A 116,438-nucleotide genomic window follows, 5' to 3' on the forward strand; every position below is an offset into this window, starting at 1 on the left:
CCTTCGTGCAATTGTTAATTCAGCTATTTTCTTTCTTTTGGACGAAATGTTTATCGATTATGTTCGTATTCACACCGTATTTAAACTATATTGATATTGGTATGTACTCACATAACATTTATATATTACAAATGCGATAGAGAATGTAGTTTGTTAGGGTCTCGTTATGATGACAGATGATGGAAAAGTTGATGCAAATACATGCTCCTTTTATTGCCCGACTTATTGTCTTGCAACAATTACCAATATGTATATTCTTTACCAAAGATAGCATATGCTTTGAAAATGTTTAATGGCTGCAGTGAAGTCTAGAAATGTGCTTGTTCATTCATTTGTTTTTCTATGTCAGATCGCAACAAAATATATACCTCATACATGTAACCATCTATATCTTGCAATGTTCCTTCCTAATATATAATTAGATTGCAATGAAAAATTAGATGTTAAGTATTCTATCTAGTCCTCCAGTAACTCTATGAATGTTATGAATATCTGTAACTCTGTTTCTTGGTGTAGACAAAGCTATAATATATGGTTTTCGTCATACACATCACTTATAATTATTGATGCCGTTTTGCCATTTATGCAGAAGCTTTTGGGTATACATCACATCTGCACGAAACTATATAATTTCACTACCTATTTCAAAACTTCATTATCTGTACAACAGGTTGGCATTGGGAAAGATAGATGTCACAGAGAAACAATTATTCCATTTCCTTTTCAGAAAATTGAGAATGGAAATGGGGAATGCGTCAAACAGACAACAGTCATAGCATATCTTTAAATCTCTACAACACCTATTGCTACTTAAGTTTGTTTTAAATTTAATAGACACGTGTTGCAGTAATCAACTACTTCATGTCTAAACCTCCTTATTGCACATGTGGTAGTAGTGGTAGTATCCAATTCATTTATATGCAATCATGTAGGTCATTGTTATACTGATCACCTGAACATTGTCAACACATGTCTCTTCATAAATTGGAAGCACATTTTGTTTTAGATGCCTATAGATTAATTCGAGGATTATATGAGACAATGGGCTAGTATCGAAAAGAAGACGTTGATAATATTATCAATCATGTTGCAACTCACTTCAAATATCTTATGTTGCTTAAAACGTCTTACATCAATTACAAATATATAAATGTCAGCGAGAATAAAACCCGAATAACACCGTATTTGTGCAAATCACATCACTTAACCTGATTAATACGGAAACAAAGTTATTGACAATTCAATACGAAACTCAATAAAATTTACAAAAGTGTCCTTACAAACAACGGTACAATTCTGAGCCCACCAAGTGCTCCGCGAAACATCTTTTCAAAGTATAAACATCAATTGTATCAGCATTTAAAGCCGAATTTTAGAGTAATTGTGGAACCAACTTTCCTAGGGGGCAGTTAGAATGAGAGGCGGATGTTAAAAGTTCCGAAAAATCTCTCAGTTTACACTACGTCTCTTTCTTCTTACAGTAAAATTCAACATTTGAATTCTCTACCTATTTACACTCTTAACTAAATGGCAGATAGGAACAACTAGTCCAACTTTATTTCATCAAAATGAGTTGCTCATTTAGAAATTTACTTTGTACAAAACTTTTGAATCAAACTATACAATCTCTGGAACTTGCATCTTCAAGAAGCTTGCTGTATTGGTTGATAATATGTAATTTGTTACATTTGAATGACGTGTTCTTTAACAAATTATCGGTATTTGTGTGGCCTTTATTGTTTCCTCTTCTTGTTGACTTGTTCTTTTCGACACTTTATACAGGAGTTTTTCGGAATTATGAAAAAGATCCAAACATTATCCTTTAACTTCACTTTCAGCAATATATGTTAATTTACTTATATACTATTATATTTAACTGTTCCCAGAAACAGTCCTATAGTGTAAGAAAAGTCATGAAACAGTAACTAAACGTGTTTTAAAACTGGATGTCACCAATATGATGTTAAAATTTCGAAAATTGTGGCAAACTCAGGTCAATGTTGAAAATCAAATTTCAATCTGGTACTTTGAAATTTTTCAAAACTCTTGTCCTACCTCCATGACAAATATGTTGTTGTCCACGCAGATAAAGACCCAAACAACATCGTGTGTGTGTGTAAAACTCATTACATAAACTACTTGATAAATGAATTAGATATTAGAAATTCCCTTGAAAACTCTACATATACCCTAACGACACTTACCAAAGAGGAAATCCTGGATAATCATTGGTCTGTTCTATGTTCCTCTGGAATTGCAACCAAAGATGAAGAACTGGATCTTCCATCACTGTATTGGATACCTAAACTACATAAGTGTCCTTACAAACAACGATATATTGCTAGGTCTTCCAATTGCTCCAAAAAAACTCTTTTTACATTATTAACGTCTATTTTATCAGCGATCAAAGCCGGCTTTAAATTATTGTTAAACTGCTTATTCTATAAGTGTCGTGAATCAGATGTGGATACTAAAAAAAATCCAAAGATCTTTTAGAGTACATACAATCTAAGACTCTTTTATCTTGCAATAGTAATAAAACATTTGACTTTTCTACACTTTACACAAGTACTCCCCATTCCAAACTAAAAGACAAACTGAAAGAGTTGGTATTGCTTTGTTTGATAAAAAAAAGAATGGTCAACGAAGATAAACGTATCTTGTCTTAGGGAGGGATAAATCATACTTTGTAAAGGATCACATGGATTCTAACAAAAAATATCTGATACTGACATTATCAAGATGCTTGATTTCTTGATAAACAACATCTTTGTTTAGGTTTGGAGGACGTGTTTTTCAAAACACTGTCGGCATTCCCGGAATGGGAACCAATTGTGCCTCTTTTCTTGCCGACTTGTTTCTTTATCATTATGAGGCTGACTTCATTCAGGAACTTCTTTTTATGATGAAAAATAAGAAGTTAGCAATATCCTTTAACTTTACTTACCGCTATATAGATGATGTTCTCTGACTAAATAATCAAAAATTTGGTGACTATCTTGAACGCATCTATACCATCTAACTAGATATAAAGGATACAACAGATACAGTTAAGTCTGCCTCATATCTTGACTTACATCTATAAATTAACAATGAGGGTCGGTTGAAAACAATACTTTACGACAAGCAAGATGATTTCAGCTTCCCAATTGTGAGCTGTTTATTTCTATGTAGCAACATTCGAGCAGCGCCTGCATACGGAGTATATATCTCCCAATTGATACGATATTCCCGTGCTTGCATTTCCTATCATGCGTCCTTGATATAGGGTTGCTGCTCACAAGGAAGCTATTTAACCAAGAGTTCCAAATGGTTGAGATCATCCCTTCGTAATTTTTACAGATGCCACCACGAGTTGGTTGACTGTTATGGTGTAACCTTTTCACAGATATTTCGGATATGTTTCTTGCGTCTTAACTACAATCCCCTTCCCTTTTCATGAATGTGAACTACCGAATTAAACTATTAACCGGGTTTGTAATAACTTGAGCAACACGACGGGTGCCACATGTGGAGCAGGATCTGCTTACCCTTCCGGAGCACCTGAGATCACCCCTAGTTTTGGGTTGGGTTCGTGTTGCTTAGTCTTGAGTTTTCTATGTTATTTCTTGTGTACTATTATTTGTCTTTTTGTCCATTTCATTTTTAGCCATGGCGTTGTCAGTTTATTTTTGATTTATGAGTTTGACTGTTCCTCTGGTATCTTTCGCCCCTCTTTTGGTACTTAGTAGAAATTGATCAAAGACTTGAATATCCGGGGCTGCAAAGAATGCTCCTCAACAATAGGACCTTGAAAAATATTAAAAGAAAGAAAATGTAAAAGATTAATAGCAGGTGCATACCTTCCATAGTTATGCAATGCTTCAAATATATTTATTTTAAAAAATAGGAGGAATTAACGATAACACAAAATTAGTACAGCATTACGCTTGGAAATGACTTAGTTGGCCAAACTTGGAAATGTAAAAATCTTCAACAAACTTGGAGATCGATATTTTGTTAATTCTCCTTTAAACTTTAAATAATAAACCAATGTCGCCTCAGTGGGCTTACTGTGTCAAGGGCATATAATATACGATTTTCTAAAAACGCATTGATCGTTTAAAATGAAAGTAGAAATACAGATCAATATATCATTGACATAATTACAATGTTCAATTCTTGGCGAGTTTCTATATGCTAATAAAAAAACCATTGTCTATTCGTATAGGCAAAGGGCAAATGCAAATGAAATTTTCATTATAGCGACATGAATAATTTCATTATTGATATTTTTCAGTTTATAAGCTCTTTCTTTATGTCATTCTGGTTTTTTTTAAAACTTTAACTTATCTTGATGTTGTGCGCCTTCGTAGGGTTTTATTTCTACTTGAAAGAACTTGTTGAATTTTTATTAGCGTTTTCAAATAACAGTTTGAATATATTTGTCATGGCACCAAGCCGGGGCACAAAGGCAAATGAAAAAGTAAATTAATATATGCTTAGTGTCTCATGCGAAGACAGTGTGCAAACAGTTAGAGTTAAATAAAATTGAGAATGGAAATGGGGAATGTGTCAAAGAGACAACAACCCGACCAAATAAAAAACAACAGCAGAGGGTCACCGACAGGTCTTCAATGTAGCGAGAAATTCCCGCACCCGGAGGCGTCCTTCAGCTGGCCCCTAAACAAATATATACTAGTCCAGTGATAATTAACGCCATACTAATTTCCAAATTGTACACAAGAAACTAAAATTAAAATAATACAAGACTAACAAAGGCCAGAGGCTCCTGACTTGGAATACTCTACGACTGATGTGACTTATTACCTATTTACAGCACCATCAATTTTACCATAAATTTCCTATGTTTAATAGGATTTTTGTTCAACTTAAAGGTTCTCGATTGAACTAAAAAAATTGAGTACGAAAGCTGACAAAACATTTCACAAAAAATAACGTGGATATAAGAGTGTATGCATTGTATTTTTTAGGATTTTGTGATATACTTCATTTGCATATTTATTCCTTTTAATTCATTACATATTTTGTTTTGTAAAATTCATTAAGTATTGAGTTCAAAACTGATGTTGGGTTTCCGGTTAGTTTCGTAAAAAAACTATTGAATTGAAGTCAAGCATAATAAATAAAACACCATATAAAAACAATTACACAATTAAAAAATAAACATGGTACAGTGACTCTTTAGTTGCTTATTTTAACGTCATTCTGGTACTGGTCATTATCGTCCCTCATATTATTCTAGGAAATCTGATGGTTTTAGTATTACAAGGTACATTACATTTCAGTGTAACACATTGTGGTATCTTTATTACATATTCGTGGAATTTTGTCTATAATACATGTAGTTCTCAGTATTAAACTGTGTTACAGGCTGTATTTTCTGATACCGTGAAAACAACTGTCTTCAGTAAAATTAAAATGCTTAGTAGAAGATTGGTTATTTCTCTTGTCTGTTTATCAGTTGACATTGGTAAGTAATTTGACATTTCATAATTTATTCTATTGTTTCAGTTCAATGTTTTTGTTGGAAAGTTTGACATTGCTTTTAATCATTCGTCTTTATTGTAGGCATAACGGCATCTTGTATCAGCGAAGACCTACTTCGAACATTGCTGGCTATAAAGGGATCATGTAAACAAGGTAATTGTGTATTTTTCTTAAAATACGATGTGTATACTGATTTCAAGTGAGTTATTCTAAGCTTGGTCCTGGATCGGGACTGCTGATAGTGGATTGTTACCCTCTTCACCTTTATGTTGTTGGAATACCGTTATATTGAAATATCTCGAGAAACATTTTTCTCTTGTATGCATAGCGTCGATTGTTTAGGTTTCAATTGGTATTTAATTTCGCTCCTTTTTGGATTTATCATTATGTGACCAAGGAAAAAGCAGCTTCAGTTATTATTTTGGACTTTAATATAAAATCCTCAATTTTGATATTTTAGACATTAATTCTCTGTGTTTTATTATTCAAAATAATTTATAATTTCGTTTCTATTTACATTTCGTATCCAGGACTTAAAATCAACATGCTTTGATATGCATTTAATTCTCAGTTTGGACATTGAGTGACATGTTATACTCTGTTAGCTAATTAGTGACATTTTACCGTATTCATAATGTATGTTCTTAATTGTCATAATCAGATTATCATTTAATATTTATTCTTCAAGTTCTAAAAATAGTTTAAATTAATCTTTGTCAGTGAACAATATTACTCAAATTAATTGTTATTTGTTATTTCTATACTTGTCAATTCAATTGTGTATAAATACTTGTTTATAATTTTTATAAGCAAGATTTGGACTCAGGACTTTACACTGAACATCTGTAATAAAAGTATTAGTATTCCATGCTGAATTATTGGTTTATTCATCGCTAGTTCCAGAGTCTCCGTGGTTCGTTTTCACCAGAGTTTCAGAATTCAGAGTTCTCATTGCTATTCAGAGCAATCGTTCGTTGTGTGATCAGGTGCATCACACAGTTTCAGTAACAAGAGGCCATTCAGTCAGGCTCTTGTTAAACAACCTCACAAGTCATCCAGTTTCCCCGGTGACAGATTGGTGGAGGACCCGGGCAACGGCGTGCTGACTTCTACGGTCAGCACACGACCCAGAGACCTCAAGCAGCCAAGCGAGTTCCCAAGACAAGTAGCGTAGACAATATTCAGTGATGAAGTACAACTTTCGACCACAATGGAGACAATGGAACATCCAGTAAGGTTACAGTCTAGCATGTGGAAGATGCGGCAAATTTCACAAATTCTATTTATGCAATTCAATTAATCAGAGATGCTATTCGTGAGGAAAATTCGGACATTATTCTAGTAAGTGTTTTTTCGAAAGTAGCTAAGAACATACAAAGTGAATCAGTTAGTGTGAAATCTAGAAAACAAAAGGAGCGTGATATAGCTAGAATCAGCAGTTATATTGAGCGCAAAAATATTATCCGAGCCTTACCTTTCTCGGGTATGAGAAATTCAGCCTTCATTCAACATTTAGACATTGCAAGTGTGCTAAAAACAAAACTAAATGGTGTTAAGTCAAAATTATCGGAGGAAAAACGGAAAAATTTAGAACAGCAACAATACATTCAGGACTTAAAATCTAAATTGAACCATCTAGAGAGTGTTAAATCTGAGAGAGATCAGTGTAAACAAGAGATTGAAAACATTCGTGAACAGAAAGAAGAAAGTGCTCCGCTTATAGACGTACATGAATATGTACAGCAAATTCAGAAATTGCAACACAGTTTAGAGGAAGAAAAGAAGTGCGTTAAACTGGTACATGAACTGTTTGCATTACGTTGCAGTGAATTTTCAGACGAGAAACAAAGTTTGGAAAATAAAAAACAAGCATTGGAAAAAGAAATGGCAGTCCTATGTTCAAAGGTAAATTTTCAAGCGGATTCGATTTCTAAATTGACTTTTCAACTTCAGGACCTTAATCACGAACTCCATCTTGTATCCTGTCAAAACCAACAGCGACCCAATCATAACAGACACTATAACAACAGAAGAGGCGGTCGATTTAGATAGTTCTAAGTCCGAGGACGGACTTAATTGGGAGGAGAGGCATATGTGACTAATCAGATTATCATTTAATATGTATTCTTCAAGTTCTAAAAATAGTTTAAATTAATCTTTGTCAGTGAACAATATTACTCAAATTAATTGTTATTTGTTATGTCTATACTTGTCAATTCAATTGTGTATAAATACTTGTTTTTATAAGCAAGATTTGGACTCAGGACTTTACATTGAACACAGTCCATCTGTAATAAAAGTATTAGTATTTCATGCTGAATTATTGGTTTATGCATCGCTAGTTCCAGAGTCTCCGTGGTTCGTTTTCACCAGAGTTTCAGAATTCAGAGTTCTCATTGCTATTCAGAGCAATCGTTCGTTGTGTGATCAGGTGCATCACACAGTTTCAGTAACAAGAGGCCATTCAGTCAGGCTCTTGTTAAACAACCTCACAAGTCACCCAGTTTCCCCGGTGACAATGTCATCACCGTTTATGACATACACTTAGTATGCCTTGATCATCTTTCGTTTATTGCGAAACGTCCATCTGTTGTAATTAAAGTTCCTTTGCTGTTATTACTTACATTTGAACCAGGCATCTGTAATTCTCCGAGGGTATCACCAGACCCGTAGCCAGTATCTCAAAATTCGATACACCATAAATTAACATTATAAACTGATTTTGATAAATACGATATATTCTTTTTCAGAAAATGTCGACAAACCAGCCTTCTTTGCATTCTTGAAGAGTGATCTTACTTCATCCGGTACGCAAGTCATCAAGTTTCAAGATGCAAGGATTAACATAGGTAACCACTACAACCCAACAACGGGTATCTTTACAGCACCGATACAGGGAATTTACCAGATATCATGTACTATTGTCGGATACGATACCCATGTGTTTTACTATATGATTACAGTTAACGGGAGCCCATACACTTTGGGAAACACAAGCAGTGGAGGATCGTATAACTCTCAAACCTCAACAGTTCTGATGAATCTGAAGAAAGGGGACCGAGTGTATGTGGAACATCGAGGTGGATCCCAGAAAGCTCACGCTAACACCAATACTTATTTTTCTGGATATTTACTGCAATAAATAGCTCTGAAAGTTGAAGTATTCGTCTTTTTTTTTCTTCAAACATGTTTTAAAAGATGGCATAAAAGTATACTAAAAAATGTACATTCAGTGCAACAAATGTTTTTTTTCTCCTTATATATTCAATCAGAACAAAGCAAAATAAACCCTTTTTAACCTTTTATCAGTCATAGGACACTTTACAAATCATTATAACAGGTCAGGATGTAAACATGAACTTTAATCAATTGACCAATCAATCAAATGAATCACAATGCATTGAAGGCTACTACAGTTTTTCTTTCAATTAACTACACGTAAAAATTAAAAGCTAAAACACAACAAACGAATAGAAAACAACTGTCGTATTCCTTTCTTGATACAGACATTTCTTTATTTTGAAAAGTGTGGATCAAACCTGGTTATATAGCTAGCTTAGCACCTCACTTTTGATCAAAATAGACATAATAGGTAAAAATTCCAAAATAGGGATACAGCAGTCAACATTGTGTTAATTTTACCTTAATCACTATAAAACAAACAAATATGCCAACAAAGAAAAACAAAATGGTATGTAAACAAAGCACATAAGCAAACATGAACAACAAAAATACATAAAATGACCATAACACAACAACACTATGGTGGGATGCATAAGTTCCGAACCACACCAAAAGGACATAACCATAAATGGACTCACAGTAAGGGTTAATTATTTAAAAAGACCAATAAAAGAACACTAGAAAATGGGCCACTTTTCATGTATCTCAGAATTTGATATTTAACATTTGTTTTCATCAAATGTTATAAGGATATGAAGTATAACCAATTTTATTTGCTAATTGAAAATTAAGCGGAATAAAATAATTTAAGAAAGCAGAGAAGATAATTTCGTTTTAATTGGTTATTACTAACCGACTTAAATAAAAGAGTGAGCTATTAATACTCTAAACGGATGATGTCTCTAGTCTGGTCAAAGGGTCAGAGTGCCCTACTTAATTAAACGATAAATTGTTGAAATTAGATAACATGTTTTCACGTGCAGAGAAATTTCATTTATGACCAATGCATGATTGGATTTTATCTTTTTTATTGGTCAATGCTCTTGCGAGTTCACGTGTAAGTGCATTGTTGTCACTTCCTTTTATCATCAGCATTTGATGTGTTCACTTGTGATTCTTATCAAACAATTTGTTCAACATTTCCACCCACATACCTCCCTTAATGTTATTATGGCCATATGTTATCTTTTGAAGTACATTTTTAGATATGTATATTTGTTTATATTTGGGTCAGATTTTTCTCCCCACTTTTGCTATTCTTTGTCATTTATTCAATTGATATGATATTAGTTGATGTAATTTCGTATTAATTATGTATTATTATTTCATATTAAATATGAACTTTTATGTCAAATGTTTTATTTGCAAAATGTATTTTTTGCATTTTATGATTTTGAATAAATGACCTTTTTTCGTCAGTTTAGTTTTTATATCATATAGCAAATCAAGCTCAGACTCTGGCGTGTGTATACATAGCATGTTTATGGTATCTAGCTGTCTGTCTTAAATAACATTCTCTTCTGCATGCTCAGATAAGAAACAAATATTGTTCTCATGTTAAAGAATGTTTTGGTCTTGTCATAGTAGTTGAACATGTTTTGTTTATTGTTATACACTAAGACTGTGCATTCATGTCACGTGAAATAAGAAATGCTAACTTTAAAATTAGTCATACCGTTTAAAAGGAATGAGTCACATACTACTGTGTGTCCAAGGAAAGGATGTTCTCTACCGTGCATTATATTGCCTTTTTAAAAGCAATGCTTCTTCATAAAACACAGAGAAAAAAATAAAACTCCACCAGCAGTGGCGTCGACCCAGTGGTTGTAAATAAACTCATCATAGTTACCAGGATCATATTTTGTATTTACGCCAGACGCGTGTTTCGTCTACAAAAGACTCATCAGTGACGCTCGAATTCAAAAAAAATAAAAAGGCCAAATAAAGTACGAAGTTGAAGAGCATTGAGGACCAACATTTCAAAAAGAGATCTGTTTCTGAGCTGAATTTCTAAAATGTAGATACTTATATCAAAGCAAAAGGATATTTTTTTATGAGATTAGCCGCAACAATTCTCCAAGAAAAAATCAAATTTCACATCGAATTCGAACTTTTTTATACAGAAAATCTTAGCTGATTTCATGAAGATCGACAAATTTTCTAGTCCGGCAAAAAAACTTTGTAGATGACGAAAACAAAACAAAGTACAGATCTGTAACAAAGCACCAACTACTCAGCTAATGATACCCTCGGGAACGAAGAGTCAACCGATATTGGTACTGATCATTTGCTAGAAAATGAAAATGATAACACTTCTAAAAATTTTGAACGTCCGAAAAGTTCCTAGACTGATATTCATCCGGAGACGCAAACCTTTTAAAGTATTTGAAAACAGGAATGTATAAGGTCAGGGACAGTAAATGTGGCATAACTCATTTACTTTATATTGACCTTAAATACATATATATGTTAGGAGCTATACCACAAAACGGGATCAAACAGGAATATCCAAACTATTCTAATAAGACGTGCTTCTTTCGCTTTGTAAACAACACCGTGTTAAAATTCTCGATATATCTATACTTTATAGCGCAGACTCAGAGATATACATAATAATGGATATTACAATATACCTCCCACGTAAATCCACATGTATTTGAACCTATTTGCTAACGCTTTGCCGATTTTATTGTATAAGAAATTGTAACAAAACAAAAGACAAAAGAACTTTCATTCTTGTTCGAATGTATAATAAAAAGAATTAATATACTGCAGCTAGTTGTGTTTATTTTCTAAACATAGTAACACAGCTATATTTTGTGCAGTGTCAATTTCACCATGGAACACTTTCTCCACAATCAGCTAGGGGTTCATAAAGGGATGTAAATAAGTTTGATTTTTATTTTACGATTTTGAAAGCTATCAAAATGCTAATTTAAGTTGCAATATAAAAACAATATTTAGTCAATGTCACAAAAATATAACTTTTTTGTAACCATCGAAGTTCGTATTATTTTGTATTAAAATGAAATTCTGAGGTACATGATTTTATTTTATTTTCTATTTTATTGCATTATTAGCATATTAACTAATTTCAGAGAGTCAACATGGCAGCTCCTTCGTTACGAGATGTTTATTTTGGATTTGACGGTAGCTTACGGGAAAACATGTAAATTAAAAATCGCAAATATTGGGTTTGAGAATTAAACATATTTTTTAGCGGTTATTAACGAAATAATCAATGCAGCTAAAGATTTATGAGCATATTTGAGCTTTATCTAACAAGGAGTAAAAAAGAACAGCTGCACACACGACAAACCCATCCTCGCTTCGGTATTTAAATGAACTTATTTGTCCTATTAGAATCGAAATAATTCATGGAAGCCATAGGTTTGTTGTAAATTTACACATGGCCTTAGCCATGATTAATTTTATCCCTCGCTAACGCGCGCTCAGGATAAAACTCGAATATCACGGCCCAGGTCATGTGTAAATTTCCAACAAATCTATGGCTTTCATGAATTATTTCTTAAATCTACTGTCAACTTTGAGAGGGTTGTAAAATTAGTGTTTTTCAATATTTCTTCATGTATCAACCAAGAGTTTTGAAAAAGAATACGTACGCTTGGAAAACGTTTGTTTTCGACTCGACAGACAAATCGTTTCAAAATGCGATAGTGCTATAACCTATATAAAACAGGATATCAAGAATGAAGTTATAGTTTTTTTATAACTTTCAATTCCGTTTTCTTATCAAAACTTCAAATAGCTGACAAACATATTATCATCATAACTGAACTTATACATACTTAACATTTAATCTCGGGTTTTACTGAATGTATTTTCATGCATATATCTATATAATTCGTCTAAACATCAACCCAACAATGTTAGATCTGTAAATGCTTTTACAAATTTTTTGTTCTTCCCTCACCGGGATTCAAATTCATGCTATTACGATAGCGTGACACCAAATCGCCTGTACTGTATCCGATGCGCTAGCCCACTCGACCACCTGGGCTTCCACGATTTATTATTTTCCTGACCTAAATATGTATTTATCCTGCAATTAGGTGTTATACTTTATAGATAGATAGTTTATTCTCATAAAACCATGCAAGTACAAAGGTTACAGAAAAAAAATAGTATACATAAAAATAAAAAATGCATTAAAAATGCATAAAATTCAAAATTTCGGATGAAATAACATATAAAAGAATATATATATAGACTTGTATAGTCAAATGTAAAAGCTAAAATTGTATAAAGAAATACTTTCTATAAGTATGTTAAATAAATTATGGTTGTTAAGAAGGAGTGAGCTTACTATTAATACATCTTATAAAATTGCAGAGGTTTCTTAGTGTCTTTGGTTTTTTTGAATTAAACAGTTTGTTGAATGTAAAAATGTTATGTCTTGGTATTAGTCCATTTGGAATAAATCTTCTTCTTTCATCTTGTAAAGCCGGGCAAACAAAAATATAGTGGTATTCGTCTCCGATATCTCTTTTTGTACATATTGAACATTTTCTATCACTTCTTTCAATGTTATACCATCTCCCCTTTTCTATTGGCAGTGAATGATTCGATGTTCGGAATTTACAAAGTGTATATATATCTCGGTCATTTATGATGTTGAAATAATTCTCAAATTCAAAATGTTCCTTAAAGAGCCAATATGTAATGCATTTTGATGTGTTCTGAATAGCTGAGTTCCAAATTTGTTTAAACTGGTCAATTAATCTAAGTTTGATACTTTTTGGTAACCATTTGGTGAGGTCTGTATTTTGCACATAAAATAAGTTTGAAAATCCGGCATTGTCCAATATATTTTTAATGTTCTTTATCCATAAAATATCATCATTGTTTGTGTGATATCGGGAATATACAAATTTGTATAATATTGATGATAACTTGTTTTCATCTATAAGCAGCCTGCACCAATATGTTATCATTCGGCATTTAATGCTTATTTCCAATGGGTAACGTCCAGTTTCACCGTACACAATCATGCTTGGGGTAGATCTCTTGAGGTGTAGTAAATGCTTTAAAAATTTTAGATGAACTTGTTCAATAATGTCATTTTTTCCAAATCCCCATACTTCACATCCGTATAGAAGAATTGGTTTCACCAGTTTGTCAAATAACTCTAATTGGCATTCAATTGATAAATTACACTGCCTCCCTTTTTTAATAACGTTGTACATAGCTTTTGTTGCTTTTTCTGATAGTCTTTTCTTAAAAAGTTTGCTTTATTGAAGGATCCGGATCTTGTTAACAATAGTCCAAGGTAGTTAAATTCTTTCACTATTTCAATTTCATTTTCTTCATAAATGAAATTAATATTATTAGGCTGTCTTCCTTTAGAGAAAATTAAAACTTTAGTCTTAGATGTATTTACTTTAAGTTTCCAAGTATCACAATATTCACTGAAGCAATTTAATTGCATTTGAAGGTCTTCCTTTGTTTCTGACATTAGAACAGTATCATCGGCATATAATAAAATGAACAGCTTTAAGGGCATACGATACAGTTTTGAACCTGTATTTACAAGTTGATGAAAATTTGCATATAGGCTATTTTTTATCTGATTAAATCAAATATGTAATAAAAAATATACCTTCATGTGCTACTTTTTGAGTAAAATAAGGTTGAAATTTTGTATATTTGCTCAAAATTAAGATTTGTGTCCGTATTTTCTTTTTCGAAAGAAAGACATAACTTTTTTGTTTTAAAAGATAAACACAAAATGGTTTTTGTTAAATAATCGGTGATTTCTGCATTTTATAAGTATCATTAAAAATTATGCAATTGTTATTCCGAAATAACTCTATATTTATCAAATGTTCATGAATAGAGGAAAAAACGTCATTTTTTGCTGCATGTTTATCAAAATTAAAAAAATTGCGCTATTTACAGTTTTATAAAATTTGGGTCACATAATCTCCTTGCAAAATGAAACAAATTGCTGTTTTAAAAAATAGGGGTCCATGCACTCGTTTTCAAATTAAACCAGTTTGAATGATAAAAATCAGTCGAAAAATGCATCTTTTCCCGATAGTCAGAGTTTGACGTCGCGAAAATAACATTTTACGTTAGCAACGTCATTACCTTCACTGTAACTGTATCGTATGCCCTTAAATAGATATTGAGGCTAGTTTCAAGGGAGTTCGATATTGATGACAAACCTTTCACATTATGTGATAGCAAAAAATCAGTGAGGTCATTGATATATAAAGAGAATAATAGTTACATGGGAAAAAATCAGATTTTTGATTATTGTATATAACTCTTGATTTTATATTGTTGTACATACTATGTATTACTGTATGCATTTTTCCATCAATGTGATTCAATGCCATCTTAAACCATAGGCCGTTTCTCCAAACTGTGTCGAACGCTTTGGCAAAATCAATAAAAACACAAAAAAACTTTTTCTTTTGCGATCTAGCTAGGTCGAAGAGACTTTGTAATATAAATATGTTATCTGTTGTTGAATATTTTTTCCTAAAGCCACTTTGATTGTTATGTATTATTGAAAAGTTCTCGAAATATTTCGCTAATCGTTCATTTAGGATGGACGTAAAAAGTTTTCCAAAACAGCTAAGAATAGTGATAGGTCTATAATTTTGCGGATCTTGTTGATTTCCTTTATTTTTAAATAAAGGGTGTATATTTCCAGATAACCAACTGTCTGGTATGATTCCTGTATCAAATATAAGATTGAATAACTTTACAAAGATATTAATGATTTCTGTTGAAGCACACGTAGCTTTGAAGAATTCGTTTATAATCAGGTCATCACCGCTTGCCTTGTTATTTTTCAAGTTTTTTATATTTTTTATTATTTCATCGGGCGTAATCATTTCATTTAATAAATTATTTTCGATATTTCTTTCAATCTCTTCGTGATTTAGCTCTTGTTCTTCTATATTTCCTTGATTTAAATTTTTGAAGAAATCATAAAGTTTTTCAATTGAAATATTTGGTTGTTTCTTCCTAGAGCCTCCATTTAGAATTTTCCAGTACTCTTTTGAGTTCGTGGTTTTCATATTTTTCATATCATTCCGCACATTTTTCCTATACTTTTTTTATATTTCTGTTCATGGTATTTTTGTATTGTCTTTCACTGCGTTTTTTATATTCCTGGTTTACAATGGATTTGTTTAATTTATATTTTCTTCTGTATTTTCTCGCATTTTTCCTAGCAATTCTACAATCTATGTTAAACCATGGTTTTTTATCTTGTGATCTTTTTTATATTTCTGTTCATGGTATTTTTGTATTGTCTTTCACTGCGTTTTTTATATTCCTGGTTTACAATGGATTTGTTTAATTTATATTTTCTTCTGTATTTTCTCGCATTTTTCCTAGCAATTCTACAATCTATGTTAAACCATGGTTTTTTATCTTGTGATCTTGTACTCTGAGGGGTATTTTCGTTCTTTGACTTGTTTTTTAATGTTCCGAATGTTTTCTTTGCAGAAGTAACAAATATGTTCGTAATATTTTCTACAGCTTTGTTAATAATGTTCGAATCAGCAGGAAAAGATTTGGTTTCTTCAAGATAGTTTTCTAATTCAGAAATCTTTTCTCTGTCTAAATTTAAAATAAAATCCTCTTTCTTGTTTATATCCAATTTCTTTATTTTCTCTCCGCTCATCGAATTAATCGGCACAGATCCATATTCACATGTACATTTATTTATGTCGACATCTATATCTATAGGGCTGTGGATATCGGAATATAAACAACTAAAATCTAAAACTTTCGAATTTGAGATAATGTTAATAAAATCTAGCGACCCTATGAAATAATCAACAACTGCAGCATTTTTGCTCGTCCGTTCCCCCGCCAGGATACAGCACTACAAATATCGCTTTAAAGCTCCGCCCACTGCCGGACTGAGTATTATATGAACTTGCGTGACCTCAGAATGTGTATTGCAGTCGCATTCCAATAACGTATCAATTGCGAATTAACGATTACTTTTATACGAATTAACGATTACTTTTATACGTTTTATTTGTTTTCAAACATTTCTTTAGAGCAATAAGAATCACACCAATTTTCTGATAATATACACACATGTATGGCACGCCGTTATTATATTTATTCAATTTCGAGATATCTTATTTAGTTAAATAAGATATCTTATAAACTAATTGAGATATCTTAATAACAAAATGAGATATCTTATATATTAATTGAGATATCTGATTTATTAAATAAGATATCTTATATATTAAATAAGATATTTTATATATTAAATAAGATATATTATTAAAATGTTTATAAAGATATCTTATTTAAAATATAAGATATCTCTTTTAATTTATAAGATATCTTATTAACTATATAAGATATCTTTTATATAGTTAATAATAGAGATATCTTATTTACTTAATAAGATATCTCCATAAGTTAATAAGATATCTTTATTAGTTTATACGATATCTCTATTAATTAATAAGATATCTCTATTAGTTTATAAGATATCTCTATTAATTAATAAAGTATGTATTTAAAAGATATCTTTATAAAGAAGTAAGACATCTTATATACTTTATAAGATATCTTATTAACTAATAGAGATATCTTATTAACTTATAGAGATATCTTATAAACTAATAGAGATATCTTATAAACTTTTAGAGATATCTTATTAACTTATAGAGATATCTTATTTAATTGGTTATAAAGATATCTTATTTAATATATAAGATATCTCCATAAGTTAATAAGATATCTCTATTAGTTTATAAGATATCTCTATTAATTAATAAGATATCTTATAAAGTATGTATTTTAAAGATATCTTTATAAAGAAGTAAGATATCTTATATACTTTATAAGATATCTTATTAATTAATAGAGATATCTTATTAACTTATAGAGATATCTTATAAACTAATAGAGATATCTTATTTACTTTCAAATTAAATAAGATATCTTATAAAAATTAAAGATATTTTAATACTTAATAAGATATCTTGTTAAATAAATAAGATATCTTCAAATTTGAATAAATATAAAAACGGCGTGCCATACACATGTACAGCATTCTTTTCTACGATGACTACTATCGATTTCAAAACTTGAATGTGTATGATTGTGTAACAAAAACAACCATGTCAATTCCAGCATGCATGTTTAGTGAATGTCGAGTCTGAACTCGTACACTTCTGTTTCAAATTGGACAATGTTTTGTTATTTGTTTTTACTGTTGAAATTAGTTGTTATGTTAAAATAGATAATTATTCACCTTGAGCGATGTATTATTGTTGACCATTCGAGAATCTTTTTTTGCGAACCCGTCTTCAGCTGAATGTGTGATAACTGTTTAGTGTCTTTAAATATCAGCTGTATTTGTACTCGGCTTGAAACAGGTGTAATAGCTCGCTAAAAGGCTTTAAGCTCGCATACACCTTGTTTCCTAGGCTCGTACATATACAGCTGATATTTAAAGACACTAAACAGTTATTGTCTATGTATAGAATAATACATAGCAAAATCCGTATCGCATGCTGTATCACCACGAGAAACCAATATCAGTCCCGAGGGCTGGTATTTGTCGAGTAGTAACATACATGTATTCACATTCATATGTACTGATTGATAATTTAGTTTTCAATGCATGATTTGTATTAGTTTTGAGTGGCCTTGGCCTAGCTGGCAGTAACTGCGAGTACTCTCAGATCAGCAATTAGTGTCTTTTTGTTGTTGGGATATACAAGTACCCGCCACGTCCACTCTGTGTTTAGTTAGATGTATTTCTTTTTTAACCATCCGATGAGTAAGCATTTTTCAACTGATTTTTATACTTTGTTCTAATGTTGTACTATTACACCACTGTCCCAGGTTAGGGGAGTGTTGGGATCCCGCTAACATTTTTAACTAAGCCACATTCTGTATGTAAATGCCTGCCCCAAGTCATGAGCCTGTAATTCAGTGGTAGTCGTTTGTTGATGTGTTACATATTTGTTTTTCGTTCATTTTTTTGTACATAGATCTATGTGGTATGCTCTTTGTTCATTGTTGAAAGCCATACAGTGACCTATAGTTGTTTATTTCTGTGTCATTTGGTCTCTTGTGGAGAGTTGTCTCATTGGCAATCATACCACTGTATGTAATGTATATTTGTGGTCTAGCGATTACTCGTTTTTTGCGCGTATTTAATATGAACGAAACGTTTGCCAATAGGATAAACAAGCAATAATAAAGAAGTCGATGTTTTGTTGCATATATTTTAATGTAATAGAAAATAAGCTACCAATACAAGGAGAGAATTTAAAGGTTACTAAAGCTAAGTTCACACTGCCGATCAGACCAACTCGAGCAAAATAATTAAGTGATCGGGAGACTGGTCCGTCTCAATCGACAAGAATGTTCGGGGTGGTCTACCTTGGTCGTCATCGATCTGACTTTCTACCCGAGAGTCGTAATGTTTTTTTACAAGTATTTGTTTAGATTTAATTTAATTTTTGAAATTTGAATTTCCAAAAAAATGTTTTAAACATTTTAAACGAAAAACAAAATATATATTTACCTCTACTTTCACAGTTGTTCGTTGTCATGGAAATCAGAGTCAATAAGTTTGTTTTCAACTGATTAATTGTTACAGTTTGTCTTTGGTATTTGGTGACTCGGAAATATTTTATGTCTGCTTTTTGTTCCAAAACATAGTTCCTGAAATTGATTTGAGTTTTTAACGCATTACGTTTAGCTGTTTGTGTCTTTAATTTCTTTAACTTAGCATTTACAACACCCTTTTTATCCCAAAAGCCAAGTTTCACAATTTCCTGTGTCAAAGACTCTTTTCTTTCCTTTGATTTTGCTGCCAAAGCTTTGGTTCTGTTTTCCTTATCGATGCTGATTTGTCGCAGTTTTGAATCGAGTTCTTGTATTCTTAGTTTTTCAGTTTCTTTCATACTTTTCAAATTTTTTTTCGACCATGAAATTAGTTCCTCGACTTTTTCGTCATCTTTTTGTTGCAACCAGTTGGCTGTCCGATTCATGTTGTACATAATATGTGCCTCATTTGCTATCTTACTTGCGTTAGGTCGGTGTCTCAGTAACCAGTCTAACTGACCAAACACCCTCTCTGGCAATTTATTGTGGGGCAAAACTGATGAAAATTGCTCACGGTCAGTTTCGTGGTTTCCGGAAAATTGCCCATCTTCTAAATGGTCAGCAACCTTATCTTTCAAAGCCTTACAAACAGATGAGCACATTTCAACAAGGAGAGCTGCGCAGGGCGCATCATTTTCGCTATGCACCAAAGAAGCCCAAACATCATCTTTTTTTATGGCGATATCTGGGAAAGGTACATACTCTCCTGTCAATAGTTCCTGTGTACGTTCAAGGTCAACAGATACGTTCTCAAGATAAGTGACCAAAGTTTGGTATCGTTGGTTCATATCAAAGATATGGGTAGATTTGTTCTCTAGAACTTTCAATAAAGGAGTAGTTATAAATTTGTTGAATATACCAAGTGCACGAAATCCTGTAATTATTTCTGGGACTTTGATGGATTTCAGAACAGCTCTCAACAAACCGTTTAACTTGGATACATGTCCTTCAGACTTGACTTCTGTCAAAAATTTATGAATGTAATCTCGTAAATGAAAAGCTGTACCACCATTATGAAAAACAATATTAAAACGATTTCCGTGAAATGGTTTGATATCTACAGTTTTTATATCATTACGATTCAGATAAGTTTTGAATTCAAGAGATGTGCCGCATTTTTCATCACCACCAACTGCGAAAGCCTTGCAAACGCATCTTAAAGCTCTAAGAATATCGGCCTCACCTGCTTTTTCATGACTGAAATCGCTATCAAAATCTTCGATATTTTTGGTTTGCATGAACACTTTGTTTATAACATCTGCAATATTAACTGTTAGATGTAGACCACAGAAAAAGTTGTACATACGCGATAGAATATCTTTTTCAACATCAGGCAAATCATCGTACTTTTCTACATGTTCCTTCAAAAGTTTCTCTCGGTAGTCCTTTAAAAGCTGGTTAAAAACTATCTCTGTAGCAGCTCTATCAGACATTGTATATTTAATGTTTTTTAGTATATTAAATGATGTGGATGTTTGTAAGTTCTGATCGACTAGACACTTAATCCTGGTTTCAATGTCATTAAGAATACTTTTAAAAGTATCTAATTGTGTCTGGGCAGCTTTGTTTGACATCTGCTTTAGGCCGAGAAGAAAAGGAGTCTTATTCTCATCCGTTGTAATGAAAGAAGAAAATGTTTCTCCAAACTTTCGAGTTTCGTCGGTGTACAATGTCTGATTAGCAGCTGCTGTACAAATTTCTGCAATCTGTACTTGAGATATTGCTAAACGCCGCATATTACAATTAGAAACATAATCCTTTTTAGGATATCGGTCGTCTTTTGATCTTAATCCGCACATACATAAAACATTTTTAATTGCTGGTCCAACTTTCTCAAATGAAAGTCCACAGTCAAGAAGGTCCATTACACAATGATCTGTTTGACTGTTAAAAGTATATTGACCATTTTTGGATTCAGTAGTAAGATCAATTGTACGGTCATTTAAATCTGTAAGATAATCAATCTGCTCTGCTTGCTCATTTACTATTTTTGAATATTTTTTAATTTCGTCTTCATTAACCTTTATTTTTTTTCTGAGTTCTTGTATCTGTATTTCTTGAGTGCTGATTGCTGTTAATTTTTCGTGACGGGTTTTATTGGCAATACCTTCCCAATACTTTATTTTTCCATTCAGCCTTTTCTTTTCCATTCTGCATATGGTTTTAACTGTTTTAATATGCATTTTTTCAAGCAGCAATCTTTTTTCTAAGGATTTTATATTTTTGTTTAGGACGTGTATATTCTTTTTTGCGTCTCTTTTCATAGTAGATCCATGGTTATTTTTTTTTGCATTGGTAGTCATTTTCAATTTTTTCTCTAGGTTTTGTATTATTTTTTCTCGGTTGATATTTTCTATCTTTAATTTTGTATTCTCTGTTTTTGTAACTTTGCTCTGTATTGTTACTTTATTGAAAGCATTTTCTAATTTCGTAAGAGTTTCCTTATTTACAGTACTATTTTCTGTTGATTCGTTGCTGTCAACAATTATTTCATTTGGATAGTTACAGTAAACTTTATTGAGGAACTCATTTTTTCTGTTGTGGTAAGTCCCGTTTCTTGTTTTGGACAGGTTTAATTTTACTTTGTAAAGTTTACGCAAACCAAAGTTAAGCTTTCGAATATTGTTATCACATAGGTCGTCTTTCATTGACAGAAGCTGAAATGACCATTTAAGAAGATAGCGAAGTGACGCTCCATGCTGTCTGCGTAACTGATCTAGTTCAATCAAAACCCCATTTGTAAATAAGTTGATTTCAATTTGGCTAAAGTTTATTTCATTCAGTGTTAATGCTTCATGTTTTTCAGTATTAAATCCAATGTTCTTAAGCATCCCATATTTTTCTTTCATTTTATTTTCCATGTTTTCGGCTCTCTGAAATAAATATTTACATATTCTTTAAACATACCTTTTTATAGACTACATGTACAGATCGATATAATTTTTTTATAATTATTTCAATTAAAAAAAGTTTCTGGTTTGCCTTTTTTATTTAACATTTTTCTTTTTCTTCGTGTTCTTAAAAAAACAGATTTTAATTACAACTGACCAGTACAGTTTTGAAACAGCTGTTACATGTTTGTAAAACAATTTAACATGCTTTAATTTCCTTTATTTTATTTATTTCATGATATAAATGTATGAATACAATTTATTAGTTTCGTGTCTATAAATAGTCTTGATCGGGGAAGCAAGATTTATTTTATCTATTGGTTGCTAAGCTATCGTAAACAAATTGATTTGCGCGACACTTTGCCTTTGCAGTACAAAGGATGGAGATTGTTTAAAAAATATATAAATAAATGCCGTACCTTATTAATGCTTTACTTTATTGTCGGATTTATCTCAATTTTAAATCGAGAAGTTTTATTGTTTGCATTATTATTTTTCCGTGCTTGTAATGGAACAACTTTTAGACCTATGTGTGCAAGCGAAATGTCCGATAATGTCATTTCCCCCCAACTTTTACGTTTGCATCTGGACGACGTTTATAGCGAAAACGTTCACCGTTTTAGAGTGACATGCGGTACTTCAAACAAAAATCGCTTTATCATTTAAAATTTTATTACTAGAAAAGACCGGTTTCTAAAAGAAAAACTTTCATGAATCGAATGAACTAGGTATAAGCTACGGAAAGATAAGGGAATATAACATTTTGTTCGTAATCCTGTAAAAATATAAAATTTAAGGTAGTTAGTGGTTGATTAGAAGCTTTATACCTACCTAAAAATCTTAATGAGCTAAAAAACTTTACTTTTAGTTATCTCTGGTGTATTTCTGATTGCTTGGCTTGAAGCGAGAACAGACGAAATATGTCTAATGCTGCTAAAAAACGGCCGTCTTTCCCGAACGTCGCGAAAAAAACTCTTTTGTAAACGTAAATAAAGGTGAAAAAATATTTTATTTCATGCACATATATTACAATTTGAAACAAAATAGAATCTTTTCTTCCTAAATATCTACTTTTATTCCCATGTTCTGCCTCCAAAACATTATTTCGGCAGTTTAAAGAAAGTTCATTTTTTCATTTTTTGTCCAGTGGCAGATATAACGTCTTTGACGTCGCAATCCCACAGAGTCCCTAAAGTACTAGTATATATTTGTTTAGGGGCCAGCTGAAGGACGCCTCCGGGTGCGGGAATTTCTCGCTACATTGAAGACCTGTTGGTGACCCTCTGCTGTTGTTTTTTATTTGGTCGGGTTGTTGTCTCTTTGACACATTCCCCATTTCCATTCTCAATTTTATACATGACTGTTACACGATTCTCTTAAAATGTGTGCAGCTCTGATTAACTCCCATAACTTTGTTTCTGCAAAAATATATTGTCACTATTTATTTTTAACTGTACACAAATTCCCCCATGTACAGTACGAGTCTGTACTTTTGCAAGGAGGTGTAAAACAAACAGAAGTCTACATAACACAACATAAAAAACTAAAAACTTAGCAACACGAAACCCAATAAAACCTGGGATGATCGCAGGTGTTTCGGATGGGAAGTAGATTCTACATTTTGGTCCCAGAGGATTTTTCAAATATGAAAGTAATTGTGCATTAAAATTCATTATTTCAAAAAAAGCTGATGACTAATGTAGCCTTCAAAGTTAGTTTATAAAACCATCAATATTATATTTTTAGCTGTTTAATGGGCTATTTTTGTTTGACTGTTGTTCTTATTTTTTCCGTATGTCCAGACATTTTTGTAGTATAAAAATAAGAAGATGTGGTATAGTTGCCAATGAGACAACTCTCCACAGTACACCAACTGACACAGAAATTAACTATATGTCAACTTACGGTCGAATGATAACAAACATTTTTTTCATACGCTTTTAGATACAATTTTATAAAAAAAAAAATGAGACGAAAGACAAATAATTTTTATTTGAATTCGTGATAGTTATCTGTAAACAGTTTCAGAAAAGGTATCCTCAAGGGGATTAAAATTCTAGATTTATTTTTGGCCAAATTTTGGAATATATGTGACATCTTTACCCACTTTGTGCAATAATATTAATAAAAAAAGGCAGGAGGTTGCCATGGATACACCAAAAAAGAAATATCTTGAACCATTCAACTACTGGGTATCAGATCTATGGAAAATACTGATTACATGTACATGCATATGCACGTATATGACACAAACAGTAGGCTTAATTTGTAAGAAAGCAAGGAAAGGGGGATGGTAATATTTATGCATATTGCTATCTATATATAGCTAACATCAGTACTAATCTAGTGACAAATCTCATTTTGAAGGAAAAAGAGCAGTAACTCCCATTGAACAAACCAGCGTCCTACTTGCCATGGATACACCAAAAAAGAAATATCTTGAACCATTCAACTACTGGGTATCAGATCTATGGAAAATACTGATTACATGTACATGCATATGCACGTATATGACACAAACAGTAGGCTTAATTTGTAAGAAAGCAAGGAAAGGGGGATGGTAATATTTATGCATATTGCTATCTATATATAGCTAACATCAGTACTAATCTAGTGACAAATCTCATTTTGAAGGAAAAAGAGCAGTAACTCCCATTGAACAAACCAGCGTCCTACTTGCCATGGATACACCAAAAAAGAAATATCTTGAACCATTCAACTACTGGGTATCAGATCTATGGAAAATACTGATTACATGTACATGCATATGCACGTATATGACACAAACAGTAGGCTTCATTTGTAAGAAAGCAAGGAAAGGGGGATGGTAATATTTATGCATATTGCTATCTATATATAGCTAACATCAGTACTAATCTAGTGACAAATCTCATTTTGAAGGAAAAAGAGCAGTAACTCCCATTGAACAAACCAGCGTCCTACTTGCCATGGATACACCAAAAAAGAAATATCTTGAACCATTCAACTACTGGGTATCAGATCTATGGAAAATACTGATTACATGTACATGCATATGCACGTATATGACACAAACAGTAGGCTTAATTTGTAAGAAAGCAAGGAAAGGGGGATGGTAATATTTATGCATATTGCTATCTATATATAGCTAACATCAGTACTAATCTAGTGACAAATCTCATTTTGAAGGAAAAAGAGCAGTAACTCCCATTGAACAAACCAGCGTCCTACTTGCCATGGATACACCAAAAAAGAAATATCTTGAACCATTCAACTACTGGGTATCAGATCTATGGAAAATACTGATTACATGTACATGCATATGCACGTATATGACACAAACAGTAGGCTTAATTTGTAAGAAAGCAAGGAAAGGGGGATGGTAATATTTATGCATATTGCTATCTATATATAGCTAACATCAGTACTAATCTAGTGACAAATCTCATTTTGAAGGAAAAAGAGCAGTAACTCCCATTGAACAAACCAGCGTCCTACTTTACCTTCAGGAAGTTTTTATATTTTTATAACCATTGAGGTCCTCTTTTTTCCTCCTGCAAGTCTCTCATCATTTTGATTTTGCCATTTGCTTAGGGACTTTCCGATTAAATTTTCCTTGTCGTTCAGTATTTTTGTGATTACTATTTATACTTCCCACACAGTGGTCGCCTTTTTAGCCACTGAATTATCTAGATTTTTAGGTTACCTTTGCTGTCTACCCATTTTTGTATGTTTTCTACACTCTCTACAAGCTCTGCCATATCTATTAATCTGTTTATTTAAGCTCTAACCATCTTGCCAAACAATCCAACTGCTTTAATTCCATGTAGATATTTTAAATATTATATATAATTTTACTCAGACCTTCTGTTAACTACAAAATCCAACCAAACAAACGGGTACGTGTCCATTGGATCGACACAGATACTGCCTCAGCTTGCATATAACTTTATAAAGAGTCATTGCTCAAGAAAGGTATAAGTGACACTACCCAAATTCGCACTTGATCTGTGTTTTATGGTATTGCGTTTCATAAAATTTAGTTAAAGGCAAAATAAAATAAGAGAACGGAAACTAGTTATTGGGACGTACGTATACGTACTTACGGACGGACAAGGGTCATTTATTGCTTCCTCCGCTGCAGTGGGTTATCTTAAAAATAATCAGATGTTTTTATTACTGAAATTGTACATACCCGACCAATGCCCGACTATCATTACGACTCTTATACGACCAAGCCGATCTGCTCTGGCAGAGATCAGGCTGAGATCGAGTATAGTTGATTTAGACCAGCTAGTCGAGTAAAGATCGTGTAGAGATCGTCAATTGGTCGGGATTATCGATTATGTATTCAATTATTGGTCGGGTTTGAGTCGTGATGGAGTCGTGAATAATCGGGTAAAGGTCGTGTACAGTCGGACAGCAGTCGGGTAGAAGTCGTAAACAGGGCCGATCATGAATTTGGTCACGTTTAGTCGTGGAAATTTGGACAATCGGGATCATCGAGTTGATCTGATTGGCAGTGTGAACCTAGCTTAACCGCTTCAGTGCTTTTAAATGATTTTTGCTTAGAGAAAGATTGTATCAAATAACTGAAGAAAGGGGATCAAGTGTATGTTGAACATTGATGTCTATCCCAGAAAGATCATGGTCAAACCAATTCTTATTTCTCTGGTAATCCATTGCAGTGATTTGTACTTCTCTGTTTAATTTTTGAAATATTCTTATTTATCTGATTTCCTGATATGAATGCATATACATTTGTACCAGGCAACCACCAGGAATGATATGTTTTCCTTAGATTCTTACGTAGTATACTGAAGATGGATAACAGTAATAAACTGCTTAGCTTGTACCATGAATAAATAGAAGAGGAGAGGCTGATGACGTATCCCACGTGCAGTGGGTATATTAACGTTGTCTACTCTTTGAACACTTGCAAAACCCTTTTAATGAGTTCGTAGGATTTCTGATGCTAGCATTTTTTTTACACCAAATTCACCTCTAGTAGTGGCAATTTAAATGTCCATCCTTCATCTCGGTCGATACATATTTCATTTACAGTAAATATATTTGTATGATATCGAATTTGTTCTTGACTTAATCTATCCTGAATGTTTTTATATAGTGAGAAACAAATCCTTGTGAATGTGTATGAAATAGTTGCCACTGGACTTAAACAGATGATAATTATCAATCAAACTTGGTCACAACAAGCTAGAGTTTCCGATCTCCAAAACTATCGTCTATTACAATGTCTCTAGATCTTTTGTATGAATTATTCATAATAGGTCAAAATTTCACATTCAGACAATAAAACACATCCACTTGAATTATTGTAAAGATTGGTGTATGAAAATTAATCTAAAAAAAAACTAAGGTGATGGTATTTAACAAAGCAGGCAGGCATATAAAACATAATTTTTATTTTGATGACATGTTGATAGATTGTGTTCAACATTGTAAATATTTAGGTATAACATTTAGTGCATCAGGATCTTTTTCCTTTGCTCAGAAGGAATTGTACAATAAGGCATTGAAAGCATACTACAAGCTACGAAAGGACTTTTTATCACTGAATCCCAATATCAAAAACAGCCTCCATGTATTTTATTATACAATTAAACCCATTCTTTTGTATAGTTCGGAAATTTGGGGCTTTTTTAATCCTTTCAAAAAAAAATTAAATTCTCAGACTTCTACAGTTGATCAAGCCTATCCTAAACTTTTTTTCAGAAAGATTACATACGAGATTTTGTAAATTATTACTAGGTGTGGGGAAAAGAGCAACAAACATTGCCACTCTTTCAGAACTTGGGAGATTTCCTTTACATTTTGATATCACCAAATCTATGATCAGATACTGGCACCGGCTTGAAAATTTGGGTTCATCCTTTCCCTTACTAAAAGATGCATATTTAGAGTCAAAGCTATTATTTGAATCAAAAATTCCCTCTTGGTATGGATCTTTAAACTATTTGCAAAAATAAATAAATGGGGTTGACAGTCTAACCTTTGCAAGCAACTTTAGATTCAAAATTTTAATTAAAAAGTTTTTGTATGAGCACTATGAAATACAGTGGAGAAACCAAATGCACAATTGTGCTGATGGGAAGCTTTGTAGCTATAGCACTTTTAAGACTCATTTTGGTCTTGAAAGATACCTTACTATATTACAATCACCTGAGCAGAGGAGAAATTTCACTCGATTGCGTATTTCTTCTCACAGACTAAGAATTGAACAAGGTCGCTATCAGGGTACTCTCCGACAAGACAGAATATGTCTCAGGTTCACCTCAAATGAAGTTGATGATGAAAAACATTTTTTTATTCTCATGTACATCATCTCAAGATAAGAGAAATTATTTGAATTCCACTATTGACTCACTATGCCCAAACTTTAAGCATTTGATTCCTAGCCAAAAACTAATATGGCTTCTTAATGTAGAGAATCTTGATATTTTGATATCTGTCTATGAGTTAATTGATGAAGATAAAATACAACTTAAAAGATAAATATTTAATCAGGCTTTCTGCACTAGGCACGAGGTTGGCATGGTGGAGTACAGGACCGTGGCACATCGTACAAGTACTATTACCTTCTTGTTTGTATAATTATTATTTTTTATTAAACTGGTAATATTTTATCTTTTTCGTAATTTGTGCACTTTGGCATGTCAATTAGCATTGTCCCTTGGTGCCTCTTGCAGTGTGTCACTTTAAAGAGTACTGACTCCTCTGCACTAGGCACGAGGATGACATACCATTTATGTGCAACTTCTTACCATATCTTACCATATCATTAATGTCCCGATACACATTTTAATATGCACCCACCATGCCATATAGCACCGTCCCTTGGTGCCTTTTGCAGTTCAACTAGATATATTTAGCCTACTCACAGTATTTTTTTTTTTGTTACTTTCCAGAGGTGTGCCTGAGACAAAGGTTTTATATATATACTAATATGTGAAAACTGTTGTTTCTTATTTGTGTTTGTAACTTTGTGTTGTTTATTATATTTGTAAAAGAATATTATATTACAATGATATTATATTATGCTCCTTGTGAGCCCATTTTATGGAAATAAAGCATCTTCTTCTTACAAATGTTGAAATTGAAGAGAAAACAACACAAACTTTTTTTTGCAAGTATTTAAAAACATTTATTTTGTAAGTATTTAAAAACGTGAATTTTTGGTCCGGATTAGACGAGGTCTAAAACCGAGTTATGATATGGTGAGGACGGTCAGGGAAAATGGGTCCCTAATGTATGTACAATGTAATCAATTCCTCCTACAGTTTCCAAGATCACAGTAACTTCACAGAAAGATTGTACATAGACTGAAAACACAAAGAACCAAAAGCAGGAAGAAAAACAACTTTGCCTGATGAAGTTAAGCACTTGTTATTATGGAATTATTTGAGGAGTTTTTACTTTTTATATTTCAAATAATTTAAAAGTTCAGTTTTGAGCATTTTCGCATGGTTAAGAAATATTCTGCGCAACCCTGGAGTATTTCATCTTTATTTTTTATCATGCCAAATCATGTTTTCTGTTAGTATTTTTTGGTATTTTTATTGTTGTTATGGTATGAAAACAAGCATTTTCGTCCTATGTTGTAAAAATAAAGCCCACTCCATTTTAAAACGAAAGATATATCAAAACACTACATAACATCAGAGTACATAATTTTATACAGTACAAAGTATTACAGTTTACGATTGTGTGTATCTCGTTTATCACAAATTACTTTAAGTTAGCTTGACTCCAAGGATACTATTAAAGTAAGGCAAGTAGAAAAATTGTGAATCAGTGGCCTTCGTTTGATGCTGTATACTAACTTGTACAACAAATGGAAATTTTTAACGACCTTGACTAGCTATACAGCTCTTGCACAGTATACTTGTATCATATATGTTTATCGATTTATATACTCCACAAACGTATGTCCCACTAAGACAAGTGCTTTACTGACTGTCTGAGGAAGACCAAAAGAAACCAAAGTATTATAGACCCAAGTCACCCTTAGTATGAAATTAGCGATATAACAATAGAGAATATAACGAATTTGCCGAGTTTGCCTCACGGGTAGTATTGTATTACGGATGGTGCACCTGGTCTGGTCCTATTTTGAGTCCATGCGATTCCAACGCATGTTCTTTTCTCTTAGTTTGTTTATTCAAAATGGTTTACGAGTTTTAACAACGGTAAACAAACAACTCTTATTTATTACTATTATACTATTCTAAAAGTATCCAGTTAATCGTTTGGTAGTCCTAAAATACATCTTTCTTATAAGTTTCCCTGAGGCAAGAAAAGTATATGTCCATCAAAAGGCTTAAGGATATTAATCTAGTAAAACAACAATTGTTTATGAATTATTTTAAATACGAAACATGACAAATGACGAAATTTGACGAATATAAATTATACCATTAAATATACATATATTAGTTACAATTAAACTAAGACCTTTAAGGATAAGGCGATGAAGGACGTTGCTTTGTCTGTGAGTTTTTTAGCTGGGTTTCTTCTTAAGTTTTCATTATGTGCAGTTGAAATACCGGACACTAAAATAGTAAAATTACCGGACACTAAAATAGTAAAATTACCGGACACTAAAATAGTGCATCAAACGATACAGGATTCTTTTGCCTGTCGTAAAAACAATCCAGCTTTATCTGTCTCTATTGTGAAGAATGGAAAGATTGTGTATGCTGATGGTTTTGGGGTGAATTCTTTAAAAACCAAGGAACCAGTAACAAATACCACACTTTTTGGAATAGCATCATTGACGAAGGGGTTTACGAGTGCACTCTTGGCAAAACTTACTGACCAGAATAGAAAGTAAGTTTAACTATCTTAAAGATTAAAACTACGAGAAAAATATGTACTGACAAATTATTTCAAGATAGAACCAATTGAATGACAAATTATTTAAGGACTTTTTTAAACATACGTTTCTGAAACAAGGTTCAAAGTTATTGTTTTGTTCGTTGATGTAGTTCAGCCAACTATCAGTTGGAAAAATACGATGGATTGAAATATTTCAAGCAAAATATTGAAAGAACTTTTATGGTGACAAGCATTTTTTTTTTGTCGGTTTGATGTCTCATTGACATATATCCCTCGTCTACTTTTATCATATGTGTTATTTCAACATGTATTTTTCATTTGATTTGAGTAAATACCAATTGCATCTTCTAAAGAGATATTGTTGTTGATCACGCAGACACCTCATTCTATGTATGTTATCTCTGGATATTACCGGCTCAAACAATGACCCGAATAATTCAGTCGTTAAATTCGGTTGATCTAGAATGGCTGCATTCGCGCGGGAGAAAATTAGGCACGAATATGGATTGAAATATTCCGAGTTACTCAACCAGTTTCAACCAGTTTTAAGTTGCACTGGGGTATCTAGTTCCACATTGCTTTTATCTTGCAAACCTTAAATCGAAACTTTCCACGGGCAGTTACCTTTATCCAGTTATCCTTTATTCTTAACCCGGATTTGGAAAAAAGTAAAATCACAAAAATACTGAACTCCGAGGAAAATTCAAAATGGAAAGTCCCTAATCAAATGGAAAAATCAAATGATAAAACACATCAAACGAACGGACAACAACTGTCATATTCCTGACTTATTACAGGCATTTTCAAATGTAGAAAATGGTGGTGTGAACCTGGTTTTATAAGCGCTAAACCTCTCACTTGTATGACTGTCTATTATAATTGAAGACATTTTTCAACGAAACCAAATAATTCATAGTAGGTCTCCTGATTTTTTTTATTTTAATCTGGATATATATGATTTAAAGTATTTTCTTTTATATTTTGAAAAAAATACTACATATTTAATTTCCTTCAGGAATCTGGTGGGTTTTATTCAAGTTTGAAAATATTTATCATATTTTATCAAAAATATATCACGCAAATAGTATTGTGTAATATCTTTCATTTCTGTATATCAAGTATATAAGTTGTATGTATTTTGTGTATGTTTATATTATTTGTCACAAACTTATTGTTCAAAGTTTATATGACAATAAATATTTGAAAAATTTGAACTATGGCAGTATAAATACATTGCATCATAGAAGTTTTATACATGATGTATACTACCATGGTTGTACAAAGGAGGGCACATATATTAATGTATGTCGGTTGTACTGCCGTAATAATATTATCAAAAACAAAATGTTGCATTGAGATAAACAAGTTCAAGTTGAACAAAAATAGTTGTGACGCGAATTCACATGATATTTGTCATTTCATTTCCCTTTCCCCCGCTGTTTCTTGACAGTCGTTTCATAACAATCTGGTTATTGGCGACATGTCTTGTTTAATGTGTTAACAAGTAAATTATATTGTGACCTATGACTATTCCCGAGGTCATTTTACTTTCAATAGAAATGGTGTAAATTAAAAAAAAACATGAACTTTGATGACAGTATACACGGTATTGTACATTGTTATTATAAAGCGTGATTGTAAGTTGACTTGTATAGTCATAATGTTTAACTGGTAGCGCTAACAATTAATTATATACAATATTTATGTCGGTCTCAAGAAAAAGAAGCAGCCCAGCCTGGTACAAAAAGGCCGCTTTTCGGCAACATTTATAAACGGAATAAATAATCTTTATTTAATGAATGGCTATTATTTATTTTGATTTTATTGAACCATAAAACTAATTTTTGACTCTTCACATTGAATAATCCGCGAAGCGGATTATGTAAAATGTGAAGAGTCAAAAATTAGTTTTATGGTTCAATAAAATCAAAATAAATTATTGCCATTCATTATAAATAAATTTCTATCAAAAATAAGGCTCAAAGAACTTTTTATATTATTTATCTTGACAATAACAACGTACACACATGTTGGCGTATGAATACACAACGTCAGAGTGGGCGTGTCGCCATCAAAATTGACAACATTGAAAATAAAACTAATAATTTTAACCAATCAGAACACAGTAAATACACAAAATTTATTTATTGCCATATAAACAAATGAAACAATTTTGACAAACTAAAAAAACACAAAAAAAACAAAACTAACATACACTCATACATATAATATATGGGTATAATATATATAATATAGTGACAAGTCAAAATACAAATTACAACATATCAATATACCACAAAACTTTTAACCATTGTAAATAAAGAGTCCCCTGTCCCCAGTTCCGTTGACTGTTTTAAAAAGGAACCTAAACTTTGTACCTGTTGAAAATTTGATGGATTGCGTATATATTGTAGCTTTTTTTTTAGTAGTGCAACTCATAAAGTCGGGATTTTGAGAGGCAATTTCAGAGAAGTAATTATTTCTCAATGAAAGAAGAAGTGAAATTCATCATCTATATTTTTTTTATAGGGCAAAAATTACATAATCTAAGATTTCGTGGTACTTTTTTTTATATCTACCTAATTCAAGTTCCAGACTATAATCACATATTCTAAATTTAGTAATAGGTTTACGAAATTCAAAGTTTGAATATGACAAGTAAAATTCTGTCTCAGTATCTGTTTTGAGATCTTTGTAGAGAAAAAGTTTATTATGTTCACATACATTTTCAATATTAGTTTTATAGAGGATTTATATTTATTAAAATTTCCTCCTTTGCTAACATTGTTTAGAGATTTGACTTCCTTTAAAGTTTTACAAGAAAACAACTTTTGGGGATCATCTATCTCTTTGGGGATAATATCTTTGGCATAGGGGGTAATCATTTTGAGAATCTAACATCTTACAATTTTCAAATGATTCCTTTAAAAGAGGATTAATATCTTTAGTGTGTAGCCTAGCCAAATAAAGTAGAGACTGGACTTTAATATAGTTTTCTATTGGTAACCTCCCAACTTCAAGACTAGAGCATAAAACATATCACATTACGTATACCAGACGACGATGATGACGGACAACTGTTTAGCATCCAACTGCAAATTAAATGCATATTCAGAACAAGAAAACTTATGTGATATGAATAGTATAATGTTATAATTAGTCGTACATTTCATTACTACTAAAATAATAGTGTTTTCATCAAGAACGCTAAGACTTAGAAGTTTGGGCGTGCTTGATGAACATAAAATTAGAAAAGCTCCTCGGTGCAGAATATTTAATTTTTATTTGCTTAAAGAATTTGCTTTGTTGATTACAGCTACAGTTTGAATAGCCGAGTAGCAGAGTTTTATAAAAACTACCCGGTCTTTGATGGATATCTTAGGTCTAAATTCGCTACCATCCGGGACCTTCTGTCACACAGAATGGGGATACCAATGCATAATTTTATACGATTTGATAGTACATTGAATAGGAAAAATCTAATCAGGTAAGTTTTCATATTGTTTTTTGCTTAAATGATAGTTATACAAAGTCATGTAAACAATAAATTACTTTCTAGTCGCTGTCAGTGTGTGGATCTACACAATCCAAGGACGTAAAGCGTAGTTAATGTGTGCATGTGCAATGTATATTAACTTAAGGAATATTTATTTAAATGGAATGTTCCTATCAGTCATGATATATAATATTGTCTACTTCCGTTTCCCTACTAGTTCAAAAGCTACATTTCTATATTGTACAGAAATAAGCTTTGAATGCAGTTCCCGGATGTTTTACCTTGTTTCCGGACATTTATATGGCTCTGGTGCCCGAAGTGTATATACGAAATATGGCTTTTTATGAACCATGAAAATAAAAAAATCAGATGTAGCAGTTACTTAATTCACACACCAAATGGTTTAGTGATTTTGGTCAGTTGTCTAAACGATAATTATACAACTTTGAATTCGTCAAATCTTTAAATCTAGCAGCTCATTGTACGTAAAACCCTAGCATGACCTTTTTGTAAATACCGAACGTGTGAGACATCATGGATAGTCAAGCTCTGTGACACCCGTAATTATTTTATAGCGTATAGGCAACATCATGCATCTTAACTATATTTGAAAGTGTTATAAGTTATAAGTATTACATTTTGAGCCATACAATAATTGTTTTCTTACTTGTTGTATTTCATTGTATCGAACAGACGTCTGATGGAGCTAAAACCAAGAGGACGATTCAGAGACAGTTTCTACTACAGTAATATTATGTATGGACAGGCTGCAAGACTTGCTGAAAAAATTGGCAAAGCAACATTTGAAAATTTAATACAGAACCATTTTTTTCAAAAACTGGGAATGACAGATTCCGACTTCTTCACTACTGCAAATGAAAGTTTAATTGACCTAGCCCAGGGTTACCTCGATGTCTATGGAGAGCTACATCCGGTCCCGTTTGAATTGTCAAGGTAACGTAAATAATTCATTTATGTGTTTAAACCCCGATTTACATGTCTTAATTTAAAACTTTTCTAAAATGTTTATTCGACGAAAATATAAACTTCAACAAAATAAGAACCTGAATTACATTTTTATTTTGCATTTTACATTGAAAATATTTATTTTTAATAGTTTAGTTTTAACATTTTTATTAATCATGGATTCGGGAAACAAGTTATTGAGACTTATATTAATCCATTTCAACCTTTCGGTTGCGAGTTCTGCCTTGTAGTTGCATTAGCCTGCTCTTTTTCGAAATCTACAAGGGTGACTGTCTTTAACGTGAAAGAGATGTGGCTCTCTCTTAAACGGATCAGCCATTTATCGTCCTCTTCCGACGGACTATCATCGTATCTCGAGACCATTGTTATTACTAGTAAGTAAAGAAAGCATTCCCAAAATGTATGGTACAGTCCGTAACAGAGAAGTGATCGAATTGATGTTTCTTTACCGTCAAAATTAGCTACGTTATCGACAAACTTAATTGAGTAGTGACCGAACTATTGGTACTTTAACGTTAAAAAGATTGACAATGCTGACAAACTTTCATGTGTACAGTCGATAATCAAGTTTAATACCGATAATATTGAAAATAATTCTAATAATATGAACTAAATATGTCCATGTACCATTTCGATTGGGCGAAAAGTAGTCATTTCTTCAAAGTCAGAACAGAAAAAAACAATTTATGGAAGGACGTCTTGATAGTATTATTTCCTTTACAATTTTACCCAAAACTAAAAGAAATATACTGGTAAACAATTAAAAAGGTGTTTGATAGGAATGAAGTCCTTTATTTTTACAATTTGTACCGTATGTGTGATGGATTTGAATTCAATCAATAACTTTGAAATGTTTTCTCATATGTATACACAAAAGGGAGGACTGGTATTTGTACTTCTGTTAGAATATGTCTTCGTCCGTTTCACATGCCAAACTTTTTTCTAGTAAAATTTAAACGGGAAAATTTTTGTTTGACAATTTTTTTTGATATGACAAAATAACGAGCAAAACTATTTCTTGCAATGGCACACACAGAGAATATTTTTTTTTAGTAAAAATCAGTAAAAAAAATTTTCTCCAAAATATACCATGGCCAGGACCTGACAGTTTTTAGCAGTGTACAAATGAAAATCGTCCGGAAAACTGCGCTTGCTGTCATATTGAGGGATCATGCAACATTTCACCTATTACCCATAAACAACATAGGTTCTCAATTACTAAAAAAAGTTCTAAAAGATAATTTCAAATCAGAGTAAACATTAACTTCCTTATATCCAGTCGAATTTGTCTATAGGTTACACAAAGCTGGTTCTTAAAACGTTTGTATCAGGGAAAACATTTTTCTTTGACTTTTAAAATATGCAGGGGAAACGGATTTCACATATAATATTCCGTATTTCTGATTTTTTGTTCGATAACGTAAAGTATACGACTTTTTTTTATGACTACGTGAACTTGTGCCATTTATTTTTGCTGGTCTTTAGGAAGACAATTTACAATTGTGCAGTAAACGGAGGCACTTATACATAACCTTATAATTCTGTTTCGAAACAAAAATAAATTCCCAATATATAAATATACATATATGAATATACATGTATTATATGTCGTGTACATGATTGGATTTTGTAGATATAACTACCGCACAGAAAAAGTATCATGGATTTCGAGGCTTTCATATTCAAGGTTTTGAATCCTACCCTTGTTGAAAACCTGTGGACACCTCTACAGTTCCTTAAAACATCAATTATTTTTTTGTAAATTGAGTGCCGTCTCCCTGAACATGCTAACACTTAAGTCATATCTTTTCATTTTCATATTTTTTTCCCTGTTTGTCTCTGTTGTCTTGATTGTTGGAACGATTAGTGGTATCTAACAATATTTATGATCTGGGGTATTCTGTATCAGACGAAAGAAAAACTATTACAGTGTTGAATAATCCCATACAGTGCAAGCAGTATATAATATCTACATTGAGCAAATCGATGAGGTCATGTTTATTGTAGAAACGATGGATGCGACCCCGATAAAGTCAAGGTCAAGGTCAATGTCATTCAATCAATGAGTATTTATGCAATTCATAATGAATTTATCTGAGTCGCAGTCATCGTTTGTACAATAAACATTTCCTCGTAACAAATGATAGAAACTTCGGAGATCCCGTATTTGATCCTTTACCGTTAAAATGAAAATACCAATGCCAGAGGTTGATTATAAAAAATGTTTTACTGTGTTAAAAAAACTTCGACTTAAACAATGAAAACTTACACGTTGGACATGAAATATTTTGTCGATGAAAAAAATTAAATTATGTCACTCTGAAAAAAGTTTGTCGATATTGTGACTTATTCTGACGGTAAAGAAACGCGAATTCGATCACTACTCTGTTACGGGCTGTACAAAGCTTTGATTCCTTTACATTTTATTCTGTGCACATTACTTGGTAATATAAAGATATAAGAAGATTTGGCATGAGTGTCAATGAGACAACTCTTCATCCGAGTCACAATTTGTAAAAGTAAACAGTTAAATGTCAAAGTACGGCTTTCAACAAAATGACATGACTAACAGGAAAATATACATGTCCTTTTTTCATATTTCTGATTTGCTCCTGTTGTTTTGTAAATGTCTGATACCCATGTTTTGAATTTAGTTTTTATATTGCAGGAGATGGAGTGACTTATGTGGTGCGAACTGTATTCTTAGCAGCGCAGTAGACATGGCAAAGTGGATGATGTTTCAATTGAGTCATGGCAAGAACCAAGATGGCCGCCGAGTAATGTCCGAAGATGCGCTAGAAGATACTCATAGACCAGAGAATGTGTTGGCCAAGTCTTCACTATCTAAATATTATACGAAACCAAATGTACCAGAAACATTTAGTCAAACTGGATATGCTTTAGGATGGAGAACAGGACATTATAGAGGTAAAGTAACGTGAATAATCTAGTCATTTTTCGTACGTTAATTTACAACAGTACTAAAATATTTATTATTGAAATCACATTTTTCATAAAGTTATGTGCATGTATAACATGTACTTGTATTGACGACATACAAGCTTAATTAATATTGCATGTTCAAATAAGGTGAAGTGGTATGATAACCCATGAGACAACTTCTACCAGAGACTAAAGTACAATGAACTAGGATGTAAACAACTATAATTGGTCACACTACGGCCTTAAAAAATGAGCAAACAGTATAGATACCATAAAACTTGACTAGACAAAACATGGAACAATTCTTAAAAAAAAACATACATGAAGAAAAGCAAAAATTTAAATATCTAGGTTAAAACTTAGGGACATTCAAAGCAAAGCATTAACGTTAACCAACAACTAAGTAATCAATTTTGATTTATACTGTATGAATAGTAAATTTGCAAGTACGTTTTTCCACTGTAAGAGTATACTTCCTGGATTTTCGAAATTTACTACATAAAATCATGCTAAACAAAGACCAAAAGATATAAAGCACTCAACAACGCACTTTAAAAGAATACTGATAAAGCAAAACAAACAAAATTTAAAGCAGTGTGTGTACTCGTTGCTGCGAAAGGATACTAAGCAGTTCCATGTGCCACTGATGACATCCATTATTTGCTTCCGATAAGTTGAAATCTTATTATTAGAGGTATCTAGTTGTCATGCTACGATTGCACATTGTGGCTAAGGTAGTTGATGATATCAATTTGTAACATTTCATATAGGTAAATTGAGAGGGACTGTAAACTAGAAATAATTAATATTTTTCAGGTTACAACATTATAACACATACTGGTTCATCATGGGGTTACAAGAACATGATTACACTCTTTCCTGATATGAATGTCGGAATATATACTGCCATGACAGGTGATGACGAAGACTTCCTGTACCGGTACAGTTTACACCAGTATTTAGCAGATATGTATTTGGGTGTAACTCCATGGTTGAATACCAAATCGATATGTTCCTTCCCAGAGCCATGGCTACCAGTCAAACCAAAGAGAAGTAAACCAACTATAAACAAGAATTTAATGCCAAAAAGAAAATTAGATGATTATTTAGGAATTTATGAAAACCCGGCATACGGGAAAATTGATGTGTTTATACTTGATGAAGCAAATAATAAAAATAAGCTGATCGCTGAATATGGCTATACTGATCTTATCCTATATCCAAAATCTAGTGAAGATGATTTTTTCTTTGAAACTGATGGAATTGCAGCAATGCTGATAAACTTTGGCACTATACAATTTAAATCTACGAATGGAGTTATTGATAAAATGAGAATTCCAAGTTTTGAACCTAAAGATCCTCCAATATTTAAAAGAATAGACAAACCAAGATCAAAATCACCGGTCGATCCGACAGATCCGGAGCCAGTTGTTCCGAAAGATCCACTTGTCCCATCAGATACATTGATGACCAAAATTCCACCAAAATCTACAGGGCAAGAAAAGACAATGCTCCAGAGCAAAACTGGCGTATCTAAAGGACAGAAAACAATCAAAGAAATAACAAAAGCAGATCCAGACCTTATAAATACTGAAACTAGGAAAACAAGAGTAGAAAACGTACCAGATAATCTATCTGAAAACCAACCTGACTTATCTAATACCGAAACAGTTGTGCCCTCAAAATCCAAATCAACGTATCAAGGAACCAAAACAGGTGTTAAAAATGTAAATTCGGATCTTCCAAAACCTGACCAATCAGGACTAGTGAATAAGGTTGCAAAAAGTACTGAAAAGGTGGAAAGTAAAATACCGGTGAAAAGTGAAAGTTCTGTGGATACTAGCAACGTTCCTCTCAAAACGGTTACAACAAAGGAAACTGTTCAAACAAGCACGAAAAAATCAAGACGACAAAGACAAACACCACCCCCATCAAATATACAAAAGAAAGCAGAAACGGTCACAAATCCTCCGCCATCAAATATACAAAAGAAAGCAGAAACGGTCACAAATCCTCCGCCATCAAATATACAAAAGAAAGCAGAAACGGTCACAAATCCTCCGCCATCAAATATACAAAAGAAAGTAGAAACGGTCACAAATCCTCCGCCATCAAATATACAAAAGAAAGTAGAAACGGTCACAAATCCTCCGCCACCAAATATACAAAAGAAAGCAGAAACGGTCACTAATCCTCCGCCATCAAATATACAAAAGAAAGCAGAAACAGTGCCAAAGCCAAAACCAACAATTGCAGATCAAAAACCATCAACGCCTGCTTAAATACTACTGCATGAGTATAACACGTAAAACAATAAAAGATGAAATGAAATGACGACAGTCATTAAAGGACCTTTTTGATGGATAGTTGTCTCATTGGAAAAGCAAGTGACTTTGAGATGAAGAACAGCAATAAAAGTGCTGTTCCTTTGCTTTTTGTGTTTTTATTTGTGCTTTTGCTGTGCATATACTGATTTTTATTTATCATGGAACGCTCAGAGATACATTTGTACCATGTCCTCTCTTTTCTATGTAACACCATTTCGTTACATTTTATGTATAACAGTAACTTTATATCGCCTTGACCTTTGAAGTTGTGCAGTGTACAAAGACAATGACAAATGTTAACAGGTAGAGTGACAAAAAGATAATAATTCATAACGAAAAGAAACAACTTAAAATTCAATGCATGGTAGTCATTTTATTCAACAGTAATTTACATAATTCTAATTAAATGATAAACTTACATAACAAATAGTACAGCTCATTCATTAGTCTCCACATTTAAATGTGATAATTTTGTTCATCAAACAATTAGTCAAAAAGATGTTTAACCTACAAATCTCCAGTAATTAATACTGTTTAATGATACATGTAGTTAAGAACTTGTTTTCTGCATAATACACAGGTCATATATTAACACAAATTATTACGCGTGTGACCCGACAGAAACCTTGCATTGCACAGTACATAAATGACGCTTTCTAATACAAAACTGTTCATTAAACCCATTTAATGTATACCGTATCTCCCATAATTATAATCTTTTTACTATTAAAACAAATTATTGTACGATAAGCCGAAATAATTGTCCCTTGTATTTACCATATTGCACATTTTTGCATGACTCTTTTTGTGTTATGTATAAAAGAATTTATTACAGGACAAAGATATGGCGTATGCACCAAAGAAGCAGAAACCAAGTTGAAAAATTTCCTCCCAACGTCTACCATAAAACGATAGACCTTATATTTCAAAAAAACGTTTTTAATCTTTATACTTAGGGGAAAGTTTGAAATATTTAAGATATACATCATTTTGTAAATAATCTTCTGATTTAAAAATATAATAATACTGATGAGATAATAAACTTCCAAAAATAGGTTTTCATAAATATTTAAGCTTTAACCGAGGCTGACCGAGATTTTTGAATCTCTTCTTCTTTAAAATGTTACAGAAAATAAAATCTCATTCAACTTATAAGATCTGAAGAAATAGATAATAAAAATATCTTTGAATTCCTTCTAGAACTAAACCAACCATTAGAGGTTTAACTTTCACTTGTATGAACAAGCGAGTAGCTCATGTGTATTTTACATTATTATTATGTATAAATATTTTAACTTGATTTTCATTTGTATTCATCAGTTTCATTTATTCATTCTGTATCCAAAAAATTAATATTACTTTCTGGTGTATGGAATAAATTTACGTCACACATTTATTCCCACAACCGTTCTTTTTTTACCAAACTGCATGCAGCATGTTCCTTATATTTTGGAAATCTTCTGAAGTGAATGAATGCATACACACATACACAGGACAAAATTTTCATCCGAAATTTTTGAACATCGGTAAGCAACTTCATAATTAATTTTTAACCATCAGTAATCTTTGAAAATCGGTTATCAATGTTATTAGTAATCTTTAAACAGTAATCTTTGAACATCAGTTATAATGTGTATCAGTAATCTTTGAACATCAGTTATAATGTGTATCAGTAATCTTTGAACATCAGTTATAATGTGTATCAGTAATCTTTGAACATCAGTTATAATGTGTATCAGTTATCTTTGAGCATCAGTTATAATGTGTATCAGTAATCTTTGAACATCAGTTATGTGTATCAGTAATCTTTGAACATGAGTAATCATTAATCTTTGAACATCAGTAATAATGTGTAAAAGTAATCTTTGAACATGAGTAATTAGTAATCTATGAACATCAGTAATCTTTGAACATCAGTAATTATGTTTTGAACATAAGTAATCAATGTTATCAGTAATCTTTGAACATCAGTAATAATGTTTATCAGTAATCTTTGAACATCAGTATTCAATGTTATCAGTAATCTTTGAACATCAGTAATCTCTGAACATCAGTTATCATGTTTATCAGGTTTTCTTGAACATCAATAATCATCGTATTCTTGGTCATCATCAGACGTGACATTGCTTTTATCTGTCTGGTTATAAGTTACATACTGAACTGGACATTTGTCATTTAATATCAGTGACTAAAAAAGAAAATATATATATAATATATTCAACAAATGATATAAGAAAATGTGGTATGAGTGCGAATGAGACAACTCTCAATCCAAGGCACAATTTATAAAAGTAAACCATTACGGTCTTCAACACGGAGCCTTGGCTCATACCGAACAGCAAGCTATAAAGACTTAATTCTGGTAATTATATGTGAATATAAACAAATGAAAATAGCACTCTATAAAAGTGTCATGTCCTAGGCGTTCATGATTAAGGTAAAACCAGAAAACATTTTATACGCAATAAATTTAAAAAGACACTTAGTGTAGATCATAATTTTCTATAACATTTGATCGATACATCTATGCTGGACTGGTAAGTTTCCAATGTTATCAAGGGCGCAGCAGTAGGTGCTTCGGAACTGTAATGATTTAAAGAATACTTTTGAAAATAAATTTTCAGTTGATAAATAATAAAAAAAAACATGAATTTATATTTCGTAACTTTTCGTAATTTCGATACTGTTGTCAGGTCATTAAAGATTGCATATTTTAGCTTTAATATTGATTCAGTTATAGGGTCTTTGCATCGGAATTAATCACATTTATTTAAAAACCAATTAATGGCATGACACGGGTTATGTTCTTCTCATATGTTTTATGATGATATAATACTAAACCCCAAACGGGAGGGATTGTGCCTAATATTCATATAATGGAGACATAATCTTTCAATCAGTTTAATTGAGGTCTGGAGCTGAAATGTCAGTAACTGCTAGTAGTCTGTTGTTATTTATGTATTATTGTCATTTTGTTTATTTTCTTTTGTTACCTCTTCTGACATCGGACTTGGACTTTCATTTAACTGAATTTTATTGTGCATATTGTTATGCGTTTACTTTTCTACATTGGCTAGAGGTATAAAGGGGAGGGTTGTGATATAAAAAAAAAATGTTTAACCCCGCCGATTTTTTTGCGCCTGTTCCAAGTCAGGAGCCTCTGGCCTTTGTTAGTCTTGTATGATTTTTAATTTTAGTTTTTTGTGTATAATTTGGAGTTTAGTATGATGTCTATTATCACTATAAACTAGCATAAATATTTGTTTTGGGGTCAGGCAAAGGACGCCTCCGGGTGCGGGAGTTTCTTGCTGCATTGAAGACATATTAGTGACGTTCTGCTGTTGTCTGTTCTATGGTCGGGATTTTGTCTCTTTGACTCATTCCTCATTTCCATTCCCAATGTTATTCCTCATGTGAAGTTGACCTTATAAGGATTTGGTGATTTTTTTGTACCATTTTGATCATGCAGCTCTTCGTGTGTTTAGATACTTATAATTTTTTGTTGGGAATGGGCGTTCGTGATAAAGTTGAATACAAACAAAAGTCAAGCAGTTAAAATTTCACCGATTCCAATAGCTACTTCATTGTTTAAAATAGTACTCTTTTTTTTTTGGAAATATACATTGTATTTATATGTATCATTCATTTGACTTTAGATATAAAATATTCCATAATGAAAATAACTTTAATTTCAGAATAACGTAAATTTAATATCTCACCATTTTTTCTTCTTTTCCTGGAGGGTTTCGAATAAAAAATAACAATGGTGCATAAAGCAAATTTAATATTGCTATAATCCACAACATCCTGCAATACACATGGTAATTATAAGAACATTTCATTTTTTATAAAAAATATAGAATTCTTATTTTTAATATTTATATAGGTTTCAGCAAGAATTGATTTGCACGGATTGATTGGTTGATTGTTGTTTGCTTAACGTCCAGTGGCAAATATTGCACATAATTTCTAAACTGTTCACAAACTCGTACAATAAGTCAGAAATAAAAGTTTGAATGATACCATAAATATTAGAAATTAGATATGCACTTAAATCTTAGTACTGAATGAAGTCCTTGCGATAGATCTATATCAATCAGCATATTAAGCAAGCACACAATAAAATAACGATTATGTATTTTTATCCGAGCGCTAATGATAAGTCTTTTGCAATTAAAAAGCGTGTTTGGTGTACAGAAGACAGATTATGACCTGTATCTTTGATGAGTTTTTTTTAAAAAGGGACACCATTCTTCGTAAGTACTATCACATTTACATATATTCAGTGAACTGAGATATATAGATCAAAACCCTAATGTGTCTTATCGTTTAAAAAGATCACTTCATAATTTTGATCAAGTTGATGTGATTACAAAGCATCTTAGACCAAAACTTTAACCTGCTGTAAAATAAATCTGTAACATTAAAAGGAGTAAAGAGACGAACATACAGACCAGAAACGATTTCCCTTCTATCGTAGGTGGATAGTAAAAATCAACACAATCCGGGTTATAGGGACACTGTTATGATTTCAGTGTTTTCAAAATTTCCAAAATAATATTCTTTAAGGTTTAAAAACTTACCAACCAAATCCCATGTTCGTTACTATGGTTCCACTTAACGCTGGACCTACAAACGAATAATAAGCTTTAGAGGTTAGTAAACGTATTTTACTAAAAATATTGATTACAGGACATGAAACGTCTGAGTATAAAAAAGAAGATGTGGTATGATTGCCAATGATACAACTCTCCACAAAACAAATATAATTCGTTCACTTTTTTGTACATCAATTAGGCCGTTAGATTTCTCATTTGATTTTTTTTACATTTGTCATTTCGGGGCTTTTAAAGCTGACTATGCAGTATGAGCTTTGCTCACTGATGAAGGCCGTTCGGTGACCTATAGTTGTTAATTTCTATGTCAATTGGTTTCTTGAGGAGAGTTGTCTTATTGACAATCATACCACATCTTCTTTTTATATTGGTAGTTTTTTTTCAAAGATTTTGCCAATTACGAGAATCAATCATGCCTTTTTAGTTCACATTGTTTGCATTACCAGTTGATTTTAATAAATTTATTCAGTCAGGGGTCATAATAAACCAATCAAATTTATCTGTACAACCCTGCCCACGTTCAATATCGTAGCTAATACGTAGTGCTACGTAGATTATGTCTATTGAACGCGTTAGCCTATAGTTTCTTCATAGATATTGATAGCAGCCTGCTACGTAGCTGCTACGATATTGAACACGACCCAGGTATCATAAAGAATAGATGTTTTGCTCTGACGTTTCATATTATTTGTTTTTATCACTATTAATTTATCTTAATTAATCTCTTCTGAGGGACCAGCATTTTAAATAGGTCTTGTGATGTCCATTAAACTCTTGTTTTCTTCATATTGTATTGTAATTTATTTTGTCTCATTCTTTCGATCATAGTCTTTTGTTCCTGAGTAAATAAAGGGTCATTGCTTGTACCTTAAACTTTTTAAGTAGCATACGTACCAACTGCAAATCCAAGACAGAAAGCTACATCTGCAATGGCATAAACACTGCCGTAAACAGACACGTGTCTAAGGTCTACTAGGTATGCCATGTGTGGCATCATTGTAGAGTCTACCATTCCTAAAGGATAATTAATAATCTATTATTAAGACAATAATCATCATGATTATTTAACATCATATTTAAGTTTGAAAGTATACATAAGAAATTCTTTAAATCAAAATACAAGATAATGACGATATTATGTATCTAAAAATGTACACTTCACCCAGAAAGAGATAAGATACAAAGGGAACTATATAAACATCATTTGAATTATAAAAAAAAGAAACACTGCAAAAAGACATGGACGAAACGACAAACAACTGCTATCAAACACTGCACAGAAAACTGACGATTCGAAACACAAACCCAAATAAAAACCAGGGTACGCAGTTTCAGCTCTACTGGTGGGATCCGTCGTGTTAATCTATAATTACTATAAATGTTTGTGGTTGAAGTATCCACACGTATGGCTTAATGCTTTTGAAAGTTCGCTCGACGTACTTCAAACAATTCTGGAGGTAACTTTACCAAGTCTTTGAAATTGCTTTTTGTGCAACTTAAATATAGATATGCAGTTACAAAATTTAAATCTTCAAAAATGTTTTTTTTAAACTTTAGATAGAAATTAGAGATATAGATTCAAAATCTTTGTTGTTATACATAAGACAGTATTATTCAGAATAAAAACTGCAACTCAATTATTGATGTTATCATAGTATAAGTCGTAGTTACCATATACTTTACTTACCTATTGCAAATCCTAAGCCAAAATTTGGTGCTATTAAATGATAAATATTTGTAGAGAAAGGTATCTGCAAAATAGAATGAAAATGACATACAATTTTTTTCCCGCACCGAAGAATTTTTTCAACACGACAACATTAACGTTAACAAACTTTGAAACCGCATCGGTAGTCTCGAGATATAGCCTGTTCGCAACGAGTGCGGGAGGTCGGTTGCTTAGAACCAAGGCTGTATCAATCCTAAACTGGAAACCGCTTGTATTACGCTACACTCAAACGTGTATGAACAAAGTGTAGTAGTCAGCCGAGAACCAGCTTATATCAATCCAACGACTTTATTTTCTGCGTCTTGGATGATTACAAGAGCTTTCACAATAAAGAGCACAAGTAAAAGACAGAAATCGTGTTTTCATGATCCTATCAAAAACGTGTAATTATAAGTATTGAGTAATTTTTCGTACATTTTTAGAATGAAGCGCTTCTGCAAAATGTACTTCCGTCAAGGCTTTTATGACCCAATAAATTCACAAAACTGAGACACATTCAATTCTTAATTAACATGTTATTGCTTGAGTATTCATATTAATTTGCCGCTCGACGTTAAGCAGCCATTCATAGTTATTTAAACTTGGGAATTGTATTTAAAAACATGCCCATGTTGCATGGCGATGACAATCTCTGTTGATTCAATAGATTGAATTCCAGTCATAACATATATATTAAATAAAAGACTGCTATTTTTAGTGCTTGGAACAGGTTGGCTGTCACTGTGCATAATATAAAACCCTATGGGGAAAAACCAGAGGATTTTTTTATACAGAAAAACACTGTCAAACATCCAAACATACTATCCACACTGATCTGTGTCCACACTTGTAATATATATAAATTGTTATTAAGACTCAGAGATGTATTATAATATATTTATAGATTATCGGTGATCATTTCAACGAGATTGACTTTCTCGCTTGAGCCGGGACGGCGAAAGCGAGAAAGGCAATCGAGTTGAGATGAACAATGATAATCTTTTTATCGCTATTTTACCTATGACGACGTTGTCAATTTCATGTCAATTTCATGTCAATTTCGTTAGCAACGCCACGTGCATGCTTAGTTTCTAGCGATAATTTTCCATCTCAAGCGAGTAGCATGATATGAAAATTATCACAAAAAAAGATCAAAGGAAAAATGCACAAAATAGCGATAATCAATCTTATATTTGTATGTTTTCTCGTACTCCTTAATCAATAATGTTGGGTTTTTTTGTCATTGTTTTATTCAAAACTCTCCATAATTTTTACATTTTAAAGATCAGGACATTCATTAGTTCACTGTTGACATTTTGATTTTATTGTGTCCTCAATTTTAACCACTATTTAAGAGCACGGTTTACTTTAACCTTCAAAAAAGTGAAATGTTTCTCATGAAGCTTGTATTTAGTTGTAAACGTCAAGTCTACAAACATCAATAAGAATTTTTTTAATTGGTCTTAGCTACATTTTCAAAAAAATCAATTTGGTAAAAAAAAAAATATGTTTGTCATGCATTGTCTATTCCGTTTTCGACATTTTGATTTTTTTTCGAATTATTGTAATATGTTTTCAATCCTCATTTTACAAGTAAATTTTACAACTCACAAATATTAATGATACTCCTATGATGACCATTCCGATTAATGCTGATAACCACCTGAAGTAAAAAATAAAATAAAGATTAGTTTAAAATTCTAAATTATTCCAAGAGTTGTGGCTCTTTTGTTCTGAACTATGTTGTCAATACATCGTAACATGTAAAAAGTTATTTTCACCTAAGCGATAATTAAAGATATAACATCAGCTTGTATTAAATCATTTGTTTCCATCTATCTTTCAACTATTTCCGATTCCTGCAAACTTTTTTATGTTTTTTTCCTATTTATGTAAATACTAATTGTATATGTAGATACATAAAGTAGCTATATAATCTTTTAAAATTTTACATAAATTTATTGAACAACAGTTTCTATTAAAAATATAATCTTACCTTCCTATTTTATGGCCCAATGGCCCGAATATATTTGTTCCTATTAAATATGAAATACTAGCAGGTAAAAAAGCAGCACCTGAAATTAAAATAAAGATTCATAAATCATAGTTTGTTTAAAGTGAGTAGTATAAAGGATCCAGTCTGGAGGTTTCAAATTCTATTTGACGTTCCCATCGTGATTCTATCGAGTGCTAGATACCTTCATGGACAGTTTTAAATAAAGAAGCCAATCGCGTCACTGAAGTAAGAGTCAATGAAACCAAACGCATTATAAACTTTAAAAGAAAAATGCAAACTACATGTGGTTCATAAGTGTTTCTCGTTTCTTGTTTTTTATATAGATTAGACCATTGGTTTTCCCGTTATAATGGTTTAACACTAGTCATTTTTTTGGGGCCTTTATAGCTTGCTGTTCGGTGTGAGCCAAGGCTCCGTGTTGTGACTTCGATGGAGAGTTGTCTCATTGGCACTTTTACCACATCTTCTCATATCTATATACAATAATAAAAAAGCACCATATTACAATAAGTAAAATACTATAATAGCTCAAACCTTGTTGCCACTCAGGTGCATCCATCGTCTCGTACATCCATATTGGTAACGATGGTTCCATCATTGCAATACCCATGTTGGCAAATGTTATAGAACCTATTTTAAAATACAAAGCTATGTCATTTATCATGTTTAAAATACTTAGAGTATTAATAATGAAATATTGTTTTCCTTATTATATACATGATGTACTTAGTAGTTAACATGTGTGTTTCCCAAAATGAGTCCAGCTCATAACTAATTGACTCCACACTAGGGTGCTCTTTAATATTGTATGATGCCAATGTAAGTTTTTATCACTTATCACTGAACTACATGTAGTACACATTTTTGTTTAAGGACCAGCTGAAGGACGCCTCCGGGTTCGGGAGTTTCTCGCTACATTTAAGACCCATTGGTGGCCTACGGCTGTTGTCTGCTCTATGGTCGGTTTGTTGTCGCTTTGACACATTCCCCATTTCCATTCTCAATTTTGTTTTTATTTGTTTCAAAATTAGTCTTATCAGAAAGTAATATAGTTTTTTTTTTTTTTAAATTAACATATCCAAAATAAATTAAGTATACATGTAGTCTATCACCCTTCATCGCGTATAGACTGGTATATACGAAAAATACCATTATTATTCTCAATCCTCCCTATCCCCCATAAAAATGAAAATGTTTGATGAATATTAAGGACAAGTTTTGTTTATATCAAATCTTTCTTCATCTTATGAAGTATGTACTACATGTAAGTATTAGTACTAACCAGCAGCAATAAGAATATACGGGTCTTTGATAAGTGTTCCTAATGACTCTCCTTCGTGTGACTCTGGTTTTACAGACGGCTTCAATGCAAACATCTGTAACACTATAATATAGAAATATGTGAATAGTTCAATAAACCAATATTGTATTAAAATCTTCGTAGATACATTTGTACCAAGATGGACATTTTGTATTTACGACAGACGGGCGTTTCGTCTACAACAGACTCATCAGTGACGCTCGAATAAAAAAAATGTCACAGTAAAAAGGTTAAATAAAATACAAAGTTGAAGAGCATTGAGAACTGTGTAATGTGTCGTAACAGACTTGTTATAGATATATGCACAAGAAAGGAATATATTAACACATTTTCAACTAATCGTATTGCCTCCATTAAATGGTAGAAGGCTAATTAATACCATAATGTTAGAAATAAAAATAAATGTATAGAGTCTTAGTATTTTAGTACGTGAATTAAAGGAAGTTCAACACTATAGAAAACTTAAATAAATACAACCAATGGAATGCAGTGGAAGATTTAAACGTGTTTATAGCGATTAACCCTAACGGATTAACCCTAACGTAAACTGGAATGGTGGCGTGACAGGAAAAAAACACAGTAAAAAACAATCATATAATTTATAAGATATGCTTGTATTGATCATTTAAAGTTTGTAGCGATGAAGACAAAATGTTCTTTCGACAGAATGATATGGGTAATATGTAAGCACACAAGAATTAGCTTACAGAGCAATGTATGATGCTTGTTAAATCAAACACTTTAAAAAAATATCCAGCATATGTAAACCCCTTTTAATACGTGTAACAACTTATAGACAATATTTATATCAAATTTGTTTAAAAGTAAAATGCATGTTTCGGGAACTTTATGTCCATTCGCAAACTATCAATTTATCAATTATATATACATATGTATTGATATGTTAAAAAGTCGTTTCAAAGGATATTATTTATGATAAATTAATTCGATAACAAGTCGGAAGTTTTTTTTCGCGATCATCATTTTTATGTCAAAATGGAGAAAATTTGAGAGTAAAATTGGAATTATATCAATTACAAATTTGCATTTTTCATTTTGCACTGTCATCCAATCACCATTAACTACGTTAGCCTGTCATTAGAACAAAGTTGTTCGATAAAAACCGATAAAGGTTAAGGCGACTCAACAGCAAAATATCCTTATTTCAAATGTCACATATTAGATGACGTGCATTGAATTTTAAGATTTATGCAACATATTTCGTTTGAAAAGATCGAGGAAAATGCAATTACCGATGAGAATTAAAAGCAATCTTTTCTAAATCGGAAGTAATATTTTAACTGTTTATTAGTGAATTTGTAGATCAAGAGAATCTCTAATGTAATCTGTCTGAAGACCAACGGGTAAATCAATAATTAGAAATCAAATATGTCCTATAAAATGCAATCAAATAAATGAAACAGTTCCCATAAACTTATTTATCACCATTTTACTCTGAGAAGCCCCAATATTTATTAAGGATAAGGGATCAAGTTGCTGTAAGTGGTTATTCTGTCAGACTCTTGGGATTTGGTCTGTAAAGTTTTAGGCTTTAGAAGGGTTTGTTCTTCTAATCCTTTTTCCTTTGGAACTGCAGCGATGGTAAATATATATCGTTTATCGCCAGTTCAAGTCAGGAAAATGACAGTTCTTGTCCATTCGTTTTTGATGCGTTTTGTTATTTGATTTTGCCATGTGATTATGGACTTTCCGAATTGATTTTCCTCTTAGTTCAGTATTTTTGTGATCTTACTTTTTCGTTATTAGGGAGAGGGCGCTTAAACATCTTATTAACTCTCAGTTACTAAAGGTAAATGCATATATCCTTACACTATTAAATGTAAAGTAAAACAGTAATGCGACAACCATGTTTTATCTAATAATCATAGTATGCAAAAAAGGCAAAAAAATGAACAACAACACTATTCGTACAGATATATCACTTGTCAACAACCACCATTACAATTATATAGTGTAAAGCATTCAAAAAACTTCCAACGTATCTGTTAATATTTAAAACATTAATAATGAGGCACAATGCAGTATTGAAGAAAGCAGTGGTGATTTTGTATCTTGCATAGTTCCTAGTGTTCTTTGATTAGATTTGTTTAACCAATTAAAGTATACATTTAAAATTTGGAAGCACTGCAATATTAACTAATATAATTAAACATTATTTTGATGGACCTTTAATATTCTTTAAGATACAAACTTGTGTTTTGTAAACTGTCAATTGGGTTTTTTTTGTATTTTTACTGTCTTTAACATCGTCTAATGAGTTTGAATGCGCCGTTGGTATTTTCCGCCTCTCCTTTATGGCGAATTTCGTAATTCCAAAGACCGATAAAAATGAGTTATTCGAGATAATACGAATTTTGAGATATCACGGGTAATTTTATGCAAATCTTTCGATTTTAATTTAAAAAACATAAATTTGAGAAAAATAGAATAGGATTACAGTCAACTGTTTTTGTGAAGCTTTCTGGTCAAATCAGACTGCCTTAAATCTTCCTCTGTTGCTAATTGTATTGACGTTTCGAAAAGTGACTGACAACATTCCGTTGTTGGTTGACAGCATTTTAAAATTATTGATAATAAAGTGGTTATGATTTGAAAACTAAATTGGTATATATTTCTTTTATGTTTTCACAAAGGATGATTGATAAACCGATTGGTGTTTCTGTCATGTCCAGTGACAAATAGTTCATGGCAACAACAATTTTACTTTAGCATACTAGGTATTTTTGGTAAGTGTGTGGACAATGATTAAGGACTGCACTGAGACTGGAATAAAGATGTAAGTTAGATATCAAACTATTATAAAGAAAAGGATAATTTGTATGAATATTAATCCTGTTGCTAAACAGACATAAGCACTGGATCGGAATTCTAAACGTATCAGTTAATAACAAAAAGACCGTTCATTGGAAGTCGTGTTACCCCAATCGGAAGTATTATTATAACCTCAAACGACCAGGTCTGTATTTACTCCAAAATAATATTACCAGTTGACCAAAAGAAAACTGAAGTTTGAAAAACTTTCGTTTTACCATTCTCCTGCTGACATAAAACCCACAACCTACAGTACTGAATGCGTTCGTCCAACCAACAGACAAGGCATGCGGTAGCTTTGTCGGAGACAGATAATATATATTATTAGCATGATAACTTAAAAAGAAAATGATACATACCACCGTCTATAAGTGCAAGTGCTGCTAAGACTACAAATGGTGCTTCTTTTCCTGCAAACTCGTACATAAATCCACCAAATGTTGGACCCACTGAAAAAAAAATAGATCATGAAATTTAATAGAATATTCGAACAGAACACACTGTACATTAAACAAAAAAGTATTAAGTAGTTATAAGGTGTATACATAGTCAATGATGAAATCATTTGCGTTTGAAATTCTTCTCTTTTTTGCGGAATGTCTAATGCTTTACGGTGACTGAGAAAAATACTGCAATTAAAGTGCTATTAATTGTTTCTGGTTTTTGAAATATGTGCTTTCTTTTTATTTGATTTTTTTTTAATCTGTGTGCTTTAAAATACAAAATTTATTTTTCTAATTCAGTCTTAAACAAAACAGCCAAAATCACTTACTTCATACTTGCATTCGTTAAGAAACTTACCTAAAACTCCCATTGCTAAACCCCCTAAAGCTATACCCATCGCATTACCACGTTCTCTATCATCAGGATATCGATCGGCTAACATTCCCATACCTAAAACGATAGGGAAAACACATAATTTAGAATATATACAAGTATACACTTACAGAAGTAGAGGAAAGATACAATGTATGCAACAAACGGCCTTCGACAATAGACAGAAAGGGGTCTTTACAGCATTAATAGGTATGTGCCAGGCTCTAAATCGTTCTCTAGCAGTTGTAAAAGTGTTAAAGGTATAGCATTCTGCAAGATTAAATGTTAAACTAAACGTCGCAAATACAATAAATAAAAAATACAAGAATAATTACCTGCTACACTTGAGCAAGAAGAACCTATTCCTTGGACGGCTCTGGCTATAAATAAAATAGTATAATTCTCTCCAAATGCAAATACTGAAAAAGAAATTTAAATTCAGATCAGCATAATAGACAATGTATTATAGAAGAGGGACGAAAGATACCAAAGGGACAGTCAAACTCATAAATCGAAAATAAACTGACAACGCCATGGCTAAATATGAAAAGGACAAACAGACAAACAATAGTACACACGACACATTACAGTGCTGAAGTGGGTATCGTTTTATTTACTCTACAGTGTTCCATCTATTTGACATGTCTTTGTGCTCATATGTTCCTTTTGGTTGTATTATTCTTGAAGTGACCCGGTTTTCAAGCATCCAGCTATCGGGTATTTGGCTTTGGGTGTTTCTGGTGCAGGTGAGTTCAGAGGTGCAATATCGACATAGAAGGTTTTTGTTTACCCTTGTCATTATATTTTACTTAATTTGTACCTCATCGAGAAAGTGCTTTGTATATACGGTATTTTCTATCGACTTAAATCACTTTTCGTAGTTGGCTTTCTTGTGAAATTTACTACCAACTACAAAAAAAAGTGTTGGCGTATTTGTAAGATTAATATGTAGATTTGTTTGAATGTTTTGGTCAATAAAGTTGCATGTCTGTGAAGCACTTTTACGCAGTTTCGGATGCTGGTTACCAACCAATTAGTGTCACATTTTCCTATAATACCTGTTAGATTTGCATAGGAATTTTGGCGATAACAGAAAAATTAAAAAAAAAAACAACAAAAAAAAACTGTCATACAAGCTTCAAGCTAGGTAAGCGTTAAAACCAGGCTTAATCTACCATTTTCTTCTGAAAATGTCTGTAACTAGACAGGAATATGCCATTTCTTTTCCATTTGTTCCGTTGGTTGATGGGTACATTACGTCTGACTTTGTCAGTGTTTGTGGACTTTCCCTTTCAATGTGGACTCTCCCTTGGGCTTTGGTATTTTTTGTTATATTTTTATGTTGAAATACTACTGGCGATAAGTCTAAACCAAAAAAGTATAAGTAGTAAAGCACAGATTAAATCTATAAATCTATTAAAACTATTCAAATTATGTTCTAAAACAGATTGGTGTTGTTAAGTCAATGTATTTTAGAATAATTGAATTGATGGTATTTTTGCTCGTCATAACTTTTATTATCCTGATTATTGCTTTTTGTTTTGTTTCTGTCAGTATTGAAGTTTTGCTGCTTCTTTTAACAATACTTTGCCCTCAAATCGTTTGGCATTCATTCGACTTTTTACTTTTTCATTCCATTGTTTGAAATTCCATATTTTTGTAAAACAACTGCATTTTGTTGAAATTCGAAAATGTTATTATTAAACTTAAATTGTCATTTTTGTATTTTAAAATGTTCAATGTATTTTGATTTGTTTTAATATCATAATTTGTTAATATCATCCAGTCCAGTCAATCAGATTATTTGCCTTTTACATACATTAGTTCCTGCCAATTTATCTAACACATAGTTGTGCATCGTTCTAGCTGTATTTATGTTTGTATATTGTTTCTTTTATTTATAGATTGTGATTGTTGGGTCATTTATGACAGTTTTTCATAGATTTCCTTTGCGTAGTTGTACATAATTTAAAATGTGATGCCTATAGGACGCGCCACATAACAAAAGTGTTATTTCATCTTGCTGATAGAACATTGTACCCCACATCGATATCTGTGTTCTTAACAAATGTAGTGTGTTGGACATTTAACGAAGAATATCGCGTTAACCCTGTAGGGTCCGGTTTGACCTCGAAGTGAACAAAAGTTTTATTTCTCCGTAGCCTCACTGCGGCTATAAAATGAGAAACAGCGACAGAAGTGCTGTACATTTGCTTATAATTTCGTCTTGAGTGTGTTGTGATTAATTTTGTCATGGATTGTTACACGATAATAGTACTGTTCCGTTGTATAAAATCTCATCTTGTATACATATATTTTAAACAAGAAGATTCATTGAACTTGATTTATAATTCTTGAAGATATCTTCTACGAGCATTAACGTCTGGTTTCCCTTAACTTTGCTATCTTAATTGGCACCCATTATTCATGAGAATAATTAAGATATATTTTTTTTTTTGGTCATAGTCGCAACCATCGACCATTACGTTGATGTGTTCTTGTTGATTCTTATTTTCAGTAGCATGGTTTTGCAATATTACTTTTGGATGATGTTAAAAAAGGATTGAGGATCATTAGCATAAATGGGCATATATATATTTTTTGCAGACATAATGTGTTTCCCTCATATTTGATACTCGTGATAAGCATGGCTTTGTTACTGTAACCTTCAAATTTCTGACAATTGGCGAAAATGGTAAATTTAAGTAATTTTCTCGATACTGATGTTATCTTTAACCAAAGAACAAAGTTTTAATTCCAATTATTAAGATATCTAAAAAGTCAAATAACAAAAATACCGAACTCCAAGGAAAATTCAAAACGAGGTCCATTATCACATGCAAAATTCAAAAGCTCAAACACATCAAACGAATGTAAAACAGCTGTCATAATCCCAACTTGGTATCAGAGATTGCGTTATGTTTTTTTTTTTTTTTTCACTACAAAACATTTGCAAATGTATCCCAAATTTGAATGTTGCTTCTGACTATTGACATCTCAAAACTTTAAACATGAGTGTATAATTTTATTCTGTTTGACGTAATATAAAAAAAAACGAAACTCTACTCTCCCACGTGCTGATTTTGTAGACAAACGCCAGTTACCATGTCGAAGACTGATATGACAAGCATACCTACTCGAAGAAAATATGATAATATGATATGCCAAGCATACTTTCTCGGAAAAAAAATATGATATGCCAAGCATACTTACTCGAAGAAAATACTGAATATAATACATTTTATTTACTTACTTATGGTAGATACAAACATAACAAAGAAACCAGTAAAGAGTGGAATAGTGTAGCCAATTCTAAAAAAAACATTGAATACTGTGAGTTCATAAGCAACATATTATGCCATATATCAATTTATAGTTAATACAATCTGGCAGTTAAGTTACGGCAAAATCATTAGGTGTGTAATTTAACGACAACTTTTTATAAAAAATATAATTACTTTTCCATTAAAACAATATAAAATCTACACATGATTATGAATTATGTTGGTATTTTCTAAACATAATGTCCTTTTAATGTACATATTTAAAAACATTCATAAAGCTCTGACAGCAAAATTACAAAAATGGCAATTACAATTTACCAAATTATTGATCAACCTAACCAATCAGATTAATTGCATAAATATTAAATATACCTGTTCGTTAAAGGTCCTATGAGCGGATTTGTAATCAACTGTACAATTGCCTTCGATGCAAACATTAAGCCGACTTTGACGTTCTCGTTTGCTAGTTCCGCTTTTCGAATTGTTGGAACTGTCATAGTCTCATAACTTGTCACATTTATTGGTGTAATTGTTATATTTTCACATATATACTCCGAAGCTGTGTAAGCATTGTAATTTTTTGTCACAGTTTGAAACATATTTAAAGATTTATTTGAACACATTTCAGTAATATTTTTTGTGTAATATTTAGTCACATTCTGAACTTCATATGGATAATCTAATTTACGTAGAAAATTTGGCACAATTGGTACTGAAAAAAAAAAAGAAAACATATATTCAAATATAAACATAAAATATGTGATATAATTGCTAATGAGATAATACTCATCAGAGACTAAATAGCACAAACGTTAAAAAGTATAGGTCGTCGTGTAACCCTCGTCAATGAGCAAACCCCATACAGCATAGTCAGCTATTAAAGACATAGAAATGACAAATGAGAAAACTAACGGTATGATGTATGTACAAAACACTGAACGAAAACTATTATGATATACAGCAACAAACGACAACCACTGAATTACATTCTCCTGTTTTTGGGACAACCACATACAGTAGGGGTCAACATGTTTACGAGCGCCTTAACATCCGTTCTAACTTTTGACAGTGGAGTAACAGCACAACATATGAACAATTTGTTCATCGTCAAACAATAAAAAAACACTTGCTAAGGGCTTATTTCGTCAGATCAATACAAAGCAGATAAGCAAGTTACAAAATCAATGACCAGACGTGGCTATGTATAATAATTGATACATCCCCAACACAAAAAAAAAGACTCTGGTCAACAAATACGAGAGTACTCTCAGTTATTGTTCTAGTTCAAAACCAATAACAGCTACTAAAAAAGTATCGTATCCTATATTATATCGTTTAAGCTGGTCTAAAAATATGTTTTCCGACAAAGAAGGTATACATTTATCGATTATTTATTCCTGTTTACATGCCGTCGATGACCTTCATACATGACATTTCAGATATGATAACACACAGACTATAGTAAATGGTTATAGTCACGACAGTGCCACTAAACAATTTAAATGTATTGCAAACGGTTAAAACAAGAAGATTCAAGGCTGGAATCAAAAACAAAAAGTCGCACACAGACACACACGACAACCCCGTTCCTAAATAAACCAAACAAATAAATACAAAGAAGGCAAACAAAAACAAATCAGTAAAAAGAACTGTTACTGTTTACTACTAGTACATTTCACATAATCACAAAGTATCATTCTCAACTAGTGACACTGGAAAATACATATATTTGCAGTAAAAGATTCGTGTTGATTAGTTTACTATTGACACACCTATTCTATGTCCTTTCTGTTGTAAGTATGTATCAAATACTGTAGAAAAATAATAAAGTTTTATTTAAGGTGGTACCCAACACTTTCACTAAAATTAATTTGGTTCGTTTGATTTTCATTAAATTTTGACAAAGTATTTGCTTTGACCCTTTAACAAAAATATAAGAATTTCAAAATTTTGAACCAACCATTTTATCAGAAAAATTACACTGGTTATATAGCAGTTTGAAAAACACAAATTTTGATCATTGAGAAGCGTAATTGAAACGTTTAGCTGATTTTACAGAGTTATCTCCCTGTAGTGTTAGGAATAGAATGTAGAGCTTTATTATTTCAAATGAACCTTAAAGGCTATATGACCAAAAATGTATTCGCCAAAAGTTCCATATTAGAAAAGAGAAAAGGCTTACAAAGCCTGTAAGCCGACTGAACGGTATGCATTTTTCATTGTTGAAGGAGGTACGGTTGTCTATAAATGGTTTCGTGTACTACAATTAAACTCTGGTGGGTATGCAGTGTCTCATTGGCAATCATACAATATTTCCTTATTTTTATCAATATAAATGAACAGAAAGTTTAAAGGTGCTTTTAACGTCACACTATGCACTGAAATTCATCTATATTGTCGTATGCTTAATAAAATTTGTTCTGAGTAAAAAAAACAACATTACAGTATATATACATTATGAAAATTGAAGTCAAAATAAATAACCCTTATTACTTATAAATGTTAAAAAAAAAACATTACAGTATATATACATTATGAAAAATGAAGTCAAAATAAATTACCCTTATTACTTATAAATGTGATAATTTTCATTCCCATCAGATGCTAGAGAATATACAGTTACTACCATAGCCGGTTGGGGAAAACCTACAATTTAGCTAATGTTGACTTACTAGCTGGTAAGCACTGCTACATTACATTGCGTTGGTATAAGTGTTCGAAAATATGGCTTTGAATTTGAAAGACCTTCTTTATGTACTCGAACGTTTCACATAATGCAGATATTTGTTAGTCAATTTGTTTTGAATATGAAAATATATGATCTAAATATCTAACAATTATTATTTTTCAATATACAAAATATTGATAATCATTCATATTCTTTTTAGAATTATGAAATTACTCACCTACAGTTGTTAGAAGCATATTATCTAAGAAAAGAGCTATGAATACTATAACTAAAACTAATTTCCGTGACTGACGACATCTTGTTAGGCAGTCAGACATTTTGGCAGGCGATACAATGTCCTTGATAATCATGATTGTTCTATTTTCAGTCCCTTTGTCCTGAAAAGTACAAAACAAATAATTAGTTTATGTTAATTCGTGTGTTTTATCAATTTGTGACTTATTGGTTGGGGGAACGATAGTCTAAACTAGTGATAACTTTTTCTTCAAAAGATGAATAATAAATAATTAGTGATTTTAGTTTGTAGTTTTTGGAAAAAGTAAAATAACAAAAATACTGCACTCCGAATTTTTTTTTTTTTTTAAAAACCTAATCACACGGCATATTCTAAAGTTCAAATGAACCAAACGAATGGATAACAACTGATATATTCCGGACTTGGTAAATGATTTTCTTACAGAAAATGGTTGATGAAACCTTGTTGTGTAGCTATCTTAACCTCTCACTTGTATGACAGTTTCAGTAAGTATAATTATATTAACAACAATGTGTGAAAAAATGTGGCAAATGGAAGATGCAGTTGTCTGATGTTACACAGTACATAACCACGTGTTTACTATTGCAGACAAATAAGCGGTGATTGAAGGAACAAAGGTGGTACATAATCGCTGTAGTTGAGAGGACATGATTGAAACCCCCATAATATCGTTGAGATCTGAGATGTATTTTAAGAGGAAAGATAATAAGATCAAATTAAAGAATTTATAACATACGAAGCATAGAGATTCAAGTGATTCTACTCTGATGACAAATTAATAATACGACTTCGGTAAACTTTGAATTTCTTCGTTAGACACAATTTAGTTATTATCAGTCCACAAAATTACTATATTTATTTTATTTGTCATGACGTGATGGATGCTTCCAAAATTTTAGATGCTAGACTTCTCAAATGAATAGAACAAAATTTCTAAAAGGGAAATGAGCCTGTATTCAGTGGTTATCGTTTGGTTCTGTGTATCATATTTGTTTTTCGCTCATTTTTTTGTACATAAACTAGACCTTTAGTTATTTCGTTTGAATTGATTAACATTTCTCATTTCGGGGTCTTTATAGCTGAGTATGCGGTATAGGCTTTGCTCATTGTTGAAGGCCGTACTGGTGACCTATAGTTGTGTTTTTAATTTCTGTTTCATTTTGTCTCTTTATGAGATTTATCCCATTGGCAATCGTACCATATCTTCTTATTTGTATACACATTTTTAATAGAGGAGTTGGAACGTGCTTACCACTCCGAAATTAGTGTTCATCCGGTTCTTATTGGCGTTATCGTGTTGCTTATTTTTTTAGTTTACTTTGTAATGCTTTGTGGGCTGCCTTATTGTCGTTTTATTTTTGGCATGGTATTTTTTTTTTTTAATTTTATTTGCTTCTTTTGTATGGTATTTTTACATGCACAATGCTTCTTTTGTATGGTATTTTTATATGCACAATGCTTCTTTTGTATGGTATTTTTACATGCACAATGCTTCTTTTGTATGGTATTTTTATATGCACAATGCTTCTTTTGTATGGTATTTTTATATGCACAATGCTTCTTTTGTATGGTATTTTTATATGCACGATGCTTCATTGGCTCATATTGCTTTATCATGAATTTTGTCAGCTTATCGTGTTAACGTAAAATTATAGCACCATGAATGTTTTATAATCTATTGGATTCTACTTTCACCATCTTAATTTATAATACTCTGTTGTTAAAAGATGGAAATGAATAGTCTGCAATATTTCTTTGAAATTTTCAAAAATTACAATGACCAAAGTTTTTTTCCCTTGAGTAAATGTTAGAAGCTACATCTATTTAGTTGTCGCGTCGTTTAAACGATGAACATTTGCTTAGAATACATCACATACCAAAACCGCCATTTAATGAGATTAAGCTTGTTTGTTACGCTGTTATTGGCTCATAGAAAAGTATCTTAATATTCGCAAGCTAATTGACTTATTGATTAATCTTTTTAATGTAAATGTTTCCATATTGAATACAGAAGTCAAATAACGGCATGTTACATTAGTTTATTGATACAAGTATTTAATTCTTTGACGGTATTGACGCAGAAGGTCGCTTATGTCCATCCTACAAAACGCAATGAACAACCGGAAGTCACTTGAAGAGTTTGGGTGCAATATCGAGTTTGTACTCGGACACCCTCACATTTAGCAAATTGTTAATCGATGTTGATAACGATGGGAGACCATTGTGTTGGAGATTGATCGCTTTAAGATCAAAGGAAATCTGTTTTACTCAAAAACATCAAGGATTTCTTGCTTCAAATTATTATTTTTGTCGCTGACGTAATTATAAATTAAACAATTTAGAGATTACTCAAAAAAGGTGGACATCTCTGAATGCCTTGTCATTATTTTTTTCTCTCACTCCAATGAAACCAGAAAAAAATCCTTGATTGAATGATTTAATAATTGGTGTTTAATGCCACTGTCAGCACTATTGGCTATTTCGTCTCGGTCAGCTTTAGTGGTGAACAGTGTTCAGAGAGAACCACTGACTGTCGGTTTGGGGAAAATGACTATCATGGTCATTGGTGAACAGTGTTCAGAGAGAACCACTGAATGTCGGTTTGGGGGAAATGACTATCATGGTCATTGGTGAAGAGAGTCGAGCGCACTTGGCCAGTGCAGAGCTCTAACTTACAACCTCAATGTTGACAGGCTGACGATACAGTGGTTGCACTGTTTAGACCACTCAGCCACAATGGCCCAAAACATTCAACAACATCATTTGGAAAACTAAGATGGTTTAATATATCATCACATCTTTATGCGGTCATAGTACAATGTATTTGGGATCGTATACATTGAAGTTGAAGTTTTGTTTATATCAATATTATGAATCTGTGAATATGTCTAGATTTCATTGCAAAATGTATGTTATCGCCATATGAGACACAAATTAACATTTTTAAGGAGATGTGATGTAAATGTCGATTAGAAAGTTAGAGCAAACAAAAACCCGAGACATATAGACATCTAACTTAACGTTAATATAAACAATTACTGTTATTATGCAATCTATTTGAAGGGAATGCTGTTTTTGTAGAAAATATATATATACGAAATAAAAGCTAGTGAAACGCTTCTTACTAAAATGTGATGGTAACTTGCTTTCATCTCTTCAAATTGTCATCTGTTTTTAGGACATTTCCTCTAGAGAAAACACAAATATCAAGAACAACATTCATAAAAGATTTCAAGAAGTCTCGTCTATGAATATAATTGAAATTGGTAGTATTTATGATAGGCCAAAGGGTATTTAAAAACCTACAATATAATTGAGAAAGAAATCAAATTTTATAACTGCACTATAACACGCGTATAGACCATCATTTTGAATAAAAACCTACGTTTTTACTCCTTTATTCCATTTATTAACATTTTCTCTGGTCTGTTTTACGACAGTCTTTTGCTGTTCACGCCACTTTCATTTATATTTTTCCTAACAATATTTATTAGACCACAAATCGATAAATTAACATGTTAACTATTCAATATCTAACAGGAATATACTCACATAAAGTATCAAATGACAAATAAATATAAAACGTATCAATGTAAATATAACGGAATTTGATGAGACTGTCATCAAAATGAGAGGGTTCGCGCTATAAAACCAGGTTTAATCCACCATTTTCGTCTCCGTGATTGGTTTTTTTTTTTTAGTTTTATTTTTTGGTTACTTTTGCTTGTTTACTTGTTTCTTTTATCTTGAGTTTTGTATTCCGTTAATAGCCTTACTGATATTATAACAAAATTTCAAATTGACAATAAACTCATCATAGATACCAGGACTAAATTGTGTATATACGCCAGACGCGCGTTTCGTCTACAAAAGACTCATAAGTGATGCTCGAATCCAAAAAAGTTAAAAAGGCCAAATAAAGTACGAAGTTGAAGAGCATTGAGGACCAAATACAGCTAAGGTTATCTATGCCTGAGGTAGAAAACCCTTAGTATTTCAAAAATTCAAAATTTTGTGAACAGTAAATTTACAAATATAACCATATCAATGATAATTCAACTTAACACGACTTATAGAATGCGTAGCATATTAAATGGTTGCTGGCTTGATAATAAGGTTTACTTACATAAGGTCACACATATCATATTTTAGTGGTTAGATACTTTTTAAATAAATCTACACAATCAATTTAGCACAGCAGCATAAAATGCACATTTTAGAAAGAAATCGTCTGTATTTGCGGTTGCAACTGAGATGTCTTAAACTTAAAAAGAAATCAGTGCAGTGTCATCACTTGCAGGTTTTGCACGATGTTTAAATTGTTGCACTAAGTTTTTTTATTTCAAAAAAATACCCCAAAAAATGAGGAAGATAAAAAATTGAAGAAAAAAAATTCCAAAAAGATTACGGAAACAACACATTAAAACAATTTAAGAGATCAGATGTAAAAAAAAATGTCCAGTTTGCATGCATGATATACTCTTACGACTCTATAACGTCGCAAGTTACGTGGTGTAGTGGTTAGTGCATCGGACTACACACACAAAGGTTCCTGGTTCGATTCCCGTTCCGGGATGAAGGGACTGAAGTTTCGGCTCTCCCTTGACACCAGTTGCGAGTATGGTCTTGAGGGAACGATGATAGTCCGTCGGAAGGGGATGATAAATGGCTGACCCGTGTTAAGAGAGAGAGCCATATCTCTTGCAAGTTAAAGACACCCTTGTAGATTTCGAAAAAGAGCAGGCTAATGCCGCTACAAGGCAGCACTCGAACCCGCAAAGTGGAAAGAGATTAATATAAGTCGCAAAACTTGTTTCCTAATCCACTATGAATAAATATGTTTAAACTAAGTTAAGTTTTATGGTAAATATAATCAAATGCAATCATAAGAAAACTTACCAGTTGGTACGATCATAAAATATCAATATCACGGATGCAACAACTTATGATCAGTTTCCGTATCAATATTCCTTTTTACACCTTTATTTTCATAACGTCATCTTATTAACAGTTTCTCCCATATATATGAATTTCACCTGCTTTGTTTCTTGTGGGATAGCTTTAGAAATATACTAACAGTTTTTACGAATCGTTGGATGCGACAAGCAAAATCAATTAAAGTAAATTCCTGAGCAACTTACAATTTTATGCACAACGTTCATGCTCAGATTGTTTTATCATATATAGCTCTTTTTCTTCGACAGAAAGATACCGAAGCATTTTATGGAAATATGTTTGGAAAATGAGTATTCAGCGACAAAAATATTCATGAAAAATGTAGCATTGAATATTTATATTTAAAGTTTAAAATTAGCATAAATGAGTGTTAAGCTTTGTCTAAATTTAATTTACTATAATTAAATATTCAACTGCTTTGAAATTTTCCTGTTCAATGTTGTATTTCAATTAAAAATAATAGATTAAGGCGATGTAGATGAAATCGGTGGCATTTTAGATTTTCGTGAATTCTGTATGCATTTACATCTCGCTGAATTCGAATATTCAAAAATAAATAATGGAGTTTTTTTTTATTTCCAGAGTGAAACATGCCTATAAATTTGTATGTAGTGTACGTAAAAAGGGGACAAAATGCACATGTCACTTCAATTTTTGGAAAACCACTCCACAGATTTTTTTTTCTTTACAAAAATATGAAAATGCTATGAATATTTCCACCAAACTAAATTCACCGAATTCTATTGAGAAACGGAATAAGTTAGTGTTTTCAACGTCAATAGGTTTCGATTTTAATTCGGTTTTAAAGCCATTTACGGTTCTATGGATACGTTTTTCATAATTGAATTTGTAACAGAAATCAAAGATACATATAAAAAAGATATGGTATGTTGCCAATGAGACAGCTCTCTACAATAGACAAAATGACAAATAAAATTTACAACTATAAGTCACCGTAAATGAACATCTAAATACTTTTGTTGTTTAGACCAGCAGTAATAAACTACAATAACATAATACCCATTTTTTTTTAATTCTGTTACAGTGCAATTAAAGCATATGATTAAATAGCTACTGAATTTCAGATACCTGTTAATGTATGACTACAAAAGTAAAGGCAAATACATTAATAAGTGAAACAAAGAATTGAAACCTCGTAAATTTCAAAATGTTTGATATATAACAGTTCCAAAGGCAATGATTCTTACAATTAGTTTACTGTATGCATATATTTTCATTCATAAAATTCTTCACAGTATCCAAATATTAATTATTCTTATTGAATTCGAACAGCCTTTATTCTATATCTTCCACATCAAAACAAAAAAAATCAAAAAAAAAATCAAAATAAATGAATGAGCTGGATTTGGAATGGCAAATATTTTTTGACAATTATCATTTTTACGTTAACATTTATATGTTCTTCTAGAAACTGTTGTAAAGACATCCCCATACTAAGTTAACTTTTCCTTTTATGTTATGTTCAAATGCATTTTAGCAATAATACCATGAACGCTTTATAGGTTTACAAGTGCGCTCTGTAAACTTTGTTTCGGTCGACCAATCTGTTTACTATACCCAGACAGACACTCAGTTTGTATTGTTTTTACGGTCTAGGAATCATTTCATGACAAACAAAATGAGATCTTTACAGAATACTCGAAGTCATTACTATCAGCCATCAAATCAGAACACCAAAGCTTTCAATTGATTTTATTGGTTTTGTTTACAAATTTGTCCTGTCAATTTACACTAACAATAGAGATCTTGTTTGCCGCTGATTGTTACAACTATCAGTGATTTAATTCATTAAATCAACACATGAATAAATGAGTGGTGAAAACAAAAACGGTCAAATATCTATAGTTTTTTTTATTTGTTTGAATAAAAGGAAATATTAGAAATTGCATAATAAAACTGTTATCTACTGCATTGTGTTAGTCAGTAAATGGACATTGGTAGACAATATGTTTATATTAACACGAGCAAAATTTTATCTAATAACCTCATAAAAATGTAAATTTACATCATATATCGATATACTTTTAATAATAGCAGACTATTGTTTGTAACCCTATTAACAGCAATTCTGCATCAGATCAATTATTTCAATTAAAACGACGCATATAAAAAAAGAAGAAAACGAACAACCATCCAATCTTTGCTTAATTAATATGTATTGCTGTTTTATGATCGTTTTCTACGTGCAACAATAACTGCAAATATCTTCATGTTTATGGATTCTATACCGAAATTCTTTTGATTCGTGTTTTTTATATGAAAGTTTTTATGGTTTCAAAATAGAAAAACATATTAAGGCAATGTCAAATATAATGATGCAACAGTTTTCAGTTTTGTATATGTAGGACTCGGAGGTGCGATGAGGACGCTGAAGTGCGATGGTCTACGCAGAAGTGCGATGGTCCTTTCGCTGAAGTGCGATGGGGTTGCATTGCGTTTGGACGTTTTTCAAATAAAATGTATTGATAGTAGTATTAATTTTTACTTCTCTTCAAGTATGCATCACATAATTTTATGTGGACAACATAATAATAAAATCAAAATCAATTATCAGCAATGTTTTCGAGATATCAAGTAGCTATGATTGTTAAGTCTTGAGATGAAACCTGCTTTGTAAGAAAACACGCAATCTTAATAATTCTATTGTGCGTACATTGTATATACAGTATTCATCTTCTGCAATTGATTAGGCAAAAATAAACCCGAATGGTCCAAACTTGGTGTACTTCTCAATTTCTGATGCTCAGAAGAGAAGCATCTAATTCTCAAGGGTGTTTTTTTTTACAGAAAAAGAATCACGTCTCACTATATATGAGTCAAGTATAAATGTACTTAATGGTTTTTATTTCTTAAAAACTGTTATGATATCAGATAAATAGATACATGAGTGTTGTGGGCAATTTCTTCACTATGATATGGCCAAATACAAGTTAATAGTGTATTTGACAAAATTTGATGTGTCCTGTTAGTTAGTACTATAGACGTCAAATTTAGACCATCGCACTTGAGCGTACAAGTTAGCGTCACAATGTCGCCATCGCACTTCAGCGTGTTAACCAACGCACTTTAGTTTGAACCATCGCACTTTAGCGTGACTAACGCGGTTCGGTTTACCATCGCGGTTCCGAGTCCTACATGTGTACATATATAAAAGAAAACGACACTGAATCTGCTCTGTTTTTGGGGTGCTTCTCGGGAGTAAATATCAGTAAGGATCAATAGAACCAATAGTTTTACAAAATCAAAACATGTTAGAAAAAATAAAACCTCTTAAGTCAAAAAACTTTGCAGGAAGTTTGGTTCCATAGCTTTGTAAGACAAACTTTTTTTTAAATCAATGCAAATCTATCGAAAGTGAATGTCGTCATGCTCCCACTAGAACGATTTCAGTCATAAAGACATTTCAAAGCATCTTTTGTACTGATAAATCGCCAAATCCTTATATATGGATTATCAAATTTAAACAGGATATTTTTTTTCTATTTCTACAAATGTCAACCAAAGTGCATTGGATTACTATACATAATTTGTCAAATATCTTCTCCAGAATACTCTTATTTCCGCCTGACGACTTCCTTCAACAATTTGTTTAGAGATTATAAATATAAAAGGACAATGCAGCAGTAATGGAGTGATCAATGTGTTGACAGAAAACTTCAGTCTCTTAGAGATGTTCATTTCAGAAGAAGAGCAGGAGTGCTTGTTCATAATGAATTAATTAATTACCGGAAGAGTAAATGACAATACCGTTCTCTATTGTCATTTATAAAATACACATGGATAAATAATTCAATCCCGTTTTGGAAGCAATTTGCTTCAAGATAAAGATGGTCTCGTGTTTGATTAGAGATTATTTTCTCCAAGATCCCGCCAGCCAATATTCATGGATTGTGTTTTCGATTCAGAATAATGTCTTTATTATGGAAATTTTATTTCTCTACTGATTTTAAATCAAATCAGATAAATTAAACATTAGATAGGACGACTCGTGGCAAGTCAACTAGCGAATATACGATAACGTCATGTCAGCTGTTTTGCAAAATACATTTACCGTAAGGTGTCCGTCAATACTATGTCATGATGACTTGGACGTTTATCTTTTTTTTTCTAAATCTAATTTTACAAAAAAAGACTCAGAGAGCAAAGAGATTTCCCGATCTAAAACGTTTTTTCCAGTTCATTTTTATTTGGTCTACAGAACATTTCAGTTTTATTTTCTTTTACACCCCATATTTACCTTGACTCATACAATTTTAAAATGACCAGAATTTATTAACGAAGTTTATAAAGCAATTCCTTAAAAGATTTAGAAAAATACAAGACCAGACAATTTTATTCTTTAAAACCTCTGCACACATATGCATGTCGATAATTGGTATGCTGTTTTACATTCTGATAAATCTATATTGGGTAGAGGTGGCAATAAGCTACGAACGAACTTATTGTTTAAAGAAAAACAATTGAACCGGAGTAATACTGCAAAGTAGCTTTACCCTTCAGTCACAGAAGTGCTTTTGTCGAATTTAGATGTGTTGTTGCTCCCCTAAGGATTGAAACAAGGAGATATGAAAATGTTGTTTTAGAAAACGGAGTGTGACATATATGTGACGTTTTTATTGAAGATGAAGCGCATGTTTTATTGAGATGTCCTCTTTATGACGATTTTAGAAACCATTTATATTATGTTGCTGAAACTTTTAATGAAAATTTTAATACTTTAGATGATAACCAAAAGTTAGTGTTTTTATTCTAAAATGTAACTTATTTATTTTAAATTGATTTTATTCATGTTTTATTTATTTACTTTTTAAAAACAAAACACGATTATTTCGTTTTATTCTTTTTATACATGTATAACCCCTTTAAAATATTTTTTTTATCACATATTATTTATATTTTACGTCATACTTAATTGATTCATTTCTATTTTAAGTTATGGTTTTATTTAATTTTTTTTATTGTTTTATTATGTGAAAATTCGGATAATTTTAAACATTTTTGACATTTATAACTTGTATTTGTTAAATAGTATATATTTGTATATATGGTGTCTCATAAGCCTATCTAGGCTGGAACTTTGTTTTATTTATTATTGTGCAATGACATTGCACAATAATAAAATATTATATAATCTGTATAAAAATCTGTAGACAAGTATGTGACACTTTAATAAAATAAATTAGTATTATGCAAATAAAAATGATACGTGTGTGTCCCAAAACCAGTCAATTGATTTTAAAAAGGCGTTGAGATTTTATATATGGTAAATAGTATTTTATTTCATAATGTTAAGTGTCTTATATCTATACATTTTAATAGTATATTATAATTCTGTATAGAATGGCTCTCATTTTATTTAGTGTTGTTTTACAATGTATAAAACGGGGTTAATTGTACTTGTCGCGAGATGAAATTGTAATAAAACATTGAATTGAATTTAATCGCATAGGTACAAATAATAAGTGGTTTAACAAAAATTACTCTGACTTTATTTTAGTTTTCATATCTTAACTCATTTTAGCTTTCACTCAAACAAATGTTTTATTAGGCATAACAAAATAGTATGTGTGGTTCCAGTTACATCTTAAAGCAAGTTAGGGTAGCTAGGTAGGGATTTTTTATTCTATGTGGGTTTTTTTTTTTACATTGAGTCTTTGGGAGCAACATTCTGGCTTTAACAGTGCTTAATGAATAATCCCCAAAAAATCTTTATACCGCAGTCCCACTAGGCAACGATCGCATTACTATCTGTTTAAAAATGCAATAGTACGATTCCTGCACGACCTTGCCGTCCTCATCACGCTCTTCTTACGACCTGACTACGTTCATACTGCGACAAACATTCTCATTGTCATTTTCACATAAAATATATTAAATCTCTCCAGGTTTTGTTTGTCTGTATGACTTCTTGTCAATTTTCTCTAACAGCTCAACCATGCTTCTCGTTTTTATATAGATTGGACCGTTGGTTTTCTCGCTTGATTTGTTTTACGTAAGTAATTTTTGGGCCCTTTATAGCTTGCTGTTCGGTGTGAGCCAAGGCTCCGTGTTGAAGCCGGTACCTTGGCCTATAATGGTTTATTTTTATAAATTGTTACTTCTATGGAGAGTTGTCTCATTAGCACTCATACCACTTATTCCTATATCTATTGACACATATGTGTCATCTCTGCTATATATATATCGTTCACTAAAATGTCGTCATTTGAGCTTTATGGACCAGCAATAGGTTGTAATTTGGGTTGGATTGGTTGGTCCGACATCTCTGCTTGATCAGGATTCGTTACTATCAGAGCTCCCTTTGCCTCTACACCAACCCCTACTATCAAGCCAACGTGTTATAATAGATTTTAGTGGCATGACTGTATAATTGTTTCCGCGAAATCTACGTATTAATCAGAAATAGAAAGAATGGAACTGTATTGATATGGAACACGATGTTGATGACTGCTGAGAACGTAGTAAGATCGCGGTATGAGCGTAGTTTAATCGTGGTAAGAACGTGCTATAATCGCAGTAGAAGCGTTGCAAGATCGTGTTGCAATCGGATAACTCGTGGTATGGTCGTAGTGAGAACGTGATGAGCGTAGAAAGATCTTGATAAGCGTAGTGAGGTCGCAGAACAAGCGCGATGAGAACGTGGTATAATCGTAGTGGGATCGCTGTAAAAACGTTATGAGGACGTAGTAGCATCGTGAAAGCAACGGAAATTTACATTTCCAGCCGCTCATACCGCGACCTCACCACGATCTGAATATATTTTAGATCGCGGTGAGCGTGTTTCAATCGTGGTCTAATGGGACTTGGGCTTTAGTATATGCTATTATTAAGATTTAAAATAAGGATAGATAGAGTAACTGAAACCACACATATATTTTGATTTCGCCTAACACTGGCAATGCATAACGGAGGACCTGACCCTCACTCAAATATTGGGTTATAGTAGTACCCCGCTCTACCAAAACAATCAATAGTTCAAACATAACGAAATTATATATTGAGCTTTCAAATTCTGCTTCAATAAATAAAGGACAAAATTATTTGTTTAAATTTGCTTGCCATAACAAAAATATTTCAACGATAACTTCTTCCACAAGCCGATCCAAAGTCTGTTTTGTCATCTACTAGTATCATGTTTACTGTGTTGATAGTTTTAATTTTCTGCGTTTAAAAAAGGAGTGGATTTTATTCTCAGTTATAAAACATGTCCAATGTTTCTATGAGCTCCATATCGTTTCTTACAACACGTACACTCTCTAAGCTATCTTCAGTAAAAATAATATAGCTGAAGTGCTGATAAATCTACAACTGTTTTGTTTATTTGGAGTCCTATTTACACAGTTCTTTGAATTTAATAGATCTGATATTCCTTAAATAAAGAGTAATGATCTTGTAGTGGTTATTGCATTTCTGGTCTCTGGTTATTTTTCTAATGTTATTAATTTTTTGGTATCTGCTATTCTCATTTTCTCAGCTCTGATTTAAGTCATGCTCAATAAACAATTGGTTTGATTTATCAAAATGAAAGATATCGTTAGTTCACATCTAAATATCCCATACAAATAAACATGGCATAATGTATTGTTAAAAGTTAAATGATAGTTACCGATTAACGGCTTTCTCAGATTGAGAAAAAAAAATCCTGAATGAAAAGTTCGATTCTTTTACAGCTGACGTCAACACGGCAGAGAAAAGGCAAACACAAATTCTTTGTTGATCTAAAATCACATATCAGTACATGCATGCATCATAATTCTTGCATCAGATGTCCATCGATTTGCATAACAAGCTTAACATCCCTCACGACTTATAGCCCACATATCAGATCCCTTACAACTTGCAGCACATGGATCAGATCCCTTACAACTTGCAGCACATGGATCAGATCCCTAACGTCTTACAGCACATATATCTGATCCCTAACAACTTGCAGCACATGGATCAGATCCCTAACGTCTTACAGCACATGTATCAGATCCCTAACGTCTTACAGCACATGTATCAGATCCCTAACGACTTACAACACATATACCAGATCCTTAACGACTTACAACACATATATATATATATACCTATCAATCGTCTAGTCTTTGCTTACATTTTAAACCAGTTTTGCATGTTCCATCAAGTACGCTTACAAATCAAAAGATGGGGAAGACAGATACTCCAAAACAGGGAGCATCAAAACCCCCAAAATGGCTAACAAAACAGCCAGTATCCATCTATTAAGATCAATTTACCTTAGGGAGTTGCTACTTAAGTATAAGTTAAATTGTAAAATATTTTAACTGAAAATTCACAAATAAAATAATTCAATCCGGACCAAAGCTCTAGAAAATAAGCTGATGGTACCCCCTGAGAACTGACAGTCCGCCAGCAACAGACCTGCGCAAGTTTTTTAACATTATTATTATTCAAATATAGACTGGCTTGCTAAGGTAAGGGAATAAAATCTTTAAATTATTATATAGATGTTAATTTTAAAATAGTTAGGTATGAGTAACGAACCATTGCAAAACAAATCACAATCTACAGGTATTAAGCATGCAGCAATAATTTATTTTCTATACAATATGCAATTGAAAGGTCTAATTTGTCATGAGTCAAGAAAAGTAGTGAATACATTTAATAAAGACTAAGAAATCAACCATCAACAACAAATTCCACAAAAGACTAAGCATGTATGGTGCTTGGACTTGAAGTAAACACTGACAAGGTCACTGGTGTAAGCCAAGAACATGAAGATATGACAGGCACATTAGTGGTTTTAGTTTTGCAGAAATGAAAACAAAAATTAATTCATGAGTCCGATGTGCTTTTCTGGATTTTCCTCCACCAGGAACGCTCAAAGCCGAATATTGAAAGCCGAGGATGTAGAATCATATTCAAAACAGTGTGGCTGTGGATATTGATTGACGACCTAAATTATCCCACTGACTGAGACAGATTAGGTGAACGTTTGTCTATAACGATCACTGCTCACTACTCACTTATTATAGAATTTAAACTGTGGGGCCATCAAAGGTTCTTAACGCCTTTAATAAAAAAAAATCGAAAAATTAATCAGGAATAACCTATATGTTTTGATTTATATTATTGATGTAAATCAAAACATCGTGTGATTCCTGATTAATTTTTCGAATTACTTTATTAAGGTTTTGAGAACCTTTGGTGACCCCACAGTTTAAGTGTCTTTAATAGTACATAGTGAGCCGTTGTCGTTACAGATAAAAGTTCACATAATCTGTCCCAGTCAAAGGGATAATTTAGGTCGTCAATCAATGGCCACAGCCACACTGTTTTGAATATGATTCTATAACAACCGAAACAGTTGATGAGCTATCAAAAACAAACAGCTTCACATTAAAAAAAACTAACTTTGTGAGAAAACCGAACTCTAATCACAACCTCTAACAGATGTCGATATAAGTAGTCCGAAAGGATAAGCATAATTCTACCTTGCATGTAAAACTTGCCGTATCGTCCATTGGTCAAATTAATGCCGATTATGAATAGCTAATTCGGCCTTGAAAGATAAAAATCTGTTAAAAGCGAGAACTATACCAAAATACTCAATTCTGATGCATTCATAGTATAACGACAAAGTTTGCCTTTAATCTTATATCTTTAAGAAAAAAATCCCTACTACAACAGAGAAATAGAAAAATTACCTTTAACTGTTCGAAAATTTGTTCCAAATATATAAATCACGTGAGTATTGTTGTGTCTTATTGGATAAAAATGTACAGGAAACTGTTCGTATCAAAATCATTTAGATCATTTTATACTTTGTTTGTATAATATTTGTATCAACTGGATTTTGATGATATATAAAACATGAATGGAATATTCGTTTCGATATGTTAAAGTAATGACGTCATTCTAAACTTCATCAATGAAAAATTCAACATTATAGTCTATTTATGCTTTAAATAGACTCAAACAAACTCGTGAAGCATACATACTATTAACTACTTAAAGTCTAAGGTATTATTGAATAAATTCAACAATAGTTAACCGAATTCCCCTGTAAAGTTCATGGGATCAGATATCATTGTTCGTATGTCATACAGTTGCATCCGTTGCTTTACTTTGTCGTAAATTCAAAGTCTCTTTTGTCAATATAACAGAACTATAATCAACTGTTATACAAGTTAGAGGTTAAGCTAGTTATCAAACCCGGTATAAAACGTACTCCGAGGCATATGCCAAAATCAAAAGCTCAAACACATCAAACATATGGATTACAACTGTCACATTCCTAACTTGGTACAGACATTTTCCTATGTAGAACATTATGGATGACACCACTTTATTCTTCAGAAAATTCTTGTACCAAGTCAGGAATATGACTGTTGTTTTCAATCCGTAATGTGGATTGATATAGTTTATGTTTGCGTTTGTCAGTTTTTATGGATACCCCTCCCCTTTTAAAATTTACCTTGGAGTTCGGTAATTTTGTTTATTTTTTTCAGACCTAAGTACTCAAATTGAACAAATATTTGTAGGTATAGTATAAGGACAGTAGATGGACAGTTTCTAATGACTTGCATCACACTGTTTTCTGGTGTTCCTAACGGTTCAGTCTTTAGTTTCTATCTAACTATCTTATACAGAAAGTTTCAATTCTTTTGAACTTGGCCAGTTCAGTATCTAATAATGGGTCTTGTTTAATTCGTGTTGATAAAATGAGTTGTCTGTGAAAAATTCCTCATTATTCTTTTGTTTAGTCAATTGAAACAGCCATATGCACATCTCCCCTTTTTATACATGTATGAAAAACTTTAAAAATAAATGATTGGGTTGAATAAAGAGTCAGCCCTTATAATCACAGTTTTACTATATCTCAAATAGATCTCACATGTGTAAGCCAACTTTGACTGTAAAAACAACAAATACGCCGGAATATCGATATTAGCGTATTGGTATAAACAATGCAATTATACTATTAGTATGTACTATTATGGTGGACAACTTTTGTTTCGGTCGTAATTGTGAAGATATTACAGGAAAATTCTTTTTCTTCTTTTCAATTACATTCAACATCAAGAATCGCTGACATGACAGAATGAAAGTCATCAAACTAACACGACCACTCGCCATCTCTAGCTCTTAATATAAAAGTATTGATAATATTCCGAAACAAAACCTAACCAATTTAGCCCTCTACGCATATAAAGTAATATTTCGAGACACCGTATGCATATTTATGCATATAAGTACGTTAGAAAAGCCTTGTATTAATATTGCCTATACATATCTCCTATTTCCATATCTCATCAAAGAGGATTAGGGCACTGGAATTGTTTACATAACGAACAAATTCTTCTTGTGTTACAATCGATTTCAATTTCTGATAGCGAGTAACAAATGGTCGAATAATGTTTTGTGGTGCAGATTGCTGTCGTACCAAAACGAAGTTGCATTAAAAAGTATGAATAATGATGGAAAATGTTAGTTTCTACGTCCTTCGAACAAAACTTACACAAGAAAAACAAACACAGTGAACTGAAACATCTACAGCATTTAGCGATAGCACTCTTGAGTGCTTAAATCTGATGTTTAAATAACCATTGCGGTTTGATCAAGAAAGTATGAAATTACACGATAATGGTTTTATAGCTTTGAGTTTTTAAGTGAAGTGATCCAGTTAACGTCATTACGACGTAATACTTTTCACCAGGATATAAATGAATTATAGTTTTTCCAACTTATGTACTGAAATATAAATAAAGATTATAGGTTATTCTAGTCAATGCTCTTCAACTTTGTATTTGATTTGGCTTTCAATTTTTTTTTATTCCAGCGCCACAGGCAAGTCTCCAGTTGATGAGTGTTTAAATGCATCTTTTTATCAAGTGAGAATGGTAAATCCCAGGCATACCACATTTATGTACCCCATTTGTTTAATACATGTTGCTGTGTTCCATATTTGCTTTTCGTTCATACTTTGTACTATGAAGTTAGTTTTCTAGTTTGAATTGTTTTTCTTTGTCATTTCAGGGCCTTTTATAGCTCACTATGCGGTATGGGCTTAGCTCATTGTTGAAGATCGTAAGGTGACCTATAGTTGTTAATTTCTGTTTCATTTGGTCTCTTGTTAAAAATTGTCTCATTGGCAATCACACATCTTTTTTTTTTTTGCTTTTAGTAATATCATTACGACGAATCTAGCAAAGGCTTCTTTGTTAAAAAAAAAACGACATGTAGGAACATTATATTTTGCTAGAATATTCGCGAACAGGTCTACTATGTTCTGAGAGGAACTACGTACTTTAGGTGGAATTTTGAAGCGAAAAGAGCAGATAGCAGAAACTATGCACTTTTGCAGGTTTCAATGAAAATATTAAAGTCAGACGTTTAATGATTTGAAGACTTGTGTTGTTCAATTTAAAACTATGTTCTGTTGTATTTGGAGCATTCCAATTGATTTAAATTGTTTATTTGTTTAAAACTGTCCTTTCACTTTGATGTTTTGTTCTTTTGTATTTCTTTTTTTTTTTTGCTGTGATTAAGTTCTAATTACTGGTTTTCAAAATGTACTTTTAACAGTTTTATATTAAATTTTAAAGTGTTCTACAAAAACCTGTCTGCATTTTGCGCTGATGACAGAAATATGAGACTCTGATGTTTAAGTCAGTTAAAACATGCATTGTTATAACTAATGGGTGTCGCAGATTGTATAAAACAGTTAAGGATATCAAATGTAAAAATAATTTGCAGCCATCCTTCAACTAGAAGTGGTTGATTATTGAACCTGTCAACAGTTTATGATTTTAAACAAGATGGAATACTTAGTCTAGATTGAGACAAAGATATCAATAGAAATATTGATTGCATGATAATGGTAACACCTCAAAGCATATTATAGGCATGATTTTTGTATGCCAGTAATTGCGACAGCTGTGGTTCTCATGAATTTATATTGCTGAGGAGGGAAAATGGGATACAAAAAAGTTATTTGTTTCGGCAAAAAGAGTACTTAATTGATAAATATAACATAGCATCAAATGTTGTATTGACGAATGGTTATGGTACGATACAATGCTAACATAGCGAATACGGGACAAATAACTGATATCGCATATACACATGTACATATGTACCAAACGAAAAGCACATATCGAGTATTTGTAATGGTTCAAAATTAACAACACATGACTGACATGTATTTTAGGGTTATATCACGAAGGGTAACAATGTACATAGTTATCAAAGGTACTGGTCAGGATTATAACTTAAAACGCCAGACGCGCGTTTGGTCTACATAAGACTCATCAGTGACGCTCAGATCAAAATATTTATAAAGCCAAACCAGTACAAACTTGAAGAGCATTATTTAGGACCCCAAAAATCACCAAAATCATTGATACTTGGCCTAGGGCAGTTACAGAGATCCACAGTACTAGTCACAAAGAATCTACAGGTTTGTTGCAATAATTTTCTTCATTTTTAACTCTGAAAACAGTAGAACTTTAATTTTGATATTATGTTTTGATTTCAAAAACGCCATTAATAGATTAAAAATCCTGATAATAGAAACAACCAAACAACCAAAAGTCAACAAACACTGAATAAAACAATAAAAAAAACACTCTATGACATATATTTCGAACAACTGATTTATTATTGCTATTAGATGGTGACTGACAATTTTCAACGGAAAATGTGTTCTCGTTCTCGTCTGTTTGTTAATATATATTTATTCGTTATTTGTTACTTTATGTGGTGATATTCCTATCAAAAATTGGATAGTTAACATGTTAATTTATCGATTTGTGGTCTAATAAATATTGTTGGGAAAATTATAACTGAAAGTGGCGTGAAAAGCAAAAGACTGTAAAAAAAAGAGACAACAGAGAAAGTGACAATAAATGAAAAATAGAGTCAAACAGTTGCTAGCCTTTCACAAATACTGCCCATTTCAAGACTTCACGAAACCAGTTGTTGTTTCTTATACTTGTGTTTTTTTGAGAGGTAAATGAATGACCAATTAAAACAATAGCTAGCTTCTTGTAGTAGCGAGCACTTTTTTTACCCTTCTTTCCATGTTGTAGTCCATTTATTTATTTCCATGTTTAAGTTAGTGGTCATTCCGTTGGTAGCTTCATATAGTTTATGTTATTATCGTGTGGTTTAGTTTCCCTTGTTTTTGTTTTTAATCTGCTTAGAAAGGGTTCTATAGTGTCATATTTAGCCCATCCATTAATGATGATGAAACATATCGGTACTGACGAAATCAGTCAAAATTAAGAAGAGAAGACTTCATCTTTGCGTACATTAAGCACTGGTTTCATAGTTTAGATGTGTGTAGGAGGCAGCACTCTATTGAGGTTATTATGATAAGAAGCGCTATCTTAGAAAAACCGCTCCAACTGTATAATATATTCTGAATATGTAGATTCTTCTGGAATAAAACTACATAAAAAACGGAAGCTTGACAAATTTAGAAGTTGAAATCGTCTCTTTTGTTTAAAACAAATTGATTACACTTTGTTAAGATCACCAAATATGATTTGGGTTATAAATGAATGATAAAATTGTACTCAGAAACCCGTTCTTCTTGAAAACAATTATGGTGACCTACTTTGTTTTAATAAAATTAAAATGTAAATACATTTAGACACTGTTTCCGGAATATTTAAGCAAAATCTATAGTAAATGAATTTAAGTATCTAGCTTCCTCAATCTTTAAACGCAAGGAAATACAAATGATCATGGTAAAAGCATAGGATGAAGTTACTATAAAATACATAAATAATCAGAAGCATTAAATCCAAAACGTGACTTAAAAATAGCTAAGTTTGTCTAAGTTTTAGTTAGCTTTGCCATAAGAAATTGCAATCTTAGTTTAATTGTTATATATTTAAATGAAATTCCTTATTAAAAATATTTTATCTAGAAAATGACAGTACCATGAACAAATTTGGTGGAAGGAATGCTCTGAACTATTAGTCGTAGCACAGTCCAGTAAAGAGAGGATAAAACCGCAATATGCAGACTTCGCTGTCTTCGTCACGAGTTCCTGTGATAATTTCCATCAGGGTAGTACTACACTCGGAAACAAAGATTCTGAATCAGTGGGGGAGCCTTAATTTTAAAATAAACGAAACAAAATCGTGCAAATAATTGGTAAATGTACATTTCAACACAATTTTTTTTCTGAATTCGGTGTAGTGGAATCACAACGAAGAGTTAGGCAAAGAGTTAAATCCAATTAGGTTATGAAATGACTTCAACAAAAATTATGACTAACATCAAAATTTCAACTTTAATATATACCACTTGCCAAAATAATTCACTGAGTAATCGTAATTACAGACCAAAATTAATGTTGGAGAAGTCTAGTGATGAAATAATTTGATGGGTAAGAACATACAATAGAAAGATAAAGAACAACCTTTTTTGTCAACGGACATAAGAGTTTGTATGGTATTGAGTATTTGTGTTTATCAGATTTTTCCATGAAAGAAAATCACTTGAAGCAACAACAAAAATCTTATAATTAACCAATATCAAAAGTTTCATATAAAACTTGCATGCAACCATAAATGACTGTGTACATTTAGAAGTGTGAACGTTTGAGCCAAAATCTTTTATCTTTGAAAATGCAAACATGAAGTCAGGATAAGAGCAAATAGGTCGTAGGTTTTTTTGTCCAATACTTTGGGTTTATATAAATCAAAATTATTATGGTTAAGCAGGTACATTTTTAGTAATGTATCTCGAAACATATAAGTCAAACTCGGAGACAAATGGAAGACAAATTGTTCTTTAAGTTGTTTTATTAAAATAAATAAATTAAGGTGATGCCTCAAATTTACGCCTTTTATTCGGAAATTCAATTTAATTGAATAAATTGATTAATTAGTTGGACTTATTGTGTATATGAAACACATTATTTGCATATCGATTAAGCGTAGGTGTTCATATATTTTCCCACATAACCATATAGTAAACGCCCCCGCAATTTTAGCTTACCCATAGACCAAAAAAATATTTATCTAACCATAGATTCTGAATAGAAAAAATAACAGATGGAAGCTTTTGTTTAGGCCGCCTACATTCAATGTTAAATTGATCTTTCATTTAGTGAAAAAAAGAAAATTGAAGACAATTTTTATTTTTATATTATATATTATTTTTAGATTTTAAAATTTAGTAACGCTTTATATTACACTGTTTTACCTTGGAGTTGCGAATAGTTCTTTTAAACCTAAAAGTGGTATAAATCGATATACCTTTTTAGATAAATGGCAGTTAAAATATATAAATGCTGTTAAAAATGTGTCATATTCCATTGGAATTTTAGAGTTTAATTTGATAAATATTGGGTGCCAGGAATGATCTTGAATGATTCGGATAATAGCGTATTAAAAGCAGAAATATCATATTTGAGGAGAAAGTTACCTGTAAGCTTCCAGAAATTATTGGGATAGCCTTAAACCTTAATGATAAGCAAATCTTAAGCTGCTTTCATTAAGTTGTGTCATGAAATGGCGCCATGACCTTCCAAACCTTCCAAACCTTGATCTTTAAATGAAGTTACTACTTTAATAACATATTTACAAAGAAGCAAAATGAAAGTATGCCTCAAAAGTTGAAAAATAAAGTTAAATAAACAAACAAAAAACGAAAAAGGTAAGAATAAACAAATAAAGCAAGAACTTGCTAGTGGTATTTGTTCGTTTTTTTCTCTCTCCATAGATAATAAGATTTAAAAAAATAATCGGATATGATATTCTAAAGGTTACGTTGACCTTGGATCCATGTGCTTATTCTAATCAAACAAAGAGAATCCACTCACAACAAAATATCTAAGATGAGTATTAAAATACAACGTTAACGGACACAGCATGTGCAATAAAAACACAAACAGGGCAACAGGCAATACAAAACCAAAATGAACGACAGAAAATGTCGTAATGAGAATATATATTAAAGTCATACGATCCATCAAACACTGCACAGAAAATGAAAAATTAAGCTCTATGAATCCTACCAAAATTCAGTCGTGACCTCAGTTGCCTATATGTAAACAAAAAAGAGGCGTAGTATAGCAAGAGGGCATTCAAACGTTAGGCAGCAACCATTTGATTTTCGGGGGGGCTATGGTTTTTTTTTCTGGACAATCTATTTTTTTCGCGACAAGTCGAAAACAATTTTTTTCTTTCAATTTTAGCATTACATATAGTGGCAGCTGAGGGTGAAACAAACATTTTTTTTTTCTTAGTATCAAAAACAAATTATTTTTTTCTCCAAAAACTGGAAACAATATTTTTTTTCCAAAAAAAACCATAGCCCCCCCCCCCCCCCCCCCAGAAAATCAAATGGTTGCTGACTTATTAGTCGAAGATTACTGATGACACCATGGCCAAAACCTGTTCCTATTCAAACAGTAAAACCCGTCGTTTTAAATGGACGTCAAGTTGGTTACTTATTCCCTATTCCCTATTCGTTACCTATTCGTTACCTATTCCCTATTCCCTATTCGTTACTCGTTTTAATCATATTAAACTCCGAAAACTCTGTCTATTCAGCGTTAATTAATAATGATGTTAATGTCAATAACTTACATTGAGTTGTAAGCATTGCATGTACGTATCACAAACACAAAGTGGAAAATAAAACGAAGTTTAAGTAAAAAGATATCAACAATTTTAAATTAATGATAGAAGCTGTAATTAAAATACTCTTTCGAAAAAAAAACAGTAAAAAGATGCTTCATAGAACCAAATACTATGGTTTTTTTTCGTTTATACACAAAGATAGGTAAAACGGATCGATTTACCTGAATACGTCTTTTATAAAAAATGTCCTCGTCTTTTTTTTAAGTACTGACGTTTGTTCTGAATGTATTGCATCATTCCGAAACTTAAGCAACACATAAACTGACAGGAAGTACGGTTTAAAGCGTTTGTTTGCTTTTTATGACCATTTCCAGAATAACTCTTGTCATATTTGCACAGATTTTGAAACAAGTGTAATCCTTCAATTTATAGATTTGTTTCGATTTTAAAAACATGACATTTCTAATTTTGTTTTGTTTGCATTACACTTTAGATGCATATATATATATGAAATATATTTTTTTTAGAAACACGTGATTTAAATCAAATAGAGTTATTTTTGGCCTAACTTTAAATGAATGTCTGCAAGTAATAAAAAAAAATCAAATAAAAAATTATCGATTATTAAAATTATGAAGAATGTTCTTTTAGCACTGAATAAAATGAAAAATAAGAGAAGTTATGATTTAAATTATGAAGCATGTTCCTTTTATAGTATTGATTAAAAATCAAAAATCATAGAGATGATAAGAACAAATTCAAGATATGATAAGTACGACATATTAAAATATTCTAAATAGTTTTACTCACTTTTAATAGTTGCGCTTATCACATACACTATCTACTAACGATAAGTTTTTAAAATATTTTAGAAATTCCAATTATTTTCCCATTATGAACGATGTAGCAAGCATGTTCTAAAGTTGTTTTAATCATTAACAGTCAGAAATTGGTTTTTGAACGTAACATCAATATTTATAGGAATTCGGCTTCATTACGTACTAACGCCTAACACCAATGAGAAACGCTGGACCGTATACGTTAAATGGCGGTCGATGCTTCCCTATTAATAAATGCATTAAGTTTGTCCTTCTTGTCAATAGATGTTTTGATTTGATTTCAGTAATGGCTATTCATTATAAGAATAGAGTTTAAATCTCAAACCCATTTCTGCTAGTATCATTACAGCAAAACTTGAAAAGAGAGCAAATAGCAAAAGTAGATATCTAAACAATTATAATTTTTACTTGATTATCATTTGTCATCTGTACCATTTGTTATTTTTATTTATGATATTTGTTTTAGAATTATGTATTAATTTCCTTCTTCGATTTTTTTACAAATTCGATGGCGTTAAAAGAGGAAATTTAGTCACGAATGAAACATGAGTCGAAACTTTGAAATTGAAATTCCTTCCAAAACAAATTGATAGAGGATTTGTTACATAGTCAAAAATAAGCCCCCACATAGTTACGGAAGATGAATAATATTCCGTGTATTATTTCGCAACAAGGCCATGACGAACAATTATTAATGTATATATGATGATATTTGGTTTTCTAACACATTTTCACATAGATTATAAAAAAGAAGATGTGGTATGATTGCCAATGAGACAACTATCCATAAAAGACCAAAATGACACAGACATTAACAACTATAGGTCACCGTACAGCCTTTAACAATGAGCAAAGCCCATACCGCATAGTCAGCTATAAAAGGTCCCGATAAGACAATTGCAATGTAAAACAATTCAAACGAGAAAACTAACGGCCTTATTTATGTAAAAAAATGAACAAAAAACAGATGTATTTTATGTTGACTGGAAGACAGAAGGATTACTTTTGTTTAGTACATAAAACTGATTTAAACATCAAAATCACATCAAGTATAACAAGCTATAATGTTTTTTTAAGATCTTGTCCACGTGAAATTGTAATATAAATGGACTTACTTTTTTGGTACCTAATTTGGAACATATACAATTAAATTGAGATCAATCTTAATTTCTGTTGAAATATCTTAGATTATGAATGAAGGGTATAAGAATGCATATCTAATAATTCAAATTGGACTATGTATCTTTTTTAAATTATACAAATGAATATAAATTTTAAATAAAAACACGAACACTATAGTATCAATGCTGATTCAGTCCGAACATAGCAATTACAACCGATTTTAAGTTTTTACTTGAACAAAATTGAATATGGCATGAAATTCGAGATAGTTCCCGTGACTGTCTTTTGTTTCTCAGCAAACGTAAAGGTCAGTAACTTGTTACAGCTATGCATTTCAGGAATGTATTCTTGTATTATCAAATTGAATAAGCATTCTTGAATTTATATATGAAAAATTCAATCTGATTACAAACATAAAAATGCATTTTATTTAACTACAACAGACAATTGCGTGATAGTTGCTGTTTGAATGTCTGCTGCTCAAAGTTGTTGAATGCTCGATCTAATTCGGCTACCCACGTGACTTCCGGTTTCAGTAATATTATTTTAATACAAATTAATCTAAGATCCTTTACAGTCAATTGAAAACGCTGATTCTTGTTTGGTTTTAAAGAAAATTGTATAGGATAAAGCGTATTTTTTGCAATAATGAGTTAAATGATGTATTCATATTAATATGCTATTAGTTGAATCTAAGTGCTTCGATTTGATCACTTAATGAGAACCCTTTGGTTGGTACATTGCTTACATAATATTATTACGATATCGAATTTTAAAAATCGATTATCGTTATTCTATTTCCATTGTACATATACAAAGCGTAAATCAAGTGCTTTATACGACCTATTCTAGTTTATCTTTGAGTTTAAATTATTCTGCACATTGAACCTATTATTTACATGTACTTTATGTACGTATAATTTAGTTATAAGAAATCTATTCTGATAGTATCATGGTCCTTTGTTGTCTCCTTCTTCTTTCTTTTTAGTTGGTCATGAGAATTGTTTGCTATACAGCGGATGAGAATTTTATTGACCCCTTAGCATCTTCCCATCATTTTTATGACAAATTAAATGACAGTGTTAGTCACAGACACTAGTTTCCGATTGTAACATATTTGGATTGATTAGCAGAAAAATATTGCTGTTGTTGATTTTGCAGTAGTAAACTCCCTTTAGTAAGTGAGTAAGCACTATGTATATGGTATTTATATCCGTTATATATTGACTGGTGTGGTAAGAGGGAACTGTTTGTCCTTGAAAGCTTTTTATATCAAAAAACAAAATGTTTTAAACCATAAACCTATATTTTTCTCTTTAATTAATCGACCATATATCGATGTCTATTTCTTTGTTTTTTACTTTTACTTACATATTACCCCATAATTAACGTTTCACTTGTTAAAAGAAAACATTGTGCCTAATCGGATGAGAAAACTAACGGTCTGAAATATGTACAAAATAATAAACGAAAACTATAATTTTATACACCAACAAACATCAACCGCTCCTCACTCTTGACAGCTACATACGTAATGTTGAAGAGGGTGAGTACACAAATATCCGGGCGCCCAACCCTCTACTAACCTGGTACAATGATGAAATATCACAACATAAGAACAAACTATAAAAGTCAATATAAAAAAACTAGAGTCATCAGATCGACAGGTCGACTCAAAGCACTGAAAAACTACCAAAAATATTAAGACACCGATCTGAGAGTTCTCGCAGTAACTGAAAAAGATCGTTAAAGCCAATAAAAAGTAAGGCAAAATTCTGCATTCAAGACTAAAAATCAATCACTACACACCCAAAAAATTAAAAGACGTCATAATCAGTCAGAGAAAAAAACAACATTATCCAATTGTATCGTGTGCAGTGCCAAACATAAGTTTCGACAGAATGTAGGATAGTAAATGCTGATAGCTGTATGACAATAATATTGAATTATGTTAATTTTTAAAATAACAAAATCAATGTTCACAGATCGTATTACAACTAAGTGTTTAATTGAATTTTTTTTACAAATAAGTTTGACTTGAAATTTACAAAGACATGTAGGTAAAGAAAATTAAAAACGCGTTAGATACTACTATAATATGGAAAATGAAGAATAAGTAATTGCTGCTTTCTGCAAACTGATTTGCACCTGTTGAACCCATATGCCCTGCGAACAAAAACGACGATCAGAATAATGATAAATACTGAAATCAAAACACTTCAGTATAATATAATTGTTGTTTGGGCTTCTCAGGAGATGTGGACTCATATTCCCTGTCAGTGCACTATGTCTATAACACATTGACAGGGAATATGAGCCTATAACTCCAACGAAGATACCGAATAATTTATATCGTAAGATTTTTGTCCTTTTTATGCATAATTTAATCCTGAAAAAGTTAAATGCGTCCACCGTTTTTAAAAAGCACGAAATGGCTTAATTTGATTTTGAAAAATTTAACCTTTTGATTATAATCCAATTAAGTTTCCGTCTTGTGAGCAAAGTACACGATGTTTGCTTCTAGTACGACAAAAACTGCTTACAGTTGTTGTCCATTCGTTTGATGTGTTTGAGCTTTTGATTTTGCCATTTGATTAGGGACGTTCCGTTTTGAATTTTTCTCTGAGTTCAGTATTTTTGTGATTTTACTTTTTACCCTTCAAGGCACCACTCCGTTGCTTAAATCCATCTTTAGTTGTTTATGCAAAATTTTTGAAACAAGTGTGTCTTTCGGCATATTTCAATTATTTGGCAAAATATTCATTTTAAAATGTGTTAGATGCATAAAAAATGCCTCGTTCCGTTTATGACATTTAACTATTCATTATAAAACTATGTTCTAGACAAATACAATAATAATATAATAATTCTGTTTTAAATGGAATCATCAATATTATCTCGAGCATTAGCAAAACACAATATGAAGACAAAGCTCCTGGTACGAATGACACATTGAAATAACCATCCAACAATAGGTATTGATTCCGTAATATTACATTCCACTTAACACTAAACCCTTGTCTAAACACCATCTAATACAAATCAGACACGTCTATGATATAACTAAAACCATTACAAATAAAGAATTTCCTACAGTTTTGTTGAGAACAATCAAAACAAATGCATATGACATATTTTTACATGTTCTCCGTTTACACACCGTATACTCTTGTAACTGAGCCTATTATCATCTCTGTTAAACTCCGATGGATACGACAGCGTACCACTGTAAACTTGAGAGCTCAACAGGAAGTCAGTAAGCATTTTAATTTCCACTGGTTGGCACCTTGTTAAAGTTCAATTTGTTTCTGTGTCGCCTGTTTGATAAATCTCTTTCCATTATTAGGTAGCTACAAGATCTGTAAAGGAAAACAATAATGGCTAAATTTCCATGATATTTATTAACTGACTTTGATTCATTTTTAAAAGATTATTATCAATTTATCATTGTGATCGTTGGCCTTTTTTTTTTATCAAATGTAATGTTAAATGGAAATTTCCTTGCACCATTCAACTGTCACACATTTAAGACATGTCATGCAGGTATATTGATGTTTAGGTACATGCAGGTACATGTACAGTTCATTTTTATATATTTCACCAGCGTAATAAGATAATGGTAGTGTCCTTGAAAGTACATATATATATATACATCTCATGTTTATTTGGTAATACATTCTTGAAGGAAGAAACAGCCCCTACCAAAACTAATGGCAGACAAATTATTTTTGCTACTTGTAGTGACGAGCTTACCAGTAGTCCGTGCAGCAATTCCAAACGTAATTTGCATGATTGAACATTGTTCTAGTCAAATGAAGGATTGCTATGAGGATTCGGATTGTAAAAACGCTATGGTGTGTATGATTGGATGTGGAACGTCAAACCAGACTTGCGTATTCAATTGCTTCTTTTCTTACGAAAATGAAATATTTGACAATTTTATGAAATGCATTGTGACGGATTATAAATGCATGGAAATTCCACCTTTAAATCCTCCTGTCAAATGTCATCGACCAGCAAATATACAGACTACATTTGAAATGGAAAGTCTTATAGGAAGTTGGATTATTGTTTTAGGTAAAAACCAAATATATGATTGTTTTAACTGCCAGAACACAACTTATATACAAGCACATGAAGGATTATTTTCTGCGGTAGAACACTACGACATAAAAGCGATAGACGGAACTATCAAACACCGAACTACATTTGAATCGATTGTACAGTGGAATGCAACGACACCAGGAATTTTAAAATATAACAGTAGACAGATGGGACTAGAAATACATTCGGAGTGGAGAGTGTTGGACTATGGAACTGATTACATATTTGCATACTACTGCGGTTCTATATCTTCAAATTATTTCTATGAAGGAGCTGTTGTTTATTCAAAATCAGTAACACTATCAAATGACACCTTATCCAAGCTTAAAAAAGTCGCGACCGACGCTGGACTGGATTTAAACACATTCTGCAAACCTTCATATAACAGTTGTTAGAAATATAACCTTTTATTTAAAATGTTATGTTGATGGTGTTAATTTTCGGAACACGTTTTAGAAATTTAAATGTGACGTCACTTTGGGCGTTGCATTATCTATGGCTAACAGGGCTGTGATTTTGTAATGTATTTGTTTTTTTCTATAGCTAGTCACCACTTCAGTTTAATAATGTATATCTATTATATAGTCTTTTTATAAAATTTACTGTTTGCAAAACTATGTATTATTCTTGATAATAATGATGTTTTTGTCCCAGGCGGATAACCCTCGCCTCACAACTTTTTGGAACTTTGGTCCTCGGCGATCTTCAACTTTGTAGTTGTTATGGCTTTCAAACTTTTTACTTCTAACTATAGTTTTGTGTGGACGTAGCGCGCGTCTGGAGTATAAAATATTTTTTTTAACCTGTTACCTTTTTATGGGTATTATTCGTTTGTTTCTCTGTCCTATATTTTCTCCCATTTCTCTGTTTATTTATTGTAACCCTGTCGTGTAATGTTGTCATTTTTATGTTGTTATTAACACTGTCATTAAAGCGGGAAGTTTGGCATGCCACAAAACAAGGTTCAACCCACCATTTTTTTCATAAAATGCCCTGTACCAAGTCAGGAAATGGCCATTGTTACATTATAGTTCGTTTTTGTGTGTGTTGCATTTCGGTTTTGTGTCTCTGTTGTGTCGTAGTTCTCTTATATTTGATACGTTTCCATCAGTTTTAGTTTGTAACCCGGATTTGTTTTTTCTCTATCGATTTATGAGTTTTGAACAGCGGTATACTACTGTTGCCTTTATTTATGTATATTTGTATGTTTAAAAGAATAGATATTGGTGGTGATGGTTTTAAGGGTCAAACTAGTGTCAAATCTCAAATATCTACTAAGTGTATATAGACTTAATACATTTCTTTATGTTTGAACAAACCAAATTACATTGATATAGAGATACTTGCATGTTATATTAACAATAGTAAAACCAGGTGTATCGACAGTAAGCATCTAAATAACTCATTCCAAACTCATATAAGCAACATTAAAAAAACACTTTATTATTATATTGCACGTCAACTTACGAATTAACATATGTAATGCTATTAAACAAATTAAGACCATGGCTATATGCTTTAAATGTTCGATTATATAAGTCAAAAGTTAAGTCAGACCAATATAACTCATCTATGCTTTCTGTTTAATTGAATATGTTAATTCGTAAATATTTCTGTATTGGAAATTCGCATAGAACGCATGTCTTCCTGTTAACTGCCTTCCGATGTACTGGTTGAGCAACAAATAACCTGCCACTACAGAAGGCTAGAACAAAGTACTAAAAATTTTACATACACCTTTGATTTTTATTCTGTCTACTTTTATTTCATTTCTGTCTTTATTGTTACCTCAAAAAACAACTTCTTCCATACTATTGTTAATTTTAATTCACAAACAAAAGTGTAAGCCTTTTTGAATATTGCATCTCCTTTTGCAAATAAATTCTGTCATATTTGGCACAGCAAATTCCATACGTATTTGACTTTTGCATGTATTGGCTTGAGCAATTCGCCTCATTTTTTATGACTAAATATATATATAGGTCACTTGTTTTACAATACTTGTACCATTATATCTTGTTAGGTTAATTTATCATTTATGTATGTTTTGATTCATTTTTATTTTAACACCTGTATAACTACAAAAGAAATCATTTTAACTTTTAATTTACGAAATCAATATTTCCCTCACCCTTTTAATTTTAGTATTTTATTACTGTGGATTCATTTATTTTCGTGGTTATCAACTTTCGTGGATTAAGGAAAACGTGAATGTTCTTAGATATTTAATTTCATGGTCTTGTCAATGTCTGCATACAAGCCCATATAAAATTTGTTATTCGTTAAACATTTGAATTCGTGGTTCTCCTGTATCCACGAAAATTGGTATCCAACGAATAATAATGAATCCACAGTAATATTGTAATTTTTATTGATATTTCATTTCATCAAAATATTTTTATATATTTTTTTCTTTGAATTCCTAAAAGTAAAAGATTAATTATATCAATTCACTCGAACGGCCAGAAACGATCATGCAAGACCTGCAAACGGAAGTCTTGGTAATTTCACAGCCCGCGTTTGTAGTACAGGATAAGTGTTTGCAGTACGGATTTATATTCCAGCTGCATGTTAATGAATGTTGTTATAAATGGATTAACAAAGTGTCAAGTATAAGAAAAACAATGACCATTTCCATTTCATCGAATATATGTATAGTGTTCCCTCCTCTTAACTCTTAACTCTTTTTATGAGTAACAGTTTAACTGAAATGTATAACATTTTGCCTCTCATTTTACGACAATTGAACATGTAATTAGCACACAGAGAAGAAATGAGTAACGATTTTATAAAAAAAAACCAACTGTTTTGAAATTGATAATGAACCCCTTCCTCCAAACAATAGAAACATAGATTGGTGTATAAAATGCACCAGTTTCTCGTTAGACACACTGGACCAGGTCGCCTAGTAGCCCTTACTGTACGTTAGAATTTGTTGAAAGTACGCAAAACGACCCATCACAAACCTCACCCCTTTCCCAATCCAAATTATATTTTGTGTTCATTTGTTTTGTCTGTCCTTTGTATTAAACTTTGTCTATGATCATACATTTTGTTTTATCATTTTTTAATTAGACCAGGTAGACGGAGACAGACAGTGCAATAACAAGTGAAATCAAATACAATGCACTGGTCTGTCTTTCTCTCAATTCCTGCTTTTCCTATGTAAATCAATCACAGGGAGTAAAAGGAAGTACAATAATTTCAAAAGTTGCAGCAGTAAACTCATTCGATTAAGATAAAATGAATATTTACCATTCATTTTATTGTTAAAACTTAAAGGATTATACAATGTGGAATAACTCAATAATCACCTACTTACAATTAAAGTCGAACAGCTTAAGAAAATAATTTGTGTAACAAAAGTTTCAACAAAAGTATCGAGCTCTGTGGTAAATTCAAAGTCCATAAAAACTTGCAAAATCAAACTTGTTAATCAAAGTAATGACTGCAAAACAACTGTCAACGTTCCTGGCCAGATCATATAAAATTTATCAATTAAAACAAAAATGTCAATATGGGATCGCACAATTTTTATGTACAAAATAATTGACAGTAAAACAATTACACGAATTTATTAAAATTGCTTTTTTCATGGTTTTTGTTTATGGTTCGTTGTGTTTTTATTGAACATAGTAGTATAACCAATAGTTCTCTAGATAGATAACTGTTTTAATTTTCGTTTGATATGAAATAAGGAGATGTGTTATTATTGCCAATGAGACAACTATCCACCAGAGACCAAATGAAACAACTGTTAGAAACCATAGGTCGCCGTACGACATTAAGCAAAACCCATATCTTTAAGTTATCTATTAAAAAGCCCTGCAGTGGCGAAATGTAAAAACAATTCAAACAAACAAAAACAAGTATGCTTGTCCCAATTCAATAGTTGGCTTTTGTTGTTGTTATTTTTAGAATTCGATGTTGGTGTAGTTCTTTGTTGTTCTCTTTTTCGCATTTGCCTTAGCCTCCTCCGTATAATTAAGAAGAACTTAACATATTGTATAAACACCTGTTTCGTATCAAAGCCTATATGTTGGTCTCTAAATTTCTTTATGTTATTTTATTTTGGGTTATAGTCGTATTGTAGACTACTTCATAAACATACACAATTATTCAAAACACCGGTAACAAACATTTGTTTTTCTAGAGAAAAAAGTAAAATACCAAATATACCAAACTTCGAGGAAAATTTAAAACGGAAAGTCCCTAAGCAAATGACAAAAAGAGAACGTACCAAAGTTTGATTAATCAATAGTGTCCTTTATCTTAGGTAACGTTTATAAGTGGTGTTCACTACATGTGAGGCTATCTAGGATAGTTATTTAATACTTGAACATCAGATTGGTTCGTTTAAGTCAGCCTTTATATTTGCCAACATAAAGATCGTAACATCTTGCTGCTAAAGATGTTTGGAATATTTGTGTATTTTCTCGGACTTGTAGCAATACCTGTACTCCATGCAGCAATTCCAAATGTGTTTTGCATGGTCGAACATTGTTCAAGCCAAATGAAGGACTGTTATGAAGATTCGGATTGTAAAAATGCAATGTTGTGCATTACTAGTTGTGGAACGAATCAGACCTGTGAGTTTGATTGTCTTTATTCCTATGAAAATGATATTTTTGACAATTTTATGAAATGTATCGTTACAGATTACAAATGCATGGCAATTCCTCCACCTAAACCACCTGTCACGTGTCATCGTCCGACTAAAGTAGCAACATCATTTGACATCGAAAGCATAAAAGGCACTTGGTATATAGTTCGAGGAAAAAATCCTATTTATGATTGTTTTAATTGTCAGAACACAACTTTTGTTCGAGCTCAGCAGGGACTGTTTTCTGCAGTAGAACATTTTGACGTGAATGCAATAGACGGAACTATTAAACATAGAACAGTTGTCGATACTGTAACACAATGGACTGCAACTGCTCCTGGAATCCTAAAATACAGCAGCATTCAGATGGGACACAAAACTACTTCGGAGTGGAGAGTTCTAGATTTCGCAGAGGATTATATTTTTACCTATTATTGTGGTTCTATATCCGCTGATTATTTCTTCGAAGGGTCGGTTGTGTATTCAAAATCAACATCATTATCAAGTAGTACATTGACCAGACTACAAAGTGTTGCAACCGAAGCTGGACTCGATTTTACCAGTTATTGTCAGCCTTCTTATAACAATTGTAATTTTTAGAATTGATTGTGTTGTAGTTTTATTATGATTTCATTATAGCATCTGAAACAAAGTTTCAACCATTCAATAGAACATGAATGTCCTATTCGCCTTCCATTTCATAAACAATCCGCTATATGTATTTTTCACCGCCAAATCAATATTTTTCTAAAAAAAAATCAAAAAACCGGAGTAAAATGAAGTTAGATTGCGTCTCGTATTTCCACTGTTACTAGTTATTTTTTGAGAGAAGCACACACTTTTTTCATTAAAGACTTATTTATATTTAGATGTGATATAAACGTACTTAAATCAAAAAAATACATTCTGAGCATATACTTAGTAGAGAACAAAATAAATAAAAGGCATTGAATCTATCTTATTTAAACAATTTGAACTGTTAATGAGTAGTATCTTAATTGTTCTATTGTTTCCTCTTGATGTGTGACTGTTTCCCTGGTTTTAGTTTGTAACCCGGATTTGTTTTCGCCTAATCGATTTATGACAATTTCACATTTGTATACTACTGTCGCCTTTACTCGTATATGACTTTAAAACACCACTATTGCAGTGGATATTCAAAAGGATGTGTCCTTTCAAATTACCAATTTGCTTAAATGTGCTACTAAGATGCAATTTGAATTGATCTCTCCAACTAATGAACAGGTAAAGATTTTAGATCATGGCTATTTGAAAAGTTTGTTAAGTATGAAGCAATTACAGCGCCATTAATACTATGCTTATCGCCCAATTCCAATGTAACACCTACTTATTCGGAGCACTGGACAGGTGTAAAAAACAAACTGGATTTCATACGGAAAAGAATCATTGTTCTATTCATAACAAATAACAAGTAGATGACAAGCAAAAGGCTTAAACATTCGACTAGATGATCAGTTTGAATAGTTGATTTCATATTGCAAATTGCGAAACATTCAGGAGAATTGGTATTGAAAAAAAGCAAAATTTTTTGAATATGTAAAGTATCATTAGTTAACTTTACTTTCACAAATGAAGAAGATTGCGATTTAATCAACAGAAATAGTTGAACATTTCAAAAAGATTCATTAAAAACAAATAGAATGAAATTCAAAACAGTGTGGCTGTGGCCATTGATTGACACATTAAATTCATCCATTGACTGGGACAATTTAGGTGAACGTTTGTATGTAACGACCACTGCTCACTATGTACTTTTTAAAGACACTTAAACTATGGGGTCACCAAAGGTTCTCAACACCTTAATAAAGTAATTCGAAAAATTAATCAGAAATAACACGATGTTTTGATTTATATCAATTATATAAATCAAAACATAAAGGTTATTCCTGATTAATTTTTCGAATTATTTTATAATTAAAGGCGTTAAGAAACCTTTGGTGACCCCACAGTTTAAATGTCTATCGTAGGTACGTCGTGAACAGTGGTCGTTACAGACAAACGTTCACGTAAATTGTCCCAGTCAATGGATGAATTTAATGTGTCAATCAATGGCCACAGCCACACTGTTTTGAATTTTATTCTATCATTTAAAGCATGAACTGAAGACGAAAATCACAGAGGAAGTAAATATCGTGAGATATCAACCCTCCGCTATACCTCTATAAATAAACCAAAATAAAAAAAATATATACAAAACTAACAGAGGCTAGAGGTTCCTAGCTAAGGACAGGCTCAAAACGTGGCCTGGTAAACCATGTTTTGTGGGACCCCAAACATCCCCTGTACCTCTATGTTAAACTATTTAGTATAACAATGATGAAGGTAAATCCAGAAAAGCACTTCAGAAAAAAAGATATTTAAAGGTGTTCATTTTATTTAAGGGAACTATTCATGAAATATTTCTTTGGTTCATTTTAAGAAAATTGTATTGGCATTCTAGAAATGATATTTGGTAGTTGTATCTAATTGGTATGCTTATGTTGCGATTTATCAGTCTCGGTTCTCACTGCTCTTCAACATGGTACTTGTTTGGCTTTCTAACTATTTTGTAGTGTTGTCAACGGTTAACCGGTGAACCGTTCGAACGACCGAATACCGAATACCAAAAAGGCTAACCGGTTAACCGGATTTTTTTTTCAATTTTAATAGATTTGAAATAAATTTATATTGAAATCATTAAATAGTTATGTTTTCTTTAAAATTGTCGTCGTGGTAATTAATTTGATAGATCAATTGTCCAGTATATTGATTGCTATTGTCAATCCAAAAATATAAAATTGATTAGAATTTGTCTCTCAGCTCGGGCAAGATCTTAAGGAAACATAATTAAAAATATTTTTTTAACAGTTACTTTAAATAAGCAATACGATTAAATTTTACGATTTACTTCATTATTTCTTTTTTGATCCAATATTGTGTAGACCTACATCTGAATGTGCAATCTACGTCGTGCAAGTCTTACTTTAAACGAAATGCTAACTGAAAAACTATAAAAAGCAAACCAACGTGAATGTAATCAATGTATTAAAATACTTGAGTATCAGGAACATTTAATTCAAATTAAAACACTCCACATTATTTTCGGAGACAAGAAGAGAAAATGAAAGAATCATCGGTTTCAGACATACATGTATTCAATTCTACGATATATCAAGAATTTTTTTTTTATTATTCATTTTGAAGTTGGTACAAACGCCATAGTTGATACCATGTACATGTAGAAGGACGCCTCCGGGTGCGGGAATTTCTCGCTACATTGAAGACCTGTTGGTGACCCTCTGCTGTTGTTTTTTATTTGGTCGGATTGTTGTCTCTTTGACACATTCCCCATTTCCATTCTCAGTTTTATTTGATTATTAAAAGTCAAACTTCAACAGGAATTTTCACAGACAAGCCTTATAATACCAAAGGACAAACATAAATTCAACGTAAAATAAAAACATAAATGTACATGTATAACTTGGGCGGAAGGTAGTCACATCGACACTCATACCACATCTTCTTATACTTATATCTATGAGTAGGATACTATTGATAAGGCTTTCAAACATCAACTTAAACTACCGGTTAACCGGTTAATCGGTCGAACGATTATCCGAGTAACCGGTTAGGCAAAAGTGTACGATTTGACAACACTACTATTTTGATCTGAGCGTCACTGATGAGTCTTATGTAGACGAAACGTGCGTCTGGCGTATCATATTATAAGCCTGGTACCTTTGATAACTATTTACAAGTAATAAATGTTTTGTTCAGACTTTAGTGTTCTATGTTGTGTTTTGTATACGATTTTTTTTCTGTTTGTCTTTTCTTTTTTACCCATGTCATTGTCAATATATTTTCGATTTATGAGATTGAATGTCCCTTTAGTATCATTTGCTTCTTTTTTAATATCGGAAATGATCAGAAAAATATATATATGTCCATATAAATATGGCCACTATAGCGCTGGTCACAGTTCAATGATAGTATAAATGTTCTGCCTCTGACACTTAGTCAGCACGGAATAATTATTTCTTTGTGGACTTTAATTTAAAGGTACTTGTGACTTGGTAGGAACTTTGTAATTAATTAAACTTACACTTCATAAAATTCAGACATATAAGAATAATGAAGCATGCAAAATAAGAAGCATCAGTAGTTTACCGATGTTCATCTTCATTAATCCATTAAGATACAATGTCAAATAAAACCAAGGAGTTGCATGAACTCCTTAAGGAATATGGCAGAGTGCGTCGGCAGGGTATGTGTCTATTGATATACGTGCATCATCCACTATGCATATCCACACCAATATCTAAGAATATCAATAAACTCATCATAGATACCAGGATCAAAATTTTATATTTACGCCAGACGCGCGTTTAGTCTAAATAAGACTCGTCACTGACGCACGAATCAAAAAATGTTTAAAAGGCCATATAGAGTACAAAGTTGAAGAGCATTGAGGACCAAATATTCCTAAAAGTTTTGCCAAATACAGCTAAAGTAATCTATTCCTGAGATAGAAAAGCCTTAGTTTTTCAAAAATTCAAAGTTTTGTTAACAGTTAATTTATAATTATGAACATATCAATGGTAACTCAGGTCAACACAGAAGTGCTAAATACACGGCTCTAAGCGTGTGTAATGTAGATTTTAGTCGTCGTCCTTCATAAGTAAATAAGGACAGGTTTGTTATCAGAAGCACAATTTCTCATTATGAATTTGACAGAGGCAGGTTACTACTTGAATTCATCACCGGTTTGTAATAAACTCTAAGTTTTAGTTGTCCATTTGTGTCAATGTGGAATAAAAGATCAAGTAATGCAGCAGATTTATTAGTTTCGCTAGTATCTTGAAACTAAAGTTCCATGCGATAAATGAGATGCAACTTCTGATTGGAATGAGGGTTGTTGAGTGATAGGCAATCATATATATATCAGAATACAGAACTTAACCAGAGGTTTTATTTTCTTTAATAAGGTTTTGTATGAATTCTGCACGATCTGAGAACAAACATCAAGTGGATTACTAGTAGTAGCAGTTCACGGTTATCACCCATTCGAATACCGACTATTTGTTAAAATAGCAATCCATCAAACCCAACAAATATGTTGTCGATAAAACAGACCAGCATTTTTATGATACTACATGTATTTTAAATTTGATGTATTTGTTGGTTGGGATGAGTGTGGTTCTTACTATGATTGAAACCGACTTGATTGTCTTGTGGTAGCATGCTCGCCTCGGGTGCGAGAGATCGTTACAATGGCTGGTTGAAATCTAAGACTAGCAAATTGATAATTGCTGCTTCTCCACTAAGCACGCAGCATTTATGAGTGAAAGCAAAGACTGGTCGGCTAAGAGTCAGAATTAAGCTGTTTCTCCACTAAGCACGCAGCATTTATGAGTGAAAGCAAAGATTGGTCATCTAGGAGTCAGAATTAAGCTGCTTATCCACTAAGCACGCAGCATTTAGGAGTGAAAGCCGCGACTGGTCATCTAGGAGTCAGAATTAAGTGTCTGGGCAGGGTGACATATTTTCTTGTAGACATTTATCTTGTGAACTAGCCTATTTTTTATACAAATCACAAATATTCAAAATTTTTTCCAAATAATGGAAATGAGATGTAATTTTAATGACAATGAGACAACTCTCAACCAGAGGCCAAATGAAACATAAAAGTAAATGACTAAAGGTCTTCGTTTGACCGGTATTCGGCCGAGACCAGGTAAAGTCTAGCAAAGTTTGAACCAGTTATAACATATCTTGATGGTAATGTTCCTGTCGTCTCACAAGAAAAACGGCATGGACATAAGATAGCAAAGGTTAAAAATTGTTCAAGGATGATATAAATCGTGTCAAAACTCTAAATTTGTTTTCACAATTGTCAAGAGAAGATAAGACCATAGATATATCTAGGCTAAGACTAACCTTCATTATGTACCTTTAGCGTATAATTTAATATGTTGTTCACGAAATCCTCAGGGAAATTTCACATTGTAGTAAATTAAGTATTTGATTTCATTCGCTCATCTTTTAATATAGGTTAGTGAGTTAGTCCAAACTAATAAATGAAGCTAATTTTAAGAACTAGTTTTAGAAAAAAATTGAAAATTTAGTGTGGCTTAACTGTATAATGTTAACATGCCAATAATACGTTAATGACTATCAACTGTGCTTGAAAACAGGCGAAACAAACGAACGTTATTCGCTTTCTTTTTTAAGATTTCTAATTGTATATATTCTTTTGTCTTTTGTCATTAAGACAAGTTACATGATAGCCTTGGTCATTTACGGAACAAGATTAGTCCCATCAACTGTTTATGTGTCTAGAACCGATATCTTTCTTATGATTATTCTCCTCATTAGGATAATATGTTTGGGTGAATTTGAATGTTCGGTTGTAAAGACATATTAACTGTTCTTACTTATTTTAAGATAACCTTAAACAAACGCACACAAAATACACGAAACCGAAATGATAACCTGAACGAATTAAATCAATGATTTGAAAAAAATATATATAAATGCGTTAAAGGTCCTACGATTACCTCATGGTGTACTTAATACTTTTACCTCACGTGTTTCCAAGGCCATGCACGAGCCTCGTTCACCTTTCTACAAATTTCTCCTCTGAAAATATCTTTCAAGTTTAAACTACTGAATATTCAATTTTTTTGTTTCAAAATAAGTTTATTCAGCTGATCAATAAGTTAAATAGACCGAATCTCAACGCACGCGGGCTCTATCAACAACATTTAAGTAAAAATTAAGATTCACTATACGGTTTTAATGCTGTCGCTTTTTTAATTATGACCACTGATAACGTTTTACAATTTAATAATAGCTATTAAATATTTATTTACACCAATTACTTTTCAGAAATCTATAGATGTCTAAATGTTCAACAATTACTATTTGCTGGCTCACAATAGGCGTCAAACTTTAATCCGACAGAAGAAGCAACATTTTCTAGTTTTGAAATGACTTTCTTCGAAAGAGTTTCGGTCTTTGAATATACAACCGATCCATGAAAAGGATCTTTCCCGTTATTTGTTCCACAGTAATATGAATATACATAATCGTCACCATAATCCAAAATTCTCCATTCCAAAGTGTCTCCTCCTGACGCACTATCAAATTGTAGAATTCCAGGAGTGGAAACATTCCATTGGAGCACTGTCCAATCATGGGTCAATAAGCTTTTCGTAATGTTCAACCGCATAAAATGTGTTATTGTGCATTGCCAAAAATGTTATATTATAACAATTTTAAAAACAATCGCGATCCGGATTTAATCCTCTGACGACATACCATGGCCCATAAATGTAACCTGCATTGAAAGACGTATCTAATTTTTTTGGCCGATTACATGTATCTGCAGTGACAAAAAATGGCAAACAAGCAACGAGGAGAAAAAGAAAATGTGTTCCATACATTTTCAGCTGTTTTATCCCAGAAGTGTGACATAGAGCTCAGAATTTAGGATATTCTGATGGAATACCTACATGTATACATGTACCTTAAATAGTTACTTATTTAATTTGGTTGTCTTATCTCTAATATTCTCGTTTGGTCAATCAGACAAATTCTTTGATGCCAATTACACTTATACATCCCGTCATTGTGATTTTGTTTTATGATAACTTTTGCATTCTTGTCGTTCATTTTTACCAGGTGTACTTTGTCAATATATGCCTTTTTGTGTTTCTATATTACATATGACGTGGCTCTGCACTTATACATCCCGTCGTATTGTAATTGTGCCTTGAAAAAAAATCCTTTTTGCTAATATGCTTTGTCAGTATGCCTATTTGTAAAATTAAAAATTGAAATATGGAATGTGTCAAAGAGACAACAACCCGACCAAAGAGACGAAAATAGCCAAAGGCCACCAATGGGACTTCCACACAGCGAGAAAATATCATGTCCAGAGGCATGCTTCAGCTAGTCCCTAAACAACACTGTGAACTTTTTCAGTGATAATGGACGTCATACTAAACTCTGATATATATAAATAAAACTAAAATTCAAATTCAAACAAGACTCACAAAAGACAGAGGCTCCTAACTTGGGAAAGGCGTAAAACTGCGCCTTTTAAGCTTGCATGCTTTTCGTGTCAATGAAGACGGTAAAAGTACTTTGCATTGTATATATTTTGCAGCATTTTGGTGAGTATTATCATTTACATTAGGCAAGGGTTGGTGTGTTATTCTCATATTTCTATGTTTAGTTCGGAAAATGGAAAAGGAAATGCTTTCCAAATGTCCTTTCCGTCACCCGATTAGGTTTGAGTTCATGATATATATAACCGTTTCCAATGTAAGCACATGTTCAGTAAAGATATATCCGAACAGCTATGCACTTCAACATACTTTATTGGATCACAATTGTTTTTAAAGCTGACTATGCTGCCTGTGTTTTGCTCCTTGTTGAAGGCCGTACGTGTTATCTACAGTTGCTAACTAACTCTTATGTCGTTTGGTTTCTGATGGAGAGTTGTCTCATGCCACATCTTCTTATATTTTTATTAAATGAACTAAATATCTTAGTTAAAACTAAAATTAGTTTGTAAATAGCAAATTAGAGCCTAGGACAAACAGCAAAATAACAACAGTTACTGTACTTGACAATGCATTTCTCTCAACATGGGATATAACTGTTAGATTTCGTATACTTTGCAAATAACCATGGTAATCCAAATCACCTGCGTGCGATTACGCGGTACATTCTTGTTATACTTGTTTGTTTGGAATCAACCAAATTGAGAATGGAATATATATATTATCGTTGCAGGAACTAGATTAAATGTAATCCAAACACTATGTTTTCCATTGATACGATGCTTGTTATTTGACTTTTTTTTTGTGTGTGCTTTGCTTGAGTTCTGTTTGAGTTTTACACCTATATAAGGTTTCTTGTTTAATTTACTTTCTTATCTTCTGGACTGAAGCATGTGTCTTGCACACTCATTTGTCTGTCTATAGATAAAGGAGTAGGTACGGCTGTCTATGGAATATTAGTACCCGAGGGGATTTACCCCCTCATTTTCCAGTGTTTCGGTACAAGAATGACGCTGTTTATCATCTTCAAACGTGTTATGTATTCTTTTATTTGTCTTTATGAATATTACTTTTTCATGTTAAGTCTGTTTTAGTGATATCTAATTGACGTGACTCTGTACTTATACATTCCGTCATTGTGTTATTGTTCTATGATAATTTTCGTATTCTTGTCTTTTAATGCTAATATGCTTTTTTGTGCTTCTTTGCTACATATGTGTTTGTTTTCACAGTGATTAAGTTATAACACAATATTGACTGCTGTAACCTTGTTTGTGACATTTATACCTATTATGTCTGTTTGTTTTGTTTTGTCACAGTCATGGCAGTCAATATAATGGATTTTGATGCGACTGTCATACAAGTGAGAGATTTAGTAGGCTACAAAACCAGTTTTAATCCAACATTTTCTACGTAAGAACATGCCTGTACCAATTCAGGAATATTCCAGTTGTTAACCATTCATTTGATGTGTCTGATCTTTAGATTTTGACATTTGATTTAAGCTTCGTATTTTATCATAGTTTTGATTAAAAATCGTTTGATAAGTTGATTGTTCTTGTCAGAACAACATATCCTTGAAATGAATATCATAAATAAACAAGTCTTTTTGTTGTTGGGATGTACAAGTACCCGGCCACGTCCACTTGTGTTTTTGTTCATCTGATGAGTTAAGCCTTTTTCAACTGATTTCTATAGTTCGTTCTTATGTTGTACTGTTATACCACTGTCCCAGGTTAGGGGAGGATAGGGATCCCGCTAAAACGTTTAACCCCGCCACATTCAGTATGTATGTGCCTGTCCCAAGTCAGGAGCCTGTAATTCAGTGGTTGTCGTTTGTTTATGTGTTACATATTTGTTTTTCGTTTATTTTTTGTACATAAATAAGGCCGTTAGTTTTCTCGTCTGAATTGTTTTACATTGTCATTTCGGGGTCTTTTATAGCTGACAATGCGGTATGGGCTTTGCTCATTGTTGAAAGCCGTACGGTGACCTGTAGTTTTTAATTTCTGTGTCATTTTGTTCTCTTGTGGAGAGTTGTCTCATTGGCAATCATACCACATCTACTTCTTTTTTTTTATTTAAGAATTGAATGCTTCTTTTTGTAACTTCATTGGGGTGTAAAAGCGTTGACTGAAGTACATTTGTATTCTAAAAATGTGCGCACGGTCAATGCTTTTACAGTTGTTCCCTATGAAGTTACAAAAATTAGCATTCAATACCCATAATTACACTAGGATCATGAAAACACGATTTTATCAAGTTTTTATTCAATTTACCTGTGCACATTTGTGGGACCTCGTGTCATCATAAATGATAAATTTTATTGTGTAATGAAATTGCTTAATGAATAACGCGAGATTGCAGAGCAGCCAATCAGAATCACATATTATAATGAAATATACATCTAATGTAATTATAAAGTCACCAAGTCATCCATAATATAATTAATGCCCCATTCTAAAGTGGCATTCCATTCTTAATGTTGGATCCGAAGGATTCCATGCGTTTTTGCATTCCATTTCACAACTGTTGAATTTAGGATATGATATTGGGTTGAGTCATTGCGTTTCAAAACAGAATGCCAAACATAAACTGTGATGTACAAGATAAAATTTAAAATTGGCAATCGTAAACTGTAAAAAATTGTGTTTAAATCCTAAACACAATTTTTAATACATTTTTGTGCACTTTTTTTACACGTTTTGATCTGAACCTGATTAGTTAAACAATGTGTTTAGGATTGTGTTGAGTTTTAAAATTTGATTTGGAGTCCTGAACATATTCAAGACATATGTAGTATATTCAATGTGCTTACTAAGCACTGCATCCAGATATTAAACATATTATAATAATAAACACGTTTAGAAGAGAAAAAAACATGTCATACAAGTGTTTATTTTCTAAGCACTTTTTGTTTTAATGTGCAGCAAGGGTTAAAGTCTTCTAACATGATACTAAGTTCCAACGACTAATGTCACACAATTTGTTAACTGTCTTGGTTCGGTGACAAGTATCATTAATTGAAACAGTTGAAATCTTGGAAACTATTGAAATGAACTTTTGAAATAATGCTAGTTAGAAATAAATGTAAGTACTAGTTATGTTGTGCTCGTCTTTAAAACGTTATCTCTTACTTAAATTCGATCAAGGTCTTTGTTTTGCCATGACCGATTCTAAATTTAAATCCAGCCTACTATTGGTATCGAATTTGAGTTTTCGGTCGTTTCTATTGCTTTCTTTCTAGATTGTGAGTTGCTTTTTTAATAAATAAATTAAGGTAAAATTTAACATTTTCAGAATATGAAGGACTACAGTTGTATCTTTAAATGTAAAAAAACTATTTGTTTTGAGTTTAACCATTTATTACATGTTGTGAAAATTTGAAAATGGTAATTCATTTCAGAGATTTGTTGTGACATTTATTAAAACAGATCGTCGGATATTTGAGGATATATCTTATCTGGAAACTCTAAATGGAAAATACATTGAAAGCAGAGTTGTTTGAGAAACAAAACAATTTTAATTCATATATATTTAATAGATTACTAACATCTCACAATTCGCTAGGTTGGTCACAACGATCAAAGCGTATTTTGCAGTAATTGTCCAAATTTAATCCAATCGAAGTTGCCACTTTTTCGAGCTTAGATATAGTATCATTTGATAGAGTAGTAGTTCTTGAAAGGATAACAGATCCCTCGAATGGAAAACCACCAGAATATGTCCCGCAGTAATATACATACGCATAATCGTCATTTAAACCTAGGTCTATAATTCTCCATTCTAATGAATAATTAACATCATCACTGTCAATGCGAATGACCCCAGGAGTTGTCGAATTCCATTGAGTGAGGGAAGATTCAATTTTATAGTGTATAGTTGTAGCGTTCATTATCTCAATGTAGTATTCCTCTGCAAAAAATAATCCCTGATGTGCAGGATAAAATGTGATGTTATGACATTCGTAGCAATCATTATTTCGGTTAAGTCCTCTGACAAAATACCATGATCCGTCTAGACTACCGATATCAAAGGATGTATCAAGTCTTTTGGGCCTTTGACAAGTATTTGCAGCAAAAATGGCGGAAAGACTTACCAAGCAAGCAAGTAACAATAAAACTTTCATTGTGTGCGCTGTGAAATGTTATCGAAACAAGAACATAACATAAAATTTTGAGTGACTTTCTTGTTGTACTGTGTTATCTCAAATGTTCTAATATCTCTACTTGTTTTGAAAATTAGGGGAGCCAATAACTATTATCAAAATTTAAACGAATTGAAGAAGCCTTATGTTCAAGTTTATCTTGTGAAAAGCGGGAGTTCTTGACTAAAAGTTTCAATTTCCATTCAAGGTGATATAGCTCTCGAGTTTCTCTATCTGAATCAATGTTGTAGATAAATGACATTGTTCTAACAACAAATTTCTTTCTAATACTCAACCAAATAATACGGCAATGAACACAAAACATTTTTTGATATTTTTCCTATGCGTAATTACAAAATCATTCAAAATAAATTGCGTAGTAACAGGTTGTCTTTGTTAATCTTCATTGTGACAAATTAATAAAAAGCAAGCAAACCATTATTATATAAGCTCTTTCTCATGAGTCTAACTTTATGATAAGTGAAGTAAACAAATGTAAATATTGAAATAGAAAAAAATATTTTTTGTGTATTTATTCAATTATAAACGTTCATATCAACATACGAAGATGTGGGTGATTGCAAATGAGACAACTCTCCATCAGAGACGAACATAACTGATAAGCTAGCAAATATAAGTCACCGTACGCACAGTTTAGTTACTCGTAAATGTAATCACATTGATCAATTAAGTCTGGTTTGCAGTAGCTATTCCAATTCCACCCTAAAGAGGTCGCAATGTGGTCAAGTTTCGACACAGTTTCGTCCGATATTGATGTCGTTCGAGAAAGGACAACTGATCCTTCGAATTGATATCCCCAGTTATATGTCCCACAATAGTATGCATAGACGTAGGTGTTGTTTTGCGCGTAATCGAGGACCCGCCATTCCAAGGTAGCATCTGAAGCTGAACTGTAGAATCGAACTATCCCTGGTGTTGAAGCGTTCCACTGCGATACACTCGATTTGACGTCAAAATGTTCGGTTGAGTCATTTAGTTTTAAAATATAATGTTCCTCAGCAATGAAGGCCTGTGGTAGTACAGGAAGAGGTAAAAAAGTAATGTTACGACAATCGTAGCAATCAAATTGTGAGTTCAGTCCACGAACAACATACCAGGTTCCATCAAGACTTGTAAAATCAAACGATGTCTCTAGTCTGTTTGGTCTTTGACACGTGTCTGCTTCTGTATGTATAATTAATGGTAGCACAATGCATGTAGCAATCAAAATCAAAACATATGTTTCCTTCATTGTTCTCAAAACTATAGCAATGATGAAAGTAAACAAACAGGAAAGTAATTTCACTATATCTATTTTGACCTTGTGGTGCTATCTTTACATTCTAGTATCTTGTTGTCCATATATAAGTCGTAAATAGAATATGTGTACTAGTACTTTAAATCACGTTATCAGGCACGTAGATACCTTTACGTCAAAACGCCCGGGCGTAAACTTGATTTTTGGTAAAAAAATATTTTTATCTAAATAAATTAAAAAGAACTGGTTCAAAGCACATGAGCCTTCTAAATCTTTCTTTAGACAGTAGCTTTAATTGCGAATAAAAGTGACAACATTTATTTTTTTTTTTTCAATCAAATGGTACCGTGTTATATTTTTGTTCATTTTTTTTTTGTCAGTCTGAATCTACTGTGAATTCTACTTACTTTCCTTTGGTTTAACTGAAGCATTTCATTATCTGCTGAAATTCGATATATGTTTGCATTTCTATCAAGCCTGCAACAGTATTTCGCGAAAGAGAGACATATAGAGATCATAGATTTCGTTGGCGTCGTCACCATCTATAATACTAAAATTACGAGGTCCAATTTGTCAGCCGTCATCACGTAAAAACGACGAATCACAGAATTCAACTTTATATATAACTAATATAGTACAAAGGTGTAGATTAAAAATTACACCACTCCAGGCCCTTTTGTTTTCCACGTAATTAATATTGCCAATAATTAAGAAGTTCCGGGTCGAGTCCGCTACCGATACCAATACCAATAGTATATTCACCTGTTACCTATTACCTTATCTGTACGTTCCGCATCTGACAGGCGCACCACCAAACGTTGTATTCAGGATTAATATGCTATATACACGGGTCATGACCACAGGGTTGACACTACTAAATTGTCAAATTGTTACCTATTGTAGTATTTTAATCAGTAAGACTTTCTAAGATAACAATACGAATACTAAAAATCTGGACTAAAAATAAGGCGTATAGGTACAGTTTTCAATTTGTTAGCGGGCATGACGTAAAACAGCGAATCAAAGAATTCAACTTTATTTATAACTAATATAGGACAATGCTGTTGATTAAAAAATACTCCATTCCAGGACCTTTTGTTTTCCAAATAATTAATATTATTATTTCAGTTCGACGGGTTCAAACAGAAAGACTTGAAAGCAGAGAAAAAACTGTGTATCTTATAATCAGATGACAATACTAATACTAAAATAAGGCTTGCGCATAGTTATATACTTTAATTCAGTCACGAACCCGTGATATCACGGGTGTGTTCTAGTATAGATTAAGTATGTGGTTTAAGATATTTTGAATATCGTTGATTTTGTCAAACCTTCATGGAATTTTCAAAAAGTTGGACAGAAGCTTTTTGTGATCAAAAGACGTAAGAGTACCAGATCATAATGATGAAATAATATTTCGAATGTTCCCGTATTTTACTGATAAAAAGGAATTTCTTTTTGAAGTTAACAACTAGATACAGTCAGGCTTAAAAGTTTGTTGCACATCAATAACTTTGTCAACCCTTCATTGAATTTTATGAATCTATGGCAGAAGTTTTTTTATGATTAAGAAAAATTTTGAAAGTATTATTTTTTTCATTCTCCAGTTGACAACGGACTTTTAGCAATTAACAGTCGTTCTGGGATTATTAGTTTTACATGATCAATTTGAAAACCTACAGAGATTTTCAAAAAACTTGGGTGAAGTTAATATTCCAGATCAAGATTTTTTTTTAAGAAAATGTTTGATTTTTTTAAAAACCTGTAATGAACCGAAAAATAAATTCTCATTTCGCGGGAAGTAATCCCAGGCAAAATCAAGGTTCTTAACGGAACCCTTGACGAATTTTCATAATAAACCTGAACATCTGTGAAAATTATTAACTTCATGTCATTAACGAAATTTACACAAACAAGAGGTTTTAGTTTAAACATATTTTGTTATAGTGGATTGGGAAACAAGTTATTGTAACTTATATTAATCACTTTCCACTTTGCGGGTGCGAATGCTGCCTTGTAGCGGCATTAGCCCGCTCTTTTTCGAAATCTACAAGGGTGTCTTTTACGTGCAAGAGATATGGCTCTCTCTCAACACGGGTCAACCATTTATCGTCCTCTTCCGACGGATTATCGTGTCGTTTCCTTAAGACCATACTCGCAAATGGTGTCAAGGGAGTGCCGAAAATTCAGTCCCTGAAATTTTCATCCCGGAACGGGAATCGAACCAGGAACCTTTGTGTAAGCAGTCGGAGGTTTTTTATCGAGTGCGGCTCCTTTTTTACACATATTAAAGTCACTGGTTTGGAATTTTTCTCTTAAACCAATGACCATTAGATTCCAAATCAACACAATATAAATACTAGTAAACTAAACATAAGAGATAAACAAATTAGAGTCTAAAGTATGTTGCTATTGATGATTTTTTAGTGACATAAATGGTATCTCTTTCTCCATAACTCGTTTTCTTGAGGGGGCGAACGTACCCAGAACCAAAGTGGCTGCTTTAGTCTGGACCCGATACGGACCCTCAAAACACTCGATGAGGTTTGGGCGTACACTTGAAAATAGCCTAGCTACGCCACTGGTTATATTTAAGATGTTATATTTAAGATGGTAAAACCATGTGTTAACTTGAAGCTATTTCAAAGTTACAGCTCTACGATATTTTTCTATAAAAAAAATGCCTGTAAGAACTTAAGAGGCATGTTGTAAGAACTGTTCCTATATATTCTTTGTATTATGGCGCTGTCAGTTTATTTTAGACTAATGAGTCCGTATATATTGCCTCTCTTTTACGGCGGTGATATGTCAGTAGTTTGGCGGTTTTATGCCAATCAATTTCGGGTTTAATTTCACATATTTGAATCAATCAGATTTAATAGAAATTTCATACCAAGTTCCTATCTAGTTCTAAAACATGAAGACTTTTTATTCACTCAAATAACATCACGTGTACTTATCTTAAAGAACAACAACATAATTTCAAATGACCAATTAAGTAATACGATTAAGAACACAACACGTTTTCAGATTTTTTCTTACGTTGTTAAAATAAATTACAAGACTATATTATTTTTTATCACAAATTGCTAGGTACCGTTTGTCTTTGTTAAGTCTTACTTTGTGATTAGTGAAATAAAGTTAAAACAAATGTCAATAAAAGTCTAGTATTTTTAATTAAAAACGTTCATATACACATAATAAGATGTGGTATGATTGAGGCAACTCTCCACCAGAGTTTTTAAAAATGAGAAGCTAGCAAATATAGGTCACCATATGCACAGTTTAGTTCCTCGTAGATCTAATCACATTGATCAATTAAGTCCGGTTTGCAGTAGCTTTTCCAATTCCACCCTAATGAGGTCGCAATGTGGTCAAGTTTCGACACAATTTCGTCCGATATTGACGTGGTTCTAGAAAGGACAACTGATCCTTCGAATTGATATCCCCAGTTATATGTCCCACAATAGTATGTATACACATAGGTGTTGTTTTGAGCGTAATCGAGGACCCGCCATTCCAAGGTAGCATCTGAAGCCGAACTGTAGAATCGAACTATCCCAGGAGTCGAAGCGTTCCACTGCGATACACTCGATTTGACGTCAACATGTACGGTTGATTCATTTAATTTTAAAATATAATGTTCCTCAGCAATGAAGGCCTGTGGAAGTATAGAGAGAGGTAGAAAAGTAATATTACGGCAATCGTAGCAATCAAATTGTGAGTTCAGTCCACGAACAACATACCAGGTTCCATCAAGACTTGTAAAATCAAACGATGTCTCTAGTCTGTTTGGTCTTTGACACGTGTCTGCTTCTGTGTGTATAATTAATGGTAGCACAATGCATGTAGCAATCAAAATCAAAACATATGTTTCCTTCATTGTTCTCAAAACTATAGCAATGATGAAAGTAAACAAACAGGAAAGTAATTTCACTATATCTATCTTGACCTTGTGGTTCTTGTGCAATCTTTACATTCTAATTTCTCTATATCTTGTTGTTCGTATATAAATCGTAAATAGAATATGTGTACTTTCAATCACGTATATTTTAAAGGTAGATTCAAGATAAGGGTAAAACAATGTGCTAACTTGAAGACTTCTTCACTGTTACAGCTCTTCGACTTCTTTTTTATACTTAAAAAACAATGTTTATAAGAAACACGTTTTTATGATTGTTCCGACATTTTCCCGGCTAAAGCATTTGATCTTTTCTTGATTAAAAGTAGTTTGATGAATACTTCTTGAAATACCAATGTTTATTGAAAATTTGTGACTTGGTGAGCGTTGGGTTGGAGACATAAATCTGTAAGGACAACGACAAAAGATCTAAATCCTTATAACGAGTGTAATTTGATGAAAAGTGCCTCGATTATGATTTTAATAAAAATTTCCTACCTAGTTTATATTTTTCATTGGAATAACATTATACGTGTAGTTAACTTAAAGAACATTAAAAACAGTATTAAAATTTTGTTCATTATTTTACAATAAAACAATGGTTATTTGTTCTGTGTTTTAATTGCTTCGTGCCAATAGTTAAAATATTACTTATGAAACTGTTGCGTTTTAATTACTAACATAATGAGGTATAATTCTACTGTAGTTTATTAGTTTTGCCTAGTTCGTGCTTTGATATTAGTTTCTACAACTTTCTGAAGGAATTACTCTTTGGAATTGGAATATGACTAGCAATGTATGAAATTATTTGTTCGTTCTTCGGCTTTGTTTTCCACAACTTCCAATAGAAAGCAACGCTTTGAAGTATGGCTGCCAATTCATTGCAGTATTTTGTAAAATTCCTTATATATCAAAGTGATAATATTGGTGGCGTTTTGAACTTGCAGTGAGGTAATAGATATTTAAGAAGATGTGGTATGAGTGCCAATGAGGCAACTTCAGAGTCACAATTTGTAAAAGCAAACCATTATGAGTCGAAGAACAGCCTTCAACACGAAACATTGGACTGTAAAATATCATTTGAAATGGCTTAATCCAATTAAAAGACATATTAGAAAAACAAGTGAACATACACTGAACGAATACATTTGATCTATGACACAATGTTAATACCAAATTAATAAAACAAGGGAGTTTTGCTACAATGTATATGTTGAAGACATCACTGTTACTTTTACATGGGGAAAAGTCATTTATACAGCTTGGTATATAGTATGGTTTTAATTTGCTCAATATTGAAGGTTGTACAGTAACACAGTCTTCAATATCTGGTGGATAGTTGTATCATCGGCAATTATACTGCATCTCCTTATTTTGTTTGACAAAGGTCTGTCCCTTTTCTATTGATTTTTTATATTTACGCATAAATACTTGAATTCATACACAATATTTCTTTCTTATTTATTGATACATATCATGACAGCGTCAATCTGCTTCTTATGTAACGTCCAACGACAAGACGTTGACATTATGACGTTATCGACCCCCTATGAACGTCCTCTTAACGACAATGGAGATAAAAGGCATCGCACGAAAACCTAAAAAGGAAATAATTATGCAAACTCCAACAGTGAAGACAACAGATTTGTTTTGCATTCCGAATATTAAAGAAATAATGTCTGCTTTACCTATAACGTAAGTTTGCTGTAAATACTAATTATTTTTTTCGGTTAATTTGCGGTTTTATATATCGCGACTTTTTCTAACTGCAGAAAATAAGGCAAGCTTACTAGATCTTTTGATTATGTCATTCCCACTGTACTATATGTATATATATATCTTGGACTTTCAATTTATTATTCAGGTTAGAAAAGAAAAACGTTAGTCTATATCACACAAAGGTTAGAGAAATGAAGAGAAGTATAGAGCAGCATAAAAGAATGTATAATAGATTAATGATACAGCAAGAAGTGAGTAAAAAGTGTTGAATTGTTTACTCCAAGGAAGAAAAAAATATAATGAAATAAAACATTAACATAATATGAATAATCAAGTCAATGAGACGACAACCTAACGACACATAAAAGTCAAAGGCAGAGAAATTTGTAAATGTGATAATTCACTTGTTTTCCAATCCAAGAAAAACTGTCATATTTTTATTTGTTTATGTTATCGTAATAAAAACAAGAATTTGTCCATAGTACATGTTCAGTGGACCGTGAAATTGGGGTCAGTACTTTAATTTGGCATTAAAATTAGAAAAATCATATCATAGAGAACATGTGTTGTAAGTTTCAAGTTGATTGGACTTCAACTTCATCAAACAATATACCTTGAACAAAAACTTTAACCTGATACGGGAAAAAACGGACGAAACGACGAACGAACGGAGGCACAGACCAGAAAAACATAATGCCCCTCTACTATCGTAGGATGGCATAAAAGACTCATAAAAATGTCAACATACGGTCTTCAAGAATAGAAAATTGTAATGTGTTAGACGTATATGGAATATAAACTTCATAAAATATGATATTACAATATGCAATAGATATAACAAAAGTATTACAATTCTATACTCTTCTTGGCAGTTGTGTCGGATTGAAATGATAGATGATCCACTGTATGGTGTGTTTGTTTTTCCCTGAAAGTCTATTTATAGGAAATGTTTTGTCTATCGTTTCAGCTGAGCTGGTTGGTCCAAAGAGATGTTGAAAAGTACAAATTACGCCTCGACGTAGCCATATGCGACTTTTATTACTTGTTTGACAAGCTAAGCAACTGTCAAGTACAAGCAAAGGAGAAATCTATCAAACAGCTGAAAGAACTTTTCCAGCAGAAGAAAGACATTGCATCAAGACTAGAATTAAAATACCACACATTGCTGGCCGAGGAAGTCATGACGAGAACAGCAATAAAACTGGTAAATTATTAATTTTTTTTTCTGGATATATCTTTTTCAAACTGTTAAAGTAAAACCGTGATTTTATCCATTGTAGGACAATATGTATAAGATCCCGTCATAAAAGATCTTTAGGACATTGCACATGTTCTTAGGGGAGAAGAACTGTTATAATATTTGGAAAATGTAGAAAAAAGAACAACAATAACCAGGAATGTTGCAACTTTTAAAAATATAAACCAATTTGTTACTACATATTGATACATGTATCGCAAATTCTTAGATTCTTTGTATATCGAATTTTAATATAACCTACATTTACATATGTTTCAGCTGGAACGCAGTCTGTGGGAATATCTGAAATTTCATTTGGTGGACAAAAAGGCGAGAGGTCCATCATTCAAACAAACAAATGTAAAGTAAGTATACAGGACTGTTTTTATTATTTTGATTCAGATAATCATGCCTCTATATACACTGTTTTAATCTTTATTCAGAAGATAACTAATTTGACAAAGTCAGTGCGATTTAAAAACTGAGTCTGAATTTTAACAGACTGAAGATAAAAATTCACATTCAACATTTTTCGCTAGCTTTCGACATTTTTTCCTGCTAAGCTCTTTGCCATATCAATTTTTTACTGTTTTATGTACACATCTAAAAATGGTCGTTTTGTTGACAGGTATTGGTACGATAAAGTGGGTCTACAACGTTGTTCTATAAATGTAGAAAACATGAAAGAGAATTTCAGCTCTAAATACAACTTTACTCTTCCTCTGGTGAGTATGATACATGACAAGATATCAATAATCAATAATCAAACCCAATCCACTCTGAAATAAGGAAGGCTTTTGCACTTCATTTTTGTTAACTAAATAATGGCACGACCTTTCAATATATTCAGTCAATATTTGTTTTGTTTGACGAAAGGTTATTAAATATTGAGAGAGAAAAACAAAACAATTTCAATATTTTTTTATTTGTATGGGATTAAACGTCATCTTGACATTGTGCTGAATTTATATTTCACCTCGAATTAACAGACCGTTTTGATTCTTTTACAGGAATTTCTTAACCAGAAAGGATTTGATAAGAAGTTACCGCAGCTAGACAAATCTTACATATAAAGATCCATTTTTACAGCTGTTCAGTGTAAAAGAGAGGGAGAGAGAGAAATTTATATTAAATAATGTATTCATATAGGTCTATATTAGTATTCAATAAAATTGCTAAATTAGTTGTCTTGTCAATTTTGCCATTTGATGTGTTTAAATGCATTTTCTGTTAAATTCCAACATTATTATAGCTTCAGTTGTTGCAAGGTTAGCTAAAGACTATTGTTATATTTCATTATCAAATATCATGCACAAGGGCGTAGCCGATAATACGTACATAGAGAGGTTCTTCAAAGATTATGCAAGATCATCCATCATTAGGTTTCTACGCCAAGTGATCTATGAAAATGAGATCAAATATGTCCTGCCAAATGGAAATCTACACATAACAGTCATTTTGTAAACCAAATTTAATAGATTGACATATGACTTCCAGAGGCAAACTAATGGGGAACTAGAGGTCTGGCAAAATTAAGGAGCTTCAAATATTATATATGCATATATTTTACAAGTATCACTACAAACGTTGGATTGCCAGCCATTTTTTTCGAAATCCTAAATCCGACCCCCCCCCCCCCCCCCCCCGACTTCAAATATCTGTAAAGCGGACCTAAAATGAAAACATAACGTTGACCATTGAACTATTTAATTGAGGTCAAAGTCAGTTGAATCCAGTTATCTTGACGAGTACATGACTGTACATCTTACAATCATTATATCCAACTTATATAGTTGACCTTTCAACATTATTATCCGTGGAGTAGATCTAATAACAAAAGCTTTGATCATTGAAACATGAAGAAGTCAAGGTCACGTGAACAGGTATTAGCATAGCATATAACAATCCTTATTTGTCAAACAAGTTTAACTTTTTTCTCCTTTACTTATATTACCCTAGTTACTGGCTTGGAATCTTAGAATACTGAATAGTTTTGTCTTACCATAATATTATGATCATATTTTTCTAGATTATGTTATTTCTCTTTTGTAGAAATATATAACAAGTAAAAATTTACAAAGCCATCATGCCTCTAGGTTACAATCATCATTTCATAAACACTGAATTCAGTGATTAAGTCATTTTAGGATAGTGGACCAGTCTAAGATTAAATTCAACCATTTTTTCAATAGATTTTCTTGTGGATCAAGTGTTTCTGACCTTTTTTGGTGTTACTTGCTTCTTTCAAATAATCATTATTTTTTTATAATTTCAAAATGAAGAAAATAGTTATGTAAAGCGGAGGGAGTTGATCGACAAAGTGCATGTGGCAGATATTTGGAGATAATTTGGCTGATCATTTTGCTGTCAATACTTATCAATGTATATTATATTTCAATAGATTGTTAAAATTACACACCTGTACTTGACTGTTGCAAGACCAAACCCTTATCTAAGCTCTGTATTCCATTTTTGTATACAACTTTGAAGTACCCTCTTGATATCTAATTGGCAATCAAAAGCATCTTCTTATGCAACATGATTTATTGTTCATTCATTTTCAAGC

At 32.1% G+C, this 116,438-nt stretch overlaps 4 protein-coding genes across 5 annotated transcripts; 3 read left to right on the plus strand and 1 right to left on the minus strand.

The window, feature by feature from the left end:
• The first annotated feature begins 5,362 nt into the window (after window positions 1-5,362).
• LOC143072818 (complement C1q-like protein 3) lies at window positions 5,363-8,650 on the plus strand. Its single transcript, XM_076247922.1, has 3 exons — window positions 5,363-5,473; window positions 5,572-5,643; window positions 8,241-8,650. The coding sequence occupies exons 1-3, from the start codon at window positions 5,422-5,424 to the stop codon at window positions 8,630-8,632; spliced, it is 516 nt and encodes a 171-aa protein (XP_076104037.1). The 5' UTR covers window positions 5,363-5,421; the 3' UTR covers window positions 8,633-8,650.
• Window positions 8,651-30,627: 21,977 nt separating this feature from the next.
• On the plus strand, window positions 30,628-40,891 carry LOC143072819 (uncharacterized). Its single transcript, XM_076247923.1, has 5 exons — window positions 30,628-31,025; window positions 34,351-34,521; window positions 35,224-35,484; window positions 38,186-38,445; window positions 39,277-40,891. The coding sequence occupies exons 1-5, from the start codon at window positions 30,667-30,669 to the stop codon at window positions 40,740-40,742; spliced, it is 2,517 nt and encodes an 838-aa protein (XP_076104038.1). The 5' UTR covers window positions 30,628-30,666; the 3' UTR covers window positions 40,743-40,891.
• A 254-nt stretch (window positions 40,892-41,145) lies between these two features.
• LOC143072820 (synaptic vesicular amine transporter-like) lies at window positions 41,146-83,839 on the minus strand. Of its 2 annotated transcripts, none has more exons than XM_076247924.1 (16): window positions 83,684-83,839; window positions 60,288-60,447; window positions 57,754-58,093; window positions 57,351-57,409; window positions 54,433-54,516; window positions 54,083-54,175; window positions 53,641-53,730; window positions 50,411-50,512; window positions 49,663-49,758; window positions 49,108-49,186; window positions 48,723-48,774; window positions 47,091-47,154; window positions 46,298-46,417; window positions 45,371-45,416; window positions 44,507-44,594; window positions 41,146-42,975 (listed from the first exon to the last, which is right to left on the minus strand). In XM_076247924.1, exons 2-16 carry the CDS (start codon window positions 60,418-60,420, stop codon window positions 42,871-42,873), a joined length of 1,551 nt encoding a protein of 516 aa, XP_076104039.1. In that variant the 5' UTR covers window positions 60,421-60,447; window positions 83,684-83,839; the 3' UTR covers window positions 41,146-42,870. The 2 variants fall into 2 exon arrangements, with proteins under 2 accessions (XP_076104039.1, XP_076104040.1); XM_076247925.1 differs by lacking the exon at window positions 83,684-83,839 and adding an exon at window positions 65,226-65,394.
• Window positions 83,840-112,457: 28,618 nt separating this feature from the next.
• Window positions 112,458-115,055, plus strand: LOC143070729 (uncharacterized). Its single transcript, XM_076244906.1, has 6 exons — window positions 112,458-112,611; window positions 112,781-112,886; window positions 113,603-113,839; window positions 114,152-114,237; window positions 114,501-114,597; window positions 114,883-115,055. The coding sequence occupies exons 1-6, from the start codon at window positions 112,466-112,468 to the stop codon at window positions 114,943-114,945; spliced, it is 735 nt and encodes a 244-aa protein (XP_076101021.1). The 5' UTR covers window positions 112,458-112,465; the 3' UTR covers window positions 114,946-115,055.
• Window positions 115,056-116,438: the final 1,383 nt, after the last annotated feature.

This window comes from Mytilus galloprovincialis, chromosome 4 (genome assembly GCF_965363235.1).
Source record: "Mytilus galloprovincialis chromosome 4, xbMytGall1.hap1.1, whole genome shotgun sequence".
Classification (NCBI taxonomy): Eukaryota; Metazoa; Mollusca; class Bivalvia; order Mytilida; family Mytilidae; genus Mytilus; species Mytilus galloprovincialis.

What these genes read in the sequence shown, in the direction of transcription:
- LOC143072818 (XM_076247922.1), top strand. Translation starts at nt 5,422, where the DNA reads ATGCTTAGTAGAAGATTGGTTATTTCTCTTGTCTGTTTATCAGTTGAC. An exon ending in CTGTTTATCAGTTGACATTG is followed by an intron (nt 5,474 to 5,571) that starts GTAAGTAATTTG and finishes TCTTTATTGTAG; the next exon opens with GCATAACGGCATCTTGTATC. An exon ending in AAAGGGATCATGTAAACAAG is followed by an intron (nt 5,644 to 8,240) that starts GTAATTGTGTAT and finishes ATTCTTTTTCAG; the next exon opens with AAAATGTCGACAAACCAGCC.
- LOC143072819 (XM_076247923.1), top strand. Translation starts at nt 30,667, where the DNA reads ATGAAGGACGTTGCTTTGTCTGTGAGTTTTTTAGCTGGGTTTCTTCTT. An exon ending in CTTACTGACCAGAATAGAAA is followed by an intron (nt 31,026 to 34,350) that starts GTAAGTTTAACT and finishes TGTTGATTACAG; the next exon opens with CTACAGTTTGAATAGCCGAG. An exon ending in AATAGGAAAAATCTAATCAG is followed by an intron (nt 34,522 to 35,223) that starts GTAAGTTTTCAT and finishes TGTATCGAACAG; the next exon opens with ACGTCTGATGGAGCTAAAAC.
- LOC143072820 (XM_076247924.1), bottom strand. Translation starts at nt 60,420, where the DNA reads ATGATTATCAAGGACATTGTATCGCCTGCCAAAATGTCTGACTGCCTA. An exon ending in ACTTGCACTTATAGACGGTG is followed by an intron (nt 50,513 to 53,640) that starts GTATGTATCATT and finishes TCTATATTATAG; the next exon opens with TGTTACAGATGTTTGCATTG. An exon ending in CTGTCTTGGATTTGCAGTTG is followed by an intron (nt 45,417 to 46,297) that starts GTACGTATGCTA and finishes ATTCGTTTGTAG; the next exon opens with GTCCAGCGTTAAGTGGAACC.
- LOC143070729 (XM_076244906.1), top strand. Translation starts at nt 112,466, where the DNA reads ATGAACGTCCTCTTAACGACAATGGAGATAAAAGGCATCGCACGAAAA. An exon ending in ATGTCTGCTTTACCTATAAC is followed by an intron (nt 112,612 to 112,780) that starts GTAAGTTTGCTG and finishes TTTATTATTCAG; the next exon opens with GTTAGAAAAGAAAAACGTTA. An exon ending in CGAGAACAGCAATAAAACTG is followed by an intron (nt 113,840 to 114,151) that starts GTAAATTATTAA and finishes CATATGTTTCAG; the next exon opens with CTGGAACGCAGTCTGTGGGA.